At 39.6% G+C, this 118,960-nt stretch overlaps 15 protein-coding genes and 1 non-coding gene across 27 annotated transcripts; 7 read left to right on the top strand and 9 right to left on the bottom strand.

Annotated features, from left to right (window-relative positions):
* Positions 1-6,245: 6,245 nt before the first annotated feature.
* On the bottom strand, positions 6,246-10,357 carry ppp1r15b (protein phosphatase 1, regulatory subunit 15B). The gene is made up of 3 exons (XM_026366254.1): positions 9,959-10,357; positions 7,875-9,223; positions 6,246-7,197 (listed from the first exon to the last, which is right to left on the bottom strand). The coding sequence occupies exons 1-3, from the start codon at positions 10,119-10,121 to the stop codon at positions 6,988-6,990; spliced, it is 1,722 nt and encodes a 573-aa protein (XP_026222039.1). The 5' UTR covers positions 10,122-10,357; the 3' UTR covers positions 6,246-6,987.
* Positions 10,358-12,663: 2,306 nt separating this feature from the next.
* rps13 (ribosomal protein S13) lies at positions 12,664-15,619 on the bottom strand. The gene is made up of 6 exons (XM_026364551.1): positions 15,549-15,619; positions 14,984-15,032; positions 14,801-14,879; positions 13,749-13,918; positions 13,348-13,448; positions 12,664-12,737 (listed from the first exon to the last, which is right to left on the bottom strand). Exons 1-6 carry the CDS (start codon positions 15,569-15,571, stop codon positions 12,704-12,706), a joined length of 456 nt encoding a protein of 151 aa, XP_026220336.1. The 5' UTR covers positions 15,572-15,619; the 3' UTR covers positions 12,664-12,703.
* Positions 13,014-13,144, bottom strand: LOC113166545. Its single transcript, XR_003299211.1, has one exon. It is a non-coding gene; the product is annotated as a small nucleolar RNA SNORA19 (small nucleolar RNA).
* A 758-nt stretch (positions 15,620-16,377) lies between the features above and the next one.
* pik3c2a (phosphatidylinositol-4-phosphate 3-kinase, catalytic subunit type 2 alpha) lies at positions 16,378-54,896 on the bottom strand. Of its 3 annotated transcripts, none has more exons than XM_026366120.1 (33): positions 54,683-54,896; positions 50,182-51,437; positions 41,176-41,273; positions 39,351-39,511; positions 35,402-35,522; positions 35,123-35,234; positions 34,854-34,933; positions 34,523-34,586; positions 33,492-33,638; positions 33,353-33,386; positions 32,967-33,207; positions 28,474-28,596; positions 28,190-28,357; positions 27,723-27,840; positions 27,273-27,415; positions 25,666-25,857; positions 25,248-25,341; positions 24,989-25,083; positions 24,623-24,803; positions 24,421-24,525; positions 24,038-24,130; positions 23,676-23,805; positions 23,368-23,504; positions 22,652-22,821; positions 21,718-21,874; positions 20,836-20,945; positions 20,244-20,451; positions 19,982-20,106; positions 19,608-19,725; positions 19,434-19,515; positions 18,973-19,079; positions 18,746-18,871; positions 18,191-18,373 (listed from the first exon to the last, which is right to left on the bottom strand). In XM_026366120.1, exons 2-33 carry the CDS (start codon positions 51,352-51,354, stop codon positions 18,191-18,193), a joined length of 5,196 nt encoding a protein of 1,731 aa, XP_026221905.1. In that variant the 5' UTR covers positions 51,355-51,437; positions 54,683-54,896. The 3 variants fall into 3 exon arrangements, with proteins under 3 accessions (XP_026221907.1, XP_026221905.1, XP_026221906.1); XM_026366121.1 differs by lacking the exon at positions 54,683-54,896 and adding an exon at positions 53,780-53,798; XM_026366122.1 differs by lacking the exon at positions 54,683-54,896 and having other exon boundaries at positions 16,378-18,373; positions 50,182-51,354.
* Positions 54,897-56,097: 1,201 nt separating this feature from the next.
* On the top strand, positions 56,098-61,968 carry LOC113166155 (nucleobindin-2). The gene is made up of 13 exons (XM_026366124.1): positions 56,098-56,250; positions 56,692-56,829; positions 57,189-57,296; positions 57,397-57,529; positions 58,144-58,247; positions 59,121-59,306; positions 59,517-59,607; positions 59,826-59,884; positions 60,001-60,093; positions 60,189-60,278; positions 60,486-60,656; positions 61,083-61,137; positions 61,305-61,968. The coding sequence occupies exons 2-13, from the start codon at positions 56,692-56,694 to the stop codon at positions 61,415-61,417; spliced, it is 1,341 nt and encodes a 446-aa protein (XP_026221909.1). The 5' UTR covers positions 56,098-56,250; the 3' UTR covers positions 61,418-61,968.
* Positions 61,969-62,552: 584 nt separating this feature from the next.
* LOC113166156 (2-oxoglutarate-dependent dioxygenase htyE-like) lies at positions 62,553-65,736 on the bottom strand. The gene is made up of 7 exons (XM_026366125.1): positions 65,398-65,736; positions 65,173-65,297; positions 65,032-65,098; positions 64,718-64,874; positions 63,954-64,096; positions 63,595-63,705; positions 62,553-62,931 (listed from the first exon to the last, which is right to left on the bottom strand). Exons 1-7 carry the CDS (start codon positions 65,548-65,550, stop codon positions 62,752-62,754), a joined length of 936 nt encoding a protein of 311 aa, XP_026221910.1. The 5' UTR covers positions 65,551-65,736; the 3' UTR covers positions 62,553-62,751.
* Positions 65,737-66,654: 918 nt separating this feature from the next.
* LOC113166157 (UPF0676 protein C1494.01-like) lies at positions 66,655-70,412 on the bottom strand. The gene is made up of 7 exons (XM_026366126.1): positions 70,178-70,412; positions 69,960-70,084; positions 69,817-69,883; positions 68,425-68,581; positions 68,032-68,174; positions 67,624-67,734; positions 66,655-67,519 (listed from the first exon to the last, which is right to left on the bottom strand). The coding sequence occupies exons 1-7, from the start codon at positions 70,328-70,330 to the stop codon at positions 67,340-67,342; spliced, it is 936 nt and encodes a 311-aa protein (XP_026221911.1). The 5' UTR covers positions 70,331-70,412; the 3' UTR covers positions 66,655-67,339.
* Positions 70,413-71,417: 1,005 nt separating this feature from the next.
* LOC113166066 (UPF0676 protein C1494.01-like) lies at positions 71,418-73,834 on the bottom strand. The gene is made up of 7 exons (XM_026365996.1): positions 73,626-73,834; positions 73,404-73,528; positions 73,263-73,329; positions 72,701-72,857; positions 72,355-72,497; positions 72,006-72,116; positions 71,418-71,716 (listed from the first exon to the last, which is right to left on the bottom strand). The coding sequence occupies exons 1-7, from the start codon at positions 73,776-73,778 to the stop codon at positions 71,537-71,539; spliced, it is 936 nt and encodes a 311-aa protein (XP_026221781.1). The 5' UTR covers positions 73,779-73,834; the 3' UTR covers positions 71,418-71,536.
* Positions 73,835-73,981: 147 nt separating this feature from the next.
* LOC113165978 (patatin-like phospholipase domain-containing protein 2) lies at positions 73,982-78,170 on the top strand. Its single transcript, XM_026365830.1, has 9 exons — positions 73,982-74,290; positions 75,162-75,394; positions 75,553-75,618; positions 76,257-76,466; positions 76,682-76,742; positions 76,902-77,087; positions 77,176-77,317; positions 77,472-77,576; positions 77,754-78,170. The coding sequence occupies exons 1-9, from the start codon at positions 74,104-74,106 to the stop codon at positions 78,097-78,099; spliced, it is 1,536 nt and encodes a 511-aa protein (XP_026221615.1). The 5' UTR covers positions 73,982-74,103; the 3' UTR covers positions 78,100-78,170.
* An 878-nt stretch (positions 78,171-79,048) lies between these two features.
* LOC113166372 (patatin-like phospholipase domain-containing protein 2) lies at positions 79,049-83,099 on the top strand. 2 transcript variants are annotated; one of them, XM_033326035.1, is made up of 9 exons: positions 79,049-79,334; positions 80,093-80,325; positions 80,408-80,473; positions 80,679-80,888; positions 81,087-81,147; positions 81,243-81,434; positions 81,695-81,836; positions 82,067-82,158; positions 82,461-83,099. In XM_033326035.1, the coding sequence occupies exons 1-9, from the start codon at positions 79,148-79,150 to the stop codon at positions 82,553-82,555; spliced, it is 1,278 nt and encodes a 425-aa protein (XP_033181926.1). In that variant the 5' UTR covers positions 79,049-79,147; the 3' UTR covers positions 82,556-83,099. The 2 variants fall into 2 exon arrangements, with proteins under 2 accessions (XP_033181926.1, XP_026222252.1); XM_026366467.1 differs by having other exon boundaries at positions 82,067-82,162.
* A 327-nt stretch (positions 83,100-83,426) lies between these two features.
* tdg.1 (thymine DNA glycosylase, tandem duplicate 1) lies at positions 83,427-88,334 on the bottom strand. Of its 2 annotated transcripts, none has more exons than XM_026366465.1 (11): positions 88,206-88,334; positions 87,496-87,570; positions 86,644-86,804; positions 86,059-86,360; positions 85,883-85,952; positions 85,581-85,716; positions 85,373-85,455; positions 85,188-85,282; positions 84,778-84,949; positions 84,438-84,581; positions 83,427-83,987 (listed from the first exon to the last, which is right to left on the bottom strand). In XM_026366465.1, exons 2-11 carry the CDS (start codon positions 87,552-87,554, stop codon positions 83,863-83,865), a joined length of 1,347 nt encoding a protein of 448 aa, XP_026222250.1. In that variant the 5' UTR covers positions 87,555-87,570; positions 88,206-88,334; the 3' UTR covers positions 83,427-83,862. The 2 variants fall into 2 exon arrangements, with proteins under 2 accessions (XP_026222250.1, XP_026222251.1); XM_026366466.1 differs by having other exon boundaries at positions 88,210-88,334.
* Positions 88,335-89,364: 1,030 nt separating this feature from the next.
* tdg.2 (thymine DNA glycosylase, tandem duplicate 2) lies at positions 89,365-94,382 on the bottom strand. Of its 6 annotated transcripts, none has more exons than XM_026366574.1 (11): positions 94,299-94,382; positions 92,981-93,995; positions 92,546-92,874; positions 91,948-92,147; positions 91,687-91,756; positions 91,072-91,207; positions 90,829-90,911; positions 90,642-90,736; positions 90,378-90,549; positions 90,088-90,243; positions 89,365-89,738 (listed from the first exon to the last, which is right to left on the bottom strand). In XM_026366574.1, the coding sequence occupies exons 2-10, from the start codon at positions 93,037-93,039 to the stop codon at positions 90,137-90,139; spliced, it is 1,251 nt and encodes a 416-aa protein (XP_026222359.1). In that variant the 5' UTR covers positions 93,040-93,995; positions 94,299-94,382; the 3' UTR covers positions 89,365-89,738; positions 90,088-90,136. The 6 variants fall into 6 exon arrangements, with proteins under 6 accessions (XP_026222359.1, XP_026222361.1, XP_026222362.1 ...); XM_026366576.1 differs by having other exon boundaries at positions 92,981-93,015; XM_026366577.1 differs by lacking the exon at positions 94,299-94,382 and having other exon boundaries at positions 92,981-93,015; positions 93,994-94,032.
* A 525-nt stretch (positions 94,383-94,907) lies between these two features.
* On the top strand, positions 94,908-96,650 carry c6h12orf73 (chromosome 6 C12orf73 homolog). Of its 2 annotated transcripts, none has more exons than XM_026365821.1 (3): positions 94,908-95,027; positions 95,779-95,909; positions 96,171-96,650. In XM_026365821.1, the coding sequence occupies exons 2-3, from the start codon at positions 95,802-95,804 to the stop codon at positions 96,288-96,290; spliced, it is 228 nt and encodes a 75-aa protein (XP_026221606.1). In that variant the 5' UTR covers positions 94,908-95,027; positions 95,779-95,801; the 3' UTR covers positions 96,291-96,650. The 2 variants fall into 2 exon arrangements, with proteins under 2 accessions (XP_026221606.1, XP_026221605.1); XM_026365820.1 differs by having other exon boundaries at positions 94,918-95,041.
* Positions 96,651-96,767: 117 nt separating this feature from the next.
* Positions 96,768-98,352, top strand: si:dkey-42p14.3 (EF-hand calcium-binding domain-containing protein 10). The gene is made up of 4 exons (XM_026366610.1): positions 96,768-96,885; positions 97,598-97,762; positions 98,006-98,096; positions 98,195-98,352. The coding sequence occupies exons 1-4, from the start codon at positions 96,783-96,785 to the stop codon at positions 98,238-98,240; spliced, it is 405 nt and encodes a 134-aa protein (XP_026222395.1). The 5' UTR covers positions 96,768-96,782; the 3' UTR covers positions 98,241-98,352.
* A 714-nt stretch (positions 98,353-99,066) lies between these two features.
* On the top strand, positions 99,067-105,341 carry samm50 (SAMM50 sorting and assembly machinery component). Of its 2 annotated transcripts, none has more exons than XM_026366609.1 (15): positions 99,067-99,217; positions 100,496-100,606; positions 100,727-100,828; positions 100,916-101,003; positions 101,205-101,311; positions 101,498-101,628; positions 101,907-101,994; positions 102,103-102,231; positions 102,512-102,583; positions 102,686-102,772; positions 102,962-103,032; positions 103,586-103,653; positions 103,739-103,885; positions 104,828-104,969; positions 105,158-105,341. In XM_026366609.1, the coding sequence occupies exons 1-15, from the start codon at positions 99,197-99,199 to the stop codon at positions 105,201-105,203; spliced, it is 1,410 nt and encodes a 469-aa protein (XP_026222394.1). In that variant the 5' UTR covers positions 99,067-99,196; the 3' UTR covers positions 105,204-105,341. The 2 variants fall into 2 exon arrangements, with proteins under 2 accessions (XP_026222394.1, XP_026222393.1); XM_026366608.1 differs by having other exon boundaries at positions 103,730-103,885.
* A 2,092-nt stretch (positions 105,342-107,433) lies between these two features.
* api5 (apoptosis inhibitor 5) lies at positions 107,434-114,578 on the top strand. Its single transcript, XM_026366510.1, has 14 exons — positions 107,434-107,740; positions 108,886-109,047; positions 109,251-109,344; positions 109,721-109,786; positions 109,891-110,042; positions 110,444-110,650; positions 110,810-110,914; positions 111,231-111,320; positions 111,661-111,842; positions 111,958-112,051; positions 112,208-112,264; positions 112,448-112,527; positions 112,670-112,812; positions 113,940-114,578. Exons 1-14 carry the CDS (start codon positions 107,666-107,668, stop codon positions 114,014-114,016), a joined length of 1,584 nt encoding a protein of 527 aa, XP_026222295.1. The 5' UTR covers positions 107,434-107,665; the 3' UTR covers positions 114,017-114,578.
* Positions 114,579-118,960: the final 4,382 nt, after the last annotated feature.

Genomic DNA, 118,960 nt, shown 5'->3' with positions numbered 1-118,960 from the left:
TGAGAGAATTCTACCTTTATAGGTGTAATATGCGTTTAAAGAATGGGAGTTGGTGCCAGAGTTTAACCTAAACCACCTACAAACAAAAAAGCTTCTGCAGTTCCTACAGTTGCATTTGAAAACTGTTCCACCTACAGGTGCTATAACTGCAGTGTTTGTTGTTGGATTAAGTTCTTTCTTTGGTGCAGATTATTTGCAGTGTCAACATCTTGAAGTGCTTGAAAATGTTTAATGACAAATCCTGTTTACGTATTTTAATAAAGGAAAATAACAAATGCTATTTATGCATCAATGCAATTACACCAGAAAAAAAGGAAAGGTGTTAAAACCCATATGTGTGTATGTGTTTTAGACTGTCAGTTAATTACTGAATCACTTTACACCTGCACTTGAATCTTTTGGAATAAGAAAAACTACTTTTCATAGATCTTTCGCTGTCCATTTAATGTGCATCTGCTGTGCAAGTCAATTTTTTCCAATTTGCCACAAAGGAAACCAGTAATTGAAATATAAATCTTTGAATCGTTATTTGTTGCAGCTTCATATTATGCAGAACAGTTTCATCGCAGTGAAGGAATTCTGAAGTAATTCACAGTAAATCCAACTGGTGTTTGTTTAACAATACCACAAAGCCTGCTTTGGCTTCAGGCCAAACAGACAGAACGAGAGGTAACAAGACAAATGAACACAGAAACTACATATGCTTTACTGGCTGCCTCTCTCTCTCCCTTCCTCTGTTGTTGCAATGGGGAACCAAGGCTTGCAGAGATTCAGGGATGACTCTGAGGGGGTTCGCTCTCGTACATATTGCATCAACATATATTGGCAGAGCAGCAAAACCCTCAAGTGGCAAAGAAACTCAGAGCACGCAATACTGTACACTGGGTGCACATTTCTGGCACTGTTCTCTCCCATTGTGTCTTATATAAATGTGGGGTGAAAAATGCAATGGCTCTGCTCCATACCGGAGCCTGTGACTTGTTTAACAGCCTGCAGGCCTGGCGGGGTTTCACCCTTCCTGTTCAAGCTTTCTAAATTTAAAAACTAAATTTATCACCTGAGGGAGATGGTGGACTCAGAGCCTAACCTTTAGACTCCAAACAAAAATCAGAGAACTAAAACCCTCCTATGCAAGTGAAGACTTTTGTCCTGTGCTGTTATTTCTGTTGTTTCATTCAGTCAAACGATCACTTCTATTATGAATGTAGATACATTTCAAATTTCTGCATAAATTGGTCATGACATGCGATCCGATCTTCACCCAAGAAGAAAATGTCAACAAACACAATATTTCTAAGTTGATAAAATGCAAGCAGTCATGCAACAGTTTTATAATAACTGGGTGAGCAACATTTGGCGGCAATAACCTCAAGTAAGCACTTCCTGAAGCTGTGAGTTAGACAGTTCCTTATAGAACTGCTTCAGCTTGTGATATTTTTAGGATGTTCTGCTCTCTTGAGGTCCAAAAGAAGCTTTAGTAAGTGAACCTTGACTTATAATTACAGTATTTTACTGTCAGGATGGACAAAGATGAAAAGAGGATTAAAGAAAATAATTTATCTTATTTCCATTTTATTTACAGTGATAGATTTTTAATGTTGAGTCACAAGATTTACAAAACCATGCAAGATTTATTCTGCACGTCTCTGTCTCCCTCTGGTGGAATTCAGGTGTCACCTTCCAGCTGACTAAGACATGAAAATAATCTGATGGTTTAGTGATTTATTTATAGTTGTGTGATTTATTTTATCACTAAATATCTTTGATATAACCTGAAATGTCAGCAATACATAAAAATGTAAAACACGATAAACTTGCAGGGGAATTTTACATTCAAACATTTGCTTGTACACTTTCATTGCATCAGATGATGATTTTTCACCAGACTCCACTGAACAAAAACAACAACACAAGCCAGGGAATAAATGTGGTTTGTCTGAACATGGCAGCGCATTAATATCAGTTCAATTTTGGGGGTAAATAATCAATTCCCAGCATTTAACTGACTTACTCTGATTTATCATGATGCGTTCATGCAAACTCTCTCCACCCTGAACATTTAATAAATATCCTCAGCTTTGAGATTAACACATCTCAGACCTGCTGTTATTTTGGTAGCAGTAGTGGAAAGCAGACAGGGGACATGAGTGATGACATATGGTGTGTAACAGAGGATCACACCCAGACCTTCGGCTTTCCACATAAACAAACTGTAGCCGAGTGAAGCCTCTTGTCTGCAGAACTTTGACCTCTTCCCACTTGCTGGTTGTGCTCTCTTGTGACACAGGATTAGCATTCGTGAACTTTGTTTATTCACACTGAATCACAGCGTCATGATGATTGCACATTCCTCTCTAGGGTGAGGAATCTCTTTGATCTTTCATCTGATCAAACTTTTCAACAACCCCACTGGATAAATGCTTGAATGCATTGAGAGTAAAAATGATCTTTCAGTCTTCCTTAAAGAAACAAGGATTTTGTTCAAGAATAACAGCAGGTTTAATTCCCCGACATCCTTCCCCAGATCAGAGCGGGAAGTCTGGAAACTTAAGTAGTCTTTGTGATCAAGAGCTCTGTTCTTCAATAAGACGACCGCCGCTGTTGGTCAGTCAGAAGCTGCTCTGTCAGTGGAATCCCTGCAAAAGCAGCTTAGTGGATTGGATTACACTGTAATTATTCAGTTTTAAGCTGTGGAACTAAGATGTATTCCCTGTTTACATGTTTTTTGGAGCCATAGTTTAACATGAATGATTCCTGTTTTCATTGCAGAGGTCTTTCTCTACACAGGCACAGGGATGAGGTCAGCTGTTATCACTGGGGCAGGAGCAGCACAAAGGCACTTTTAATCACTTTGATTGTCGTTGATTGAATTATTCACATGTTCAGTCATTTGAAATGAAAACAAATTTACTCACAGAGGTAAAAAAAAGTCACTACTCTTAATTTTGAAATAAAAATCTTGCACTTCTCCTCCGCTGCCTTCCACATAAACAGAAGCTGCCTTGTGACTTTACCAGCAGGAGGAAATGTATCTAAAGTATTTAAATTAAGGCATAAACCAGACAAAAAAACAGTAAACTATCTTTAAAATGTTCTTTAATTCTTGGTGTTGTCAGTTTTACCACATGATGGCAGCAGACATACATAGTTCCTCAGTGACTGGACAGTTTGTTTTTTTATTGTCTGAGCCACAGATGATGTCGTATGCCCAAATATGGTCCTGTGGGCATGAAAGGAAGCACTATTTAATGTCATGGTGACATCAGCTAAATTTAGAAGTTGACCTGTTTATGTGTCTGTGTGTAAAATGTCACGTTCCAGATCAGGGGACAGATGTATCATCTTTGTTGTCTATGAATGTTTCTCACTGTCTGTGAGCAACATTTCTGGGATGTAGAGTCACTGTCGTGAGAACAACTACAATTATGTTGGGGCGTTTTGCCTTAAATTGCTGTTTTCATTCAGTCTCTGCAGTGAGACTGAACCATTCCTTATTGTGCTGAGGTCATCTGGAGCGAATTGAAGGCCTCAAATTATTAAAGTCCACATCTTAAATGCTACATTTACATAAACACTGGGTATAATTTAATGTAATTCACAAAGTGACAGTTCAAATATAAAAAGTCATGAAGAGAATGTATAAGATAACAGAACACATTGTGCAGCTCGTATGTAACTGGTGTGTAATAATGTAATAATAATAATATTAATACACAGACAGACCAGCAGCTTTGTTGCGTTTTGCATTTCATGTAGTCTGTCTGTGTGACTCGGTGTTAGACACAATAGATGCTGGTAGGTTGCATCATCAGCTAATTGTGACCCAGGAGATAACCTTCTCTGGCAGGCAAGTGAGAGGGGCAACCACATGTGTGTGTGTGTGTGTGTGTGTGTGTGTGTGTGTGTGTGTGTGTGTGTGTGTGTGTGTGTGTGTGTGTGTGTGTGTGTGTGTGTGTGTGTGACCACTGCCTCTGCTGCTGCTGATTCTGCCGCTGCTGCAATCACCTGCAATCCTTTCAACGCCTCGCCACTCCTGCCAGTTGCCTGGAGACGGGGTCGCCTAAGCCACAGAGCTAATGATACTGGGAGAGGATGAGGAGGAGAGGGATGGAGACAAGGATGCAAAGAGAGAGGAGTGGGTTCAAAACAAAAGAAAGGAAGGAAAGAAGAGATGGAGCAGCAATAGAGGAGAGGGCGGTGCATTCACCTTGTATTGTTACAGGTTCTGATTCCGACTTGCTGAAGTGCCCTTGAGCAGGACCCCAGACCCCCAAGCAGCTCGCTCCCTGTGAACCAGGGGGAAACACCAGCTCAATGCACTTGTTGTGTTTTCACAACAGGCGGCTCAGACACAGTGATTCCAGGCGTTGGGAGGTGAGTTGGTCAAACACAGCCTGCCCCCCACTCCCCCACCCCTCCTCTGTCTGCACACACAACAACACATGTTGGAAAAAGGAAGTAAACACATTTATTCAGCATGTTGTTTTCCATTTTTGTGCACTGGCTTAATTTTTATATTTGCATGCTCCACTACCACACTGTGGCTCCAAAAGTGTCTTGCTTCAAAACAGAGCAGAGATTTTCCTCTGCTGTAAAAAAATAAGCAACAGGCACGAGTGGTTGCACCCAGACCCACCATGATGTGATGCATATGTGTATTCATACGTAAACAAACTGAATTAGTGACATATTTTGTCGTCTTTTAGTTATTTTGGTACAATTTCGAACCACTAACTTCACCAAAGACTCTTCATATTTCTGTGTGTAGCAGAAGCAGGAGACCATATTACATGCACAACACGCAGGAGGGAGGGCGGAGGGGGCAACTACAGCAGAAGACCCACCGCTGGGTTGACAAAGCAACAGTGTCAGCGATTGCTCACCTTTGCACCATGTTCTGAGTGTGGGGAGGGGCTGGAGAGAACAGCGGAGACCTGCTAATTGATTTCATTCCTCTGGAAAGTCATTTCATCATACTTGGTGTTTTTAACCCTTGTCTTACGACAGCCTTACAGCACTCGGTCTGCACAGAGACTCACAGCCCTCTGGGAAATTATAAGCCTCTGAGTGTGTGTGTGTGTGTGTGTGTGTGTGTGTAGACTGAGAGACTTGGTACATGAGATGTAAGTGAAGATGGATTCCTAATGCATTATGCAGACATCGTTTGGATGGATGAACATGCTGCACACATTCAGCTGGATCTTTAATATTTAAACTAGAAGCAGCAAAAACATATAACCAGAGACCGAATCCAAGGGTGCTTGTAGATTTGCTGATCAAAGACATTTTTAAACAGATGTTAACATACGAGGGTTGTAAAGCATCAATTATTACATCTCAAGGCCTTGAATAAAGTTTTTTCTTTTCTTTTTTAGAAAAGATTTCAGACATTTACAGATTTTTTGACCTGCATGTTAAAAATGTACTTGGCTTAAAGGGAAGGTCCATTTTTTTAACTGGACCATTAATAGTTAATGCACATGTTGTGAGAATACAAAACATTAAATCTCCTTGGTAAAAAAAAACAAAACAAAACATTTCATTTTAAATAAAACATTAGTATATGTTTAGGTGTCGTATATTAATGCTTCTACTTTTTCAAAATACACCCTAGATACATTCAGACCAATTACCACATCAGTGCCTTATGGAACAACAGTGCTGTACAGTGTTTATACAGCTCAAACATCCTACCTAATGATAGAGTTACATGTGGGGACTCTGGCTACAGGTATACTGGAAACCTTACACCTGGACTGGGCACACTGGGAGACAGGTTGAACTGGTTTGTGTGATTTTTAAGGTTTTAATAAGGTGGGTGAGACACTGTTGTGGAAGCCTAAACACACACTGTATCTGTCACGTAGACTTCACAATGTCATCTTTAAAACATTTCACCTTTTTTAGACTTTCATAAAGTCATCTCTACAAAAGACCAATCAGACTGAAGCCACACACACATATTTATCCTGTACCTAAACACACCCACTGAGACATTTGACTTAGTGTGGGTGTTGTTTGCATATTTCTGGGACATTACGTTCTGTCTCCCTTCATGTTTTTGCTCAAAGGAGGAACTGGCAGTTGGTCACATAGCGCTGATGTTCATACACAAGACAGACTTAAGAGGAAGTGATACGGCCAGACTAAACATATTTTGCTGCTTTTGGTTCTCCTCTAGCTAAGTAAAATAAATCTATTTTCCAACAGCCAGGCTGTGACACCTGCAAAAAACAAAACAATGGTACAGCGTAACAAATTTTATTGAATGTACAAAGCACCTAATAACAAATTTGCTACAGATTTTTTTTTTTTTTTTACATTTTCAGCTACGTGATGTTACCATGAGAAGCTGAGTGAGTCACATGGACAAAGTGTTTGAATCCTTTTGTAGTAAATAGATTAATAAATACATCCATCTTCACACTTAGTGCTAAAAAGCTGCTATTATGTGTCATATAAGAAAATACAAGACAAAAAACTTCAATATCGAGAATTGCACCAGAACATGATATGTATCCAACATGCCAAAATAAAACTTTTCAAAACACTTTGTACTGTAAAGCTCTGCTTTTAATGATACCATCATCATCATCTACTTTTTACTTCTAGAGTCACCACTGTGATTTTTTCACACATATAAAAACACATAAAAACACTTAAAACCAACTGTAAAAAATAAATGCAGTAAACTGAAGCTCCATAGGGCATAAATAAGTTACATTACTAGGTCAGTGTGTAAGGCATACAAAAACAACATTCCATAACTTACTGCTGAGGTTAACATGAGAAAGTGTCAGTCAGTGCAACAGTCACACTATGTATAAAACCCTTTGAGGTACAAGGTTGTTCAACTTGACACCGAACATTGAAGGTGGCCTAAAATCAAATTCCCAATTGGCCCAAATCAAAATCACTGTTGCATTGCAACCAATCACAAGTTCTCATCCAAAAAGGAAATAAACATTCAGTGTTCAGGACTTCTATTTATTTCAAGGCACCATCCAAGTACGCCCGGATCCTCTCTCTGTGGGGCTGGGTGAAGCAGTGGCCGATGACCCGCTCTGTTTCCCGGACCCGCTTCTGGAAGCGATCGCGGTCTCGTGCCATCTCCTCCCAGTGTCCTTTACGAGATGCCTGTCGAGCAAATGGCCAAGTCCTCATAACGTGGACTTCAACAACCGGAGAAAACCGCACCTGAAATCCAGAAGAAAGGGTTTGTTAAAACCATGCTAATGGTGACATGAACTTTAAGTGTGATTTACCTATTAATAAACTATTAATTAGTTTCTAGTGAAAATAGATATTTTAATGTAGAGTATGAGTATGAGTCACTAAAATAGTGGTTAGTACAGATCAGAGCTAAGTCTGAAGTGGGTCAAAATCTATCTAATCCGAAAATACCCACAGTTCTTAGACAGCTATGTAGGCGGTGACTCCGTCTCCTGCCTCAGGGTGTATTTTTTGTGTCTGATGTAACTGGGTCTTAATTGACACGAACTTCAATTGACTTTGCAACACTGCTGCAACTTCATTCAGTCCATGTGGAGGTCGAATTCTCTGCTGACTTGGAGTCACATGAGCCGCTTAGTCATAACAACCCAGAGCGTTGCTAAACGACAGCAAACAACAGCTCAGCTTAGCACACTGTGCAGTACAGCGTGTCAGCTGAGACACGAATGAACCCTTATCTCAGACATTCAGACCCAAAGACTCAGCAAGAGCCAGCAGAAGACACTCCCTTGTGATATTAGTGTAATAACTCTGTATGTACTGAAATAGTTGGAACAGTAACATTTTTAACCATTTTTTTTCTCTACTGTCTCAAAATTGACTAGTATGGTGGTTTAAATTAAAAATGATTAGATACTGACCTTTTTCTGAGTGGTGCTGGCCTGATTGTCCTTCTTCTCCTCTGGCCATGACTGAGGTTTTTGTCCAGGTCTTTTCCATGGCACCAGTGTCTTGTCTGGATGGGAGCGATGCTTTAATCGTCTCTCTGGAAGGGAAGGCTTGGTGATGCTGGATTTTCTTGGCGTCTTGTTCTCCTCCTTTTTGGGAGGATTTTGTGTTTGGTGGACAACAGGCCCTTCGCTGGACTGGAGTGTTGTTGCTGGGGAACTCTGGAGACGGGCTTGAAAGTTGAGAGGGTGGTAAGGGTCGTCTTTCTGGCAGAGAGATTTCCACAGCTGCTCTTCTTCGTCATCTTCAGACGAAGGAGGAAAGCTGCTCTCCTTCTCCTCAGTGTCAGTGTCTGACTTGGGTGGGGGTGCAGGAAGTGAGGCCTGTTGTTTAGTGATTGTGGCAGTTTGGGTGGTGGTTTGAGGATATATGGTACTGACTGTGCATGCAGTGAAGCACATGGGATTGTAGGGATCTTCAGGACTGCTGAAGAACTCCCAAAGCCTCTCACTCTCCTCCTTGTCAATGTCAGGGCTCGAACCATCTGAACTGGCCCAGCTGCTCCAACTGCTCTCGCTGTCAGACCGACTGACCCAGATGTTCAGGCCTCGAGGGCCCAACATCTCCTCACTGGCCTTGTTCACTGACATAAAATCAGAATCACTATTGTCCTTCACATCACTTTTACTTTTCCCCATGTCTGTGTTTGTTGAAATACAAGCAGAGAAGAAGAAGGGGTTGTAAGGATCGCTAGATTTTGACAGAGACTCCCAAAGCGCCTTACTCTCTTCACTGTCAAATTCTACGTTCTGATCTTCCTCGCTACTCCAGTGACAGCTTTTCTCCTCTTCTGAAGTGTCCTGTTTGAAATTTTTCTTCTTCGAAATATCCTGTTTGAAGATTTTCTCGCTGCTTTTATTACAAACATCGTTTGAGCCAGAGCTATCGCTGCTTGACACAAATATGTTCCAGTCGCCAGGGAAGCCCATTTTCCAGGTAGATTGGTGCCCAAGAAAGATTCCTTCTTCTTTACCAGCTGTTCTGGACACAAAGTCGTCCACTAGTCCGCAGCACAGGTCGTCTGCTTGCAGACTGGACAGCAGGGCCTCAGCAGTGGATTGGCCGTTGAAGGGGTCGCCAACATCAGCACAGAAGTTAGAGAGGGGATTCGAACCACCGACCATGACTCCGTTCTCTCCGTCAAACAACGAGGAAAACAGGAAGGACTCAGTTGGGTTGGCTGCAGTGGTCATGTGCTGGATGTGCTGACCCGTCTCATCTGTGATTCTTACATGAACCTCAAATCTAAACATCTGGAAAACTAAAAGGAAAAAAGAACAGTGAAGATGTGAGTGTACTGAAATCCTGTAAATCTGTAAACTGAAATGTTTATGACAGAGGTATTGTGATCTTTGTGACATGAACATTTACTGAGTATCAGAGACAAGTTTAATTCAGCAGTAAAACCTTTATAATACTGGTTTTGTGGTACAATATAATTACGACCCATTTAACTTATTCCTAAGACGTCAATAAAAAAACTACGTCTCTTTGTGTTCACATTATTAGTAATAATTAGTAGTTAAACCCATTTTTCTAATTTAATTTTCAGGTGGTGTCTTCAATCATTTTAAACACTGGATTAATCGAAATGAAAACTGGTTTTGCATGTTTAGTTCTGTTTAGCAGAATTTATAAAATAACAATCCCTATGGAGTACCACAAGACCTTTAATACGAGCTTGTTAATATATAATATATAATATATTGTGAATTTGCATGATGTCGTTAGTTTGTTGTAACGAAACTAAAAATGATCAACACACAGTGAAACTACTAATACTGGACTTTCAAGTTAGAGCTAATGAGCTAATGTTAGCTTTAAGCAGATAGATAGCTAATAGGCTTTAACTTTAACTAGAAAAAAATAATAAGCTTTAACTAGAAAGTCAAGTATAGTAATAACACTTTATTTAAATAGTTATTTACAGTAAACACACAACACAGCGGTTCCACTTTAACACTAATGGCGACTTTTGATGCGACTTTGCTCCTACCTGACACGAAGGTGTAGTAAATGACCTGCACCAGCAGCCGAAGCTGTTCCCACAGGACGGTGAGCATCTGTCTGGTCCAGGGCAGAAGCGCCATCCCTCCGCTGCCGAACCTCTCCATCGCCGTCCGTTCGGAACCGTTCTCCGCGCCAACGGTCGTAGCCATTTTCCCCTGCTTCCTCTCGGGTGGTGTCGTCGAGGTTACAAAGAAAGGAAAAAACCCTCACGTATTCTGGTATTCCTCGTCGAAAACCAACAGATGTCGCGTGTTCGTCGGTGACAGATGTGCGTCGATGTGCTGTCGCTTCATTTTCCGGCAGGTTTGTGCCATTTTCCCGAACTCCTCCGTCAAATGTTCTGTCTTTTCTCCATGGTTCTCGCTCGTGTTGTCGTCGTCGTCGTAGCGGAGGCGAATGTCTCCCGGATGGCGACACGGGCCCTTAAAATAAACAAGCGGACGTCACGCCGCGCGGTGACTGGACACTGCAGCTGCCACTCGCGACGAACGTCCCTCAAACCCCGCCCCCCGCCGCCTTACGTAACGTATGACGCATGGAAAGTGCCCGTAATTTCGTCGGCTACCTGGAAAACCCAGGTAACCTGCTTCTGTTTATCAAGTGAAAATAAGAGTATTAAAAGCGAAACTGGGGTGAGGTGGAGAAATTATCAAGAAAACTCCAAGAAAATATACAGAAAAAAACTGTATTACAACTTACTGTACACATTAGGTGAATAAGTGCTGAGATTCTTTAATTCAAAGTAGCAGTATCGGTTTTAAATTAATTAAGTCATTGTTATTATCACTATTATTTAACCTACCTAATATGTAATTAGTAATAATATTTTATACCTATACAGCATATACCATATCCTGCACCTTGTGTTTGACTGTTATTTATTATTCTATTATTACTGTTTACTCTGTGTATTCACTCCCATTGCTGTCCTTATTATGTGTACTATGTAAACAATATTGGCACAGTTTCCTTCAGAATGAATAAAGTGGACTACATGACATTATCTACAGAACATACTGCAATCATATAAGTAAACCTAGTCGTTATGCAGTTCAATATCCCCATGACTGATATGACGCTATAGTTACTGACACATAAAAAGGTAAAGGTCACTGTATAAGGCAAAAAAACAAACAAACAACAAAAAAAAGCCCCACCAAGCATCTCCCACTAAGACCACCATGATAGACATGATGCAGCTTTCAAGTTTGAGTGTGATAAGGATGTTCTTGTCACTTAGGTGAAAGTAACTAAGTATATTTACTCAAGTAACAATTTGAGTTTACATTTACCTTTAGTTATTTGGCAGACACTTTTATCCAAAGAGACTTACAAGTGAGGTAAAAGGAAAAGAAGCCAAAGAGAAGAACTTTAATGTAAAGTGCTCTAGGAAGAGCTTTTTCAGTTTCATGGGGTAAAAGTGCAAGATTTTTATATTTTGTATGTGCAGGTAAAGACTGAAGTGCAGAGAAAAGTTTTGAAAGAGTTCTGTTTTCAGCAGGTTTTGAAAATGGAGTATGAGGCAGCTCAGCGTGCGGAGGTGAGTAGGTCGTCCCACCACCTTGGGACCACAAAGCTGAAAGGTTCTGCCTGGGAACTTTTATGGTGTGGGTGAAGAAACCACCAGACGTTGATCGCTGGCAGAGCGCAGTGAGGGAGAGAGAGAGAGATTGTTAACCAGGATGAGGAAGTGCTGCTGCATTTTGGACCACCGGTAGGAATTTGATGGTGCAGCTGGTAACCCTGTCACAAAGACATTGCAGTAGTCAATCTGAGATATGACCAGAGCCTGCACCGTGAGTTGTGTTTTATAGTCAGAAACGTAGGGTCTCACCTTTCTGATGTTGTAACGGGCAAATCAGCATGCATTCCAACTTCAGTCTTGGAGAAGTTGAGCTGAACATGCCTCTCTCTCTCATCCAGGCAGCGATGTCGGCGAGGCATGCTGAGATGTGTAATGAGACAGTGGAGTCATCCGCTGTTCACTAGGAGCTCGGGTATTTCGAATTCCTTATTTTTACTCTACTACAAATCGGAGGATATTTTAGTATTTTAGATGGGATACAGAAGGCCACAGGTCTGCATCCCACCCCACCAGGTGTGGTACAGCCCAGCTACCAAAGTCGACCGTGGTGCTGGTCCAAAGCCCAGATAAAAATAGGAGGGTTGCAGCATGAAGGGCGTACTTTTACTTGAAAAAAAATTAAACAAGTGAATCTACTTGTAGTTAAGTATTTAGTATGTAGTCAAGTACTTTTGAATATCAAGTTTGTGTACTTTATACACTCCTGCCAATAATGATCACAGCATCAGAAGGGTTGTGGTCTTTTATATTGTGATGTTTTTTACTTTTATATGTAACTTAGTTCTGAACTACAGGCAAAATGTTACTCAACTTTAACACCGAGGATTCCATAAGAAACCACAAATTTAAACCAACTTTGTATTGTATTTTACAAATCTATCATGTTTGATATGCAGAATCTCAATATTAAAACAATCTGAAAACTGTTGAATGTGGTGGAGTATTTTACTACTGATATACAGGGAAGCACAGTACTTATGTGAAGTATTTTGGTAAATGTACTTTGAATTACATGCCAAACCCTGGACCCAAACCCACGATTTTGTCACTACATTATTATTTGATACCAAATGGAACATGTGTTAAAGAAAATAAAAACAGAACAATTTCCAATTTAAACTGTTTTATTAATCCAAAAAGTGTAGTTTATGCCACCAGAGCAGAAGCTGTAGAGGACTCACTGTAAAAGGAAAGAATACAAAGTCAGAGGTAGAACTGAAAATACAAGTGTGAGTGAACAACAGTAAAAAAAATTAACATTGTTATAGGTGCAGTAAGATTTAATTACTACACTAATTACTGCTGTATATAACTTCTTAAATTTGGCCAGTTCATCGTTAGCATCCACTCTAGGTGTTTCAGTGTTTCTGAACTATTGTAAAATCGAAATCTGAAAGAGGTAGTCCTATACCTAACATGTAAACATATTTATAACAGAATAACTACCAAAACATTTAACTGTGTGAAGGGGACTGGCAGAATTGGCACAAAGAAGCCAGTCTGCTAATTTACCTCCAATATTTTTCTAGCACAACAGAAATATCACTACTCTCAATAAGTGGAAGAGCAGGACAATGAATTGTGCTTTAAAAAGAAACCCGCAATATAACCCATGTGTATAGTTTACAATTTATGACAAACTATTTAACAGCAAATTAGAATTGTGGATTTCAAAGAACGAGCTTCCAACATATCTCATCTCCATAAAATTCCTGCCAAACAGAAAACCAAAACTTGGCTCATCTGTAATTTTCTTTTCTTGAAGTTCCCACAGATAAACAAATACTTACTACTTCCAGTTGGGGGCCAGTACTCTCTTGGTCTTGTAGTAACGGGCCAACCTGTGGATCCTGCTCTCAATGAGAATCAGGCGGAACTTGGCATCCTTGTCCTGTAAACAGTAAGAAAAGGTTATGAGTATAATGTGAATTACTGAATTTGTGTATCTAGCCAGTTCAATAACAGTCTATGGTAAAGGTACATTCATGATTGCTGTCAAACTTTTAATAAGATACTACTGAAGTATAATTGTCTACTCAATCTTAAACTCAAAGCTTCATCAATTATCAACATTACGTTGAGCTTGGAGATGGACTTGGAAATTTACATACAAACAGTTCAGAGGGTACTACACCAGACTCAGCTAAATTAAAATCCACCCATTAACGTGCACCACAATGTATTCTGATACCTTTCTGTTTCTCTCCAGGTGCTTCCTGACGGCTACAGCCTTCTTGATCAGGTGGTACAGATCCTCAGGCAGGTCAGGGGCCAGACCCTTAGACTTGAGGATCCTCAGGATCTTGTTGCCAGTGACAAAACGTACCTGGGCCACACCATGGGAGTCCCTCAGAATCACACCTAATGAAGAGAAGACAAACTGGCTTAAAACTTACAACTAACACTGTATGTTACTCACAAACTTAGTTTATATTTGTAACATCAGCTTCATTATGATAATTCACTTCAGATACAAATACAAACAGCTGAAATCTGACATTCAAATAATGAGTTTATCAAACCCAAATAACGAACTATGTCCAGTCTATTTGCCCTGTACTAAATTAAAATGTGTAAATTTATACAAAAAGAATTCAACCTAAGTTTTATATCTAACATTTTTACTCGGCTGATGTTGAGAATGTTTTTGCAAAGTGAAAGAACAAGAACAGAGGAAAAAAATATGTATTTTGAGAAGTCAAACATGTAGTTTTGTCCAAACATTTTTTTCTTTACTGTGTGCCACTTTGATTTGACAGGACAAAATTACAACATAAAAATCATTAATATCACTTTGCACATGAAGACAAGGAACTAAAGCCTATTTATGGTATGGACAGTAAGTTGAGATATCCTAAGTCATGTATACGCCTAACTTGTGAATTGTAAGACTTATGTACATGCTATTATGTTCAGTGTTGTCAATACTTTGAAGTCATTTTATCATTATCTTTGAACATATCACAGCTTTGAACAGATTCTTAACCAACAGAGTTAATTAATAGTTACGAAAGAACCTGTTTTCTATAAATTAAATTATAAATGGATTTAACACAACCTATAAATCCTTAATTTTCCTGACTATATAATTTTACACTTGATCGTTATAGATGTCAAATTGCTTAGGATGTCTGCATTAATGTATAACTTTAAGCAGTTACTTTGTGTGTGTTACACAAATACACGATGCACAAATCATACAGTAGTTAAAACACATGATGGCTTACACGAGTGAAAACTTACCAATCTGAGAGGGGGTCAGACCCTTTTTGGCCAGCTTGAAAATCTGCTCTTTGACATCATCGGATGTGAGCTTCAGCCACTACAAACAGCAGAATTTATTATTAATCATTACATTAGCTCATGTGTTTGCTACCGACAATGACAAGATTGAAACAAAGCGTAATGTCTGTAACTCATACTCACAGTGGGAACACTGCGCCTGTAAGGCAGAGCTGACTGGGACAAGCCCTTTCTGTTTAAAAAGAAAATATAGAGCTAGTTAAGACAATTGGTCGTTTGACAGAAACGTGGGTGCCAACATTACATGTACAAAAGCAACAAAGAACAGTTTCTGGCTTCTGCGATCATGTATTAAACGTTGATGGGCCGGCTAATGCTAGCTTCAAACTTGTGCTAGGGCTGCGAAATTGGAAAATGGATGTCAAATCTTTTATACAGTTGTCCTATTTAATCATCAAGAAAGAAAAGTGCTGCATTTGTGGTGCTGATGTGGACCGTTTCACTGTCTAACCTGTAAATTAGAGTCAAACAGCAAAACCGTGGTGAGCTAGTAGCTCATGCTAGCTAACCGGAGATGGATGTCGATTTGAGGGTGGAAGCATTTAAGTCATTTTGATGCTTCATGGCAGAATCTAACAGCTCAATTTGGTCCTCATGCCTTCCTAACAGTTTTACAAGGTGTATTCCGTCACAAAAACAGATCCTTTCGGGCAAATTTTGAGTTTTAAATGATAAAAAGAGAGCTCACCCGGGAGCGTGCATGCGACCCATGATGGCGGTAGAGGAAGAGAGGCCGCACACGCGACAGGGAATGGTATTCTGCGCCTGCGTCGGAAATGACGCAATTACGCTGAACGGCGCTTGATGGACGCAGAGACTCGTGAGTTCATGAACGATAATAAAAATGATTATTTTAGTTTTATTTGATTATGTATTTATTCACGTGTGTACATCCAGTTAATTTCTTAATAGAAAATGCTTTTAATTTACAGTACTTTTAAAAATCTTTTTTTTTTTATTTTTCTCATGAGGAAATATTTGTTAGGCAAAACGTTTGGAAAACATACGACAAAACGTATTTATCCATTATAACGCTTGTTAGTAAATCTATTGAGAAAAGAAGTAAATACAATATTTATGCATACATTTTTTCCACACGGCCATCTCCGTTTGTGATTGCTCTGTTCTTGGCATTTTGCAAGACGGGTTCATGAAGTTAATGAATGGTGCCTGTGGCTCTAAAATATTAAAGGTTTATGAAAGATACACACAAATAACAAATGTTTATTATTTGTTTATACAAATGTCATGCATGGGTGATAGATAGATACAGATTTACACCCATGGGTTTGTTGTACAGACTAAACCTTCTCTAACACTGCAATGACACCAGTTTGTATCCATGGATAGGGTAGCTAAATAATTCAATAAATAAAATTAAAGAAGCCTTTTACTAATCATAGTCATACCTGTTTGACATAACTGGTTTAAATTAATACAAACCAACACACCACAACTCTAAGTAGATCAGGATTAATCTACGTACATCCAGCACAATTTACACAGCAGAAACAAAGTGTTTGTTCCAAAAACATTTAATTTGCTTTAGGAAAGAAGGATTACAGTACACAAGGATCCATTTAGGTTACAAGTCACCAATTAAGAATAAATAACTGGCCATGTTAATACAAACTCTTCTTGTTTTCTTTGTACAGTCACTAAAAGAGTGGATCAAGTCACTAATATTTATATTGCGAGAGTTGCTCTTAGATCATAATTTTCATGTATATTTCCTAAAAACGTTATCAGATCAATTTATCTTAATTTATTTATTAAACATTAGATTTATAGTTAGAAAGTGGAGAGGAAAGCAGCTAATTTCTGCTCAGGATCTTGTTCCCTTTCTAAGAAGATGGTTTCAGTTAACACTGCCTTTTTGAGTGCTGATCTGTGATTAGTTTGACTGATACTCCCTCAACTTTCAGAATGGTTTCTCTCAAATATTCTGTACTCTCTGGATTACTGGATCTGGACTTGACTGGCAGTTATTCCTAACCAGTTACTCATCACAGCACTGTTACACTGATGTTAGGCACTGGGACTAAGAGTGGCATTGTGGCCCAACTCAGTTTTAACTCACTTTATAGAAAACAATTTGAAAATAATCTGAAATGCAGCTTTGAACCATCTTAAGGAAACAAACTGATTTAGGATCATTGTTATTCTTCAACCATAATCTCTTCATCTAGAGCACAAGTTTGCTCCAAAGCTTATGATACAATGTCCCCTTTAAGGTGTGCTTGTGAAAACAGTCAAGTAATATCATGAGATAAAGACCTGGTAGTGTGCATTTAGTGCAGACCTGTCACAAGACGTGCTCTGGAAGAACTACTGATTTAGTTTTACACATATCACATTGTTAATAAAATATACATTATTTAGCAATAAGGCCAAGTTGAGCATTAAAAAGAGATTGTGAGCACAAACAAAGGCACCCTAGACTGCTCCCTGTTGAGGAGAGTGGTTTGATTTGTTGTCCTTCTCATTACATTTGGCACATTCTTGGGGAATCTTAAGGTCACGGTTGATTTCCTGGAATATGGTGTGTTGCACTACTCTACCCAGAAGTATTTGCTGCAAAAGCAGGAAACCCTATTGCCTCCTATTAGTCTATAAAGAAAATAAACAAGGAAAATGTAAAAACGAGCCCCCTTTCTATTCTTTAAAAAATAAATGTGTCCATCTATATATATATATTCTCTTCTGAAAGTAAGGTGTTTGGTCCTCTAATATCAAAATGTACAAAACATTACAGCTCTTTGTTATAGTTTAGAAAAAAGGGAGATGAAATAAGTGGACAATGTTTGTCACAGAAACAATCTTGATTAGTTAAAGAGGAAATGAAAATATAGCAAAGAGTGGAGAGCAGGCTCCCCTTTGAGGGTGTCTGAATCGGCCTGCTTGGACGCCCTTTGAGGGTGTGACTGAAGGAGGTTTTATTCTGCGTTCGTGTTGGAGGAATGATGTCTGGAACAACATGATTATGGTTGTAAGAAATGACTGACCGAGATGTTCACACTACACCTGTGTCCTTTCATTAACATTAAGAATACGAATTACAACACGATTCATGCAAATTAATTAGTCCATTTGGTTCCTAGGACACCTCACTGCTTCTACTTCAAATTTGATTACGTCAGAAATCGTCCCAAAGACAAGGGTTCCACTACAGACCCTCAAGTTCCCAAACAGTATTTTTATGAACTAAAGGCTGAGGTGACCAGTATTTTCAAGTAAGGTCGAATGCGCTGCATTTCCCATATGATGTGAATGCAGTTTGTGTCTGGAGAGGCGCAGTTCCTCCCGTCTTCAGGGCGAGGCGGCGGCGGGTTAGAAGTAGGGGACAGCCGTAAGTTTGTACCACTTGACCGTCTCCTTGCTGAGGTCAAAGTCTTTGAGTCTGAGCGTGATGCCGCCCAGAAAGTAGTTCTCACGCAGCGACTCAGCGCTGAGCACACTCAGTTGCAGCTCGCGCAGGCCCAAGGTTTCCTTGCTGTAGCCGCTGTACACCAGCTGTGAAGGAAGAGGATGAAGAGGTGAGTGACAAGTGCACCTTTGGGATGAGTAGTGAAATATTTTGACAGAGCAAGAAAGAAGTCCAGCGGTCATAACTGAACGCCCAGATAACTTTTCCTGTGTAACTCCTCACCGAGATACAGACTCTAGTGTGACACTGTCTTTAATATTCAGTAACTTACAACAGTGATTAAGAGGTTTTCAACATCACCAGTTCTAACTTGATGAACCAGTTTACATAAAATTCTTATTGAAAGAAAAACCCTTTCGGTTAATGTTTCCATTTTTAATACCTAAACTAGGGCTTATGAGTTTATGAATACATATATTAAATAGATAAATGCAGCCTCCTTTGTAGAATGTTCTAACCATCTCATTGAAAGTAGGGTTCCTGGTTTTCCTTGAGATCTTTGTCTTGCGTTTGGAAGTCTTGTGTGGATCTGGAAGAAGGTAGGTTTTCACATATGGGTTGGGATCTGTTCCATCTTCAGAAACCTTAAAGAGAGTAGATGGATTAATAGCTTGACAATAAATTAATATAAGAATACGAATAAAACTGTTCATCTAACGATGCGTAGAAATCATTGCTTGTTTACCAGATCTCTTATGTGCATGACCATGATGAAGAGAGTGCTGTTCCTGTAGGAGATTGAGAGCTTCACTTCTCCTTCCACCCGACCAGAAGTGGGACTCAGTGGAGGCTCTGTGACAGTCGAACACCATTTACAAGATTAGATTTACAAGAATAGACTTACAGTTTGTTATTAGTACAGTCTAAAACCTGAAGTTTCAAGATAAAAACTACAGTACATTCAATTTATCAATATTAATAGTGTGCTATGTATATGACATATGATTTATGTCCATAATTAAGCCTTTTTTAATAATAAAAAAATATATATTTACATTTTAATGTAGATAAAGTAACAAAGTAACCCTCTCTCTGTGGCCTATCTCAGTCAAACGTTGACATTATTTCATCATCATCACATTTCTGATAACACTACAGCCTCAGTGAATGGGAATAGGAGCAGGGATGACGAGTGCAGATATTCACCTGGTGCTCTGGATGCAGCATCTAAACCTTCTGTCTTGTCATCCCGTGCAATTGGATGAAAGAAGGTGTAGATCAGGTCACACTACAACAGAGAACATGAGATTACCACACTGATAGATGACAAACAGCGTACTACTGAGCCGACTGAATGTCTGGATGTATGTTTGTGTGTACCTGTGTAACCTCTGTGGAGCTCCTCATTAGGTTGTGGACGTAGTTATTGAGCTCCAGCTTCCTTTTAGTTGCCACTTCTTTGATGTGGGTACGGCCAAGCACCATTTTGTTAGGGAAACTGGAGATGAGAAGAGAGCAGTAATTTATTTACTGCTCCCAAGAAGCTGATGCAACTAAGCCAAAATACTAAGATGGTGTCTCCATAGCAACCTCATTTACAGGGAATGTAAAGTGAGCAATAGTGGGCACACATAGTTCTTAGTATCAGTAACAGTAAAATAGAGAAAAAGGACAAAATATTTCACATAAAAGGAAATAGGATCAGTAATCGAGGTGTTTAGAGTCTGGGTCTCACAGCCGAGTTGATGTCATACCTCGGCAGCTTCCAAAGGGGGAACAGGATGGTGAGTTTGTTGTGGAGCTCTTGAAATTCATCAAAAGTGCGGAAGACAAACTGGGGCTCATTCTGACCTTCCCTCAGGATCCTCACCACATACGTCTGGACAGAGAGGACAGAAAGGTGGTGTGGGCAGCCACCCAATCTGATGTTAGTGCTTTTTTAGTTTATATCTAGAGATGTGACAGAACAGGAAAACATGAAAAGGTTTAACACAAATATGACACAGCAGGACCCACATAGTGCTTGTCAGGGTTGTATCTCTTCTGGAAGGAGAAGATCGAGGCGTGTACGATGCGGCCCTCCTGTTTCAGTGTGTAGGTTTTGGGTGAAAAGGACAGGATGGGCTCATCATTGGCGGGAAGACCAGAGAATCGTAGCTGAGCAAGATTATGGATGAAGAAGTTGAACTTGGTGGCCACACTGCCCAGACTGGACTCGATCAGCCTGGAGTGAGACAAGGGGAGAAAAGAGAACAACAGTCAACAGTTTCCAATCCAGCTCGACTTGTTTATGGTCCGCCCGACACCATTCCTAGTGTGTCAGGAGTTTTTGTTGCTGCATTGTTAGATGCATATTGTTGTTGGCCTTCCTGTGTCTATATTGCCACCTGGTGGATTTTGAGTTTGCACCAGAAAAAAAAAGAAAGAAAAGGTTTGTTCTTTTATTTCCCCTTCGATTAATGTTCAAAATTCCAAGATTGTACTTAAGTTCTGTGAATTATGTTAAACACTTCAAAAAGCCTGCTAAAACATGTATTTTTTTTCAGGACAGAAGGGGAGGAATCTGATTTTGGAACAGGAGGGGGAGAAGAGAAATTACTGTGTTTACCTGGTGAAGAATATAGTTGCCTCAGCGTCTGTGTTATTGGGTTGCAGTGCATCAAACACATACTTTAAATCCTGCGAGCCGCTCAGCTCTGGGAGGCCTGACGATGTCATCTGTGACACACAGAACCACAACGTGAAGATATGTGCTCTGACACAGCCTTTCAAGTTTTCATTTACAAATTATTTTGGCAGATTGACTTTTACAATTAACCACTTTGTCCAGGAAATTGTATTATAGTCCAGACAACCCATATTTAAAACCAGGATTTAGATGTAGAACCTTGTTTTCACCGTGCAAATGCAAAGCTTGAGCACATGAACTGTGGAGGTGTCTCCAACCTGGTACCTGCTATTTTGGTTCATGTAGGTTCATGAAAGTGAACCTACATGTGAAAAAGCACCCAAAGTGAAAAAGCACTGGCAGAAGTGGAATAAATCAGAGGCTTTGGAGATCAATTACTTCTCTCTTAGCCAGTGACATCACTAGTCTCAGTACTCCAAGCAGCTGTGTCAATATCAGCACAGACACAGCACAGTGGCATGATCTGAACACACCTCAAATGTGCAGTTAGAAGTAGAAGGTGTAGGTTTTATTTAAGTTGTTCCATTATAAAGTGCAGACTGCTGCTGTAAACCCTCCAAAAATGTAACTACTGCTTCTTAAACTTTACAACATTCATACAAACATTTAAAGAAAAATAATTGCTGTGCATTTGCTCAATGTATTTAGTGTGATGAGAGTTGTGACAAATTAATGTTGTACCAGAAACAGATGCAGGTGTAAAAAAAGTTAAAGATGAGCTGTTAAACAAGGAGTCAGCACCATGAGAGAAAACACCTACAGTTGTATACACTGTTAATGTGTCTGTGTGTTTTGCCTCACCAGTGACAGCAGGTTTAGAAAGAGCCCAGAGTGCTTGCGAATGAGGTTGTAGGCTTGACAACACAGGTCCACAAACAGCTGGAAGCGACTGGTTGGACGCTCGCCTCCGTTGATGACATATGCCATGTCAGAGGTCAGAACGAAAGGAGCCCGGTCCCTGATGGGCAAGATGGAAAGGAAGAGAGAAGATTTAAATTCAGCTTCTGAAGAAGGCTGGCCTAGTGGGTGGAGGAAAATGATTGTGGGTCAGTGAGGTTTAAATCACTGTGAAAGATCCCTACTCTAAACTCTAAAACTAGCACCAGGTCACAACATTTTAAATCCGTCTCAGTATACACTGTAGGTCTGGTTTAAAACATGTATTTGAAACATGTTATCCTCCCCATCACTCACACTGAAAGTACTTGTTAATATAGGCACCTGACTATTGTTAAAGTCAGACTGTAAAGTTTTGGACCTTTGCCCGCAGCAAGTTGCTAAACATGTCAACAAAAGTGCTCACAAAGAAAAAATAAAAAGTGTGGTGTCCACCTGGACACAATCCAGCTGGGGATGTGTGTTAATGTGCAACCTGTGAATCAGGTCATGACTGGAAACACACATTAATCTTGCTGCACAGAAGTACATCGTCTAGAATTCACTGGCCCACAAAGGGAGTGTAAGTCATTGAGTCTATCAGAGACCAACCAGACTGGTCATTAATTTATCAAACATTAAGTTGCATCCACGTCTTTGGCATCAATGTTTACAACATACATGTCATCATTCCCTCCTAAAACCAGCTGGTACAGACCTTTCACCTTCACTCTGATAACTACTTTATAACAACCATCATGTTACACCCAACTTTAAACTCTGATGGGTCACCAAAGCATATTTTATCTGACAAGAACTTGCACACAATCACACACCAAAGGTTACATCTGATTTTCACCTCTTAAAGCTGCCAAACATCTGGGCGTGGCCCAGGAATTTGCCAAAGTCGATGTGGAACATGTGACCAGTGGAGCGCAGCATGATGTTGTCATTGTGGCGATCGCAGATGCCCAGCACATAGGTGGCCACACAGCACCCTGCACATGAGTAGATGAAGTTCTCTGATGCCTAAAAGGAGGAAGAAGAGAGAAAGACTGACGTCTGGTCTTAGGCATCTTAGTGCAAAAACCCACATTGTTGGAAAGTAAATGAAGTTTCAATCCAGACACATGAGACGTTCTCTGAGTTTCCAAATGGTTCAAGCAGCCCCAGGAATTAACAAAACTATTTTCTAGACTTTTTAGAGAAGCACAAAAACACCACGAAGTCACCACCCTCAAAAACAACAGAGCTGAGTATTGTACCTAATAACAATGGCATTCCTGCTTCTCACTGAAGGGTTTGAAACGTTGTGCAACAGATTTTTAAGGTTGCGAGTTTAAATTTGGGTTTCAAATTTATTTTAGTTTAATCAACATCTGTTTTAATAACTACATACATTTTGTGGATCTAACACACTGTGTCAAATGATTAATGCTTGCTCTAAGCAAGAAAGATGTAGGAAGCCACATTTTCACTTTGTGTTGCTATATTTCAGCAGCTTCTGCGGGTTTGGAGAGGTACTTCTACAGCTGTTTCATTATGCATATGCAAGCAAATTCTTCATGTGTGTACCTTCTCATATTCATCCTCAGCAGGGTTGTACTTGCGGAGCCATTCTGCCAGGGGTTTGTCCTTAAAGGATCCTGTGACGCCATACTCCACCTGGATCTTTCTCAGGGTGTCAGAGGATGGCACCAGCTCCACCATACCTAAACACGCATCACAATCTCTATTAAAACAGTGCAGGCAAACAACAGTCTCCTCAGAATGATCTGAATGCAGTGTGTCAAGTAGCCCATTTCAAATAAGTTGCTTTTGATTACACATGACATGATTGTAGTCATAATTTTTGCCTCTTTGCCACCTCAGTGCATTTCTACCTTTGTCCTTGCCAGTGGAGATACATTTGAAGTTGACTATGCGTAGGTCGAGACCCTCTTGCAGCCAGATGCGGTCCATGATGCGGATCATCTGAAGAGCCAACATGTCCTGCCTCAGGTCTTCTCCAACCTGATACCAAAATACACAGAAAGACAGATTATTCTAATATAAAGCACCTTTATGCACTTTCATTTCAGCCACCAGGGGGCAGGGTTTAATGCACCTGATGACTAGTCCCTCCTTTTAACTAAAGGAGGCTGTGTGAAAGACAAACAAGATCCACTGGTTCCCAGGTATTATTTAAATTACTGATGGCTTTCTCAAGGTTCATTTTCATACTGTGGGTGAGTAGGTACACTACCTTGAACATGACATTGATCTCTTCTCCCAGTGGGTCGGCATTGACCAGGGCCAACTTGAGAGGAACTGCGTTGGAGTTGAAGAAAGAGCAAGCCTGCACAAAAAAAACCAAAACAAAATATAACCTCCAGCAAATTTAATCATGCTGTTCTTTACTTCCACCCCTGTTTCTTCTCCATTTTCAGACATGTTTTAAATACACTTTTTTGGCTAGGTGACTTATAAATGCAGTACAAAGGATTGGCATCGTGTGGCTTATTGGAGACTACCTGCTTAAACCTTTACAAAGATGTGTATGTGGTTGTTTTCCTGTTTCCTGACCAACAATTCAGTTTATATAACCTCCCCAGTTTATTGACATGTCATTTTTGCCATGTGTGTTACCTTGACGTTTAGCTCCTTGGCCACCAGACTGGGGCCGAGGGGCAGTCGGCAGCTGTTCCTCTGGAAAAAGTTCTGAATATTTTCAAGGCCCTCCTGTAGCGCTACCTGAATATGCACAAAACCACAAAGAGAGATGTCATTATTACACTCACACACACCAACTACAGAAATAGTTTTATAGTCAGATTACAGCTCCTCTAACCTGTCGTGTGGATCCACTGGCTTGTCTGACCCTTTCTGCGACAGCTCCCAGTAGAGTGACCAGGTGAGTCTGTTTTTCCAGCTCCCCCCTCAGCCTGGCTCCACACAGACACAGCAGGGCACCCAGCACACGTTCATATCGCCGCCCCCAGGCAGGATCATGCACAGCGTCTTTTAGCAGCCTGCAGCCATTACACACAACAGTTAAAACTTAATTTACATCGACTGTTCATCACTTGAAATGGCATTTTTTCAGATGCCCTGGGTCTGTTTATGTACTTCATCGTCTATCAAACAAATAATTTCCTTTCAGATGAGTGATTAAAAAACAACAATAACAGCTTGTTTCAGTTTCACTGCTGATTACCAGTAGAGGTAGTGGGCGATGTTGATGTTGGCCTGTGCTCTGGACAGCAGGAACATGACGAGGGCATTTTTTAGGTGACATTCAAACTTTAAAGCCTGTTAAAAGACGACAGAGAAAAGTGACTATGAATGACAGACGAAGGAACTAGGAGTGAATAAATAAAATAGACAAGTTAATTGACAAGTGAGTGACTGGGAAACCTGGGAAAATGAGCTCGTAAGAATGAGTTGTTGAGTTCTGTGTGTAATTTTATCTGTACCTGCACTAGCTGTGGCAGATAGCCAGCTAGCTCATCATCACTGCTCTTCTCAATCCAAGTAACAGCCACACTTCTCACTTGTGAATCTGCAAATCTTCACACAAAAACACAGTTCAGTGTTCAGACACATGACATGCAGCAAAAAAGAGAAAACAAGGAAGATCCAGAAATTAAACACACGTGTCATGCACACATTTATCATGCACTATGACCCAAATTGACATGATGACATGATCAGTTGATCATCACAAACTGCAACCACAAACTAACCACTGTAACAACCAGCATTTGGTGGATTAAAAACCACATTAACCTTAAATAATACAAGACAGCTAAATGTTTTAAATACATTAATATTGAAATGCTTTCAGATTGCAGTTGCACTGCATAAACCAAATAAGTGTATAAATGTGCATACTTTGAGTCAAGTAGTTCTAGCGCAATGACAGGGGGCAGTGGAGGCCAGTGGTGTAGAAGGGAGTGGATGTGAGCCATGCTGGCCCAGTCCCAGCTGGGTGCACTTGCCAGCACCTTGGGCAGGCTGTTGGGGTGGTCCTTCTGACAGTGGAGCCGATGGTCCCATAAAATCTGGTGATCTGCCCGCTTCAGCCTGAAGGAAAAACAGACGGATGGAAAGATGGATGGGATGACATTTACAAAAAACGAATAAAGATTTAAACAAGCTGTACTGCTAAACCAATTTCTGAGTTATCCATTCTTTCATTAGATTTATTCATATATCTAAACAACTTAAACTTGTCAGATTTTCTCTTTCAGTTTGCAGGAATACGATATTACCCTAAATTAAAATATAAATGGAATTTCTTTTGATGGATCAACAATAATTTTCCAAAAGAGGTCACATGACCCTGCCTCTCAAAGGTAGCATATTGCATTAGTGCTGAAAAAAGGTTTTGAAGCTGTGCTTTAAGGATAAAAGATAAAGTAAGTCTCTTTCAGCTAGCATTTGCTTTTCTGTCTGTACCTGACCCTGTCTTCCTCTTTAAGGGATTGATTAAATATTGCACACATTAAAACAAAATGCAACACATCACTGCAACTACAGCTTCAGAAGCTGTAGAAGTCTTTGGAGAAATAAATGGGCAGGACAGAGCACGGGCAGTGAGAGCCCAGACTTAGAGAGGGCTCTGTGCTAAAGTGCTGGTTGAGACTCATGCATGTTGGCAGAGTGGAAGAGATTTGGCTGGCAGCAAGCAAAGGAGAGCATTTAGCTGGGATTGGAACAGCTGGAGGAGAACAGACACAGAGGAGCAGACAATATACAGGCGTTTATGGGGAAATGTAGCTGGCAAAGTCAGTAGCATCTTTTAAAATCTCTTCTTAAATTGAGTAAGTCCGATGCATTTTGGGTGGTCTGAGAGAAAGCCAAAAAGATGTCTGCTGAAGGGGATAAGTTAACTAGAAATACTCTGTGTGTGTGGTTTAAGACTCTCATAACATTAAATACTTTAAATTTATAAACTGCCAGCAGTCACTACACTGCACTGTAAATAACATAGGAACAAATACTATATTCAACAGAAATAGTCTACACTCAATTCAGCAGCGTGGTTTTGAATCCCCTGAGGTCACATTTCATTCACATTATATGGATTTACCCAGATGGGGACAAATCACGTAATTAAAAATATCAATATTAACTTTTGTTGCTTTTTTGACTCACATAAAACAGAGATTCAAAACTGAATTGAAGACATTTCACATTCTCCAGCTTCAAGCCTCTCGCGCCTACACCAGAAGCATGTCTGTTTTGCACATCAAGCTGAGCAACATTAAGACCACCTCTCTACAGACATTAACTGATGTCAGTGCTTTTATTTAAATTCATTCCTGAAAACCAAATTTCCCAAACAAATTCTTACAGCTGAAGCAGAAAGGTTTTCATATGAATTGCTAGAACTGTTTATGAGATCTACTTGCAGATCCTCACAGCATCACAGTCTCCCTGTTAATGTTTAAAAAAAAAAAAAAAAAAAAAAAAAAAAAAAAACCTGGGGGAGATACCCGAAATTGGAAGCTCGACTGCAGATCTTCTCCAGTTTGCGTTGCAGGTCCGGGTCTAATTCCTCCAGTGTGTGGGGCTCAGGGCTGGGGGCTTCCTTTGGACCCACATACAAAATATCCACCGGTGAGTTGGGGAAGTCCACCTGGTGGTAACACAAAGTTGGAACCTGATTATTATTCACAAACATTCATACGAGACACATTTCAGAAGTGTCCTTAAAAAGCTGGGCCCCAATACAAAACAAGGCTGTGGATTACTCAGTTTGGTTTATTAAAACAGCTGTTGTGTTGGGGTTACTGATTAACTACTTTAGCTACTAATACTACAATTTCTACTACTCACTACTACTAATCACTATTTCCTGAAATCTACTGTTGCCAGTACTAATGCACCACAAACCTTCACAAATACTAACTACTACGACAGATGCTGCCAGCCCCACTACTGACCTGAAGTACTATTCTCTCTGTGGGCATCCTCTTGCGGCTGCCGGAAGACCCTGCAGCAGCAGCAGCTCCCTGGGCAGACGTCCACAGACACAGCAGCCTGCTGGCCCTGGCAAGCACCCTGTAACACACACTCAACAGTTAACAACATCAACCTACCCCGAAAACAAGTAAGCAGCCTTACAAACAGCAGCTCTTAAACTGTGGCAAAGATGTAAACTTTCATCATATTTTATTGGACTTTTATATAGAATAGTTCCACAAACTATGAGAATATTACTCATTCCTAGTTTATAGAAATAGTTTATAATAGTATAGAATAGTTTATTCAATCTAATAGTGTGAGTTCCTCGACAGTTTGCTTGCAGCAGAGAAAAACTGAATAACATCTTATCAAATAATAAGAATCAATCAAACAAAATAGAGAAAACTATGAGTACAGCCACTACTAGCTTTTGCTCTCATCTCACCCTCTGAAGTCAAAGAGCGGCATAGAGACTTTGCCCAGGAGCTCTGGAGCTTTCCTCTGTTTGTTGGAGTCTGGGGAGCCGCTGGCATTCTGGTTCAGCACCCCGAACAGAGTCAGGGTCAGTATAGATTCCAGTGGGAGCACAGCAACTGCTATGGGGAAGCTGATCCTGGCAGAGATGAGGACAGTGTCAGTGATATGGAAGAACAATCCAAACAAGGACGATTTTAAATACAGTAGGAGATAAATGGAGGATAGGAGACGAAGGACAAGTCAATCACTTACAGTTCGTCCCATTTGATGTGGTAGAAAAAGTTTTTGTATGTGCCCACTCTCTTTGACTGGACTGGCTTGAACAGGTTCTTCCCGTTGTGGGTTAGGTGACACATTAAGAAGTACTTCTCATAACTAAAACACAACACACAGAAACACAATAAATATTACTTTGGCTCCATCTTTAATTAATCTACAGCTTATTAAAAGTATTATCAGATATACAGTGAGGGAAAAAATTATTTGAACCCCAGCTGATTTTGTAAGTTTGCCCACTAACAAAGAAATGATCAGTCTATATTTTCAATGGTAGGTGTACTTTGAACAGTGAGACACAACAATGACAAAAAAAAATCCAGAAAAATTCGTTTCAAAAAGAGTTATAAATTAATTTGCATTTCCACGAAAGGAATAAGTTTTTGAATCCCGTGGAAAAACGTGCTTTAGTACTTGGGTGGCAAAACTTTTTGGCAATCACAGAGGTCCAGCCTTTCTTGTAAGTTGGCCACAGGTTTGCACACATCTCAGGGGGGATTTTGGCCCACTCCTCTTTGCAGATCCTCTCCAATGTTTGGCAACTCGAACCTTCAGCTCCCTCCACAGATTTTCTATGGGATTAAGGTCTGGAGACTGACTAGGCCACTCCATGACCTTAATATGCTTCTTCTTGAGCCAGTGATTTGTTGCCTTAGCCGTGTGTTTTGGATCATTGTCATGCTGGAGTACCCAACCACGACCCTTTTCAATGCCCTGACTGAGGGAAGGAGGTTCTCACCCAACATTTGACGGTACATGGCCCCATCCATCCTCCCTTTGATGCGGTGCAATTGTCCTGTCCCCTTGGCAGAAAAACACCCCCAAAGCATAATGTTTCCACCTCCATATTTGACAGTGGGGATGGTGTTTTTGGAGTCATAGGCAGCCTTCCTCCTCCTCCAAACACAGCAAGTTGAGTTGATGCCAAAGAGCTCGATTTTGGTCTCATCTGACCACAACACTTTCACCCAGTCTTCCTCTGAATCAGTCAGATGTTCAGTGGCAAACTTCAAACGGGCCTGTAGATGGGCTTTCTTGAGCAGGGGGACCTTGCGGGCACAGCAGGATTTCAGTCCTTCACGGCGTAGTGTGTTACCAACTGTTTTTTTGGTGACTATGGTCCCAGCGGCCTTGAGATCATTGACAAGTTCCTCCCCAGTGGTTCTTGGCTGATTCCTCACCGTTCTCATTATCATTGAAACTCCACGAGGTGAGATCTTGCATGGAGCTCCAGACCAAGGGAGATTGGCAGTTAATTTATGTTTCTTCCATTTGCGAATGATTGCACCAACTGTTGTCACCTCCTCACCCAGCTGCTTGGCGATGGTCTTGTAGCCCATTCCAGCCTTGTGTAGGTCCACAATCTTGTCCCTGACATCCTTGGAAAGCTCTTTGGTCTTGGCCATGGTGAAGAGTTTGGAATCTGGATTGATTGATTGCTTCTGTGGACAGGTCTCTTTATACAGATCACGAGCTGAGAGGGCCAATGTCAGCTCGTTACCTGTATAAGATCCACCTGGGAGCTCGAGATCTTGCTGACGGATAGGGGATCAAATACTTATTTCCTTCATGGAAATGCAAATTAATTTATAACTCTTTTCGAAACGCATTTTTCTGGATTTTTTTTGTCATTGTTGTGTCTCACTGTTCAAATAAACCTACCATTGAAATTATAGACTGATCATTTCTTTGTTAGTGGGCAAACTTACAAAATCAGCTGGGGTTCAAATTATTTTTCCCTCACTGTATAAAGTCAGCAGTGCGTCTCATTAGTGAAACAACACAAAACATATTGCTTCAGTTCTACTTGTATTTAATTAATCTACAGCTTATTAACATTTCTGTCAGATTTATAAAGTAAACAGATTTGACAAAACATTACAAAACATGTTGCTACAACACAGCCATAAAAAGATGCAATTACAATTAGAGCAGACAGTGGTATAATGTACATGTATCTGTTTATGTTAAGATGTTAAATGATCACTATATACGCTTGCCTATATTTAGCAAGGTCCTGCATTTACAGTGTCCTTCCACTTGGGGGTCAGTGTTTTCAGTGTCTTGTACATGTGCACCAACTGTTTGGGACTTGAACCAGCAACATACTGGTCTAAACTAGACTTGTCATAAAATGAACTGCATATACAGTACAAAAGTATTTATCCGCTCTATGGTTATCCTGACTAAAGCATAGATATTCTCAGGCTGACTTTTATCTAGGGAGGCTACTCTGTACATGCCCACAATAAAACATAAGAAGACATCTAAATCAAGCAACACCTGTGTAGGAGGATCAGTGCTGTGTGGGGGCTTTAAGCTTATGGTGTACTTCACATCTCATTTACAGTTACAGCAAAAAATCACAAATAGATAATCTTCCAAGTTAACTACATTGGAGCATGTACTGGGTTAAGGGTTAAGGGTTAAGGATCTCGCTCAAAGGCGCCTCAGGTAATGAGGGACATAAGCAAGCACTGCTCTGTCAATGATTCCACATCATTACTGTGTCAGTCCGAGGATTGGGCTTTGTGACTCTCCTGTCACAAGTTCACTTTTCAACCACTGCTCCAATTTGAACAGAGCTATGCTGAGAATTAGAAGGGGTCACCAAACTGTGTGTGATGAAAAAGTATTAATGTAATAAAAAACTGGAGATCTGTTGGAGATGTGATGCAATAAAATTCCAAAAACAAATCAATCACATGGAGCATTTAGTGTCATCAGCACATCAAAAAATAAGCTCTGGTTCAACTTAAGATACGAGTGGAGAGTGAAAAGCACATTAGTTGCACATTTTCACTACAACAGGCTCAGTGCCATCTGTGTTGGCAGCTTCACCACTTATCCTGGTGCCTCAATATGCTGGCAATGTCGCTGCGCCTACTGAGGCTCCAGATGGATGAGCCACAACAACGCCAAACACCCAGACCTCAATAAGACTGTTTTATAGTACCATCAAAAGTGAAATGCCTAGCTACTCATCTGTGTTGAGAATTCTGTAGTCGCTGTGTCCCTCTGGCCTTGGATTGTAGGGAGCTAAATATTTTTGGAGGTGTCTTTGGAATGACTGTCACTGTAGCAATGTTTGGTGCAGGCTTAAAATAGCTGCTGGGAGAGGCTGTATGGGAGTAAATAGGCCTGTTATTAAGCAGTTCCTCTCTTTAAGAAGGCCAACCAGGAAATTACCATGGTAGGAAAGAGCTGCAGCCTTTCTTATGACAGCTTCTAAAACTGCCAGCATCTCACAGTGAGTTATTTTCTATTTAAAAATTCTTGGTCTTCTTGGTTTTGGCCGTGATTTACCATGGTGCCGTATACCGATTACAATATAGCAATACAAAAAGGTCAAATCATTCTTTAGCTGAGGGCTAATCTTCAGTGATGACAACAGGTGAAATGACAGTGGCACTGAACAAAACTACCTTCCCATAATCACTCTCCCTTTTTTCTCCAAGACCAACAACAAAACCTTTACATGTTTCTAGTCCTTCGAAACCTATGTGAGAACCGTACACTGTGGAGGGGTATGACAGAAATGAACTGATCTTGATCACTGATGCGTGACAGAGCTCAAAACAGAAAATTTGGCTCAGCTCTGCTCCAGACAACCACAAGAGATAAACTCAGTGAAACTGGACACTAGCATGGAAAAATAAGATACGGGGAGCAACACCGGAGCCGTTTGTTTAGTAGATGAAAACAAGACTATCTGCTGTGACAACACAACCTTAGAAACTGGTCTGTAGTATTGTAATAGTCACAGCAATACGCTATATGCTTCTGGCTGCTCATTAACAACATGTTATGCAACTAGAGACAAAAACATTTTTGTCATTCTATTCCGATTGCTTATGAAATCAAGCTTATTCTGCTAACGCACTAATTGTATGCACTTGACAGGTGCAGTGAATATAAATCTGAACTACCTTCCACCCACCTTCTGCCTTCATCTTTGAGTCTTGCATAAATACAATTAAGAAAAAATGTGGGTGGCACTAATACTACTGAGGAAGTGGGTGATCACAGAAGAACAAATGCTTGAATACAGTAGATGTCTGAATTATCCTAGTGCAACGGACAGTGTAACAGAGTGTGACAGAGTACTTTCTAGGAAAATAAAACATTACGGTGAATTATGCTGTATTTGTTTTAGTTTTTGATTTATTGATTTGAAGTAAAATCATTAACTACAGAGGCACATGGTGGTAGGCCCTATTTTTCCAACACTGTCAAGTTGTCATGAGATTTTGCAACTGTAGTTTATGTTATCATTAAAAAAACATTGAAAAGTGATAAATACTAATATTAATATCATAAACCCCCAGAAGAAACACACAAAAATGTCATTTATAAAATTAAACTGTGTGTTACTTCATAGTAGCCATGAATGCATTTCCCAGCCTTTATATTTAATTACTTATTACTTGGCAGTAGTTCTGTGTTCATTTGTTTACGTCAATGTGTACCTGCTGACCCAGCTGGCAGGAATGCCATGCAGGGCGAATAGAGTGAACTGAAGGTGATCAGTGGTGCCAGAAGCTTCTCTGCTGCTCCTCCCCTCAACAGCTTCTCCATCTGCAGCCTGTGGCAATGGAGGCGAGCTAAAGGAGACGGAGGGAGAACAAAAGGAGCGCAAGTAGAGCTTGGCCAGGTTGTAGACAGCCTGTGTTAGCAAGGCCATGCTCTCCTCCACAGGACTGGTGGAACCTGTCAAGGTCAGATATGGATCAGTGTGGCATCATAGAGGTATCATGGTGGTAAGCAGTACTGCACACACATTTATTATAAGATAGCTATAGAAAGTCTAGATGAATGAGTGGAGGCTGAGTGCGACTGTATGTACAAAACCTACCATTTGATGACTGACCAGATGATGTGGATCCCAGCTAGAAAATATAATATGCTTGTCTTAAAAAGATGCTCTCACACAAACACTACTATGATGAACGTCTGAGTGTGTGGTGTGCATTTAGTGTGCATAAAGAGCCCACCTTAGGTGAGCGTGTCCTGGGTAAATTGACAGAGTGTCGTAGCCTTTTGACAGCCTCTGTGATGTCCTGCGTTTCCACCTCATCCAGTGCACAGCACAGATTCTTCACAGTCTGTATCACCCGGTCCACGGTCTTATATTGGGTACTCTGAAAGTAAAAAAGTTACAGAGCAGGTTGGTATAGCATGTGTTACAGAAACATCACCCAACACATACAAGCTTGTTGGCCTGTTCTTGGTGTGTACTTTTGTTTTCAGTTCGACTTTAAACAGTCAAATCCATTGTTTATCTCAAGAACAACACATCAGAAGGTCTCCAGAGGCCTAGCACCAACAATGAATCAATCTCATTCTCATCTAAAGAGTATTTCACAATCAAACCAGCCTACTGTGTGTGTATGTTTGTATAAACACAGTTTGAAACAACACACTTCTGCATGCTAAAAATCACATTAATTACAGTATTTGATATGATTCTGTCATGGCTCACACAAAATAAATAAATTCTGATGCCGTCATCAGGTTTAAGTTGGTTTTGGTGGGTGGCATGTGCATAGTTTAGCTCTCCATTCTCTCCACAATCTGTATTTAATTAAAACCAACACTGAAAACAGATGTGCCATTTCTAGAAAACCTGTCTTCCAGGAATGACTAGTCAACTAATGTTTATGGATACAGTATGGGAATAAGGATTTAACACAAAAACATATCTGAAAACAATGTCTCATATTATACTATTTAGTCACAATCTGTCAGAGATAGGCATTAAGGGATACATGGGAGTCTATGAAGACAGCTAAACAATAATCCATTTTGAAAATCCATCTGATGCACAGTGCAGTGCAGATAGAGTGGACATCGCTGGTAGATGGTTTATGAACACTGCAATAAAAAAACTCCCCGAGGAGCAAACAATGAGTTCACAGTGCAAAGGCAAATTTCTACTTTTTCCAAGCTACAGACCAGGAAATCACCAAAATGAATTTCCATCCTATTTCTTTACTTTCCAACCCTTAAGAGAGACCACATGTACCTCATTTTGTAGGCAACTGTTTACTTGATTGTGATAGCCTTCCAAATAGTCAGCCAGGCTTTGTCTGCAAGAAGACGGACAGGGAGAGATAACCAAGAAATGAGAAAGGACAGGAGGAAGACTGATTCATTTACTGTCATGCTGACAGAAAAGTTAATTATAATAACTTTGTTTTAGATTGCTAGCAAATCTTTAGATGCTTGTAGAATACTTTAAAAAGATTTCTTAAAGTTTTCTAGTTAAGGATCAATAATCAATCCTGCATGACTAGAAAACAAAATCTCAAGTTCTACAGCTTCATTTTTCCAGACTGTGCAGCAATAAATCATACCTGGTGACATTCTCCCTAAAAGGCCGCTCCACCTGGCCAAGGTACTTCTCTAAATCTATTGTAGAGTTGTCGTCTTCCACCTAAGACAAAAAAAACAAGCTTTTCACTATACATACAAGCTGCAGAGAGAGGTGGCTCCCACAGATAAATTGTCATCAGCTGTTCAGATCATAACTTTTACAAAATCAGGATTATACAAGGAAGGTATAAAATTAAACTTCAGTAAAATTCTCCTATAAATCATATGTTAGGTTGATAGAGTGACTTACAGTGCGCGCCAAGTCTCTCCTCATGGTGGAGTGAGAGAGTAGTTGTAATGTGATCTCATTCTCCCACTTCCTGCAGTTCTGGACATACTCATGGCTGCCTAGGCTGTGTTTACTGTAGCATAGGGCAACAAAAGGGTTAGGTTGGGGTTACCTAAGGAATAATAATAATGAACGAAAACTAATAACACCATCAGTGCATTGTCCTATGAGAACTGGTACAACAGTGCTGTAATTGTCTAAAAACAATGAAGCATTTAATATAATTAGAGCAGTACTCACTTCTGCAGCACCTCCTCCTGGCCACATACTTTGAGCAGGTAGCTGGAGAAGTCCACCTTGTCGAGGTCATCGTGGACCCAGCAGAGAGTCTGACTGATCAATAACTCCACAGGAGAACTCACTGTGGAAGGGGAAGAGATTGATTTGATTAATAAGAGTAAAGGAGGCAAAGAGAGACAGAAAGTGATATATATTGAAGGGAGAAAGGTAATCACATGAGAAAGTAAGCAGCAGAGAAAGTGTAATGCCAGAAAGAATAGATTTGAAGGATATAGATAAAGAGGGAAAAGAATGAAATGGAATAATGAGAGAAGAGAGGTTTACAGAATAAAAAAAATGTGATGCGCATTTGGACAAATTCACAGCTTACACATACTTTATCCAACACTCAAAAAACATAGGGTGGAAGCATCTTGATACAAGATGCAAGAGATTAACAAGAAGGATTTGTGGTTTTACGACGGTTCAAGTAAAAGCACAGAGGACTCAGTAGTGCCTCAAACATCCCATTCTACCTGTGAATTTAACATCTGACGTGCCCATGTATGTACCTGCTTGAGAGGGGTCAGAGGTCAAGGGTTACAATATACCCATTTAGTTAAAAAATTACCATAAAGTGCTTTAGTTGCTGTTAAAAGACACACGTGTGAAGTGAACTCTAGGCCTTATGGTTACTGGAATTTGTCTCTAACCACAAACCATGCTGCCATGTTTTCAACGGCTCAAGTTTCATTTCAAATCAAACCTGGTCTCGGATCAAAGGGATAACAGTGCTGTGTTGTGGAATTACATTAAGTGTTGGGGAGGATTCGGGGTCAGCTCTAGATGTTTGTGTATGCCGATGTGTCCAGCCAAGGGAAGCCAGGGTGCAGAGCGTAACCTGATACAGGGCAGATTATTCTGCTCTGTAGCTACTTCTTCAAAGGTTTAAGCACGCTCTTAACCTTCTTGTCCATACACAAACACAAGCAGACAGATACAGACTCTTCACATACAGACACATCTCTGCTTTGGACTTAGCATACACAGGCAGGTTATTTCGCATAGAAACACAGAGGGAGCCCACCCCTAGCTCCAGCAATAACAGGCCTCCACCCTTCAGAGGAATGGTGCGTCTTTTCTTACCGCTTTGATCAGTAGCTTTAACTTCACGGTTTTGTATGCCTGTGTGGTAGTGGTGGTCGCAGAGGTTATACAAGTGTTAGGATGTTTTGTATCAAAGCAATTAGAAGGCCACACCTCATTTTGAGAGTCATTTCTGAGTTCATAAGGGGAATCCCATCAGGGCCTTTGTGAGGGAACCAGTGGAAGGAGTAGAAAATGCATTCACTGCATACTTTTAATCAACTCACACATGCATGGAAAATGGTGCTAGCAAATAAATATACATAGCCAATTTGACACAAACACGTAGATCTAAGGATTTGGGAATAAAATAGCATGATAAATACAGCTACTACAATAATTAACCAAAAACTACCATAATAAGCAACTTTTGGTACAGGATTCAGGACCAACCACGGGCTTGTAGGGTCCACAATAAGCTATGGAGAGGATAGAATAAAGCTAAAAGTAAAACAGCTAAACTCATATTGTAAAGAAGTAAAAGACAAATGATTTAATTCCTCTGAGTCAGATTTCTGCACACCTTCAGAGGACAGAAGGTTAAGGTAATGGATGGATGGATGGACTCAGATTTCAGTAAGTCTCACTGTGGGATACAGATTCAGAGACACAAGGAGACATAAAGTGATGGAATAGTAAAAAAACAATTGTTAGAAGTACAGAGTGTATCAGAAATAAGACAAGTTTGCAGCTGAGTGTCTGCACCTTTATGATTGATGATTGACAGCGTTTGGGGCTCTGTGATGTTAAGAAGTTGTCTAAGCTATTACATCATTTACTGAATACGAAGCTGTAATCTCCTGCATGACACACTACATGAATGAAAGGAAATAAAGATGGATAAGCTCATCCATTTTTAAAACCATCCATCTCTTTTCTTTGATCCCTCCCCCGATTCTCTCGTTTTCTCTTCTCCTAATCTCCCTTCCTCCTATTCTCTGCTTTCTCTGTTTTTTGACCTTTTTCTATGCATTGCATCTTCCCTTACTCAGCCACAGTATGTGAGTAATCCCCAGAAGCCAAGCAGTTCACAGCCAAGCCCTGCAAGAAACTCCTTGCTGCCAGCTCCCTAGAAAAATAGCAAAGTGAGAGATGCACCGGGCGACACCAGCAATAGCAAGCAAGAATATTGCATTCTCCTTTTAAAATTGTTGGCTATTTTATTACGGCATTCATTCCTTATTTAACAGATTTGCCAGTTCTCCTTTTCTTGTAATTACAAAAGACAAGCAGGAACAAGTGAATACAGTATAATGACCTTTTGCCATGCTGAGTTACACAATATATCCATTTCCACAGCCAACAGTCAGAGAGAAGTAAATAAACACAGGCAAGAAAAGAAGACAGAGAGATAACAAAAAAAGACAGGGAAGCAAATGAGGGAAGAGAAAAACCAACAAGAATAGAGAATTTCTTGTGTGTCACATTAAACTGTAGTCTCTGAAGTGATGACAAGTTTAAGAGATTTAGTGGGATAACAGACGAAAACAGAGTGGAAGAGGAATGAGAAGATGCTGCAAGGAAACAAGAGTGCAAGAAAATACCGTAATCCAAGAGAAAGGGAACTTGTGAAAATATAAATAAAAAGGAGATAAGAATAGTGTGAATAAAGATGAAGACAGAGAAAGAATTGAAGAAAGAAAAAAGTAGAGAATACAAAAGAGTAGCTATGTGCAGAACTAAAGCGTATTGTTTCTGAGTGCAGATTTGTGACCAAACACAATTATATTATATATTAAAACACTAACAACAACACAGGATGTCAAACAGGAAACAACAAAATAGACATCATACTAGAGAGAAATGATCCGAGCACAGGGATAAAGGGAGGTGAAGCAGGAAGTTGAGATAAACTAAGACAATGCAGGAAGCTGGCAAAGTAAAATTAGGATGTACAGTAAAGAAAGTAGTAAACATACTTCCAATTGGTTGTTGATGTTAACTGCTCTTTTCAGGGTCGTGTCTGGGTCAGTAGGATAGTGTGTATATACATACACAAAGTGCTAAAGCTTAACTATACTGTACTGAACTGTACTAACGCAGTACAGGTTGGCTTTCACTGGTGTGTCAGATATAAATATACAAGCATTAAAACTCACCAGACTACAAACCCCAACTTACTGTACATCAACACACACTCACACACATAGTGGCCCAGTGCTGATCCTCTGGGACCCAGACAGACAGTAGTGAACTTGGTCACATAGTCAGGATAATATGTATAACTAAAAAGCCCACTGTATTGGCTGACACCCTCCAGTGTGCTTGGCTTCACATCCCAAAAGACATGTCAGTCACAGTGCTTGTAGTTTTGTGTGTGTATAATAATAAGGGGTTAGCCAATAACAACTCTCCAAACACCCAGGAAAGGAAACCAAAACTTTTAGTAGGCCCTTGAAAAAAAAAGAAAAAGGAAAACTAAACTCCAGTCCCTTTTGCCCAACATGGCTACTCCATGGTGAGGGGACAAACCTTTATTTATCCAGAAAAGGAACGTGGTGTGCTTCCCACGACAGAAAAAATGAAAAGAAAAAATGAGGTCTGGAGGGGGTGAAGATTTTGGCAGCTGTGAATGTCGTTTCCTCCTTCAGAGGTCTCTTATCTGCAATCTGAGCTGCTCACTCTTAAAGGCAAAGGGGGTACAAGGTTTCTTTTCTGACTGACTTTAAAAAAAGCCATAAAATCCATGTTATATTCTGGAATTGTATGAAAAGTGATACAGTTTTATGTCCATTTCAGAAAGAAACATCTGTTGTATGCTTTTGTATCATAATTATGTAAAAAATGGGTCAAATAATAGAAATGTTTGATAATGGATGCTTACCATCACAAGTGAAGGTGACAGGCTGCTGAGATTCAGAGAATTCAATAGAAACCTTGACAGAGCAGCCATTGTCACCTCCACAGTCTCTCTGGGCGATGACCGGGCTGAGGACGAAGCCAGGGTTGGTGGACATGTCACTATGAGGGAACTTGGAACGCATGCTGAAGAAGAGAGGAAAAAAAAAAAAGTCAACACTTTCTTTTTCATATCATGCTCTACTCTGCCAGCCTGGCATGCCTCGATTCTATATCGGACTTTTAGATTAATCGAGAGCGGTATAAGAGGAGAGGGCTGAACAACTGCTACATGCTTTTAAATCCAATTGAAATGTACCATCTCTACCTTATTTCACTATGTCAATACAGCCTCCATACACAGTAATGCCTGTAATGCTAACACTAATACTATTGGCTTGAGTAGTTGGGTTGGTAGCGTGAGGTCGAGTTCCTTTCAACATCAAGCTATGTAAAGCATGTGTTCACCAACAAGCATGCAGGGAAATTGTTGGACAGGCAGTGGGCGTTGACTCTTATCATAGTGAAAGTGAATTCCCCAAACGCAGCTTTTATCATCACTCCACCTAAAACCTAAATTAACTATTGGAATGGGAAATTCTGTACAGCTTCAGGGAATGAACACAACTGCAAAACATGCAATTATGAGTATATATATGCATGAAAAGGAGTATGCATTTACGCACATACAAAGAAGGACAAATTGCAGTTGCTTTATGTAGTACATGACATTGATGTCGACGCAGGACTTGTAACCAAGAATTATGCAAATTACTTAGTTTGTTATTTATATAGAATCTGTAGCCCTAATGTATATATCATAAAGCAAGCTCAAAACAAAAATATACAGTCATCATTGTGGCAACACAATTAGTTCAGTTAGGTAGAAGTGACTTACACTTACTTCTACTTAGCCCTCTTCCCATCTTAGCTTTAGACAGTTCCAATAAGGAACTGGTTGCTAGTGTTTATACAGCAATGAGGTGACTGACTGTTATCTGAAAATCTTAATGGTGGGTCATAAATGATGACATAATGCATTTTTATGACTTCATTTATCTAAGAGATGTTGCTAAAACATGACAAAAGAAGTATCTGCAGCTATCGCAGTCACTGCTTGCAGGTTGCAGTTACAGTTGTGCCTGTAGATGGTGATATCGACACCTACAAACCTATAATGCGGATATTTTTTCCTCTATGTATCATGAATAGTCTAGAAATAAATTACCAACTTCCCCTTGTGGAGCACCTGCAGCCTGTAAAATGTGAATTTGGTAAGACCCAGATTCCTAAGTCATATAAGAGCTGTCTTAATTAGACCTGCATCTACTGACTTTTTGACAGCAAAACACATCAAATTGATACTGACATGTTGTTACTCTTTAAGTTCATGTGTTCAACTTAGCAAACAACAGCAAATTTACTCATCCAGCAGTTCCAGTTCCAGATTTGGAGTCTTGTTTTTGGCCACTTGGCAGATCTAAGAAACACTTTCTAAATGCTCTACTTTGTTCACCAAATAGTCAGGGGTAACACTGGTGTACAGTGTGTTTTTAGGGGTCAAAATAGTAAACTTCTGGGCTTGATAGTGAAACAATGGGAACTCAAGTTCTATTAGGAGGACAGGCTGCAGGTCATGTGTGACCCATATGACATTGTTTTCACATCATCATCTGACACAGTGTCTTAAATAATTAGTCATACCTGCTATAATATCAGAAATAGAGTTACAAGATACCCAAGCGATAAAAAGAAGGCCAATAATGGTCAATAAAGCGTCTTTATTTTGATGTCAGCAGAAAGGATCTTACGCTGCTATGTCTTCACAGAAGGCGACAACTTCCAGGTTTTGAGCATCCTGTTCCTCCAGAGCAGCATTCTTTACCAAATCTTTTCCTCTTGCCTTGTCCTAAAAAAGCAAAAGTGTCAAACACACAGAGTCAGGAAAGTTAAAAATTCATATCTATTAATGACAAGCCTATATAGTCCAAACAGAATCATGGTAGCTGGAGACATTCATGACACAAACACAGTGACTGCCCGTGTGTGGTATTACTGTTAATATAGTTTAGCATTTATAGTGTGTCCACTTCATATGAACTTCTTAAAATTAATTATAATGCTGGGTTGTAGAAACAGATGCTTAAGGTCTTTATGATGATTTGTGTTTTTATTGAAAAGGTGGTTTTATTATAAACGCCTCAGAGCTATGAATACTGCTGAGTGAATAAACGTGTCAGCCAGACAAAAACAAAGACACTACAAAACACACTCTGAGGTCTCCAGTTTCTGTCACATAAATTATCAGTCAACATTTAATTAAAGGTACTTTTAGCTAACATTTGTTTTACTGAGCTAAATTTTACTTAGAATGAAGAAAGTTTTATAAGATATGGAGGTAATATTTTTATCAAATCAATCTCTTTTCACAAAACATTTTAGGAACTGAGTTGTAAATATGTTTCTCTCTCTTTCACACACATGGATACCAAGACAAATCTTTTGGGAATTACTCTAAAAGATTCCTGGAGGCTGGCTTGCTGCCGGGAACTTGCAGTTACGCTCTGCTTTTTACTGCTGTCTGACTGCCAACGGCTGAGGAATGTGCTTCCTGTGGCACAGGAAATGAGAAGTGAAAGGGCCCTAACTCTTCCTGTGCCAGGCTGTGAGCCGTCTGCAAAACTGCTCAGTCATAACTTGGAAATCTGTGACTCTGACATCATTCCCAACAAGGGAGAGAGGTTTGAAGAAAGGGCAGGGAAGGCAGGAAAGGACACACAGAGATGGTGAGAGAAATGTCTGGAGTGGGATAACAATAGCTTATTCTGCCCCATGGAGACTTCATGTTGATTTTTTTCAATGAGCCCAGGAGGCTTAGAGCTGACCACTCATGTGCAACATTTAGTACAACGTGTTATAGTTACAGTATAACAGTACTGTCATATGGAAGGCCTGTCTGCACTAGTCCTGAGCCTTATAACTCTAAAACTATTCATTAAAGGCAAAATGCCAAAAACATGTTAAAATAAAAAAAAGATATTATAGATAAAGATATTAAGATAAAGATATGATCCAGTCACAATACATTTGTCATTTAATTAGTTGGGACTGATGGCCTGTGCAACCCCACACTAACAACAGGTGGCTGTCCAGCATGTAGATGGTCCAACTTTACGAGGTACATTAGCTGAAGTGACAGAGCAGCAACAAAATCTGAACACAAAGAGGTCTGTTGGACACCTTGGAGACATACAAATATGGACAGGTGTGAACAGCAACGTGTCTCGGCTGTCCACTTTGTTTTTTTTTTTTTTTAAACCAAGTGTTAACAGGTTCATTTAGACCACAACCATGCAGCTCAAGAGCAGAGAACTCTTGTTCAAAGCAGCGAGCTGACCTGACATAGCACCAGGAGATAGAAATCTCTAAGCCAGCATGGAGTTTGGAAAGGAGGCCAGAGCTTGACACCAAGCCACCTGCGTTAAGAGAGGCAGACGGTGGACTGGATTCCTGCTTGCACAGTTTAACTCAAATTTTATGATTTTTGTGGACTAGAATTTAAAATTCTGTTTATGTTCAATGTGCCTTTTTGCACACGTGGCTTCATATTAAAAGATAATTCATAATCAAAATGTGGGACAAGTCTTTGTTACCATGTATTATCGAGAACACACTTGTTGCCAGTAAGAACTACCTTTAAATAACCAGAAATGATTGATCACAGTTTTACACTTTATGCTTTCCAGATATGAGAAGGAATTTTGGATGAGAAAAAATATCAATAAACAGAGGAAGACGGAGCTGGGGAAGAAAGAAAAAGAAGAGAAAGCGATGACAGAGGATTATAAAGAGAGACAGTGAAGCGATAGAAAGGCAGGGAGAGAGGAGACCAACAGAAAACATTTAGAGTGTTTATGTTTGGAGTCAGGACTGCCTCAGCAAAAACAAACACGGACAGATAATCCAGACTGGCTGTATTAGCTACAACACACACACACACACACACACACACACACACACACACACACACACACACACACACACACACACACACACACACACACACACACACACACACACACACACACACAAACGGGCTGCACAGTGGCACAGGCCCGTCTTTGTTTCACTGTATGGATATTGCCATCTGAACTCATGGGAACAGTTTCATATGATTCACACGTTGACTAATCCTTCCTCTGATTTTGCTGAGTTGTCTCAAGGGACTGCCCGGAATACTGGGAACCCATTGTACACCATAAAGGAAGATTACAACAGTAATGGTGCCCAATTATTAAACTGTGGAAATGTGACCGGTAGTTTGAACTGGTCAATGTCAAAAATCCAACCCTACTTTTATTCAAAAGAATCCATTAATGTGAATTTTTTCTTTCAAGTGAAGGACTTTCCTGATGTATTCTCCGTACTTGTCAAAAGTTATTTTTCCACCCATTTCAAACCTCCGGTGATTTAACTGTCCTGAAAAATGTCCATCATAGCACAACCCAAGTCTGGTAAAGATGCTTTTTGTCCAGGATGTTCTACATCACTTAGTTGGCCACATTCTGCTGCCAAGTGAGACATAATCAATAATAAAACATGTGACCGCTGCTTCTAAAAAATGACACAGATGTGAAACTATTTGTTTTTTTCTAGAATAACTTAATCTCAGGGCTGGCTGAAGAGGCCTGTTACAACAATTTAGAATCTGCTTGTCAGCTGGTGCTTGTGCTGGAGAGAGGGAATAAAAGGTGTTTGCATGCTTTAACCCAAGTGCTTTCAGAGGATCAAACAGCATCTGACATGATGTACAAAGAAGTTCTCTTTTCTCCCCTCTTGAGAAAGAGCAGCAGATAGATCCTGCAGGATGTAGGAAAACCTATAGCACTTATTTTCAACTGCTCTGGTGACCACAGTAATATGGTTTATTACAAAACAATCTAAGCAAATGTACAGTAGTGGTTATAAAATCGTGCTTTTTCAGATACAGCAGTCAGACAAAAATCAGCAGATCTGTGCTGTTATGGTTTTGGCTTCAGTTCTACATCTCTAAAAGGCCTTTCATGCTTTCTGTTGATGAACAAGGCCAGACATAAAAAAACAGAACTGTTTTAGTAAACACTGTTTAGTTTGATTGGCTAGAACATGGTTAGCAAGAGGAACTTTGTGGTGTCTCCCATGGGACACAGACAGACACAGTAAAGCCTGACTGGGTACAGTAGCAGAACTGAAAGACTTCACCAACAACAGCCATGACCAAGCCCAACATCAGTATTGAGTTACTGAGTTATGTAGACATCAGGTCTTGTTAGCTCTCGTGCCAGCCTAGTGAAAATGACACCAGACTGTCCAGATGAAGCCTGCACTCCAGTCTTCACTAGTCACCGACAGTAACAATCAGGAATCCTTACAGTAACATATGACGGTTAGCTAACGGCATATTATCTATATTTTCATTTACACTGATGATGACCTGCAAGTCCCAACCTAATACAAGCAAAATGTAGCACAGCTACTGCAGCCTTCTTTTTTCCAATATAACTACATGGGAGATGAACCAGCAATTACTGAGGACATAAAGATTGACTTTATTTGGATGTGTCAACTATTAAAACTTTTCTTTTAGGCTGCTTATACTTATGCTTCTACTGAATACACTATTCCACTTCTTCTTTCTATTAGGAAGTGAGTTTTGGCTATTCAACTCACTTCCTGTGATAAACTGAAAACTATGACTTAAAACTGTGGTTTAAGGGACATACTCATAGTGTGATAGACCCTCTCATATATTTGCCATTTTAAGACATGAATACGTTTCAGTTATGGTAAGAACCTGTTGAGCTTTAAACATTAAAGCTACCAAAACAAATCTCAACAACCGTCCTATGTTTTCAACGATTAGTCAACGTTTTTCTCCTTAACAGATTCAGTCTTAATACTGGTTAGCAACAGTGGTTTTATGTATATATGTATATATTATATAGGTTAGTTTCTGATTTTTACTTGTTACATCACACTATCTTCTACAATGGTTTTCCTGTTTTTTACCAGTAAACAAGGTCAAAGGTTGGGATACACAGAGCTGTTTGCCAAGTGAGTCACATTTAACTAGAATCTAAGTCACATCCTTCCAGTGCAACATGTTCCTTCATCACTGCAATCTGTGTGGTGAAACAAATTTTACTAAATGTTAAGTGTGCTGCGGCATCTCATACTTGTGCATAGGCTGTAATTAGACGATAAAAGAAAATGTGGCACAGTCTGGTGCGGGGGTCGTGGAGGTGTGAGAGATGTAAAAGAATTCCCTGAGGGCTTTAATTCTGTGGGGGAAGGTGACATTTGACTTTGTAGTGGGTTGAAAAAATGTACAGAACATGCTGGCATACTCCAGAGTTCAGTTACACACATGATAATCTGGACCCACAGCACATATTCAGATAAAAACTGATAGCTCAGATAAAAATCGGGCTGCGGGTCATTTTGAAGGAACAGTGCAAGAACAAACAGGCATACACATGCTCAAGCAATGTGCAGTGAATTGGCAAACAAAATATTAGCTTTAGACATCTGAGTCTAGTTGAGTAAGGTTGTCTGGCTTACATTATCAACTTATCTTTTTTTTTTTATTCTATCTATAAAATGCCATACTGTTGACAATTATTCTATTGTCAACAGTAATTTTCTGTAGATTTGTTTGCTTAGAAATAATTTCTTAACTGTTAATAAGTGTTTTACTTTTTTAAACCAACAAATTTGCATCAATCTTTTTGCAGAGCAATGAACATACATGGCTCAATTCGCTTTAGACGATGCATAAACACATCTGACTAAAATTCTGACCATTTTTTCTCTGGATTTGAAAATCTACTACGTAAACAAAAAACTGTGTATCAAGTGAAACAACACTTCTTGTAACAAAAGTGAGGATAAGCAATTTGACCAGACTTGGTAGTGTGTGATAAATAATGCATTAACTTTCAGTGCTCCATTGCAAACAGTAAGAGCCAGGTCTGAACAGGCGTTGGTGTTGTGAGGCGTGACGGCCGAAATGCAGATAGAGCTGTTTGTTTGACTGCTGATTATCTCTAACCTACAACTTAATATCCAAAGACCATAGCAAGGCAGTAGCAGGATAGGACACGCAGTGAATATATGGAAGAAGAGAAAGTGATTGAGGGAAGACGAAACGCAAACTGAAACAAGTATAGTGGTAGAGGTTAAGAAAAGTGAAAGATTGAGATGATAGAGGAGGAGATTCAATTGAATTTCTATTTGTATAGAGCCAAATCATAACAGAAGTCCTCTCAAGGAATTTACAGTGTAAAGTTTAAGATCTTACAGAGTATAATCGTATAGAAAAAGAGATAAAGTCAAGAGAGGGAAAGAAAAGAGAAAAAAAGAAAATGAAAACAGAAAGCAGAAACACAAGAGGCAGAATGGGAGGCAAATAGACAACAGCGACTAAAAGAGGAGAAAGACAAATGTAGTACTTGTGGTGTGACTACACATTAGATAGCCTGGGTCTGACTAAGTCTCCTAGTTCAAGCTCATTTGTTCCATTTTACACCCCCCTTCCCACAGTACCACATCTTACTGTAAACTCTTGCCAACCACAACATGGCATGGGTACCTCTGGCTGACTGACACTCTAATTATATAAAAAAAAAACATACTGAGACACATAATTGCAAGTGCAACAACAGGGCAAAAAATGACAATCATGCACCAAGCATTGGCTGGTGACTGTTTCCGGTTTGTCCTTTTTTACATGAACTATGCAGTGGGTAAGTAATTAAAGATAAGTAAGTATATAAATAAAAGAAATAGTTTCCTTATAGTATAAAAAATAGCTTACTTTTACTGCTGTCACAAGGCTAACCCAAGTTCATCCTCGCATTGTTAGTAATGTGATATTAGATGCTATTTACAGAATCAGTTTCCCCATATTTGTCAAGGTTAAGGTTTAACTTGATTGTGTTTGCTTCCTTGCAAGGGTCAAAAGTTTCTTACTTTTTAGTTATGCTAATAAAAACATGTCATGTTTTGGCAGAGCAGAGCGATTACTTATGTGGACTGGACAAACATCACAGTACAGTCAACTTGCAACCACAACATGAGTCAAAGTGGTATTTTAGAATGTGTTGCTGTGCTGTTTCATAAGCTTTTAACTGTGAGTTAAAAGCTGTCTGATGTCTGAATCTGTATCAATGTCTCTAACTGATCAGCCCACATATAGCCTGGGTTTTTCAGAGAGGAGTTGTATCTATGTGTTGTACAACAGAGGTGGGAGTTTACTGTCATCACTGCCACTTATTGATGGGAAGCTGTTACAACTAAATAACTGCTTTACAATCAGATATTATAGTAATAAAGTGTTTAACATAACAACCCTTGTGTGATAAAACACATTCTTAACCATAATCTTCCTGTCATATTCACATTATACCAACAACCATGACTGATCTTTGTGTGATTGTATTTATACTTAGTAGTATAATAGTACCACAGACAAATATAAGGTATTGTTGAAAGGTTGTTAACTTCTTATTCTAGTGCTTATGTGGGGCATAGATGAGTAGGTGTTTCTGTTTGATAACAATATAGAGACCAAGTTTCAAGCAAGCAACCAACCACACTCATCTCAACCTCACATGCACAATGACTGCAGACATAATCAATGCAGATAACAAGTGAGAGTGCAGATGTGGGACATACATGAAGAGCATTGTTAAACTGACCAGCAAATGCAGGCTTGAACCGAGATACAGCATACAGGCAAGTGTAAACAAGTCCTATCTGCTGCAGGAACAAACAGACATCTGAAGACATGGCAGGGTGCATGGACTGGACAAGTTGCCTTTGATGAGTGACAAAGTGTAAGTGTCTGTGTGGAGACCCACACAGACACAGAGTCTGTAATTCACCATCATCTTTCCAAACACGTTCATATTATCTAAAATTTCCTGGTTTTCCTCAATCATGGGGAATTTTGGAAAGAAGGGCAGTGCACAGTGCTGCAAGGTTAATTATCTGCCTGGTGTGAGAAACATATCACAAAGACCAATTGTTTGGCCCCAACAACAGAGAAACACAATGAGCAGGAACTGGGCGTCTTGAGAACCTCAGAAAAACTGACACAATGTCAAACTGTTCTGTTTAACAGAACAAACCAGAGAGACCTTAAAAGTACTCTGTGGAGTTTTTTGACCACTGGTGGAAAAGCAATATCCCGATGAGGATGTGCCAGTACTCTATCGTTTGTTTTTTGTACCCTACCCCATGTGTACGTGGATGAGGCATCCCACAAGCACAAGGATGACTACACACATTTCTACAAACTCCAGAGGGTGGTAATACATATTGGCAGCCCGGCTTATAGCCTCAGACTCCCCAAATCCAAACATCATAAAAGGAGCTTTTCACTTCTGTCAGAGTATCTGACAAACTTATCTAATAAATGATATATGAGCTTTCATTTCCAGGCAAGAGATGAGCAATTTCTTATTGATGTGAGTCCCAAATATGGGATGGAAGAGGAGACTTGTGATGACAAAATATGTCAGCTGGCAGGCCTCTGGATGTCTGTACTGCTCTGAAATACTCTATTTTAACTGAAAGCTGCCAGCTAAATGACAGATGGCTGTTTAGTTTTGGGGAAAAAAGATTTAGAGGGAACAATACCCCATGCCACTTGCCGACAGTGCTGTCCCAAAAGAATGCTCTAAATATTCAGTACAAGAAAATAGATCACTCATGTTTTGCTTGGCAAATTAATCATAGTGAGGCAATGGGTAGCCAAACCACAGTGAGAAACTTGATTACAAGGAGCAGAACTACAGACGATGCTTCACTTGTGCTAGTAAATAAATGAAAAGTATACATGCAGTTGTAAGCAAGACTTGATGGGTGTTTTGGCTAAACAAAAAGATCCACCATCATCTGTTCTGACTAAACTTTACTCACACTGCTCAGCTTATATGAGCTTTGGTTGTATTAAGTAATTTATTCTGCCATGCACACTTCTGCCTATGATGTCAACAATCTGTCAAGACAAATTAATATTCATAAACTGACCTTTCAGAGTGGCTGTGGACTAACTCTTGAGCTGCATAGAAAACATGATCGACAATGGATGACTGAGCAACACTGGGCTAGTAGCAAGGTAGCTGCCCACTGGTTGGTGGCTAACAGCAAAAAGTTCAACCATGAAGCTGCCAGTTGTGTACACGTTAGAATGGGATATAACATTAACACAATACCAAGGATAAGGACATGCCTTTGAGTCAGCATCTGAAGAACTATGATGCAATGCAACCATTATTAAAGCCAATGAAAACTTTAAGTTGATGCTTTTTTCTATAACATGCAATATCCATGCCTAGATAAGCAAAAAAATGAAGTTCAAAAACACAGTATTAGCAGAGAATAAACATTGAAAAGCAGCTAATCTGCTTCATCAGTGTGAGGGAGCGGCTTGGATCAGATTTGATTCACAGTGGTCTGACAACATAAGCAAGCAAGTGTTATCAGAACCTTATTCAAACATTGCTAAATCCTGGGCCTGATTAGGATGCTTAAGTATGTGACATCGCATTTCTTCCCCAACTGAGCTCTGCCCAACCCAGTACAAAAAGCACTGGCTGGCAAAACAACAAACTACTAGAACTACTGAGCAGAATATTATATATTCATGTAGGATCCCAATGCTCACTGCAAGACGCTTACTGTCCCTTTAATATGAACAATTTTCTTGCTGTATTATACTGCTGAAGAATAAAAACTCAAATATCAAACATTTAACATTTTACTGCTCCTACCTGATTGTTCGGTTTGTGTTGGGAAGAGGTTTCAGGGATGTTGAGTGACTGACTCCTGGTCACAGCAGCTCCTATGGATGCTCTCCTTTGCTGTGGTCGAACTGATTGGGATGTTTTCACCTCCAATGGGGGGCTAGTGCTATTACTATTCCCTTTAGTCTCAAGCACTGCATCCCATGGATCTCCTGCAGGACTTCCTTGTGCTGTCTGTTCAGCACCTCCTGATGCCGTGGATGTGTCCTCATTTTCAGCTTTACGCTTTGTCAGTGGGTCCAGATCAAGCCATTCAAAGTGGCTAATGCTTGAAGATTCAGTCACTGCTTGCTGCTGGGGTGGCGGATTGGGTGCCAGAGAAGCTGTCACCGCTTGAGAGGAATCTAGGTCAGTGCTAGCTGATCTGCCATTCTTCAAGTATTCTGAGGTGCTGGCGATCTTATCAAACAGTTTGGCCATCTCTGGGTCCACGGCTGGTTGTGGGAAGACCATGGCAGCAGCGGGCTGGATGGGAGTGAAGGTCATGAAGGGTGGCTGCTGGGCTGTAATGGCTAAGAGGGGGGACATGGTTGAAGTATAACCATTCTGAAATGTGCCTGGTTTGGGGAATGGAGCTGAGGGAAACATTGGGGTAGGCCGATGCGTGGGAGTGGACAAACTGGAGCTAGATGGAGTGGACAGAACAGGTGTCCACTGGTTGCTCTGGAAAGGAGAGGAGCTACCAGGATGGCCTCCAGGGTAGGAGGCACTGAGGTTAAACCCCAGCAGTGAAGAGGGACGAGCCACTTTGCTGTTAGCCCCAAAGTTTTCATCAAGTAGGAGCTTTTCAAGTTCCTCATTGGTCAGCTTGTCCACATCAATTTCCCTGAACTTGTCCTGCTCTGCCTGTTTCTTGGTCTCTGGGAATACAATGAGGTCCTTTTCTGGTCTGCTAGTAGAGGCTGAAGGCTGAGGAGCAGTAGTGACAGATTTATATGTTTTTTGTTTTAAAGAGGATGAAGACAATGATGAAGAAGATGAAGAAGATGAGGATGACGAAGCTGTTAGAGTGTGTTTCTTCTCCCTTTGCAATTTTGCTAAAGCCTCTTCCTCCATGCGGAGTGCTTCCTCTTTACCCACAACCCCCTTTGGCTGGGGGACATCCAGCTTGAACCCATTACCACTTGATATCTGGGCCATTCTGTCAACTGGAAGGTGCCATGAGTTTGACTGCTTTTAAGTCACTGTGGTCCAAAGCGTTGAGAAGCGGATCTTTTAAACACCTACAAAGACCCAAAAAACATTGGGATACATGTTATGAAGACAAAGAAAAACAAGTTCAAAACTCTATAGTATAGTATAATACTCTAAAGTCTACTCCAAGTCATTTAGACAATTTTGAGATCATACCATATTATGGTGTATATATCTTTGATAGCCAAGGATTTTACCATTTGCCACTCCGTACACACATACTGATTTAAGTTGCTGGCCTGGGCATTGACAGTAAATGGGGTTCAGGGTTTTAAATCCAGAACTTTGGAGTGTGTGGATGAGGATAAGCCAGCGACACCAACACCAATCCTGACCAGCTCTTCCTCGTGAGCTACAGACACCCAAATGAGAGTATAAGCTTGCCCTAGGTCCTGTTGCTGGTTTCATTGCTTATTGATTGTTGCATATGCACAGCCATTAATTACTTGTGCTTACGTCAAGGACATCAGCCTCTCGCTAGTTACAAATGTTTGTGATACTTTATTCTCATCAATAAGTCAACTGAAAACTTCCTCCATTCATTCAAAAATAAAATAAATTAGAGGATGCTCATAACTTCCTAAATTCCAAATTCAAAGCTGTTACCAAACAAGGTTATCTTCCATTCCTAATAATCCTAAGTATTTATGATTAAGCAATGGCAGGATGAAGCCAAGACTATCTCACATCAATAACATGAGGAAAACATTGCTGCAAAGAGTGTTTTGTGGTCCTAAAATGACACAGTGCCTTCTCAAAGCAACCATTCATCGAACGATCACAGAGCCAGGGGTGAGTGAGGTCCTTCTCTCCCCAGGCGTCACCGGCCTCTCCTGAGCTTCCCCTCCCATTGTGGTGTACAAGGCTGGCTGTGCTGGGGCTCAGGCTAGCCTAGCACTATTGTGCAGCTGAGGAATTTGGCATGCTAAGCAGCCTAACAGGTCTCTCTCTTCCACTGGCCTTCTCTCCCTCTGTTAGCACCATGGCCCAAGATTGTCTTATCAGCTGTGCTAACACCAGCGGGCAGTGACAATGTGGCTGCATTCATTAAGCATTTGACTCCAAGAGCTTAGTGCCACACTCTGACAGAAAAACAGCTTGGGGACATAAATGCATAAAAGGAAAGGTCATTGTGTTTTAACTCCTGATGTCAGCAATAGCTTAATTCTCTGCAGAAATGTCACATACTCTAACCAAAATAGCTCATCTATATATTTACTGATTTTGCACTCAGTAAGAATGCACACTTTGACAGATACCTTGTAGTGCAGTTTCAGTGTAGTTTCATCATTTAAAAGTGACAAGTCAGTCTTTAATAATCTAAAGGTCAGAGCCCGTTAACTGTCTAAGTTAACACTGAACAGTAACTACTTCCTGATTCTGTATATAAACATTCAGACAAACTGAGAAATACTGCGTGTGATTAAGGTACACAGGCATACATACATATCAGTCTTACCAAGATAAGGACAATATGTTAGATTAGGTATGATAATTAAACTCAAGAATTTAGAAGATAACAGCCAACCTAGCCTTAATCTTGCAGTGAAAATCCTTGCTTGTGTGAAAGGATTAAGGGAAGGCAGAGGTTACAATAACAAAGGATACTCTGCCAGTCTAAAGAATTCACACATTCATTTGATGGTTTGATAAAACCATCACTGTGTTTTATAACCCCTTTAACATACAGTTTACTCACCCAGCTTTAAGATTAGCACATCTCATTCTATACTGCCTCACAATAGCACACAAAGTATATACTCTTTATCAGTTTGTTTTAGCTTTTTACTGAAGCTAAATTATTTTTATACCATTATGTTTTATATTGTTGTTGCATAATGTTGCAAAAAGGTTTAACTCGAACTTTAAAGGTTGATTCAGGATTTTCTGTCATTATACTGGGTCAGAGTTTTGCTTTCAACAGCTGTGAAAAATTGCAGATGTTAGCAACTGCTTAGTATAAATCTGATCAAAGTACAGCTCAACATCCTTAAAGAGGAAAATAAGTAACCTGGTCAGGTTTACAGATTGTTACAGCTATGTTCTATGGTTGTCAAGAAGACAAACAATACCGTAAAACTCCTCTTTTCACTGCATTGCCATGTCTATTGCTGAAGCTAGCTTGTGCAGGCCATTAGGTCTATAATAACCGAAAGGAGCCTGTTAGAGCAGTGAGGGGCCAAAATCCCAAATTGCTGTCCACACGTCTAAACCGATCCTATAACTAATGATTCTAGCATCAGCATGTACAGATAGATGCAAATTATCATAAAGTCTAAGTCTGGTCAGGTCTTGTAAACATTTGAAAGCCTTGGATACAACAGCATGATGGTATGTGGCAATAGATGTGAGCAGAGGAACATGCACTCACTACACACAAGCTGTTCTATTCAGTCTGCATGGCTTCTGTGTTCAGTAGTGATTCACCTCTTTAAGTTGCCTAAAGAGGACAAACTGTGGTTATTCACATTATAGAAGGTTCACCTTTCAATTTCAGTTGGCTAAAAAAGTTAATAACTTTCGTCAAATCGAAGATGTTTCACTTTTACTAGAAACCCAGACAACACTTAACTCTACACAACATACATCGAGCAGCTCATACTTTAAAAAGCATTACAGTGGTTCACTAAGTTAACATGTTTTTATGATCAACTCGGCTAAAGTTAGCTAAGTTAGCTAGCTAACCTGTCGGCTTATTTCTACCTGACACCAAATGATGTGTTGTGTATTGTCAATAAATCGGCTTCTTTTCGCAAACTCTAAGTTACCCATCTCAAAATAGGTCCTAGCTAGTTGTTAATGCGATGTAACAGTGACTTTAAATAAATAATAACACAGTAATCTAGCCGACTAACCCGGTTAGCCCGATCAAATGTCCCGTCTTGATACTTTTCAGAGCTGTTGTTTGGAACTTTAACTTTTCACTTTGCTAAGGTGGATGCTAAGTTAGTAGCTAACGTTAAACCTAAAAAACCACTAGGTTAGGGGCACACAACGTTCACAGAACCATAAACAGGTTATATTTAGCTAACGTTAAACAACTTAAGTTAATGACTTCTCCGGACTTGGATGGAGACTGGGCTGATAACTTAGAAGTAACGTTACCCAGGGAACTGTTTTGGTCCCACCGACTGTCCACAATCAGGAAGAACTGCGGGTTTGATAACACGGCAAACGGCCGGGTACTACCGGGACACAGCCGCCGATGTCCAGCAACCACCACGTACAACTTTTAACCGAACAGATTTACCGTAAAGAAAGGATAAGTTCTCACCTTTTAGCGGTGCGGCGCTTGGAGCCATTTTTCCTGCAGCTGCATTTTTTCCATCCACTCGCAGTGAAGGGACGTCAGTTCCTGTTGAGCTGGTTGAATGGAGTTTTGGTTGGATCCCGTTTCTGCCTGGATGGATCGATTTACCGGACTTTTAACGGGAAAGCAGCTCCACCGTGTGGAGCAAAGGAGCCAGTGTCCAAATAGATGGATGCAAAGTCTGCAGGGAGGTGCAGGAGAGCACAATTTACTGATGTACGTTTCTGGATTTAAGGGTAATTATGAACTACGCAGTTACATGTTGCTCATTCTGCACATGCTCAGTTAGACCCTCTACTTTTAATCACACTAAAATGGAAAAAACAAGAAATTAAGATTTTACTTAAGGTAATCACATTTTATCACCTTAAAGACTTTATGGGGCAGACATTTTAATAGTTCTGAAAAAATATATTATGTTGTCATAATGACTATTGTTTTCATGTATCATGTGTGCCATGCTAATAGATGTTATGCTATGTTATATAACAATCAAATATTACTGCATCAGAAGTAAAATGTCTATATTGTCTTACCATTCTTTCCAGTGTTATATCACTGTTTGAATGTTTAAAAAACTAGTGAGCTAGATGAAGTTTATCATGCTAGTAGCTGCTGTAGGATGCTAGTGCTAGTGTCTTAAGATATTTCCAAATAAACAGAGATGACCCCATTCCTAACTAGAATGACCATCTTTATGTCACCTGAAAATATTTCAGTCACATGAACGTTACTATGCATATTTGTTTATTTGGTGTGTTTCATACATATATTTTCACTGGTAATTTAATGTTTAAAAGACTCTAAAATAGTATTTTAATTAGTATTTGCGATATGTGTGTTACATTTGTCCCCATACAGTGCTCAAGGAAGTTAAAGTTAAGTTAAAATGATAATCAAGACTTAAGTATGAGAGTACACAAAACACAAAGTTAGCATTTTATATTGTAAAGCTCATTTGACTATTATAGTATTTATTAAATAGACTTTTGAAAATAACTAGTATCAGGTGCACGTTCCTGTGTTGTCCGAAGAGAAAACGACTTGTTCCATTAAATGCGTTATATTTTTCATGTCATTAAACTGAATTAGCTTTGGCTCTTAGCAGTAGTGTATAAATGTATTTTGTATTGTGTAAGTATTTAAAATCCAGTTTTAGGGTAAGATTAAATACTGGGTTAAGTAAACGCCACGTACAGTTTGTCTCAACGCACCTTAAGTCACTGGAGCTCTGGGTTGACTGGCTGATACTTTGATTGACAGGTGTAACGACCAATCATTTCTCAACGCGACTGTTATACAACGGAAGTATTCTTCTCAGGCCAATAGGAGGTGGTGAGAGGCGGGGCGTTGCCATGGTGAACGCAACCTTTTGGGGTAGGTTGTGGTCATTTAAGGCTTGTATTGGTGGTAGATGACAGATGACAGCTGAAAACAAGATCCACTGAAGCTGAGACACTTTGAGGGAAACTAAACCATCAAAACGCGGCGAAGAGTAAAAAGAAGAACTCCAAGTGGGTGCCAGTGTACAAGTAAGTGTAATTTTACATGGACTGGGAATTGTTATTGCAATTTACAATGAATGCCAAGGCTTGTTTTGTAGCTTTTCTGCATGTAAGGGAGAATGAATTAGCTTCCATCTTCCCTCCACCATCCCCACTAAACAAACTGTGCTGCATCTGATACTGTGAGCTTGTGCGTTTCATTTATATTGTTCACAGCACTCTTGGAATTATTCTCAATATGGCTCGCCCCAGCATTTAACCACCAAACACGTGTTGCACAGTCCTTAGAGTTGTTTGTGAGATTAAGACTAACTAACCTCCTCCCATATATGTGAAGTTGAGGCTTGCAATAGTTGAGAAATGAAGGGCGCTGTCTTTTTAAAGATTAAGCACTTGCCCATGCTGCATTGGTTGTACACTTAAAAAGTTCTTCGTCATCATCTAACTGTCATTTCTTTCTCTAACCAGATGAAGAGGAGTAAAGCCTTGGCCCGTTGTGGGCTGGTTCTGCTGAGTTTTTGGCTGTGCATTCAGTCAGTGCCTATCAATGTGGATAAGACCAAAGTTGAGCCACAAGTGGAGGAACTGGAACCACCGCGCAGTGCTGTGAGTCAATAAGATGGTGTCATACAGAGATATCATTTAATGTCTGCATCTTATCACTAATTACACAAACTAATGCTCAAAATCCAAAGGTGGGAATCATTTTGGCTTTTAGTGTCTCAGACAGGATTGTCTCACATGGAATACACATGTTTATGGATAAAAAGACGAATTAAATTTGGTGCATTTAAACAATCGAAAAGTGAACATGAATTAAGTACCACCATCCATTATGGAGAGTTAAGTGCTTCAAAAAATTGTGCAACGGCCCTAAGTCAAGTTAAATATTAACAGGTTAAATGGGCATTTTAGTCCCCTAACAAAACAAACACCACTGATGTGTGCTTTGTTTTATGTTTCAGGAAACTGGGCTACACTACGACCGATACCTCAGGGAAGTCATTGAATACCTTGAGAAGGACCCCCACTTTAAAGAAAAGCTAAAAAATACCAACATGGATGATATCAAGGTAGCCCTGCATGCTCACCAATCAGCCCACTGATTTGTAAGCCTGTCTTTGACGTCCACACATTGTATTGAACTGGGGTTTGTTGTTTCTCTGCTGGCAGAAAGGTAAACTTTCCAAAGAGTTAGACTTTGTCCAACATAATTTTCGGACAAAGCTCGATGAGTTGAAGAGAGAGGAGATGAACAGGTTGAGGATGCTCATCAAAGCCAAACATGACATCCAGGACGGGAATGGTATGTACCCTGCATTGCTGATGTGTTGCTGACAAAGGTTTTGTAATACAAGTTAGATGTTAGGTCATCGTCAGATATAGGATGTGGCTCTTAGACACAGGAAACTGATGTAATACACTGCCTAGTACAGCTAACACTCACTTCTGCTGCCCAGTGGTAACTGCTGAATTAAATGTTAAAGATTAAGAATCATTAATAACATCAAAGTTACAACACATCATCATTAGAGCACATGTTTTAAAAACATTACTCTCTGAAACATTAAGACAACATTGAGCAACACGTACTGAAACATTATAGTGGTGGTGTCATATTAAATCCAAACACAGAAATGCCTTACCATCACATTTAGAGCCACAGTTTAAATTACTATCACTTTACTCTTTTCCAAAGTAAATGATCTGGAGCAAACAAAACTTGTGTTTGCCTCTGGCTGTGTGTCAGAAGAACTACTGGAACAAAATGTTTTTAGGAAGCACGAGATAAATAGACACTATTGCTCAATCTCATTTTAGTGAATGCAATTTAAAACAAGTCTAACCTAGGTTTATTTTACTTTATAAACAACCCAATCTTACTGCTTTACAGCTGAATAATTACTCTTTTATTTGTAGGCAGGACGGTGGACCACCAGGCCCTGTTGAAACAGTTTGAGCACCTCAATCACATGAATCCAGACACTTTCGAGGTGGAGGACCTGGACCGTCTCATCAAATCGGTACAAGCAGTCATGACAAAAGAACTTTAAACTGTTCACTCAATGGACTTTGAGTGCAGTAGATCTGACTGCACAAATGTTGTGTCCACAGGGTATATTGACTGTAGCACACATAGCTGAAATACCTCCCACACATAGTGTTTACATGACAGCTATATACAGCAATAGTAGTAAATGACATACCGATTTCTGAACGTGTTTGTGGGTACTATTGTGCTGTTACTCCTTTGTCACTGCATCATACTCAAACCTGTAATCACAGTAAAGAGCGCCTTGCCTCATATTATTGTTATAATTAGCTTGGCTGGGCCAGTAGAGAAATACAGGTGTCAAACAATGAGCCGTGTTTCTCGGGAGCAATCAAAAAATGGCTCCATGAACCAGTTGGGCCTTTTGGGATTTTAGCTTTGCAGAATTTGGTCCTGTGTCATAGAAAGTTGACCAGAGGTAGATTCAACATCAGTTTTGAGCAAACATGTTTCATATGAGCTTAAAAAATCAATGGTAGACAGCCAACTGGTTTTGTTTTTCTACCTTTACTACTACTTCTACTTCACAGTTTCATGCAGAAGTAGTCTTTTAGTTAGTCTGTGTGGTCACTTATTGACTGTGTTATGCCTACAAGCCTTGGACCAAATAATACTTTCAGACTGAACTTTGGTATTTTAGGACAAGAAAAGACCAGTATTCAAACAATACAGATAAGGATAGATTTTATTGATAAACCCTTAAGATCATTAATCAACACCTATTAGATATTGTAAGCACATTAGCGACAGGGACAAGAGAATTAATTGCAAAGAGGTGCTCACATTTAAGCCGTACAATCCATGGGTGAATTTGTCTTTCTCAACATTTTGTTTTCATGGCTAGGCAACTAAAGACCTGGAGAACTTTGACAAAGACCGCCATGATGAGTTCAAGAGGTACGAGATGATGAAAGAGCATGAAAGGAGGGAACGCCTGAAGAACATGAGCGAAGAGGAGCGCAAGAAGGAAGAGCAGCACTTCGAGGAGATGAAGAAGAAACATGCCAACCATCCCAAAGTCAACCACCCAGTAAGACATCTGCAACACATTTGGCTCAGAATTCTCAGTTATTACTTGGATGAATTATTTGAACTGTTCTGACAAACTTTAAGAAAACATACTGAAACCATTCAATAAAAAAAAAAAGAAACGAAAGATGTCAAGTGCAAAGAAAATGTAAGAGCACAGAAGAAGATAGGTGGTGATAGAAATGATGATGAGCTGTGTGTGTGTGTGTAGGGCAGTGAAGACCAACTCAAGGAAGTATGGCACGAAGCAGATGGTTTGGACCCAGAAGACTTTGATCCCAAGACTTTCTTCAAAATGCATGGTAACCAGCATTTTTTATCTCAACAGTTTTATGTCCAGTTCTAAATCTAGAATCACATTATGTGTCTATTATCCAGTGTTTTGTCTTTAATCAGCAGACAAAACACTGGATAGGATAGACTTAATCTAACATTAACAATATTCATTTATTAAGGTTGTAACAACACAGTGTATGGATGGAATGGTCTTCTCATTCCCATCATGTCGTTTGTGTTGCAGACAGCAATGGAGATGGGTTCTTCGATGAGACCGAGCTTGAAGCTCTCTTCACTAAAGAGGTATTCATGATTTTATATTTGTGTATTACTGCCCTGATTCTGCATGCTTTGGCATAATGGAATATGTAAATGACGAATGCTTTGATGTCAAATTTTTCTGTGCGTGTACGTTCAAGCTGGAGAAGGTGTACAACCCTCAGAATGAAGAAGACGACATGTTTGAGATGGAGGAAGAGAGACTGCGAATGAGAGAGCATGTTATGAACGAGGTGAGCTGCCACAATAACACGAGAACACATGGAGGGTTTATAATGTTAGTTATTAATGATCTATTGGCCCTGGCATTTCATGTGTTTATGTTCAGGTGGACACAAATAAAGACAGACTTGTGTCACTGAGCGAGTTCATGGCAGCCACTAAGAAAGAGGAATTCTATGATAAAGATGAATGGGAGGTAAGAGCGTGATTTCATAGAAAAGAAAAAGATAAATGCAGACAGAACTGTGAGGCTTTTCTTCACACTTGGTTGACCTTTGATGTAATGTCCGTATATCTTATCAATATTAAATTCAGCTCACCATAAACTGTACACCTCTTGAAACTTGCACAAACGCAACACACCGCCATTTTTTAATACCTTGTGTCGCTCTTGCCTCCACAGACTTTAGATCAAAACCCCCTTTATACTGAGGAGGAGCTGAGGGAGTATGAAAAGCAACTGGCCAACGAGGAGAATGATATCAACAAGAAGTCGGTTGAGCTGCAGAAACAGCGGGAAGAGCTGGAAAGGCAACAGGAAGAACTGAATGCTCAGAGGTTCGAGATACAGCAGGTAAATTAAAAGACAAATGATTTGCAAGTGAAATACAATCAGGAATCAGGATATCTTACCTCAACACTTGCCTGACAGGTGCAATGAATGAATTATTGCGCACACAGTAACCTGTAATGACTTCTGATGGATGATATGATTTGGCCTGTGAAACATTTAATTGTAACTGCACTGTTGAGCCACACACAGATGTTAATCTCTACACATGGAGTACCACTTTTTACGTCAAGTTTACATCAAGAGATTTAAAAGGCATGGTAAATCAAACAAAACCAAGATATTTCTCTGCAGCTCAGAGGACATAAAGACATGTCAAACTGTAACTTTAATATCAGGAACATATATTTATGGGATTATTTTGATCTTGCAAAATATTCAGGGTAAACGGAACAGATTTCAACTTATTTTGCCAATCTTTTCTTACAGGCAGTAGAACAAATAGAAAGAATAAAAGCTCAAGGCACCACAGCAGACGTCAAACGTAAGTATCACATCGTAATGACAGCTGACACAGACAACAGTATTTTACAGTCGTATAGACAGTTGAAGGGGAGCTCCTGCTATTCAGAACTACATTAAAATCACTGTTATGAATTAATGCATTAATGTAAAATAAAGACCTGATGCCAGTGTGACTCTCTGTTGCAGAGACAGTAGCTCCTGTACCTCAAAGTGATCCAACACCAGTTGTACCAGGAAACAGTCAACCGCAGCCATCTGGTCACCAGCAGCGAGATGTAGCGGCGCCAGGACACTCTTAGCAGGCCACTTTGTGAATGAATGCCAGTGAAAGTGTCTGTGTTTGCCTTGTAATGATTCCAATTTTCTGTTCTTTCTGTTTAGGATTTTCAAAACAGTAATTTGACTTTAATATTACGAGCACATAAGAAAATCTGATTTCAGGGTTCAGATTTTGTGCCAGCGCCCCCTTATGGCCTTCCCTTTGTGGACCAATTCTGAACTTAATATGTGGAGCTGTGAAATGAAAAATCAGCCTTTTTGTTTTTGTCATTTGTCTTTTTTAATCTCAATGAGGGCTCTTGCTTGTGGACTTGTTTTGAGGTGACAAGCTGAGGGCTGTTGGCCTCATAAGTGAATGTTTTGTTTAGTGTTACACTGTCATTCGTTGTCACTGTGATACTGTGTCAGAGAAAGGGAAAAAAAAAGAAAATTATTTATTTTTTTCAGGTGAAGAGAGTTTATTATTTCAGAAAACTAGTTGTTATAATATTTATGTCCTGCTAACAATTGAAATGGTCCAATCTGAAAAGCTTCTTTCATCTTATTAGATGAATTAAAACCCATAAAATCATTTTTTTATTAGACATGAATTTGAATTTTTTTTGTTTAAGTGGTTGAAATTGTGAATTTAAACTCATACATACAACACAAAATTATCCATATCTAAAGTATTTTACAAGGTTTAGTGCACATTTCTTCACTTGTATTTTCTACCTGTTGCCTGATTTTGGACCAGATTATTGCAGATCTGTAGTTTACAGATGAGCTTACAAATATATTTATATATACATATTATGATTGTGCTGGTGTTGAAGTGATGATTGGGTGAATTTTAAAATGTGTTTGAAAGTGCGTTTGTGAGTATCTGTGAATTCTAACACTTCAGTAATTTATTTATTCTCTACACCGTTGTAAATGAAACTGCAGCAGGTTGAATTTGGTTTCGGGAGACAGAAAAACCTTCAAAGAAATAAATAGTTTACGAACTGAACTTTTGTCTTTGACCACAGCCCAACTTATGTGGAGCCTAGTATACCTGCCTGCAGGTATAGTTTTATTATTATTTTAAATCCGTCCACCACCTAACACCTAGTGAAAGAAATTTAATTGTTGTAAAAGGTTTGAATGTGGACAATAAAGTGAATGAGATGCAAGTTCAAGGTTTGTTTCTTCTTTATATGATACACATTAGTTCACTGATTATACAAAAAAATGAAAACAATTAAAAATGTAAAAAAAAAACATGGCGGGATCTAAAGTAATATCTGGTAATAGTAACTCCCACATGATGATGAAACAAAAATGACCACATGTGCATGATCAACAGCTGAGTGACAGGTTCATGTGTAGAACTTCAGTTTTGTCCGTACGAGTCATTGAAGCGCTCGATCAGATAGTCAGCAGCTGTAATTGGAGGATATTTGTTGGATCCGTCGCAGCAGGTGATCAGAACGTCATTATCAGGATGGACAAAGAAAGCCAAAGACTGACGTGTGCCGGAGTCTCCAACAGGAGGCAACAAAACCCTGTGGCGCTGAGGAACAAGGGACAACTGCAACATGAAGTCCTCATTGTTTCACTACATTACTTCAACATTATAATGCTTTTTCTGCTGCTCAGTGTATTTATATTCAAAGTTAAACTTCATGGTATTCATGGTGGAGGTAGTGTGATGGTTTGGGATGCATGGCTGTTAGTAGCAGAGAAAGTACAGAGCAGGCTGAAATTAACCAGGACCAGAGACAAAACTCCCACTGAAGTGACGAGGACAGACAGGATTAGAAATGAGCAGATTAGAGGTGCAGAGCAGGAGGGATGGTGTGGAGACAAAGTGAGGGGGGCGAGACTGGTTTGGGCACATGTGGAAAAGGAATTCAGAGAATAATGGAAGAAGAAAAGTGAGGATGAAGCTGCCAGACAGGAGGAGGAGAGGAAGAGGAGGGGGTCATGGACGAGGGGAAGAAGGACATGAGAGATGTCAGTGTGACAGAGGAGAATACAGAGAACAAAGTGAGAGACACGGATGATCCACGGCAGCCAAAAGAAGAAGAAAAAAGGATGAGAAAATGTTACAAGCCACAGATATATTTTTAGTTTCATGATGACTTTTTTCTTTTCTTATATATATAACTGTGTGTTAAGACAAGGCTTTCTTAAAAAAAGTCTTAAAATAAAAGTTAAATCTGTTTTAACTCACCACAGACACAAACTGATCACTTGTCCAGCGCTGCATCAGGTCAGCGATGTTGATGAGGACTGTCCCGGGGATTGCAGGGACACCGCTGAATTCCCCTGAACGTCTACAAACCTGAAGGTTAACAAAGGTCAGGTGAACCACATGCCAGGAGATTTTCCAAACATTCACAACAAATCTACATCAAAAATAACATTTTTACACCTTGTTTTTAAAGCAATGGTTACTTTAAGCAGCACAAAGGAAATGACACATGGGCAAAACTGAGAAGAAGATTGAAATTCATCTGGTTTAATTAGTTAAACATCTGCTTTTCTGCCATCTCCTTTATCCAGAGAGGTGGATATTTCAGTTCCAGTTACCTGCAGACCTTCACAGCTCTGGAACAACAGCGTGAAGCTGCCGTAGTCTGAATGCTCTCCACATCGCACCTGATCCTCCTTTGCTTTGTCACTTTCTACTGGTGGGTAGTAGAGGGACCGCAGAGTTGTGTCGTTTTTATCAGCTACAGGAGACACAACAGCACAGTCACAGCTTTTTTTAAGAGTTTAAACTCTTTTGTGAGAATATTTTGTTAGCACGTGTTCTACGTACACAGATTAATATTGTGACGAGCCTCAGAGTGAACAACTCTTTTATTTTTATAAATCAGAACACACAGTGACAACAGGTCTCAGCTCCCCCATTCAGTCACTCCGGAAGCACTCCATCTCCCGCCTGTTTCTCCCGGGTTCCCTCTTCCCCACCCCCGGAAGCACACCTGACATCACACAACTATATACACTACAAAATAAAAGAACCAATTAGAAGAACCACATAACACATAACAGGAACTGGAACAGTCAAACACCAACAGAACAATATGCCCCACCTCTGGGTCGCTACAATATAGAGAAGTTACTTTCAGTCTTTATTGACGTGGTTTTGCTGAATAAATGCTGAATTTATTTTTATTTATTTACTTATTCTTAATTCTGCAGTTACTAGTATTTTCACTGACACCGTGAGGCAGCGTGGTGGCACTGCTGAAGGAGCCGTTAGTGCCCACAATTAACAAGTCAGTTAATAGAAACGGCACTATGAACACCTCATAGTGAAAGCAGTGGGTGCTGTAAGCTGCACATACTTCCTATGAAACTGTGTGCACTGAGGAACACCTCTGGGTCCAAACCCAGACTAAGGGCCATGACTCGGAGCACCCGCAGACTCAGCTCTTTGCAGCGCATAAAGAAAGATGTCTGGATCTCTTTGAACCCCTTTAAAGCATCTGATGACGGCCATTTCTACAGAGGAAGACAGAACAATTATCTGGTGCAAAACAAATGTGCTGACACTTTGACCTTCAGACTGACAGAAGACACAGTCAAAGACAGATGAACAACATCTCCTGAGGCGTTGATGGCTGAAAACTACAGTCCAAGTTCAGCAGTGGATCATTACTATGTCAGGATGGAGTGAAGTGAGGTTGAACGCCTCCTTTAGGTCTCCGGGTCGACGTGGGTTCAACCTAAAAAGCATCACTTTAATGTAAAACCAGTAATTTGTGCAGACAGGAAGTAATGTGTCATTTGTGGATGGTACCTCTCCGTCTCCAAAGACACCCAGCCGTGGTTGGGATTGTTGGCAAAGCTTTTCCTGCTGAAGGGCTGCTTCAGCTCCTCTGGCTGCAGGAAGAATTTCTTACATATGTCCATAACATGGTCCACCTACCCCAACACACACACACAGCAGGATTAAAGAGGGACAGTCTACATTCAGCACCATCAACCAGCTACACAGCTACTTTGACTGATTTGTTGAACTCACCTCCTCCTCAGTGATCCCAGTGTTCTCCAGAAAAACAAATCCAACTTCTGTAAAAGCTGTTTTCAGCTCGTTGCTCAACTTGCTCAGCTGCTTGTCACTAACATCTGTCTCATCCAGACTGTATGCACCAAAGTCCACTACAGGGATGCTCATTTTAAAAACGAGAAGATTGAGCTGTCTACATTCAGATACTGTGAAACTGTATCTACAAGTCCCTAAGGGCGGATTTGCAGCATTAAACAATCCGCACACTGTCCAACATGGATGTATTATAAGAACTGAAAACAGGATTTAAACATCTCTCCTATGAAAGCTGCGCAGTGGCGTCGAAGAATTAGTGAACGTTAGTTTCCAAAGCTCCGGAGTAGTTACGTCACATGGCAGGATCCATGCGTTCTCGCGATTAGTCTAGTTTGTATTTATTATTATTGTTTTTTTCTATTATTATTATTATTATTATTATTATTATTATTATTATTATTATTATTATTATTATTGTTGTTGTTGTTAACGCTGACGATACGATCAGTCGCTGCCTTGTTATTTCCAGAACTCACTTTCTTTGGTCCTTTTTCTTCTTGTGTTTCAATCGCTCCTTTGTCAGCCTGTGTCGTCATGTGTCATCAGATTCTGACGCACTGGGACACTTTGCATGTAACATGAAAACATTTTAGAATAAGTCAGGCTGTTTTAATATTTAATAGTTGGTTTACATTTAAAAAATCGGCACATTATTTATGACTAGTCCATAAAACATATCTGCAACAACATTTTGACTGGTGAAAATTCCAGTTACAAATATTTTCAACTGCATCCTGACTAGTGAGAATGGTTGAATGAATGTGATGAGTTATATCTTAGTTTGAGACATCCACAAAGATAATTAGTGCAAATAACATTTAAAGAATGTAACTTACATTTTAAAGTGGTCAGTTTGATATCTGGAAGTTAGACTGCAGACATGCAAAACTGAGCTGCAGATAACTTTAATTGAAATGTTGACTAGTCAAAAACACATTATATCAAAGTCAGATTGTAACTGCTAATATCTTGAATTATAATTTTGCCTGGTTGCACTAGAATTGACATAAAACAGTGAATGTTGGCATCTTTAAACCAGAGATCTCATGGCTCAGGAATACCTGGAAGTGTTTTTGGGAAAGTGGAGCGACCTTGAATTCTCCTTGTGAATTAATTAGATTTACTTGGTTTAACTTACAGGTGAAAAGAAGGAGCAAAGACGTACACGGACAAAAGTATGGTTTATTAAAAAATGTACAAGTCTTCATAAATCACCGATTAAACAGAGAGCAACCCCCCCTTCGTTATAACAGTTATACATAAGACAAAGACCAGCTGTTACAAAACTAAACTAAACTTGAACTGTGGATTCAGTCCAGTTTTCTATGTGGAAAATCAACCATTTATTTTTGTAATTTTGATCTTTTCTCACAACAGGGACTCAATTCAAATCAACATTTAGGACTCAAAATTACAAGTTAAACACTTAAGAGGATGTTTTTCAAGTGGCTGAGACTTTTAACTGTTCCTTAAAAACACTAAGCTAAAAAACTTCTATTTCACACTTACATAAAACGCTCAGTCCTTCAGCTGCAGTTCCTAACTTTAGACCAGATGACTGAAGGCTATATCTAATTTACATACAAATATAACGTATATGTTTAAATCTTTTAATTTAATAAAAATGAGCTGGTGTTAGAGGAACAATCCTATTAATTCTAAAGTGCTCATAAAGTCTGTACTTGTAATTTATTTATTGCATCTCTTCTTTTGATCATTGGCTCACTGATTATATAGAAAATACAATGATGTCGACATATTCAGCCTTTTCATGAAAGTATCTCCCACCATGATAGAACTTCAGCAAAATGACTATACGTATATGACCAGCACCTATACGTATAATACGTGTGATAGAAATTTAGTTTTGCCCATATGATTGGTTGAAGCGCTCCATCAGATAGTCGCCAGCTGTAATTGGAGGATATTTGTTGGCGCCATCGCAGCAGGTGATCAGAACGTCATCTTCTGGATGGACGAAGAAAGCCAAAGACTGACGTGTGCTGGAGTCTCCGACGGGAGGCAACAAAACCCTGTGGCGCTGAGGAACAAGGGACAAGAAAGGACGAGGAAACTCCTGTTTAGATTATTGGCATCATTTGCTTAAAATAAAAGTTAGGACCCACAAAGTTTGTCTTAACTCACCACAGACACAAACTGATCGCTGGTCCATCGCTGCATCAGGTCAGCGATGTTGATGAGAACTGTCCCACGAATGGCTGGAGCATTGATGAACTCCCCTGACTGACTACGGACCTGAAGATTAACAAGTGTAGGGTGAATTACATGACAGGAAATATCATAATATTTCTAAATAATAGGATATATTATTATAGAATAGAATAGAATAGAATAATATAACTCAGTAAAGTTTGTGTTAAAGGATTAAACTCAAACAGCAGATGTGACAGTGATTGTCTTCAGCAGCACTTAAGGACTCACATCACCTGTTTGAACTGATCTGCACTTTTTTTAATTATTATTATTATCACATTATAATTTCCCTCTGCCTTCTTATGTATCCAGAGAGGTGGATATTTCAGTTCCAGTTACCTGCAGACCTTCACAGCTCTGGAACAACAGCGTGATGCTGCCGTAGTCTGAATGCTCTCCACATCGCACCTGACCCTCCTTTGCTTTGTCACGTTCCACTGGTGGGTAGCAGAGGGACCGCAGAGTTGTACCGTTTTTATCAGCTACAGGAGACACAACAGCACCGTCACAAGTTTCTTAAAGAACTCCTTTAAATTTCAGTCCTGCTGTGAAGTTTTAATGTTTTTGCTGACTTGCAAAATTAGGTTTATTTACTAATCCCTGATGCTGTTACTAGGATTTTCTCTCATTTCAAGTGTTCTGATTCCTAATGTCAATGCTAAGACACTGCAGACAGTGAAAAACTAAAGTGATAACATAGAGAAAGCAGCGGCTGCTGTGATCTGCACGTACTTCCTATTAAGCTGTGTGCATTCAGGAACACCTCTGGGTCCAGACCCAGGCTGAGGGCCATGACTCTCAAAACCCGCAGACTCAGCACTTTGCAGCGCAGGTAGAAAGACGTCAGGACGTCCCTGAACTCTTGTACAGGATCTGATGATGGCCATTTCTACAAGAGAACAGAGCAGCATTAGAGCATCAGAATAGGCTGAGACTGATATGTTAAAAACACATTTTAAGCATTAGTGGCAACATTGATGATCAGTAGCTTTGTGGTTAATCGTGAATTAATAAAATCCAGCGCCCTTTAAAAAACTTGTGTTTAACTAGTGATGGGATGTTTCCTTCCTGCCTCTCTGCAACTCACTGTTAATAAAGGCAAAATGCCAAAAATAAAATGAAATAATAAGACGTTAAAGTCTTACCCCAGATCAGACTGCATGTGCTGTATTTCCAGTAGGAAAGTAATTAACTTGTAATATTTATTTCCAACATCTGCATGAAGAGACTGAACTGTGTGACATCATTTCTGTGTTGACGTTTGGAGCATGTTTAAAACACAGATTGTCCAAGCTACAGTGCATTTTGCATCACTGCTTAATTATTTAATGAGTAATCATTTACTTACTGGTTAAAACCAGTAACATATAAAACTGGTCTGATAAGTGTGTCTGTTAGTATTAATGTTTTAACACAAACATATATAATATTAACTAGGAAAGGCAATTTCTTAGGAAATTACACAGTAGAGCTAAAAGCACTTCTATAATGAAGATCATGCACCATGCTTTTACTAACTAGTGCTTTTATACTGAAAATCCAACTTACGTTAAGCTCTTTATTAACAAACAAAAAAGGTTCACAGATGAAAATGCTGAGTCATGTTTAGCCATAAGTAGTGACTGAGGTGTGTTTGTGTGTTATTAGAGATAAAAACTCCTCAAACATTGCTTGAAATATTAAAGAATTAGAAGCTATAATCTAATACTGTTAGCATCTAAAGGCTCAAACAAACACATCCATACATTTTATGTAAAGAAATTCAATAAACTTAAGTGTGGTAGTTAAAAACAACCCTCCTCTGTGATTTGGGGGAGAATGTTGAGACCTAATGGGAGATTCAGACAGCGCTGTCAAAAACCCAACCAAGTCCTGTCACTAGGAAGAGCACATAGTCTGAGAGAGGACGAGTTTCTCTAAATACAGACAAAAAACACTGATAAAGGTTAAAGGGTAGATCTCAAGTTGTTTTTGTTTAGTGCTCTGTGGTGGACGTCATTTTCTGTTTCTTGTTCCTGTTCATGCTGATGTTGACGTGTCAGTGACAGGTTAGTTTATTAGTAAGGATCCAAAATGAAAAAACTCTGATGTATGAAAACCTAAAGTTGAACTTTCATTCATTACTATGTCAGGGTGAAGTGAAACAATGTTGAACGCCTCCTTAAGGTCACCGGGTCGACGCGGGTTCAACCTGAAACGAAGTTATTTAAATGTAAAACCAGAAAATTGTGCAGACGGGACGTAATGAATCACTTTCTGAATTATACCTCTCAGTCTCCAAAGGCACCCAGCCGTGGTTGGGAAGGTTGGTGAAGCTGCCTCTGAGGAAGGGCTGTTTCAGCTCATCTGGCTGCAGGAAGAAGGTCTTGGATATGTCCATAACATGGTCCACCTTCACAGTACACACCAGGAGAGAAGACAGTTAGTCTGCATTCAGCTCTGCCAGTAAACTACACGCTACTTTGACTTGATCTGTCGGTCTCACCTCCTCCTCAGTGATCCCAGTGTTCTTCAGCAAAACAACTCCAACTTGTGTAAAAGCAGTTTTCAGCTCCTGGACTAAACTGTGCAGCTGCTCCTCAGTCACATCTGTCTCACTGAGGCTGTACGCACCAAAGTCCACCACAGGGATGCTCATTTTAAAAACTAAAGACAAATGTATGGTAAAGTCTGGATGCAGATTTGCAGCCTGAAACGACTTGCACACGATCAAACATGGCTGTTTAGATCCAACTGTATGAAAACATGGCGCTGCACGCAGAACTGCCGGACGTTAGTTCCTAAGACTCGGGAGTAGCGGCGTCATATGACGCACGTGTTTTCACTGCGCATCTTACGGCGACTCGTCTATTTGTCCTTTTTATTTTTAAATTAGAGCCTGGATCATGTCAGACGGTGCTTTGTACGGATGTTATTCACAGGGCTGCACGTATCAGAAAAAATTAATGTACTGTTTTTATAACGAGTCTCTGCGGTAGTTGCAGTACAATGAATCACAGCATTAATGTCTATTTAACGAAACATATGATATAAATATGACATAAAGAAAAGAAATAATACTGTTAATAATTACAGGGATAAAAAGATCTACAGAAAATACAAAAATACAATACAAAAGTGCTGTCTGGTGCACTTTAGACCCAGCACATCACTGACCCCATGCAGTTAAAAGACCATTAACCAAAGTACTGATCTGTCACGTCTGCCCTATTTATACACTGACTTTCTGTTCCAAACCCACAACTGAAGAACTGTGGCTTCTCCATCGCTGCTCACACTGCTGTCCACCTTAGTTCTTAGTCTGAGTTAATAAAACGTGTTTATATTTATAAATGGTTTACAAGGATCATTTGTCGAGGAGATCTAATTTGAAGAGGTTGCCATCTGGATATTGGGAAACTTGACAGTTGTGAGCTCAAACATGCAGTTCCTAAGGTTCTTTAAGTCCTTTCCTCTGATACAGCAGGACCTGTCCCAACATAAATCTATGTCCATGTACCCCAGGACTAGTGGTTCGACTCCCGGTGGCTCTGGAATTGAAATATTGAATTTAATATGATTGTGCTGGTGTTTGATTGTATGAATTCTAAAGGTAACATGAGTAAAGTGTTTGTACTGTGAATTTGTGTCATTATTCATTAATTCAACTGTGAATGTGCACAATAAAATGAATGAACTGCAAATTCAAAGGATTGTTTCGTTCTCTTTTATCACACACACTGGCCCAGTGATTATAAACAATCATATTCGAATTAAAAATCTAAAAAAACTAAAAGACAGATTCAGCTTTTTGATAAAAACCAACATGATCGACAGCTGTGCAACATATTTCATGTGTAGAACTTCAGTTTCGTCCGTACGAGTCATTGAAGCGCTCCATCAGATAGTCACCAGCTGTAATTGGAGGATATTTGTTGGATCCATCGCAGCAGGTGATCAGAACGTCGTCATCCGGCTGAACAAAGAAAGCCAAAGACTGACGTGTGCTGGAGTCTCCAACAGGAGGCAACAAAACCCTGTGGCGCTGAGGAACAAGGGACAGCTGCAATTAGACGCCTTTATTGTTTCACCAAGATCCTAATGTAAACTATAGAAAAAGGAGAATTTGTTGACCTATAATAACTGTAAGTGAAGCTTTTGCAGCCCAAGCTGTGTACTCACAGCTAGATTCAGAGGTATTAGAGGTTTTACTTTTTCTACATGGTCAATGACCCAAATTAGCTTAAATACTGTTATAGTTCAAAATCTTAAATATTTCTTCTTCACAGAAGACATCTGGTCACTGATGCAACTGAACATCTGTCTTAACTCACCACAGACACAAACTGATCACTTGTCCAGCGCTGCATCAGGTCAGCGATGTTGATGAGGACTGTCCCGGGGATGATGGGAGCACAGATGACTTCACCTGAACGTTTACGGACCTGAGAGTGAACAGAAGGTCAGGTCAGCTACGTGCCAGGAGATTTTCTACTTAGTCTAAAGCAGCTCCACCATTTCATTTGTCAGTGGGCAGTGAGTCGAACGTGATTTTAAAAACAAAGGTCAACATCACTAAAGTCAAATGTAACTTCTGAGATAGTTCATTTAGGGAAATTATGTTATGTGGAATTCACCAGGTGTAAATGACAGTGATGATGTCAGCAGATGATTCGATGTTACCTGCAGACCTTCAGAGCTCTGGAACAGCAGAGTGATGCTGCCGTAGTCTGAATGCTCTCCACATCGCAGCTGACCCTCCTTCGCCTTTTCACTTTCCACTGGTGGGTAGTAGAGGGACCGCAGAGTTGTACCGTTTTTATCAGCTACAGGAGACACAACAGCACCGTCACAGCGAGTTTAGACAAAGTTTAAAAAAGGTTTTAAGTTTTGTCCTGTTGTGAGTCTTTTTTTTTTTTTTTTTTTACACTGAGAAAGTTTCAATCATTTGTGAAAAAGCTGCTTCTTTTACATAAAAACCAACAAATACTTCATAATGAAAACAGCAGGTGTTGTGATCTTCACATACTTCCTATTAAACTGTGTGCATTCAGGAACAGTTCTGGGTCCAGACCCAGGCTGAGGGCCATGACTCTCAGCACCCGCAGACTCAGCTCTTTGCAGCGCAGGAAGAAAGATGTCTGGATCTCCTTGAACTCCTTTAGAGCCTCAGACGACGGCCACTTCTACACAAAAGAGAACAGCATTTTTTAGGCCGATTAATACCAATTTAAAATATATGATATGAATTTTCAAATTAGTTAAACAACTGTACAGTTTGGAAATAACCATCTTTGGTTTTTCCAAACACAATTTATTGGTGCCTTTACAGGCCAATGCTGATTTATCAGTGGCAGCTTCGTTGTCATATCTGAAGAACAAGTTATCAGTCAAGATCTAAATAAAACAGAACAATAAAATGTTCTCTAGTGCAAAATCAGCTATAAAATATCTGGTACTTTGACCTTCAAACTGACAACAGATTAAGTCATAAAGTCAGATCAATTTGGCGTCTGTTGTGTAAGCAAATAAATAATCCTGAGGTAGGTGTGTGAAATGTACAATGTCAAACGTTGACAGTGGATCTTTACTATGTCAGGATGAAGAGAAGCAGTGTTGAACGCCTCCTTTAGGTCTCCGGGTCGACGTGGGTTCAACCTAAAAAGCATCACTTTAATGTAAAACCAGTAATTTGTGCAGACAGGAAGTAATGTGTCATTTGTGGATGGTACCTCTCCGTCTCCAAAGACACCCAGCCGTGGTTGGGATTGTTGGCAAAGCTTTTCCTGCTGAAGGGCTGCTTCAGCTCCTCTGGCTGCAGGAAGAATTTCTTACATATGTCCATAACATGGTCCACCTACCCCAACACACACACAGCAGGATTAAAGAGGGACAGTCTACATTCAGCACCATCAACCAGCTACAGGCTACTTTGACTGATTTGTTGAACTCACCTCCTCCTCAGTGATCCCAGTGTTCTCCAGAAAAACAAATCCAACTTCTGTAAAAGCTGTTTTCAGCTCGTTGCTCAACTTGTGCAGCTGCTCCTCAGTAAGATCTTTCTCACTGAGGCTGTATGCACCAAAGTCCACTACAGGAATGCTCATTTTAAAAACGAAAAAGCACCAGAATGTCTCTAAAAGCACATTTGCAGAGACTTCACTCTTTGGCATGGGGTCAAAGGTTGTGTTCGTGGCTTCGGCTTCAAGCTTCTGCCACGTGACTTTTCCCAGCCAATAGGAAAACAGCTGCTAATTAGAAATTGCCCACAGTTGGGTTTTCTATTCATATCTAGTTACTCTGTGCAGGTGATGGGAAGCTGGTAGGAGACCAACATAGATCCCCATAATTTTAATTTTACTTTTCAACAAGACATTTGCAGGGCTGCCGGATTAGTACCTGGACTCTATCAGCTGAGTTACACCTGAGAAGATGCTTGATTTGCAGAAGGAATGGAGCATCTCCTTTGCAGGCTGCGGTTTTATGGGGATTTATTATGTGGGTGCTGCCAGCTGTGTGCTTGAACGGTGTCCGTCCCTGATACAGGACGCTTCGAAAATCTGCGGAGCTTCTGCAGGAGCTCTGATGGCGGCTGTCGTGACTCTTGGACTTCCTCTGGGTGAGTTGTGTCTCACTGAACCTAATTCAATGGAAGAATCGCTCATTTAAAGGCTCCGTTGGTAGTTAACGAATGTACTGGACAGATTAATGACTTAATTAATAGAATAATCCAATCGATCGGTGTACTGTGATTAATATTAAATGACAGCCACTAATTAATATGACTGATTATGTAACAGGTGTTTCCTGTGTCTTCATGATTAATTATGAGCTCGTTATATTTAAACTTCTGATTTTCTGAACCCATTAAAACTTTTTTAACTTGGTCCTGGAAAGGAACAGTAGGCAGTAATAATAATAATAATAATAATAATAATAATAATAATAATAATAATAATAATAATAATAATAATAAAAGCCCAAAAACCAAATTATCATCAAATTAAAGTGTAACTAATAAAATATGGCTGCAGAGGCTCAGTCTCCTCAGGAGGACAGCTGATCTCAGGATCAACCCTCAAACCTGCCTGAACAGTTGGTTATCATTACAATTAAAAAGTTTGCAGCATAAGTGCACTGAATTCTGGACAAGTCGAAGTTTGAAATTTAAACTCAAATTTGAAGTCAAAATTAAAAAAAAAAAAAATCAGATTTGCATAAAATGGATGTGAAATAAAAACAGAGAAATGGAAAATAAACCTGCACAGACTGAGCTTTGATTCTACCTAAAGTAATCTACTGACAAATACTGTTCTGTTACAAAGATCTGCAGAGACACGAACAGATCAGTGCTGTTCTGCTGTTTTTTTTTTTTATTACATCAGCCACATGATACTGTAAATATTCAACATTTTGAATGGGTGGTTAATATAGAATTGCCATTTCCACCATTAAAGCACAGTATCTAATGACTGTGTTGCTCTGAGCAGAGACTTGTTGTGCTGCCTTGATGAACATGTCTAAAGAGGCCAGAAAGAGCAGGCTGGGGCCCCTGCACCCAGCGTACAACCTGCTGCAGAACGTCCAGGACTCCCTGCTGGGGAACCTTCCAGACGACGCACACGTCAGAGTCTCCGGGAAGCTCTGCGTGTCTTTGACCCGAGTGTCTGATGGGAAGAACGTACTAGTGTCAGAGTTTGACAGCAGAGAGGAGCTCATTCAGGTACGTTGTGCAGTTTGAGAGTTGAGCAGAGCAGGTTATCCAAAAATATTTTTTCATGTTTGTGTTAAACCAAACTGAATTAAACGATTACCACATTGTTTCTCTGTACAAGATGTTTGTGTTTGTTAGTAATACACAGTAATATTTGCCTTTTCTAGGCCCTTCTGTGCAGCTGCTTTGTCCCTTTCTACTGCGGTGTTATCCCACCTACCTACCGAGGAGTGGTGAGTGAACCACTAAACATTTTATACTGAATGCTGAGACGTTTGTGTTCAGTGCACTCAGCATAGTTTAGCCTGAAACTGAAATTTATTCTGAGTACAGTCAGACACTGAAGGCAACATCTGTGCTTAAAGGTTCACTTGTCTCAATTATATCAACATGTAAAATTACTCTGCTCTATATATTTGGAAAAGTACTGTATGTACATGCATGTGTTTCTAATTGTTTTGGTGCATTTACTTTCTGTAACAGAGTACATCTAGTACACAACACTAGAATATTATAGGATGAGCTTTGCATGTATTTACACACTGCATGTAGATCAGTTTATTTCTGTTGTACTACATTCACTAGCATTTTAATGTATTGCAAGACAGAAGCCTTGAAATAGGTGCATTACATAAAAATGGAACACAAATAAAATCACACACTGTCAACAATCAAGTGTTGTTTATAGAGGAGCATCATGTTCAGGCAGTTTAAATTTAAACTTATATTCACATTTAAAAATATAATTATCTGTCAAATCAGTCACTGCATGATCTGAGTGATTTACAGCAACTTGGTCAACACGTAATGGTTGTTAATTTCTTTTAATCTCAATTTCACCTACTGATTAGCGCCTTCCTTTTATACTCAGCACTATGTGGACGGCGCCATCAGTGACAACTTGCCTCGCTGTCACCACAGAAACACCATCACGTTCTCTGCGTATGCCGGTGAGAACGACATTTGCCCCCGAGCGAGCACTCTCAGCTTTCACGAGGTGCGCTTCAGCAATGTCAGCATCCAGGTCAGCTCCGAGAACATGTACAGAGTCACCAGCACCTTCTTCCCTCCAGAGCCTGAGGTGAGACACAGAGGCTCCATGTTGTGGGAGCTTCTGACTGCAGCTTGTCACAGTTAGAAACCTTTAAGAGCCTTGAAGCGTTTGGTCTGGTTAAGCAATAATATCATGAACAAATCTAGTTCTCTGTTTTAACATATTTTAGCCCAGTCAAAGTAACTGGGAGCAGATCGAACCTTATATGCTCAATAAAAACTTTTTTTTTTTTTTTTTTACAGGCTATTGCTGAAATCTGCCACAATGGCTACATGGATGCTCTCCGCTTCCTGCAAGAGAACAGTAAGGATATTTTGTCAAAAGTGCTGTTAAATATTTGTAATGGAAATATTTCACTCAACAACACTAATATCTGATAGATTGGAAGCTTAACTGTGGCTAAATATTGGGAGTGAACACTTGTTACTGTAGAGATCTCACTATCATCATGTCCATTGACAGATCTGATCAGCAGTATGTGTCCACTGAGGAGTTTAGAGACACCGAAACCTGCTTGTTGTGAGCCGGTGGCTGAAGCTGAAGAATCAAATAACAACACACAGGACAAGGAATTAAAAACGACTCAGGAAGAGCACTTATGGCTGGATCCACAGCTCATCGAGCACCTCCCTCTGAACATCAAAAAAGGTGAGGAGATCTCCTCCTTGCCACTGTACCAGTTCAGTACGTTTAATGCAAGTAAAACTAAATGTGTAACTGTTCTTTTTGTTTTCAGTATTGTGTGAGGCCTGTAGAGAGGCACATACCACCGGTGGTCTGCTGTCCAACATGACCAAGTACCTGCCAAAGAAAGTGAGCTCTTACCTGCAGAGCCCTGGTACTCAGCCTGTGGAGCCGCCACGCTCTCTAGCCCAGAGGTACAGTTCAAACCTGCATATAGCTGTTAATATATCGACTCTAAATGATTTCTAGCATCCTTAGAACCATATTCTCTCTGTGATCATCGGATCTGACAACTGTAGTTGGTTTGCAAATGAAGATTTTTCACTTGACGTTGACTTTTTGTTCCAGACTAGCAGGTTGGATCCCAGATGTGCCCAAGGATGTGAGCTGGCTCTACGGTATGGTGGAAGACATATACAAACAAGCTTGGAAGGACGAAGTGGATGACGACAGGTTTGCAATTTCTAAATGAAGCTCTTCAGTAATCAGATGACTGTGTTGTGCCTTCAGCAGTTCAGACATACTAGTCTAATTGGACAAATCATTTTTTGGATAGTGCCATTGTTTAAGCTGCACTGGACCAACTGTAAATACTCTTCTTCTCCACCCTATTTTATTTTATTTTTTCAGTGAGATGCCGCTGCGCAGATGCACCAGCTTGCCGTTGGGCCTCGACATGTGGGATCAGAGTGAAGAAAATGGTCTCCCGGAGACCCCAGAGGCTACGCCCGACTCCACCCTCAGCTTTACCTGGAACACACATGGTGAGGTCATCAACATGCCGCTGACTCCACCCCCTACACCCACCCCTAGCTCCACCTCTGGGTTTGATGAAGACGCCACAGAGTCGCCAAACGGCGCAGGTAGCGGCTGGGGTTTGGGCAGAGCTGTGGGTTGGATCCGAAATATTGCATCTGAGCAAACTTCGAACTTGAAGAAAACTAAATATTCAGCGTCTGTTTCTGCATTCAAGTAAATATATTTAATGTTGCACTGAAGTGAAAGGGGGAAAAAAAGCGAAAATATTGAATAAATGAATGCAAAATGTCCTGTGTGCTGTGGTGTTATCAAAGGAAATGGCACTAACAAATCAAATGGGCTGAAACCTGATATTTCCCTATGTGAATGTGCTGTTGTAGAATTCCTTCTGGGAAAAACTAAATGTGTTCTTGGGGTTCTGTCTTTATTCAAGCTGCACAAATCAGTTATTTATATTACAAGCAAGTTTCTATTCCAATGCATGCATTTCCTTAAGCTACGGAGCATTTTAGCATCTTTCAGTTTGGGTGTCCCTTTAGAAAACATGCCTCCACAACAGCATTATGTTTTCAGGTTGTCTGTCCAGACTTAAAATTTTTGTAAATGCTGAGGAACTCTCTGGACCCAATGTGATTGAAAGGTTGATACACAGACCTGGACAAAGTTATAAAACCATTTTTAAAGCTTTGAGTGTGGCGATGGTCTCAATCATGGTCACTCAAATGGAGCATCTGAAGTCCTGAACCTAAATCGGGCCTTTCAATATAAATTAATGACTGCCTGGAATTGGCCAAATAACACTAGATGCCTAAATATATATTTTTCTAAATTTATTTTTTTATGAATTTACAAAAAAATCTAATTTAATTCAAAAGTGAACCAGGTCATCTATGTATTTATGAATTAAATATATTTTTACTTATCACTGATCATGTGCATTAAAACATACACAAACAAGTATAGGGTATCAATTAATGAATTTCATATGCAAATTAAGCATTAAAATCAATATCTGCTGATGGCTTGTTTCATAATGCTGGGCACAGTTTAGCTGTTATGAAAACTGGATCACATGACCTGCAGCTAGTCGGAGTAACCTCAGCCTGTTTTCTATTTTGAAATGTGACGTTTGACTCTAGTAAGTTGTGCAATACTGTACCATAACCGACTGAACATGAGATAAAACTTGTTATGGGAGCCATAGACACCTGCTGAGCTGTGCAGACACAAAAGATGCAGTTTTGAGTTTCCGTTGGCCTCAGAAGATGTTTAACTGGGACGAGGAGTGGAACATCTCGTTTGCAGGCTGTGGATTCAGGAGTATTTACTACCTGGGAGCTTTGAGTTGTATCCTCGAGCGGGTTCCACGGTTGGTTCATGGAGTGTCTAAAATCGGCGGAGCTTCATCTGGTTGTCTTGTTGCTGCAGCTCTGGCTGTTGGGATTCCCATTGGTGAGTCACATTTATTGTTCATTGCAGGTTAGAGTTTATCCCCTCTGGAAGATGGATTATTTTAATTGTGCAGTTTAGCTGGAAAAGTTTAACATATGACTTAGTATCTGTCATCCTGTCAGTACGTTTCAGGTTTCCCTAGTGGGGTTGTTTTGAGCATTTCTTCATTTCTTCATTGGTGGAGTAACGTTTGACATTAGATAAAGATTAAAGAACAGATAAAATGCTTTCTGATTGTTTTATGACACTATATTACTGTAGATAACTTTGTGTCGGACATAAATATTTTCCTGTCATAATTGTTTTTGTCCATTCATTAAGCTCAGGCTGTGCTATCTCGGAACGAGTTCTGTGATTGATATTTAGAGCAAACAATGGACTTGGCAGCTTCACTGACGCACAGAATCCATGCAATAGTGAGAGCAAACTCCAGAGGTCACAACATGGAGTTCAAAACCAAAGGAAGTGAATGAGGGCAAAAACCAACCCCTCTCTCACAAACACACACACACACACATTAATACTATTACCAGCACAGCTAGAATAACAACACAGTGACAACAGCACTGTAATGTTGTTTATGTTCAGGTGTTTCGCTGATGTAGCCACAACCTGAAATCACAAATGGATAAAAGATAAAAACAAGCAAAGAGCGCTGAAAAAAGGAAAATATTATATTATATCTTATTGTAGAACCTCGTAATAATACCTAATAAAGCTGTCATTATCACAGATTTTTGCTGCGTTTTCCTTCTCAGAACAGTTCTGTGTGGATGTGTTGAACACGGCGAAAGAGGCCAGAAAACACACTCTGGGTGTTTTCCACCCGACCTTCAGTCTGCTGCAGACAGTACGCGATTCCCTTCTGGAGAAGCTTCCAGAAGACGCCCACGTTCGGGCCTCAGGAAAGCTCTGTGTGTCCCTCACCAGGCTGACCGATGGGAAAAACGTTTTGGTGTCTGAGTTTGAGAGTAGAGAAGAGCTCATTCAGGTAAAATGGCGCTTGTACTGGTTTACAGCCTTGTCATTAATACATAACCGTCACAACACAGAACACATTTGTGTCTTTACAGGTTCTGATGTGCAGCTGCTTTTTCCCTGTTTACTGTGGTTTTATTCCACCTTCTTACCGTGGAGTGGTGAGTTGATAACAGTCTCTCCCTTTTTGAAAATGCATCAGAAGGACCAAAATGTTCTTACCTTCAGAAATGTTCACATCCAACAAATTTTTACTTTAATGTAAAATAAGCGGAGGTTCAGTAACATTCAGATGTTTCTCTGCTACACGTCTAAACCCTGGGAGCTGATTTGTCCAAACATTGAGTCCTTTCTCTTTCCCCTCAGCGCTACATGGATGGAGCCCTGAGCAACAACATGCCCCTGTTCGAGCAGAGGAACACCATCACTGTGGCGCCGTTCTCAGGCGAGAGCGACATCTGCCCCAGAGAGGGTACATTCAACTTTTTTGAGGCACACTACGGCAACGTTAGCATTCAGGTCAACACTGGCAATGTACATCGTGTCTGTACGTCCTTCCTACCTACCAAACCTGAGGTGTGTCCCTGTCCAGAGCTCCTGGACTTTAAAGCTCTGGGGTTTAAACCTGGCCTTTAAATGAGAGCTTTGACAGCAGAGAGAGAGAAACAAATGAATGTATTTAGTGTATTCAGTACAAATGATGCTTAAGCGTCTATCTGCACTGTAAAAGAAGAGCAAATAAATCTTAATGACTTCCACTTTGGTACTCAACAGACGCTGGCTGAGATCTGCCACAACGGCTACATGGATGCTCTTCGTTTCTTGAAGGACAGAGGTGAGCTCTCCCACTTTCATCCTCCTCACAGCTGAGCCACAGCTGATTTTGTGCAGTAACAACCAAAACATATAATTAGTAACTCCCTGTCATAGATTTGCTCGGAGCACTGGGTCCCCCGACCAGTTTGATGGAGGAGATGGACACAGTCAATCCCACTTGTTGTGAACTGGCTCTAGTGGAAGACTCCAAGAAGACACTGCTAAATGGACTGAATCCTCCACAACAAGAACAGCACTGGCTGGACCACAGAGTCATAGAGAACCTCCCAGTTGGCTTAAAAAAAGGTAAGGAGGACTCCGCTGACAGTTTATTATTGGTTCAGGTTTGTGTGTATTGGATGTACTTCACTGAGGTTGAGGCATGTTGTCAGTGTAGAGATGAATTCTTCCCTATCTGTGATAAAACACTGTAAAGTCAAACTGTACTCACAGTCTCGGTTATTTCTGTTTCACAACACATTAAATATATATACAGATATGTTGTTAGAATAACACTGTGTGTGTGTGTGTGTGTGTGTGTGTGTGTGTGTGTGTGTGTGTGTTAGTCCTGTGTGACGCTTGCAGGGACACTCATGATGGTGTCAGTCGGTGGTCTCGATTCACAGAGTTCCTTCTAGTCAACGTTGTTTTGTATCCGCTGTCCATCCTCTCGCTGCCAGTCAAGCTGATGTTCCTACTCATCAGGAGGTGAGTCAGGTGCTTTCACTGGTCAAAGTTATTCATTTGGTTAATTAAGTTTAAGAAGCACTTTATTTTCTGCTCTTGAACATGGACTAAGATATCGTATGTGCTTTACTTCTGAACGTGACCAGTGTCTCTGGCCATTCACAGCATCTTTAACATCATAAATCAAAACTGATGTGATTTTTTTCTTACTCTAAATGTTTTAATCTATTTTGTTTTTCATGTTGTGACAGTGTGATGCAGTCGGGATGCACGGTAATTTGCAGGCTGATGTCCACTACAAGTTTCTGCAGGCAGATGAAGAGCAGTGGAAGCAACGGTCCCAGTAGGTGTGTGCACATGTGCAGAAATATGCCGATTTAGTCAAATGGAGATCATCCGGAGAGGTTTAGTTGTGCTTAATGGTAGTAGTGCAGATGAGGCACAAGGGCAAGTGCCTGCACAAGAAGTTGGAGAGGTGGGTAGGGTCTAATTATTCTGATGTTGTTGAGTAAATCTGCATCTAACTGTAAGTTATTCATACATTACACCTCCCTCAACCACTTTAACTAATGTGCTGCTGCACGGCAGTATTTTTTTGTGTGTGTGTGTTCTGATATTTGGCTTCGTTTCTGTGTCTTCATCTAGTGTGGCCCCAGACCGGAGCAGTAGCAACAGCAGCACGTACTCTAAGTCAGAACTCAATGACCAGACAGGAGGAGACAAAAACATCAAAACTCTGATGTCAGCAATCAGCCTGAAGTCCTGACAGAACTCTTTACCTGAACCTGAACCTCTACCTCTGAACATCAAACACATCTGCACGTGGCAGGTGACAAGTGAACGGACACATCATCCACCATAAACCCGTCATAAAAAGGATTGTGAAAACCTTCTTATGACTTAAATGGAAAATATGCTGGGCCTAATTTTGTGTAAAAGAAGAAATACTTGATAATTTGGATTTGTTTTTTTTTTTTAATGTAGATGGGAGATCAAAATCGTACCCACAATAACTTCGGTTAAATTTGGTTTATTTTAACATTAATCAGAACAACAGATCACCATTCTCTGTCTTACTTTAAGACCTTGAAAAAGAATTCTAGACCAAATGTAATATTTAAACTAATATTTCCCCTAGTTTGTATAAAACTTTCTCCAAAAAAACAAGTACAGTATAACATGAATGTGCATCACTACAGTGTTAAGTTTCTTAGGATGATGTGAGTAGCATATTTAGTGTATGTACTGTATGATATACATAAAAGTCTGTTATTTAAGACTTGATTAGATTGTGCAGCTGTGTTTGTTGTGTCGTCTGTACATAAAAAACAAACTAATCATTTAGAAAAAGCATCATCAGGACATTTTAATTGACAAATGCTTCATAAAATTCCATGTGAATGACATTTTCATAAACATACAAACATAATTCTAAAAATCCTAGAACAAAAAATAATAAGGATTAAAATAAACCCAGTTTGAGTTTTGTAACATTATGTTGAAAGGCTTGTCAGAAATCCCCTCTGTGGAACATCTAACATCTGCCATTAGTCTGTTTCACCGAGCGATCACTTTGCATTGTGGTGGGTTCATAGCACCATAAATGTAAAAACATTAATGCTACCTAAATCCTCAGTTCACACAGTAGATTGTGTGGACTGATCAGTCAAGCTTATAAAATAATGATCTGGAATTTTATGTACAGTCAAAACAGTACATATGAATGTTTTCACCTACTGCATTGCAGTGCAGTGTACAGTATAAAGGCAAATCAAATGTTTAAATACACAACCTTCTCCAATGACAGTCAGCATCATTGTCAAGTCCCTGATTTCACATATTTAAAAAGACTGCCATGAAGATGATCTTACAGTACATGTATACAAGATCGCAAACAAAATTAAAAAGTGCAGAAAGAATAATCTGCAAAATTTCTATGTCTGTAAATTTCACTCGGACACTAATATAAATGAAGTCAATCTAAAACCTTACAAAATAAGCAAAGGGCTCCGCAGGTCAATGCAGGGTCACTGACGCCTTTTTTTCCTCATACGCTGAAGTCTTTTGGTTCACCAGTGATATCTGGGATCTGATCTGCAAAGGACTGCGTCATCCACGGCCTGTCCGGCAGCTGCCCCTCCACGGTTTGTGATGTGGTTGCCTCCTGTGCTCCTGAGGACAGAAAACAAACATGTTGAAGCACTGTGCTAATGACATAATGATCTAAAAGTACTGATGTCTACAGCAGTTTGATTCAATGGGTGTTTTTAGATGAAACTCCTGTTGTGATCATATTTATAGTTGGATATTAACAACAACAAAGTTCTAAAATGTGAATTCAACATATGTAGAAGAAATCACGAAAACGAAATCTCTCTCTCTGCACCCTCCTAAAACTATTCCCAACAGTCACTGAAACGACTGTTGTCAGTCTATAACTGGACCTCTACTTCTGGATGAACCTACTCTAACTCAGGTTAGCTCTGCTCATTCAATCTTTGTGTGTTTTAGAAAGAAGTCAGCATTTCACACAGACATTTCATTCGGGAAAAGGAAAATTAACTTTGTTTTATGTCCCAAAAAAAAGAAAATTTACAATGTGCTGCATCAGTGTGTTGTTACCTGTGTTTCCTGCAGATGCAAATGTACAGTGACCATTGACTTGGCCTTGAGCCTGGTCCCCCTCAGGTACATATGCTCCTCCATAGGCATCTTCATAACCTGGATCATACTGCTCCTCCTTTATTGCTAGCCTCTTAGCGTCCTCTGTTGGTATAAAAAAGGAAGAATAAATGACAAAGATGTTGTGCTTTGGATCCACAAACCAAACTAATGGAGGAATTTCAATATCAGGATGAGTGGGAAAAAAAAATCTAATCAGGGCTGATAAATAGTATCTTTAAATAGAGATGGTATAACTAAGCTAAACAACGTATTTCCAGTCATTCATGGCTGTGCTTACCCTTAGCCAGCTGCAGGTCAAATGTGTAGTTGACCTCCTGGATCTCTGTGCTTTTTTGGATGCCATTCAGCTGATCTCTGAGCTCCCTCAGTTTGATGTAGAAGTGAACTTTGTCCTGAGCACGAGGGAACTGAGCACAACGAGCGCTGGAGGAAGGCATCAGATACAGAGCCTGCGTAGATTAAATGATGCTCAGATCAGTTCTTTAAAGGTTTAGATTTATGGTCCAATGAACTGCTGTGGTTTTACATTTGACTGTTAAGTAAAACAAATTGCCAAAATTTCTTTCTGTAACTAAGACTGAAATTTAAGCTTGTAACCGTAAACTATTTTTTAAGCCATTTTGGTGATCAGATAAATCCATGATTGAGAGGCTCCTTGAAAAAACTGCAAAGCATTCGAAAGCTCACCACGTCACAGTCTGGGATCTTGTGTGGCTGCAACCCGAATTCCAGACTCTTTGGTTTCTTACCAAACAACTCTCTGCAGAACATTTCGTAGATACCTGAAGGGAAGCAAATGAGAAAGCTTTAGCTTGATTCACTTGACCAAATCATTAGTTGTTGCTGTTGCTCTGTGGTAGAGGAGTCCTTACATTTTCCATTAAAAACAGCAATAAGTGGCTTGAATTTCTTCAACTTTTCTACAAGAATTTTTCCTCCTTCACGTAACTCTTTACTGTTGAGACAAAAAGAAAGAAAATGGTTAAACACTCTTATCTCAAACTAAAGGGAATCTCACCTATTGCACTCAGTCATTATGGCTCATGTCAGCTAATCCAACTCCCAAGTCTTCAGGCGTACCTTGTGAGGTCTTTGCTCCCTGGTGTCGCCCTGGCCACCATGTTGGTGAAGCCCATTTTGTACTTGACAGGCAGGGTGGTGTCATGCATATGGTTGAGCTGCTCCTCAGTAAATCCAGACAAAAACAGGCACTTCCCTGAAATAAAAAAAGTCACACAGTTACTTTTCTCTTTAGACAAAACCAGATATTTTAAAATGTTAATGTGGTCAAAGATAAATAAACTCTAATAAATGAAATAGCCGCTTATTGTACGATGAATCACATCGTCATCAGTCATTTAAAACCTGATACCAAGACTTACAAAAGTGATTTCCAGGTCCTGGAAACCATCGTCCAATGTAAGCAGCCATTAGACCTGGATTGATACCGATCTGAAATCAGACAGAAGAGGTTTTTAAGGTTGTTGAATCTCAAATTTCTTCCAAACAGCAACACTTGGTTCTTGGTTCACTGTAAAATGAATGGAAAGGACCTCACAATGACATAATCAAGGTTGTAGTCCAGCAGGTCTGGCAGTGTTTTTTTCATGACTTCCTCTTCTGACATTCCTTTGAAGCGGTCCACTTTCCTCTTAACCTTCTTGAAGCTCTCATCAATCTTCTCCTGCTTACCATCTACTGGAGCCTCAGCGGCCTTCTTGGGCTTAGGGCCGGGTTTGGCTTTAGGTGCATTTGGGTCCTTCGGTGGCTTTGGTGGCTTTGGTGCCTTGGGGACTTTTGGTGGCTTTGGTGGCTTGGGTTCCTTGGGTTGAGCTTGTCTACCTCTTTTTTTGGCTGGGGCTACAACAAGGGGTAGAAAAGTAGCTATCAAAAAGAAGACTCATGCAAACTGAATCACTTGTTGAAAAGCTGTGTTAATAGTTAAATATCTATATCTTACGGTGCCTTAATAACACATGAAACTGACGGGGAGTCATGGGGAACTCATAAGACAATAATCATGTTATTATGCAACATTTAATTAAGTTTTATTTTATAGTTTGTTATTTTTAAGGAATTTTGGACCAGACCCACAATCAACTATCATTTACATCAAAGATGCAAAAATACACAAAAATAGTACGTTTTGTCAGGTTGGCAGGTTCCTGCTGATCCATCATGGGTTCTGGATCACCCATGTGTGCCATGGCTGCCTCTCCCGTCTGGCTGTCTGCGTAGTGAAACTGTGGATGGAAACCTGAATATTGGGCTTGGAGAGCGTGAAACTGCTGTGTAGACTGAACCCTGTGGACGAATAAAACAAAAAACAGGGGAGGTTTTAATACAGCAACAGCTGCTGGTTTACAGCAGAGCCCAACCACTCCTTTATGTAATGTGAGCTTGATTATTTAACCATTTTCTGTACTTGATTAACTAGTACATAATTTGGTAAGAAAAATCAACAAACTTACTTTCTCTGTTTATTACTGTATTACTATGGAAGCCCCTAAGAGACAATAAGGTTGTTTTTGATTGATGGATTATGTATAAGTTTAATTGAAAGTGTTTTTGAGAGGTGATTGTACAGATTCATTTTGACAGACAGCTAAGACAGAGCATTGTACCCATAACAAATGCAGGATGCATTGCAGGTCTCTTTTTCCTCTGTATTATCAGTTCAGAAAATATGGAATAAGAATTGCTTGCAATTTGTATTCACACCATAACGAAAAGCCATATTTTTGTGTACAGCTGGAGGTTAATGAAAGCTTCACATCATTAAGAGAAATGAACAGAGCTTAAACACAGTTATGTCATTCAGGTATAAAACAATACATATATGGTAAATTAGACAAACAATGGTGAAATAAAAGTCAAAATGAGCAATGGGTTGCACTTGCTTTCATTTTAATTTCCATCACACTGTGCCAATTAGAGGTCTGTTGATAAAATCTCACTCCTATTTGAACACGTTGTGGTGAGAAATAAGACTCACCACTGTTGAAGATACTCCGGGGAGACAACAGGCAGTGATCCATTCATCTTTTCTTCCATCTTTTGGGTGGTTTGACTTTATTAAATAAATCAATATGCATGTTGAGTAAATATAACTATGTAAAGTACATGTAGTTTAACATATTAAGAGTCTGGCAGTGTATGAAACTGAATGCATGTGCCAGGGGATAGTGGACAAACTGTGTAGTTAGCAACAAAAGATAAACCACAACATAAACAATACCAACAGAGGATAACTTATATGGCGATGACATATTGAAACAAAATGAAAACACTCCTATGAAGGGTATAATATAATGAAAAGTACAACAGTAGATGATATGAACCCCAAATTCTGACTTCACATCTTCACCAGCTAGCATGATTCTCCCTCCACAGCTATGCTAAGTAACAAGCTAAACCGAATCAAAACCTGGTCTCACTCTGTCATTCTGGAGTTTACTGCTAGTTGGTGTAGGTAAGAGCTTATACTTGTCTCATCTCAAGTATATATGTGTCGTATTCCGTGTAAAAATATAAATGGTATTGTTAGAAGCCATTCAGTAACAGTACCACAAGTTAGCACAGCTAATGTTAGCCAACAGCTAGCTGGTCAGCTAACCTAGCATGGATGAATGGTTTCGCTGCCACTCAAGATTCCTCGCACAGAAATTATACACTATTTACAAGTATTTATAAACGTAAACGTACCTACTGTGGGTAAGGTTTGAAACTGTTCCCTGTGTGCTGATAACAATTAATTTACCATCTATCCCGCTCTGGTATTCATAACATTAGAAGAACAACAGAGGCAACAAAGACGTGACAGTCCTGCCGGTCAACTTTGACACCGGAAGGTCTCAAGTCCAAGACGTAGGGGTGTGTGAAGAAAAATATATTTAACTAAAATCAACGAAACGGCCGTAATGGCGACATTATTTGCTATTCTATCCTTATCATTAAATTCATCTCACAAGTATGTATTAATTTAGTGTTTTTAATATGAAGTGCGAAATTAAATCGACATCAAACAAAACCGTGTTCCCTATTTTAGCATTGGTATGAGCCGCTCGACATTTAAACCCTGAGAGGTTACTTCCTATTGGACGGGGGGTGTTTAAAGGTAATGTTTGCAGCTCGGTCCAATGTTTCAGCCTTTAACTTTACAGAAAGAGCCTCGTCTAATATTTTCTCAATACTTCCCAATAATTGTTACTACAACTCCTGCAGGGTTAAAGGACACTTTGTGTACGTTTCTACACTGACCTAATTAATCTAAAACACAGTTGCAGTCACAACAGTGTTGTGGCATCTTTAGGTTCATGTGTTTCATGTGGTTCAGCCTTGTTATAAATAGGAGATTGTGTAAAATATTTAAATACAACCTGTCCAGACTTAATCAATGCTTGTGTTCTTTTATCAGCACAAACTATGAATAGTGGATATTTAATTTTCCTGTTGGCTTCCCACTCCACGATATTTATAATTTAAGGTCTATTGATTGTGTCGTATTCCTCAGCTACTACATATAAAATGAAATGATAGTCATGTATAGGTATTTTTTAGGCTTGGACCCAGAAAGCCATAACATAATCAAAAAGGAATAAATTAATTATAGATATTTGTGTTCTGCATTCAAAATGATTGCAATCATTCCAATATTAACAGGCTATACATCAGCATTCTGCATTGCCTGCTGTGAAACAAAGCACGTAAATATTCAAAATAACCAATTAATAAAAATCTGATTAGTGACTTGATAAAGAATAAATTATTCTTTCTGATGGCTTGTATGTGTGTTTGCTTAAAATTTACATTATACAGTACATTACAGCTTCAAATGAATCATTCAAACAATGACTGTGGCAGCTTTGTAAGAGATTTAATAATTCTGTAATCACAGCTTAGAAATTCCCGACTACAATTAACCATTTATACAGTGATAAATCATAAAATGTCATTCTTTAAAAATACAAAAATAAATCACTGGACACACATACCATACAAAATGCAATAAATAGTGATTTAAAAAGCACCAAAAACATGCAGTCTGTTTAGGAGTTGAAAATGTGGGCACTTTCTGTGTCGAGCATCACACTGTGATGCTTCTGAAACAGTGTGACTCCTCTTCTCGAGTCATCAGAGCGTTTTTTTATCCCTTGCTACTAGTGCAGCTGATTTCTCATATCTCCAGCTGAAGTGGTCCCGTGTCATGTTGTCTGCAAAATGGCCTGAAATGAATTTCTGTAAGAGACAACAACAGATGACACTAAGTCATCAACCAAATCATTTGTAACTGCCAAGGAAATTATTAACAAACCACTGCAAACATATTTTAAAGTACCATACATACAGTACAATACATTCTGTTTAAATTTTGTATGTAATTTACTGCAAACTGTGTCAAAATTATTTTATTTTCTGGATGGTTCAGGTCATTGATTCAGCTCATGTCAGGGTTAAATTAAATTAGCTTTATTAGCTATGTATGTTCTCTTACAATGAATTTGCTTTCTACAGCCAGAGTGGCACAAAGTAACTCAGTCCAGTCATGTACTTTATTTTTTTTTACACTTGTAGCAGCTGCACTTACTGTGTGCTACAGCAGAGCGACCTGTTTCTCTTCTACTCTCCTCCGTCTCTTAGTTAGAGAAGCCACTGCTTTGCCTCATGTCGCCATGTAGACCGCTACAGCTTTCATACTCTGGATCCAACTGTTCTTCTTTGATTGCAATCCTTTTGGCATCCTCTGCAAGATAAAACCATCAGGAAGGTTTTTTAGTTAAAATAAAAATATGTCTGCCAACACAACCCAGGTGTATTTATGTTCCTAAAAAATCCCAACAAACAGGTACAGTATACTGCACAGTATCGAGTGTTTACCTTTAGCAAGCTGCAGATCGAAGGAGTACTCCGTCTCTACCACCTCCCGGCTGGGTGTCATTCCCTTCAGCTGGTCCCGCAGTTCCTTCAGCTTGATGTAGAAATGTACCTTATCTTGTGCACGAGGAAACTGGGCACAGCGAGGGCTTGATGAGGGCATTAAGTAGCACACCTAGATAAAAGGAAAGATGCTGTGAGGACTGTTGTTTATACGGTTGAGTAGACACTATACCGAAGAGCGATCCTGTTACTGTTTCCACATACTGTCTCAGTTTCTGGGATTTTGTAGGGCTGTAGGCCAAACTCCAGATTCTTTGCCTTTACACCAAAGGTTTCTTTGCAGAAGATTTCATAAATACCTGCCACAATACAAAAATGATGTGACTACGCATCTACAAGCTTCCAACAGAAATTACATAGTAAAATAGTTTGAGTGCTTTAACATTATTACCTTTTCCATTGAAAGCTGCTATTAACGGTTTGTATTTCTGCAGCTTTTCAAGTAGCTGTCGACCTCCTTCACGAATCTCCTTACTGCGACAACAAATTGTTTTATTTAAAAAAATAAAATCAACACCAGAGAAGTCAATTTAGTCTTAAGTCCATTGTCCTCACTCATGAACTAATGCATTCATGTAAATACTTATGGTAAAACTGCATCACTATAAACATATATAAATGTGTTCGTAATTACCTTGAGAGGTCCTTACTACCAGGTGTGGTTCTCTCCACCATATTGGTGAAGCCAATGCTGTATATCTCCGGCAGGCTCTGATCATGCGTGTAGTTGAGCTGCTCGTCAGTGAGACCAGAAAGAAACAGACATTTCCCTGAATAAAAAAAAAACATTTGAAGATATAACTGGATATTAGTTTTCTTAACCAGTTTAGAGAATGTTCAATATATTGTAGCTGCACTGAATATAAAGGACAGTACACACTCTACTGGACAATATGTAGGTTTGCACACTGAACATTAGGCTAAGCAGTAACATCTTTTCACTGTACAACGGTACACTCTGCTGATACTGGACCTGATGGACCTGATTCTATGCATTCTGTTCCTGCTTCTTCCTGTAAATCACAGACGCTGCATCGCTGCAGTGTGAATTATTCAAACCCAAGACACTAATGTTATGGCTGCACCCAGACTGAAGGTTACACAGTTCATTTAGATAATTTCATTATATTTGAAACTCTAGAAGCTTCAGGATCTGATCTGAGCTGCGTAATGTGTTTGTAATGATGATGATACAACAGGGTAGGGACAGATCAGTGTGAATACAGGCACGTTTTAAATTTCAACATACAGAAATGGTTTCCTGGGTTTGGGTAATGGTGTCCTTTGTAGGCAGACAATAGTCCTGGATTAATCCCAATCTGAGGAGAAACATAAAGGGGTTACCATGACAACAGGCCTAAAGACCACAGTTTTATGTGGTTTTTATGTGAGTGATTTCTTACGACATAGATTCTGTGTGTAAAACACGTTTGCGTGTGTCATTCTTACAAAGACAAACAACTAATCAATCAAATAAATTTTCTTAATAGGGTCACAGTAAACAACTCACGATCAAAATGTCAAGATTGTAGGTAATAACATCCGGAAGGGTTCTGGCCATAACTTCAGCCACTGACATCCCGTTGAAGCGGTTAAGAATCCTCTTGGCTTTCTTAGCAGCCTCTGCCTCATCCTCTTCCTCCTGCGTCTCGCCCTCCTCTGCCGGTTGTTTAGGAGGTCGGCCTCTTTTCTTCTTTACCGGCATCACAGCTACGACAGACACATGGGGGTATGACAAGAAAAGACAATCACACGCGGTGGTGAATTCACAAGCAAAGTCACAAAGACTCACAGAATATACATAATAACAATGTTCTTATAGAGCAACTACTTGGCTACAGAAGCTTTTTAGAACAAGCTGTTAAGAGAATTGTTGTTCATAAACCCAGGCTAACAGCTAACACTATACAATATTTATTTTAGAGAGTAATTATTGGCTATATTTTCATTTGCAGGTGAGTTATCCTTTCAAACTGTAAGATTAAGTCCACACATAATAACCAAATATCTATTTGCCAAGCCCTATATTGTAATTACAGTAAAATATGATATATATCTGTAATGTAATCTCCTTTTTCATAGAACAAGTACTATGATGATTTGAATACCTTGAGGTGGACCTGCAGGCTGAGGTTGGTGCTGAAAGTTCAGCTCCGGCTGCTGTACTGTATGTTGATGCTGTGGGTGATGCAGGGCTGCAGGATGCTGCTGCTGCTGCTGCTGCTGGTCCCTGATATTCTGGTGGTAGGTCAGCTCATGATAGTTATTAGGGGCTATAGGGTAGTTCTGGTTAAAAGATTCCTGATACGGAGGCGGGTCCCGGTGGACAGAAAGTTCAGCCATGACAGGCTCATCTCTGGGACTCTCTGAGTAATGACCCATGTTGTGATATGGCATCACATATTGGGCCTCGGGGTGCTGCTGGCTGGACTGGTACCTACAAAAGTGGGGAGGAGGAAGAAGGAGGTTAAAGAGAGAAAGATGAGTGTGAAAAAGGCACAGGCAGCATTAGAAGTGGGTGATGTACAAGACAAAATACTTACAAACACACATGCACTGATGTATTCCAGCTTGTATTCTGCATTACATCCATTGCACCCATTAGAACATGACTCAATTAAACACTTGACTTGTTACACTGACAAATACGTCTGTAAACACTGAAACTATTGTTCACTTTGGTAAAGAAATAGTCAAGAATGGAATGAAGATATACAAACAATCAATAGGACTTGCAAAAACATTGTGCTGTGATTGATATGAAGTCAAATACAAGTCAAACATGTGAAGAGTTTATTTTAAGGCTGCATCCATTCAACAGTTGGCACAACACAGAGTGGCTGTATTTATGTCTGTAGCAAGTGATGGTGTAAAAACCTATGGATAACATGTCAAATTATTATTTAGAGTCCTTTTAAATCTGTTATAAGACACTTATTAGCTACAGCTATAACTACTGATATTATTACTTAACCTGCTGTATATAGGGATTAATTAATTAAACAGCAGCTGTTGTTTCTTTGCATTGCCTTTGCATTTGTTCAAGGAAGAGTCCAAAATCCAAAGATTTTTAATTGTCTATCAGATATAATAAAGAAGATTTGTGGATTTCCACATTTGAGAAGCTTGAAACAGCCAATGTTTGTTATTTTCACCTGAAAAAATACTGAAACCACTGACAGATTATCAAAGTAATTTTGCCATGAGCTTTGTTTCTAACTAACTCATCAACTATCTGTTGCAGCCCTAGCACTCATGGTGCAATATCACATTGTAAAACTAAGTGGCACTGATTGAATTGTATGTTATAATCCAGCATCACTGACAATAACATTTCCTCCTTCTTTGTTGAGACATTCTGTAACAAGTTGACAGGTTATCCCCAATAATTACACTATAATTTGCTGCAAACCTAAATATAGACTAAAAGAATATGTATATGGTGTCGTGTCTTAATGAGATTTACTATTTTTCCCATCTCATGCATGGAAATGAAGAGTCTGAGTAGATAACATGAGTAGTTTCCAGGATCCTGCCAGCTGCAACACCAACTCACCACTGCTGAAAGTAATCCGTAGGAACCGTCAGTGATGTGTACTGGTTTTCCTCCATCTTAACTGTTGACTTATTTTAAATAAATTAACATTCATTCTGCTGCTAAATGCATTAACACAGATTGGAAATATGAGCTGTGTAAAGACTGAAACACGTTACAGTTTACTGCTGCCACAAAGAAGACGCTGACACAGGAAGGGGGAAGCTTTAAATATCAGTAACGTTACCGTAACACAAAATTATCTTGAAGCAGTAAATGAGTTTTATGTTAACGGAACTAAAAAGCACAGAAGCAAACGAACATACCTGTCGTGCATTTCGTTCTTTCGTTTAATAAAGAGACTGGGGGCTGGGAATCGTCCCAAAACAAAGACCATTTAAACGCTCAACATTTCCTTCTTCTCACAAGGAGCGACCGCCACCTGTAGGCCAGGAGGTGTACTGCACCCACATTAACCTGAATTTATATGTAATATATTAGCGCTACTACACAGCTAGATCATTACAAGCAACACTATAGAAATATTAATTACAATTATATCGGCGGTGTATTAATAATTAATTCAATTATCACGAGATGTACCCGTTTTGGTGCAGTTACCGCTAGGTGGTGGTATATTTCATTTGTCTGAAAGCATCAGCATCAATTTATACCGTAGAAGAACGCTGCAGCCAAAGACGGTATATTGACTTAACACATCACTCCAAAGTAAAAACAGTACCGCTTCAAAATACACACAAGTGCTAGTGAGATTACTTAAAATACAACCATTATTTGACTTTTTATTATCTCAGCCCGCTCAACAAAAGCAACTAAAAACACCCCAACCAAAATTAAATGACTAAAAAGTAAAATCACAAAACGAATTTATTTCACTGGTGACAATGAATGTTTGTGGTATTCCAAATTAGAGACAGAGTGAGAGCTCGCGGCACTATTACATGATCTCTGTGTTAGCTAAACAGCATGACCTGCTTGTGTGTCTCAATGACAGACTCTTGGATTTAACATGGTAAAATCAGCATTACGAGACGGTAAAGTAAATATAGTAAGTTCTTAATCGTGTATTATGATTTCCGTTTATGTCTGTTTACAATCTTTTAACCATGATGAAAGTTATAGCCGAGTTAGCAAACATTGTAAGCAAGCTAGCAAGCAAGCTCCCACTTGGAGTGAACATATGGAGGTTAGCAGAGAAACAGCACATGTATGATGTGTGCACAGGCATTTAATAAATATATAGCATCAAAGAAGTGAATTTTACCCTGCTGGAAAATCATAATTTGTATTTTTAAGTTATGGTACCTGAATGGACAGGATCCCAGCACTCAGTGTGGTTGAGCTCTAGTGAGGAAGAAGAAAATCTTTGACGAGTGTAGTCTGATGTGTTTCACAGAGACATGGCTGCATGTTAATATAGACTGTTTTGCACCGTGTACTGGGACAGGAGGCGCAGACTTTAATCATGCCAATTTCAATAAGACTTTATCTACATTTACTTAGCTTGTGAGGGGGGAGAGGACACTGGACCTAATGTATGCTGATCTTAAAGATGCCTACAGCTCCACTGCCCTCCCCCCTTTGGGGAAGTCGGATCTAAAACTAGTACATATCCTTCCTCAGTACACACCTTTGCTTCAGAAGCAGCCTGCCACCATTAAAACCATATGGGAGTTTACTTGGACAACAAACTGGATTGGACAAAGAAGTCATCAGCATTGTACAAAAAGGCTCAGATTAGGTGCTTATTTCTTTTGTTTACTAATTTCATCCCCTCTTTTTCAGGTTGAGTTCATTAATTAGTGAAGATGCCGGCTGGTGTGTCATGGTCTCGCTACCTGAGGATGTTAGGAGCCAGCATGTTTGCCATGTTCGCAGGAGCCCAGGTTGTCCACCAGTACTACTTACCTGATCTTGTGAGTAAGGTTTCTGTAAATGAAATTATTAAAAAGTATCAGCAAAGTCTGCAGTTATTATGATGAGGTTTTGAAAGTTCATGCACATAATATACTGTTTGTTCTTGTGTAGCTAAAGTATTCATCAGATGCTTAGGTTTATAAAACTGCAATACTGGAGAGGTTGTCCTAACACTGTGCATATATATTGTACAACAGCACCCAAACAAATGTGCCCACTGTTTCAGAAGCTCTTTACAGTTTCAGTTTCTGTTTTTACAGAGTATTCCAGAGATCCCACCAAAGCCCGGAGAGCTTCACACTGAACTACAAGGTTATAAATTAAGAAAAGAAGCTTCTGCTGCATTGCAGCAACTTAAAGCAGAAGAAAAAATGGACTGAAGGGCGATTATGCTATACATCCTGTGAGAGGGACACTCAGTCAAGCAGGCGATGTCCGATTTTTGCCAAAAGGCTGAAACGTGCATGGAAGTTTTTTACTTTCACAAACATCTGTGTTTTCCTCTAATGGAATAAACAAGAGTGGAATAAATTGCTATACTGCTGGTGTATTGCCAGGGGGATAAGGATCTGACAATCCAAGTTTTCTCCACCTGTTCTTATTACAGCTGTTCATCCTTTTTATGTGCTTTTTTAGAAGAGGATGTAAAAAAGTAAGACCATGCTTAATAAACTAATAGTAACTGTGTTAATGTGAAGAAGAAAAAAATGTATTTTAAATAAAAAATATATCAAACTAAATTGTTCACTCTGTTTTGTGGTAAATGAGATAAAGTGTAAATTATTTTTGTGCAGTTTATAAAAAGTGAATTAAAAATACGTCACAGGTATAAACGATCACCGTATCATAGCAACAAGTGTAAACAAACGAAGATGGCGACGCAGAGAGAACAAGAAGCAGCTGATTATCTGAAGAAACACAGAATTAACGAGCTCATGGACAATCTGATCAGCATGCTCTTCTTTTACAGACCTGGTTCGACTTTGTTTTGTTTATCATTAATTAGCACGATGTCTGAAAAACATGCTGGGGCAATAAAAGCTACCTTGATCTAGGAATCAAGCTCAAATCATCAGTTAACGTTAGCTAACAGCTAGCTAGCAGATAACTTTTACAAAATAACCACAAGAGGATCTGCTTATGTTTTCAGTCACAAATCATACGTTAATTAAATGTGTCATTGCTAAATTAGGAGCACATCTCTATGATTCTGGTGTTTGAGGAAATTCGATGAAAAGGGTGGAAAAGGGTTAGCTTAATATAATATAACGTTAGGTTAATAAACATATAGCCTAGCTTCTTACTTATTACATATTAAGATTACAAGGTTATATTTTCTTTAATCCGTTTAAACAGGTGCTGATTCAACTACATGATGATTTTTGTAAATTTTCTAAATTGCAGAAAAAAACAACTCATTGTAATCTTCATCATGGTAGGATTTATTGCAGGACTGTTGTATTAGAGTGCATAAACTGGCCACTGAGTGCTGTAAGATGAGGCAGAAGTAAACAGCTTAATATTAATTTTCTAAAGGTTACAATTACTTTGTGTTTTTATGTGATGTTTGTGAATATGTGAGACTAAGTTTTCATATATCAGTATCCCCATGCAGGCACATGTAGAAATGGGAGCTCTGGGGGCTTTTTTTTAAAGATATGTGACTGTGATTTATTCTTTCATTAAGATAATCCCAGAGAGTTTCTTATTGAGAAGCTAGAAGAGCTGAAGATTTCTCGGCAGGGTGGCGTGAAAGGGCCAAATCTGTTCAACAACTCTAATCTGGATGCAGTCTTCAGAATACTGGACCCTGCTAATCAAAGATATATCACATTTGCCCAATACAAGCAAGGTGAGCTCAAGATGTACTCAGAGAGACTGACATTACACAAAATCTATGTGACATACGATACACTGTATGACACTACACACACTCTAAGTAAAATACATTATATGTATTTCTACTACCATAAACCCATAATCAATTTTTGTTTTAGAGCCAATACTTAACATATTTCACAGAAATGTTAATTTCAGTATAACCACACTTTGAACTAAAAACAAAAAAACAATGTATAATAATGTTTCCCTACAGCACTGACCACACTAGGCATAAAGGACATCAATGAATGTCCTGAAGGTGTAAATGAAGACAGAATATCACAAGAGACATTCAAGACAGAGGCGTAAGAGCATCTTATCAGATTGAAACAGCATGACAACATTTAGCAGTATTTTAAACTTCACTTTATTGTTGAATATTTGTCTCATTTTGTCATTTCAGCATGCGTGGCCTGCAGAGATACTCAGCAGCATATAAACAAGCCTGAAATCTTGTTTGATGTCTTTCTGCCATTCAGCTGATCATTATTTCCATGTTGTCTATATAAATTCAGTTTGTGTCATTGAGGTTTGGCTTTAGATTGAGTTGTTTTGTAAAATGAGCACATTTTAAATGTTTTTTGCAATTAAAATGCAAATGTTGAATATGATATAGAGTGTGTTAATAATTAATTTAATTAGCAGAAAAACATCTGACAATATCTGTTGAATGCACACAATCTAAAGAAGCACCATAAATATTAATATGAGTCTGCATTCAGTCACAAATTAAAGTAGTCAAATAAAAAAAACTTCAACATTATTAATATTATTTAATAGACATTTCAAACACTGAAATTAATAAGTATTTGTATTTTACATTAAAAATCATTGTTATTTATCATATTTGACACTGAATTTGTGAATTAACTGATTACCTATTTCAGCTCTAATCTAGGCTTTTGTTTACTGGTACTGATAGTGTACTGACAAGTATAGCAAAGAATTGTGTTTTAAAACTTTTTATATGTCTGTATATGCGTATGTAATATCTTATATTTTAAAATAGATAGTAGCTATAAAAGTCAAATAAATGTCAATCACTTTGAAATGTAGAAGTATTAGGTGTCATAGAATGTAAGTATAGTCTATCGAAATAAAATTATAAGTAATCAAATTTGCAGCCTAATTAACTACTGGGATACTTCATCTCACTACAATAACCACCAATGTAAGCTTTTATAAAACTTATTATTTATTTTCACAACATTTTCACAACATTTTCCTCTTGACGTTGGTGTGTTGAACGCACCCTGGCAGAGGGCGTGGTCAGGAAGTGACATGGCCGCCTCCATATAAAGAGCTCCTTCGCTTTTCTCCGGTGACCTGTAGGTTAAATTACTTTTGTCTTTTCCGCACTGACTTTCACCCTCATTTCCCGGGACAACGCCCTGTGGAGCTCAGCATGGGCACCGTCCATGCCAGGGTAAGAAAAGGTCCGGTGACCGTGTGAGCTAAGACGCTGACCTCTCTGTGCTTTCAGTGAGTTATCTGCCAGAGCTGAGGCCCAGAACTCACTGTTCACTCAACAAGCTGCGATCAGCTCTGTGACATGAAGCTGGAGGAATGCCCTGCTTATCGGGACAAATCGTTATTTTATACGTAAAATTAAACGTAAAGTCATGGACAACAATGAGAGATGCTAGTGGTGCATCCAGTCCTGGTGGTCTTACTGCAGAGATCACTGCACCACTTAATAATTGATGTTGTTTATATCATTTTAACAGCAGTGAAAGTGTAGAGATGCTTTACTTTAGTGCAAGTAGCAGAACCACAGTGTAGAAATACACTAAAGTAAGCCAAAAGTAAGAATGACTCTTTATTACAATAAAGTACACTGTTATTGATGTATAATGTGAACAGCACTTTAAATGGTAGGTGTCACAGTCATCACTTTGCACAAATTTACATATGTTTATCTGTAGTTAATAAGTTGTTTCTGCATTCAGAGTTAGACGAGTCCCTAGAAATGCAAAGAGGGAATTTTGCACTAAAATAATGTAACTATGAAAGATACCCGTTTGATTTGACTTGAACCCAGACTGCTATAATCCCTTATTATGTTCAGATAAAGATTTCTGCACAAAACATGCCCGTCACTTCCATACAGATTTAATTTAAAGTTCTCAGATAATAAAAAAGAGTGCAGATGATAATTTCACTGTTCAGATGGACTCATAAAAATAGACTTAAGAGACATAAATCCCAAACATATGCTTCAGTTTTCCAGCTGGTAAACATGGGGCTATTTCTTAAATTGCTATATCTGCTGTTGTGTCATTTGCGAATTTATCTTCTTTGGATCAAACATTTTATAATAACCTATATATAACCTATTTATGTCATAATTTATTTGTTGATTAACTTTGTAATAATCTGCAAAGCTAGTAACTACAGCTGTCATATAACTGTAATAGGAAAAAGTTCAATATTTCGCTATGAAGTGGATCAATGTACTAGGTATAAATTCCTGAAAACTTTAAAATAGTATTTTGTTATTCAAAATTCTATATTTTTAGAGCACAAGAACCATCATGAAAACATGCTTAATGTATGAAATGTAAATACTGAAGACCAAAAGCTGAGTGAGTGTGTTGGTCTAACCAAAGGTTGTTTGATTCGGTTTGAACTTGTCTTGTCTTGTTTATTGTTTTGGAGAAAATCTCTAAAGAGATGTTAATGTTTCATCGTATCTGTGTTTCAGAGCCTGGACCCTCTGCCCATGAAAGGGCCAGAATTAGGAGTTCAAGCAGACGACATCGAGGCTCCAGAGACAGAGCACGAGCCAAAGCAAGAAGTTCTTGAGAACAAGGATGTAAGACCTGATTTACGAGAATAAGATTCTTTCACTTATGGTTTGTTGGCCTATCCCTCACTACTTTTATTTGGATCGTTCTAGTATTCTAAGAATTTGTTGTCTGTCTTGCTTTTCCAGGTTGTAGTTCAACGTGTGCACATAGATGGGCTGGGAAGAACCAAAGAGGACTTGTTGAGTTACGAAATCGCAGACGTTTTCCAAGCAAGAAACTTAATTGATGTAAGTGAAGCTGCACTAATTAATGCATGTGTACTACGTGGCTTTTGAATATCACATTGTCAACACGTGGTTCAATGTGTGGTGCAGGTGATGCGAAAGTCCCATGAAGCCAGACGGAAGCTACTGCGTCTTGGTATCTTCAGAAAAGTTGAGGTTGTTATTGACACCTCGCGAGGTAATGTCAATAACTACACTGGACTGAAAGAATATTTTCTCATGGTTATACACTTAAAGTATAAAGTACAAATTATAATGAAAACATTTCTGTGTTGAATCATGACTCATCTGTTTCGTAATGATTGTTTTTTATATGACAAATCTATCTTTAAAAACAAATTTAAATTTAATTTAACAATGGCGTTTCCTCCTCTCTCAGGTGAGGATGCTCTTCCCAATGGCCTTGATGTGACCTTTGAGGTCACTGAGCTGCGACGTATGACAGGCAGCTACAACACCATGGTTGGAAACAATGAAGGAAGCATGGTGAGCACTCAAATGAGTCTGTCTGAGTACTGTTTTTGTCACAGTAGCATCACTACACTGGTTATGAAAATGTACTTCTACAATAATCATTTCCAATGTTGAGTTCAGCCTCAGTTTGCAGCACTGCAGTAATATTTAAGGTGTATGTTTTTGTGACTAAGTGATTTTGATGTGGTTTAATTACAGGTACTTGGCCTGAAGTTACCAAACGTATTTGGTCGAGCAGAGAAAATGACCTTCCAGTTTTCCTACGGCACTAAAGAGACGTCCTATGGTCTGTCTTTCTTCAAACCCCAACCAGGACTATTTGAACGCAAGTAAGATATAAACAGCTTCATAATAATATTATTCAATAAAATACAATTAATAATGTTTGTCCACCTACCATTAAATACATGGTCATTACTGCAGTGTCTGAGGTTATGATATGGTGAATCTCCTACCCATTGAACTTTTGATTTGAGCCATTAGTTAGTAAATATCTGAGGAGCCTCTTTAGTAACTAGTAATTATTATAATTAATATATTGTTTTGTGTAATTGAAGGAATCATATCAGGATATTGACATTTCTTCTGTTCTTTTTGTCAATTTCAGTATCTCAATCAATGTGTACAAAGTAACAGGTCAGTTCCCATGGAGTTCACTGAGGGAGACAGATCGAGGCATCTCTGCAGAACTGAGCGTAAATACTTGCTTCTATTTGTTTTTTCACTTTTGTTTTAACTTTTTGCGAAAAGTGTACAAATAAATGTAATACATCTCTGTCTTACTACCAATTTGTTGCACATAGTTTCCTGTATGGAAGACCAACCAAACCTTAAAGTGGGAAGGAGTTTGGAGAGAGCTGGGCTGTTTGGCTCGCACTGCCTCATTTGCTGTTCGGGAGGAGAGCGGCCATTCCCTCAAGTCCTCTCTTTCGGTATTTGTCTCTTATTTTTCATTGAACATTTCATTCTGGGCTGTGAAAGAGCTGTTGAGTTTCACAGAGAATACACGCCAAAGCTATTATTCACAGCTGAAATCAGGCTTTCAAAATCTTTTAAATAGGAAATTCTAATGTGTCATGCAGGGACTGTCAATGGTGGATTTGAATTAAGTTTAAATAAGAGCTACAACAGAATACGGAGTAAAACACTGTAGTAATAAATATTAGTATAACTGAATATTTACAATAGTTTTGTTGCTATTTTGTTTTTTAGCATGCTATGGTCATTGACACCAGAAACTCATCCATCCTCCCACGTAAAGGTGGCCTGTTGAAGATCCATCAGGTTTGTTGTTCACTACTAAGTCTGAGCTTTTTAAAAGGCTGTATGAAAACAGTAAACCTGATTGTGCACAGGAGGCTCACATCTTGTGTTTTGGTTGTGTAGGAACTTGCTGGTTACACTGGAGGAGATGCCAGCTTCCTGAAAGAGGACTTTGAGATCCAGCTCAACAAAACACTCTTCTGGGACTCAGTAAGATTCAACATTTTATATTTCTCAGTTTATCAGTGGCTCTTCAGTCAGTTTTTGTAGAGACTTTATGTGCAGGTTTAATGTTAATACTTAACATATACTGCTTCTACTTCAACTGCTACTACTTTTTTGTTTAGTGTTGTTCTGTACACGAGAACTTTACTAAACCTTTTTTCCTTTCTCCTCCAGGTCCTTTCTGCCTCACTGTGGGGTGGTTTGCTCCTCCCCATTGGTGACAAACCAACAAATATAGCAGACAGGTACAGAAATACTGTGCACCAGCCTATAACCATTATTAACTAGACCAGGAGTTGTAAAAGCTTCACATCACGGTCCATAATTTTTCTACTAATTCTGTCACATTTATGGGCCTGTGTTGTGTACATCTAAATATGTGTTATGTCTGTGAATTCAGAACTCACTGAGAGAGGGTGGGACTTTACATGCAAATTGAAGCTCTTGTGCAATGAGTGCCTTAATTGTCTCCTTGAGCAGAATATCACAGCCAGAGCTGCTGATACTGTAGACCGTGTTCATATCAGCGGGTCAAACTACAGTAATAAATTTAGACTTTTCAGAACATTGCACCTGTTCATTTAATTCCTCACAGCATTTTTGCCTCATCTCTTCCTGTGATGGCCCTCCTCATCTCTCTACCACCTCCTGTGGAGATGGCTTGCAGTTTGAACATGTCTGAACTAGACCTACTGTAGCCATAAAACTAAATTAAGTTTAAAAATGGATTAACTGGATTCTTTCTTGATCACAAAACCTGTGTAATGTGTATGTTCTCTGTCTCTGTTGACCTTCTAGGTTCTATCTAGGAGGCCCCACCAGTATTAGAGGATTCAGTATGTACAGTATGGGACCACAGAGTGAAGGTGAGGCATCAGCCTTCAACATTAAGGACACTGTTTATGAACATTACTTTGAAGAATTTGTGTGCTGGTATTACTGGTATGGCAGGTGACTACCTGGGAGGAGAGGCCTACTGGGCTGGAGGCTTCCATCTCTACACCCCTCTACCCTTCAGACCAGGCAGGGGGGGCTTTGGTGATCTCTTCAGAACACACTTCTTCCTCAATGCTGGAAACCTTTGTAACCTCAACTACGGTGAGTAGTCAGAAACCTACTGTGAATGGGTCAGACAGGGCTTAAATCAAGTCTCAATCAGTAGGCCTCAATTCAGAATTGTTAATTCAGGCCTAAAACAGTGGGTTTCTGCACCAGATCAGTTGCTGTCTAACAACCAGACTAAAGTAAGTAAGTGTTACTGAAAACAAGCTGTGCTAGTCTGAATTAGCCAGACTGGGGTTGCATATAAAACATGGACCCAGAAAATAAAATTAAAAACCTTTAGTGAGTATGAGTAAAGTCTTTTAAAACAAATGGTTTCAAGATGCCTCATCACACATTAGCTGTGGAATATAATTTTTTTTTAATCTGTTGGTGATTAGGGATAAAGATATGCATGATGTAAAAATTCCTAAAAATATGGACTGGTCGATCTGGCGGTACATCGGAATTGTCATCCTCTTCTGTTGGGAGATCTGGGCATCACCTGCTGTTTTAATGTACAGTTGTTATTTCATGTAGAAATACCACTGTTGCATCAAAATGTAGCTATAGTTCACTTCTGTTAGAAAGAACTTGTCTAACTGTTGGTTGTTTATCTTCATTAACAGAATCCAGGTAATCCATGTGCTTTCTTTGACAAACTACATTGATCTGAAGATTATTAGTCCTCCTTAAGGTTTCTTCAGGAAATCAGTTTGTAGATTCAAATTCAGGACTAGGATAAGTCTAGGACTATTTCAAACCATGACTGAGAAAGATGATTTGTTATTTAAGTCAAGGATTAGACTTAATACTTAAACCACTTAAGAGAGAACCAGTTTAATGACTGAGTGAAAGTTTATGCTAGTTCCATTTCACATTTCATCTTACTGTTTTCTAGTTCAGTTTTGGACTTTGTTTAAGCAAAGCAGGGCTAAAATTACTGAAACTGACTTGTGCAAATGTCTTCTGTTTTAAAATATGTGTGGCTTTTTTTAGGTGAGGGGCCACAAGCTCATTTGAAGAAACTGGCAGAATGCATTCGCTGGTCATATGGACTGGGCATCGTACTGCGTTTGGGGAACATTGCCAGACTGGAGCTGAATTACTGCATTCCCATGGGAGTCCAGAGTGGAGACAGGTAGGGCTGGTTGTGTATGTTAGCTGTAGTTGAAAGGAGTTTTGAGTGGTCTTGAGTGTGCATAAATTTTGTTCTGAGCTAAGAACAAATACCAAATAAGAAAATGTTGGTGAATGTCAGAATCTTCGTAAAGAACTTGGCTATGACATGATGATGATGATTTAGACTGGTTTCTCCTCTATTTGCAGGATATGTGATGGGGTCCAGTTTGGAGCAGGAATCAGATTCCTGTGAAACTGTGTCATGTTGTATCTGGTGCTTCCATATGTTTTAATCAAAATTTACTGTTGGAAACATTTTATTGGAAGGGGAAACTACTTGTACAGAATTGTTATTGCCAATAATAAGTTCAATAAAAGTGTTTGCACTGACTTTTTGTTGTGATATTTTCTTGTGGTTTAATAAAGTTCAAAAACATCAGATTTTACTGAGGTCACATTACTGTGTATCTGATGAAAGAGCAAATATAGTTGGAGGCGTCTCATTGGTGCCACATTCATTCTGAGCACACGAAAACCCCACATACAGTCATAAAAAGCTATCTTTAGTGATGAGGAGAACAAGGAGTCGTGCAACAGATGGTGTGACCTCCCCAGAACCCTAACCATCAACATCATGGAGTTAGTCTGGGGTCACATGACAAGACAGAAGACACTGACACAGCCTAAACAGGTGACGAACTGCGGTAAGTCTTCCAACAGCATACCTGCCAGTTACCTTGAATGGTTACATATTGACTTGCATGGCATTGACCACAGTAAATGTTATGTGTATTAAGGGTGAACTACCTGTTACTGACAAAAGTTTGGAGTTGTTTATTTGGTTGACTAATTATTTTATTCACAGTGAAAGGGGAACAGATAGGAGAATGAACCAAATCTATTTACAAGATCTTTTCAGTATATTCAGGATAGAAAATTCCAGCTTTGTCTCTGGTCTGGGCTTGTTTATGCTGCTTGAATAGAACCCTCAAATTTTAAGATCACCTTAAAACTAGAACGTGTGTCTGTACAAACACTATTTGAACAAATAAATTGGAAGTTCATCCCAGGCTAATAATCGACTCCCAGCACACATTCAATGAGCATGGGTGTCATATAATTGTTTCTTACTTGTTTGCAACTAACAGAATAATAAAAGGTTTTATTTTTGTCCAGTAGAAGTTCAGATATTATGAGTGGGACTCAAGACTCGGTCTTGTTGGACTGTGGCTCAATCTACTAGCAAAACTCTCTTCTATGTGACAGCCAAGTCCTGTGTGCTTGTTTATGAAGGAATAGGAGGAGATTTTTCAGTCTCAAGTTATCAGTTTATTTAACAATTATCAATTAATAAAGTAAATTAATATTAGGAGAAAATGAATAAAGCATACAGAGCTCTGGGTCTGGGTTTCCCTGATAAACAACAAGGTGTGTCAGTTCACGAAGTCTGATTGACTATCTGTCCCTGACCCAGTCCTTTTGTACAAAACAAGTGTTTGCATAGACAATTGCGCAATCATCCTGGTTGGCCAGATCTGACTCCCTCGACTTTCTCGTCCACTGTAGCGTTATCGGGCACCTTGACCTTCACCATCATCCGTCATTGGTTCAACTGCTGCTCTCCCGTCCCTCATTATCGGATTCCATGTAACAGTAGCCTTTCATCCACAGCTGCTGTTCCTGTGATAAATTCTGGACTCTGAAACAACATCAACAGAGATACCTTGTGCCTGGGCCCCTCGGGACCACTTCACTCTGCATCCTTCTTGCAATATTTGTCATATGCTTATAAGTTGTTTCTCATATGGTGGTGGTCTCTGCTCATCTCCATTGATACGTCCTAATTGCTTTTTCATTAACTCCACAGTAAATAATACTCAACAGCAATTCATATTATGTATCTTTAGTGCTTTTTCATTAACTCTATAGTGAATAATGGTTAATAGTAAATCATACTCATACTAATTTTGCAGTAGAAAACATGCTATTCAACTATTAATGTTAGACAAGTACAAATTAAAGCATTAATAAACTACTACTGCTTAGTGAGTGCAAGTTAAAACATTGGTTTAGCATAAAATCATATGATGTATGTACAATCTCTTGCCCAAAGACGGTTAGGATTGGCTCCATTATTATACCTCTTTGTAGCAGAGCATGGTTAGTACCTCAATACATAATTTAAATTAGATCTTTAGATTTTTTTAACTAATGAACCTGTGTTTTCTATTGCTTTTCTATTTTAAATACAGTTTAACATTAATGTAAAATGCTAACTATGTCTTAAAAATGCTAACTATGTCTAAAAAGTATATATTTGAATTTTTTAAAATGAAAACAGATTTTTACAATATTACTTGTTAGTTTGTTTGTTTTTTACTGCGCACCAGTTTTGCGCACACCACTGTCACGTGTCGTATCCGGTTCGCCCGGATGGATAGGAGTACGCGCATGCGTAATACTCATTGTTCCGTAGCATTTTAGCCTGTATGCTAGAGAACATTGCGGGAAGACGGTGCGTGGGGGGTGTTCATTCACTGGCTTCTCGAAATTTCATCTTTCCATCTCCTTTCTGTTCAACATAGCTTTCGTACGCACGCCGTTGTTTGTACCATAGTCGTCCGAAACGGAGCAAAAGCGACCCGCCAGGGTTTTTCTTCTGTGGTTTTTATCTGCGGTCTTTTCTGTGAGCAGCAGGCACCAGGACGCACGCTGATGGCGGTCACCGTCGAGGATCTCTACCGTAACTACGGGGTTCTTGCTGATGCTAAGCCAGAGAACCTCAGCCAGGTAACTATCTAAAGGTCAACGGAGATGTTTTACATATTGTATAACCAATACCTGTGTTGCTTTCCTACATTACCTTATTTTACTTTCATTGTTGTTAACTTTTTCACTTAGCGCCAGTTACATAACATTTTTGTTCGCGTGCTAAGCTAGGCTAGGCTAGCTGTAGCTAGCTAACCTAGTGACCGGGCTAGTGTTAAGAGCCTTGTCATAGCGACCATCACAATAGGCGGCACAACGGTACAAACATTCATTATATCCACGGTAATTTACCTATTTGTGCATTTTCCATTCACGCTAAAATCTGGTCCGTTTAACTCAGCTTGTTGATTCAACTTTTCGGCACCTCTTCTCATTCAAACTGATGCTTTCCTACAAGCAGATGGGAACTTTCATACACATCGCACCATATTAAAGAGACTTAGTTTGTTTTTCTGACATAATTAGTTTGGACATGCAGCACACAGTTGGCATTTACGGAGTAACGTTAGTAAAACAGCTAGATTTTTATTCAGTTTTTCACGTACATCCCAAAAACAGAGGTAGCAGCTTCTGCAGATTTCCAAACAGCCATGTTTAAAAACACAAGCCGATGTTTCTGAATCCACAAAGAGTCTAAATGGAAAAATATTGTGATCTGATTAATGATAAGTGATATCACATCATTTAGTAGATGAAATATTTCTCATTCAGGTAGTTGGATAATGCAGTGTAATTGTTGAAAATGTATAGTTAAGTAAAGTTAGAAAACATAGTTTTTTAAAATACGGTTTGCGAACTATCATATGGAGAAACTGGTATGTTTTTGCATGATGGAACAATTTGCTAATAAAACAATACCATGCAACAGTTTTCATAGTTTGAGGAGTAGTTACCATGATAACTGAATGAAATTTGAGCATTGCCTTTTGAATGTATAGATACACAAATCTATGACAAGTGGCCATTCTGCCCTTAAACAAGTTTCAGTGCGTTCACACTTAATTTACGTATACATAGGGGTTTCTGGTGAAGTGGTAACACCCAGGTACGCCCACTATCCTAAGCAGCATTCACTTACTAAGTGAAATTCAGCATGAATCCGATGCCATGTCCTCTTATGTATGTTTTTGCATGTGTTTATTGTTGGACTTTCTTTTATTCTGCAGCACAAAGATGCTTACCAGGTTATTCTGGATGGTGTGAAGGGTGGCCCTAAGGAGAAGCGCCTGGCAGCACAGTTTATTCCCAAGTTTTTCAGCAGCTTTCCAGAACTGGCCGATGCAGCCATTAATGCTCAGCTTGATCTCTGTGAAGATGAAGATGTGTCGGTGAGTATTAAGGGGTAAACACATATTGAGTGTGCTGTTAGTCTGCTACCTAATAGACTTGGTCACAGACACACACAGATTGTCTTGTTCTTCAAGTTAACTTACGTTAAAATTGAAGCTTCTGTGTTCCTGCTTTGCCTCCTCTTTTTACTGAATGGATTCATGATGATGATATTTAATTACATCGTCATGTCTGTATCCAGATTCGACGGCAGGCCATCAAGGAGCTCCCACGATTTGCAACTGGCGAGAACATCCTCAGAGTTGCAGATATTCTCACTCAGCTCCTTCAGACAGGTATTGGATTGTAACTGCAACCAGAAATATTACTCTTGATTATGAGTTAGTCTTGCAATTATTTTATTGTGACAAATCAATTATTTGTCTGTAGTATTGAAAGTATTGAAATGTGGGGAAATGTTTAATAATTGGGGTAGTCCACATTCACATTATTTGTTTTAGTTGTTCCACTGTCCAAATCAAGATCATCAAATTCTTTTTTCAGACTAATTGCAGGCATAAGATGGCTTATGTTTCAGTTATTAGTTTAATTTATTGTGAATACTATACTCACAATACTGGTGTCTGAATTTGCCTGCAATTCTGTGCCAATATTTAATCTCTGTTATTTAAAGCAACATCTTAAACATTGACAACTGTAATTTTGTTTCAGATGATACAGCAGAGTTCAACCAAGTGAATGCATCACTTCTTTCTATCTTCAAGATAGATGCAAAGGGTAAGTCACCTTTTGTAAACACTATTACTATTCAGAGGTAGTAATTTCTAATTACTATTAAATCCCTACTTCTTGCACTGACATAGTGTCTTTTTTTTATGCAGGCACTCTTGGAGGCCTCTTCTCTCAGATCCTGCAGGGAGAAGACATTGTCAGAGAACGGGCCATCAAGTTTCTATCAACGAAACTAAAGACCCTTCCAGAGGATGTCATGACAAAGGAGGTTGAGGAGTACGTCTTTGCAGAGACAAAGAAGGTTTGCATTGAGTGTCAAGTTGATTAGTTAGCTCTGATCAGTAGGATGATAAAAGTAATTTATGTAAAACTACATTACATTATATGTAGAATCAGGATATATTCGGATCACTCCAAAATTGGCTTCTTGGCATTTTGGCTTCTTTGGGAGTGAGTGTTGCATTTGTTTTGGAAATTGGTAAAATTTTATCACTAACTCTCCTTTTGTGTATTGGATTTAATTACTGTTTGAACAGTGCATACATGCCACTTTATCTGACCTGTTTGTTTCTTGGTAGGGAAAGAAGACTATGTCCACTTCTATTGTGTGAGGGGGGGTTTAAGCATTGCAAAATTATATTTGTATAGACAGATGAGGACATGTACTGATAATGAGCTTCCTGTTTTTTCCTGCCTCCTCAGGTGCTGGAGGATGTTACTGGAGAGGAGTTTGTGCTGCTGATGCGTGTGGTATCTGGCCTACACGTACTGCAGACAGTGAATGGGCGACAGCAGCTGGTGGAGCTGGTAGTGGAACAGGCCTTTCTTGAGCAGGCCCTCAACCCAGCCGATCCTGATACAGTTGACCGCCTGCTGCAGTGCACCCGACAGGCCCTGCCCCTGTTCTCTGTGAGTAAAACAAGACATTTGACATAAACCAAATTAACTGATCAGATCATTGCAGCTGTGCACACAGTACATATTGTCTGTTTTTACATTTATTTATCATACACACATTAAGTAGTCATAGGTGGGAATTGACCATAGGTTTTTCCTCATGTCCTGCAGAAAAACGTCCATTCCACGCGGTTTGTCACGTACTTCTGTGAACACGTTCTGCCCAACCTCAGCTCCCTGACGAGTCCTGTTGCTGAGCTGGACATTCAGTTGGAGGTGAGTTCCTCTATTCAATGTGTAATTAAAGTGTAACCAGTTTACCACAATTCAAATGCTTAATCATTTCCTTATGAGCTCTAGTTACCTCGAATATGGTCGCTCTAGTGTGAGGTCGATACTCCCAATGTCTGACACTTGGGGAGCAGTTGTAGTAGTAAACAAAGTCAGCGTGGCAGCCACCTGTCAGAGGTGGCAGCCAACTGCATGTTGTGAATGGGTCATTAGCCTGCACCACGCAACACTGTTTCTCATTAGCAATGCACATTACACTGTGTGAGGGGATCTGCTAAGCTCTCTGTGTGTGTGTGTGTAGGTACTGAAGCTGCTGGCTGAGATGAGTCCATTCTGTGGAGACATGGAGAAGCTGGAGGCCAACCTCCACATGCTGTTTACCAAGCTGCTGGTGAGAATGGATTGTCCTCTTGTTACTGGACACTGACAAGTGGAAATGCATGTGGTGGTAGTAGCAGAAGAGCAGGATTTACAGTTCTCCTCTTTCTGTTTTATTCACCATTTTCTGATCTGTGGCAATCGCATGTGCAAATACAGTTTTTTATTTAATAATGTATTCATCAAATGTGAATAGCAGGGGTTGTTCCAATACAGGTTTCACAAGAATTCTTGGTATACATATATCTCTACCTGTTGCACATAAACCATAAACAGCAGTTTGACACCAAAGTGTGGATAATAAAGTATAGAAAGTAGTTATGATTTTCATGTGTTTCTTCTTGTGTGTGTAGGAGTACATGCCTCTGCCACCAGAAGAAGTAGAGAATGGCGAGAACTCTGCAAGTGAAGAACCTAAACTGCAGTTCAGCTATGTGGAGTGCCTCCTCTTCAGCTTCCACCAGCTGGGCAAGAAGCTGCCAGACTTCCTCCTGGACAAAGTGGATGCAGAGCGCCTCAAAGATTTCAAGATCAGGTGAGGGACACAAAGAAAAGGTTTACATAGTTTAGCTTATCTAGGAAAAAGCACATTCACCGTTTATGTAAATTCTCTTTTTAGATGTAATTGAATGCACATTGTGTTTCAACAGGTTACAGTACTTTGCCAGAGGCCTTCAGGTTTACATTAGACAACTGCGAGTAGCACTGCAAGGCAAGACAGGAGATGCTCTGAAGACAGAAGAGGTAATAAATTTGTTATAAGTTTGATTATTTAGCTGAAGTAACTTTCTTACTTCTGTACACAATCACCAGAAATGTTAACTGAGCAGTTTTATGTGCCAATTGTTCTGTTGTAAAACATCTCAGGCTAACTTAATGTACTTGTTTGTATGAAATCAGAACAAGATCAAAGTGGTGGCCCTCAAGATCACAAACAACATCAATGTTCTCATCAAGGTAAAATATTGGACACACACGGAACTACAGAAAAATACTCACTGCACTACATTGATCTTTTGTTGTAAACAACCTTTTATTATTATAAGAAATATAAATATAAGGAACACCTCAGAAAGCACAATTATAGTGCAGCAAGTTAAGTTACCAGCATGCTGACAGTATCACCTCTAAACTTTACAGGATCTGTTCCACAACCCTCCGTCCTACAAGAGCACAGTCACTCTGTCCTGGAAACCCGTCCAGAAGACAGAGGCAGTAGCGTAAGTTTGCTCTCACTTCTCTTATTCAGTGTTGCCTCTAGTCAGAGTTTAAGAAGCACTTTGTAGAAGCCAAACATCCACACACTAGCTGAATGTTCTTGTTACACCATTAGATCACTCTACTTTTCTTTTTTGATTGTAGGCCCAAGCGTCCGTCAGGTGAGGAGATGGGCTCTGGTACTAGTCCACAAAAACAGATCTCTTCTCTACCCCGAAGGGACTCACGGCAAATCTACAACCCACCCAGTGGCAAGTACAGCGCCTCCATTGGCAATTTCAACTATGGTGAGGAGTGCCTCTTTTCTTTTTAACTCATTCTTTGTAAACACTGTTGAGCAGCAGTTCACCCTTATTTTACATTGTAGATTAGTGTATTTGACACGTCTTTTACTCAGCTTATGCAGCTCAGACATGCTCACGAGTTGCCAAATGTAAATCTAGGTCAAGTCTGAAATCTTTAGACTCTGAGTCAAGTTTCAAGCTTGTGTCCCTCTGTGCTGCCACAAACCATGAGCTAGACACATCCATGATGAGCCAGAAGTCTGAGTTGCCAGTCACAGAGTGTACTAAAGTTAAACTAGTTGCGTTACAATTGCATTACAGTATGTTGCACAGATAAGTCTAACTGTAGCCAACAGTATTGATAACAGCTATAACTCTAATGCCAATGTTATGCTTATTCAAAGAACACATTAGCAGACCTCTCTGCAGCGGTGAGTCCTCACACGTGCCAGGTCGTACAGCTTGCCACAAGTACTGTGCAGCACCCGCAGGGGCTGCAACACTAACCTATCTGGATGATTTTTCGTGCCCCATAAAGTTAGACATGGTCGATGTTGTGCCTTTTATCTTTCTCTTTACATTCTTCACAGCAGGAAATATTTTATCTTAAGCCAAATGGTGTTAAAATCCATGTTGTCTTTGGATACACAGATGTCAACATCTGGTATGGATCCTGTCACCAGCACAGCATGTAGCTGCTGTTTTGCTAGCTCACCTGTAGGTGGCAGACACACGCTGTGGTGCGTTTATAGAGGGTGGTAAAAAACAATTCTCTTATTTTGTCAACTTTGGTTGACAAGAAATTCTTTGTAAACCTTCACTGCCTATGAAACTTGTAAGTAATATTGTCTTTGAATACGTTTCAAATACTCACCTTCTGAATAGGTTTAAAGGTGAATAAAAGACTGTATCTCGTTTAAAATCCTTTTGAATTAACAGCTAATATGCTTTTTATTTAGGGTAATCGAGGTATGATGATGACAACAGAAACCCTAAATATGTCTTTAACTTTAAAACGGTCTAGCACTGTAATAATGACTGACTGCTGCTTTAATGTTATGCATAATAATATTATTATTCACGCCATAGTAATACTGACCTGGTGTTGTTTCATGACTTTGTGGCTGCAGAGCGCGGCGGCTTCAGGGGCGGCCGAGGACGAGGCTTTGGAGCCAGAGGCAGCCGGAGCCGAGGACGACTCTACTAAAACACACAGTACATATTTCTCAATGAACTGCATCGCATCAGGAACTTTTTCACACCAAGATGGACTATATCTCACCTTCTCTTCAGTTTTAGTTTTTTAACTGGTCTCCACTTATTTTTCACTTTCCAACTTGCACATAAATTTATTTTTGTTATTTTGTTTTGGAGGGTGCTAGGGGTTTGCTTTTCTGTCTCCACAATATCAGACGACGGACTCAGTTTTCTACCTGCCATTTCAGCATTTACTCCCTGTATTCCTCTTGGCCAAGGCAACAGTTCATAAATCTAAATGTGTGGTTTTTTCCCCTTAATTTTTGAATTGTGTATTTTTGTGAAACAAAAGACTGCCAAGTTGTAACCGATAAATATTTTTGTCAGATTGTTGTAGGAAAAGATAAATGTCCTCTTTGTTTTGCGACATGTTAATGAATACACTTCTACCCTTATTTAATCTTTACTTTTTTTTTTATTAGAGCTTAAGTTGAATTGGCTGATTATAATACTTTGTATGAATCAATGATGTTTCATTGGATTTTTATCATAAACTTGTATGGAAGTATGAACTTCTGTCCTTTTGACTTATGTATTTATAACATTTTGCAGTAGTTCAGATGACAGCCACAGTGAAGAAGATAAAATTCTTCACCACTCTGCTACCTCAGCTTTCCTTTTCCCACCTTGTCTTTCTTTTTCGTCGCCATCCATTCACTAGCTCGCCTACTCATTCATCCCATGTATTCTTCCCACCTGCCTGTCTTTCATTTTCCCTCCAGTTTCCATTTGTACTCACCTATATCTGTACCAAAGCAGAGTGAAGAGAGGGTAATTTTAGCTCACGATCTGGCATCTACATTTAGAATACACAGACAAAAACGTGTCCTCTCTCTGCTGTCTGCTCGACTATCAACTCTGTGCCTCCCTCAGACTGGTAAGCGTGGGTGTGTCTGCTTTGATGTAGAAAAGAGTTGAATCGAGCTTTTGGTAATTGAAGCGGCTATAAATAGTAGCTGTCATGTTTAGAACTTGATTTGATACACCGTGGTGGTGAAGGCTCTGCTTGCCATGCACATGTGCAGCCATGAGCATATTGTCCTACACAAACATCTTAATGCTAGTGCTTAAAATATATATATCGCCAATCATTTATTGTTCTTTACTTAAACATGCGGTGAAATGAGAACCCTGCTAAAAACTTGAGCTACAAACTATATCAATTTGAATTCGGTTTATGGTTTTCTATAATAATAATAACAGAATAATTAGCTATATTGTAATTTTAACTTAAACTGACAGATTGCTTTTATTGATCATTTGGGACTTTCCAGTAGATCAGGTGTGGAGCCTCATGGATCCTGCTCCTTACTTCATTTCACACTACAATGTTTTTTGTTAGAATAATTTTTGTGGATTTACATTTGTACATCTTTATATATTATATTTTACAGTGTATCAAAGTGGGAACAAAACTGGACAAATATTTATTTGTAAACCTAAAATAACATTATTTATTTGCTTAGTTGTAATTTTAGCTTCATGTCCCAAGTTTTAACTTCATACAATGTGCAGGGAAAGGGGAAAACAAGGAACAGGCATTGCAAAAGCTCCATAACTGGCTCTCATAAAGCTAGAAAACAAGCACACACACTCAGGCGGAGATGTCTCAGTGGGTGCTACAGGTCTGCATGTGAAGACACGTGTGTGCTGGTGTGTGTAGGTGGATGCTTTAGAGGAGGAGGGACGCTTAAACTCTCAATTTTCTCAATCGACTGTGGCAGCGTTAACATCAAAACTTCAAAATTTGATATATTAATTTTTAAAAATGTACATTCATGTTATGGTACAAAACATAAAGTATAATTTTCTTTGTTTTGGGTCCAAAATATAGCATTTTTTTTTTCAACGCATAAACTTTAATATGCATTCTAATTTTGCAGCTACACAGTATCTGCAGTGCCACTAATGTGCAGCGACACTTGCACATCAGTGAATCTCTTGTAGAAAATAAACAAGCAGCTTATGCATCCATAGATTGCATCGTGTCTTGGCAGAGTCTCCCCTCTAGGGGGCGATCCAGACCAGGGTTTTCCTCGCAAAGCAACCAGATCTATTTTTATCCCAAGCGAACGAGTCACTTAAAGCTTTCATGATGTCTTTTTGTCTCTCTTTGTATTTCTGCTCGGGTTAAGGCGCACGGAGGAACACTGCGATCCTGAACAATGTCGAGAAGAGAGGGGAGGAAAAAATAAGTCTGTAGCTGTCACAGCCCCTCGATTTCATGACCTAAACTGAAAATATGTAGTGATGGAGAGTCTGTGGATTTGTCAGGTACTGGTTAAGGACTGTGCTGAGTCAGTGCTGATCGAACTAATGCTGCAACACCGTAAATCATCCCAAAAGAAGCAGCTGGTGGCTTTTAATGCAACATTCCAGTGTTTCTATGTGTGTATCTTAAATGAAGCCCAGACTGCATCCCATCCCAAATTTCATTATAATGCATTAATTTCCTCTCATTTGTTTCTTTTCACTCACTGATTTGATCTTTTAGCCTCACATTGCGGGCTCATGGTGTATTTGTTGCAGAGATACTGTAAGTCTTTGGCACAGGCATCGTGATGTGTTTAAGTTCTCGTCTCACGGCAGTAGAGGGCGGTATGCAACCGAGATAAACCCTCTCGTCATTGATCGTGACCAGGTATTTCCCAAACCAGCCCGCCAGTCAGCCAGCCAATGCCTGGCACATGCGTTTGCACGCACGCACACACTCACACACACATACATACACATGGCAAAGCTGAAAATAATCAAGTGGTGGAGGAGGAGTGGGCGGCAGCAGCGGCAGAGGAAGCGAAGACGACCCTCAGATAGAGAAAGAGAGAAGGAAGGAGCGACTGTACGAGTCCATGTGAGAGTACAAGTGAAGGTAAATCAATAGTCCTGAAGCACTTGGTGGAACTCGATGGGTTTCCTCACTTTATTACCAACCTTTTTGGGATGGGGGGGGGGGTTAACACCAGGCCTTCATACTGTATCCAAACAGACCTGCATCCTAAATCCACACTTTGCATGAATGGGTGCAAGTTCACCATGATTATAGTTCCTCAGTTTGTGTTTCCAGGATTTCCGTGCCAGCATTGTAGTGATTAAGTTTCAGAAATTACCTCAATATCTGATGAGTTTAGGCCACACTGCTGCATTTGTGGACTGTATTCACTTGTTACCCTACTCTAGTTGTTGCAGTGTTCAGTCCCAACAGCATCAGTCTAAGACTAGTGCTCTGGAAAGAGTGATGTGACTTTGGTTCACATGCAAATTTAACAGCTGCAGTTCAGATAAATGTGTATGATGGTTTAATGGCACTGCACATTGATTGATGTAACTACAATTTTAACCTTCAGTTTGTCCTGTTTAACTGTTTAACACAACTTGTGGTGCAGGTTAAGAGGTGTTCTCCACCGTCATTACCCAATTTCTAACTGCCTTCAGAGGAATGTTAAAGGATATTTGGTTTTATGGTACATCAGATCTCAGTTTTTTACAAAAGACCAGGCCAGCACGGACCAAATGAGAAGTTAAATCTAAATATAAGCTGACACAGCTTCCATTGACACTAGGAAGGCAGTGTACGTAGACAGTAACGGGGAGCTGGTCGGTCAAAAGCCAGTTTATCTCTCCAATCATTTCCAGGCCATAAATAATCTGTAATCTAGCTTTATGTGTAACAAGATAGGAACTAGAGACTTCCTGAAGGCATCTAATCAAAACTCCACTTCAACCTGAGCCTCCTGTACTGACAAGCAGGAATGAGCTGTGTTTCACAGGATTCACAGGATTTCATGGGCTGATCAAAGAGGGCACGTGGTGTACTTAAGCAGCTCCGAGGTCCTTACATGAAAGAGCTGATCTGGAAATCACGGCTGCCATTATTTTATGCTTCGAACGGTGTGATTCTAGTTGCATTTGCTTAGCTCTACACTTTTTTCCCATCAAGATTCAGGGAAAAGTGTGAGCAGCGACTAAAGAGGAGTTTATTGGCACTAAGAGTTCACTGGGTTGTGCAGCTGTCCGTGGTGCTGAAGCTGCCTGATGGGAGCTGTGTGGCCCCTGGAGCTGAAGCAGGGTTTCCCCTAAATGCATTTCAGACCAGCTTTGCTTGAGAAAAAACCTTCTTGAGGGATTAATTTCTGCATCTTGTGAGAGATAGCAGCATTTCAGTCAAACATAGAGGAACACGCTGAGGACACGTGACTCAGGTGTGAGTTTCTGTGTACAGTATGTTTCCAATAGCATTACGCTGATGTGAGGCCAGAGGTCAAGGTCAGCTACAGAAGCCTGCTGGTGCGTGGCTCAAGGCCACCTTAGCATTGATGGTTTGACAGCATTAACAGCTATTTCTGTTCAGCCATTCATTCATCAGCCGTGAAAACGTCACGTCTTCTCCCATTGTCCTTCATTCTTGGAATCGTGATGCTCTTAACTGCAGCGTCCCTGAAATAGGGAGGTATCAGTGGCAGATCGCAGGCCGCGGAAAAATAAATCAGTTGTGAAAAGGGAACTTTTTCTTCCCTTTTTATAAAAAAACAAAAAGCAACAAAAAAAAAAAAAAACGTACCGCCCGCCCCCTCATGTACAATGCTGGGAATAGTAACAGCACTGTGAGGCTGGGCTAAATATAGCAGCCAGTGAGTGTTAACATGTCAACTTCAGCAGGAGTGCAGGGAAGCGGCTGCTTCACGTGTGACCGTCGTGGATGGAGATGGATCCAGTATCCACATAAATACCAAGCAGCCTCTGTTTTCTGCTGCTGTATATAACATGCACACCAATCCGGGGTTGGTTTAAGATATAACAAACCACTATGATTCCTCCTGTCGCCGCGTACGAAACGTAGTTCTGTGTTGATTTGGTCTCTGTGGCACAGGGAGGCTGCGTCTGCGCAGATTTCACC

This window comes from Anabas testudineus, chromosome 6, assembly GCF_900324465.2.
Source record: "Anabas testudineus chromosome 6, fAnaTes1.2, whole genome shotgun sequence".
NCBI classification, from domain to species: domain Eukaryota; kingdom Metazoa; phylum Chordata; class Actinopteri; order Anabantiformes; family Anabantidae; genus Anabas; species Anabas testudineus.
Note: the sequence above shows the minus strand (reverse complement) of the source record. Positions and strands in the feature narration are given on the sequence as shown.

What these genes read in the sequence shown, in the direction of transcription:
- ppp1r15b (XM_026366254.1), bottom strand. Translation starts at nt 10,121, where the DNA reads ATGGCTACGACCGTTGGCGCGGAGAACGGTTCCGAACGGACGGCGATG. An exon ending in TTACTACACCTTCGTGTCAG is followed by an intron (nt 9,224 to 9,958) that starts GTAGGAGCAAAG and finishes TTTTCCTTTTAG; the next exon opens with TTTTCCAGATGTTTAGATTT. An exon ending in CCAGCACCACTCAGAAAAAG is followed by an intron (nt 7,198 to 7,874) that starts GTCAGTATCTAA and finishes TCTGGATTTCAG; the next exon opens with GTGCGGTTTTCTCCGGTTGT.
- samm50 (XM_026366608.1), top strand. Translation starts at nt 99,197, where the DNA reads ATGGGCACCGTCCATGCCAGG. An exon ending in GAAACAATGAAGGAAGCATG is followed by an intron (nt 101,312 to 101,497) that starts GTGAGCACTCAA and finishes GTTTAATTACAG; the next exon opens with GTACTTGGCCTGAAGTTACC. An exon ending in CCCTCAAGTCCTCTCTTTCG is followed by an intron (nt 102,232 to 102,511) that starts GTATTTGTCTCT and finishes TTTGTTTTTTAG; the next exon opens with CATGCTATGGTCATTGACAC.
- pik3c2a (XM_026366120.1), bottom strand. Translation starts at nt 51,354, where the DNA reads ATGGCCCAGATATCAAGTGGTAATGGGTTCAAGCTGGATGTCCCCCAG. An exon ending in CTAGAACTACTTGACTCAAA is followed by an intron (nt 25,342 to 25,665) that starts GTATGCACATTT and finishes TTTTGTGTGAAG; the next exon opens with ATTTGCAGATTCACAAGTGA. An exon ending in ATGTTTGGCAGCTTTAAGAG is followed by an intron (nt 21,875 to 22,651) that starts GTGAAAATCAGA and finishes CTTGCCCATCAG; the next exon opens with GGACCGGGCTCCTTTCGTTC.
- LOC113166155 (XM_026366124.1), top strand. Translation starts at nt 56,692, where the DNA reads ATGAAGAGGAGTAAAGCCTTGGCCCGTTGTGGGCTGGTTCTGCTGAGT. An exon ending in GAGAGCATGTTATGAACGAG is followed by an intron (nt 60,094 to 60,188) that starts GTGAGCTGCCAC and finishes GTTTATGTTCAG; the next exon opens with GTGGACACAAATAAAGACAG. An exon ending in AGAGGTTCGAGATACAGCAG is followed by an intron (nt 60,657 to 61,082) that starts GTAAATTAAAAG and finishes CTTTTCTTACAG; the next exon opens with GCAGTAGAACAAATAGAAAG.
- rps13 (XM_026364551.1), bottom strand. Translation starts at nt 15,571, where the DNA reads ATGGGTCGCATGCACGCTCCCGG. An exon ending in GGTCGCATGCACGCTCCCGG is followed by an intron (nt 15,033 to 15,548) that starts GTGAGCTCTCTT and finishes CTTTTTAAACAG; the next exon opens with AAAGGGCTTGTCCCAGTCAG. An exon ending in ACAGGCGCAGTGTTCCCACT is followed by an intron (nt 14,880 to 14,983) that starts GTGAGTATGAGT and finishes TGCTGTTTGTAG; the next exon opens with TGGCTGAAGCTCACATCCGA.
- c6h12orf73 (XM_026365821.1), top strand. Translation starts at nt 95,802, where the DNA reads ATGCCGGCTGGTGTGTCATGGTCTCGCTACCTGAGGATGTTAGGAGCC. An exon ending in AGTACTACTTACCTGATCTT is followed by an intron (nt 95,910 to 96,170) that starts GTGAGTAAGGTT and finishes CTGTTTTTACAG; the next exon opens with AGTATTCCAGAGATCCCACC.
- api5 (XM_026366510.1), top strand. Translation starts at nt 107,666, where the DNA reads ATGGCGGTCACCGTCGAGGATCTCTACCGTAACTACGGGGTTCTTGCT. An exon ending in AGCTGGACATTCAGTTGGAG is followed by an intron (nt 110,915 to 111,230) that starts GTGAGTTCCTCT and finishes GTGTGTGTGTAG; the next exon opens with GTACTGAAGCTGCTGGCTGA. An exon ending in TGCTGTTTACCAAGCTGCTG is followed by an intron (nt 111,321 to 111,660) that starts GTGAGAATGGAT and finishes TTGTGTGTGTAG; the next exon opens with GAGTACATGCCTCTGCCACC.
- tdg.2 (XM_026366572.1), bottom strand. Translation starts at nt 94,369, where the DNA reads ATGGTCTTTGTTTTGGGACGATTCCCAGCCCCCAGTCTCTTTATTAAA. An exon ending in ACAATCTTGACATTTTGATC is followed by an intron (nt 91,757 to 91,947) that starts GTGAGTTGTTTA and finishes GTTTCTCCTCAG; the next exon opens with ATTGGGATTAATCCAGGACT. An exon ending in AGCAGCTTTCAATGGAAAAG is followed by an intron (nt 90,737 to 90,828) that starts GTAATAATGTTA and finishes GTATTGTGGCAG; the next exon opens with GTATTTATGAAATCTTCTGC.
- LOC113166157 (XM_026366126.1), bottom strand. Translation starts at nt 70,330, where the DNA reads ATGAGCATCCCTGTGGTGGACTTTGGTGCGTACAGCCTCAGTGAGACA. An exon ending in TTTCACTTCACCCTGACATA is followed by an intron (nt 68,582 to 69,816) that starts GTAATGAATGAA and finishes GTTCTCTTGTAG; the next exon opens with AAATGGCCATCATCAGATCC. An exon ending in TGCACACAGCTTAATAGGAA is followed by an intron (nt 68,175 to 68,424) that starts GTACGTGCAGAT and finishes TGTCTCCTGTAG; the next exon opens with CTGATAAAAACGGTACAACT.
- LOC113166156 (XM_026366125.1), bottom strand. Translation starts at nt 65,550, where the DNA reads ATGAGCATCCCTGTAGTGGACTTTGGTGCATACAGTCTGGATGAGACA. An exon ending in CTTCACTCCATCCTGACATA is followed by an intron (nt 64,875 to 65,031) that starts GTAATGATCCAC and finishes CTTCCTCTGTAG; the next exon opens with AAATGGCCGTCATCAGATGC. An exon ending in TGCACACAGTTTCATAGGAA is followed by an intron (nt 64,097 to 64,717) that starts GTATGTGCAGCT and finishes TGTCTCCTGTAG; the next exon opens with CTGATAAAAACGACACAACT.
- LOC113166066 (XM_026365996.1), bottom strand. Translation starts at nt 73,778, where the DNA reads ATGAGCATTCCTGTAGTGGACTTTGGTGCATACAGCCTCAGTGAGAAA. An exon ending in GTGTCTTTGGAGACGGAGAG is followed by an intron (nt 73,330 to 73,403) that starts GTACCATCCACA and finishes GATGCTTTTTAG; the next exon opens with GTTGAACCCACGTCGACCCG. An exon ending in GTGATCAGTTTGTGTCTGTG is followed by an intron (nt 71,717 to 72,005) that starts GTGAGTTAAGAC and finishes CTTGTTCCTCAG; the next exon opens with CGCCACAGGGTTTTGTTGCC.
- tdg.1 (XM_026366465.1), bottom strand. Translation starts at nt 87,554, where the DNA reads ATGGAAGAAAAGATGAATGGATCACTGCCTGTTGTCTCCCCGGAGTAT. An exon ending in AGGACCTGGAAATCACTTTT is followed by an intron (nt 85,717 to 85,882) that starts GTAAGTCTTGGT and finishes TTTTTATTTCAG; the next exon opens with GGAAGTGCCTGTTTTTGTCT. An exon ending in TGCTGTTTTTAATGGAAAAT is followed by an intron (nt 85,283 to 85,372) that starts GTAAGGACTCCT and finishes GCTTCCCTTCAG; the next exon opens with GTATCTACGAAATGTTCTGC.
- si:dkey-42p14.3 (XM_026366610.1), top strand. Translation starts at nt 96,783, where the DNA reads ATGGCGACGCAGAGAGAACAAGAAGCAGCTGATTATCTGAAGAAACAC. An exon ending in ATTTGCCCAATACAAGCAAG is followed by an intron (nt 97,763 to 98,005) that starts GTGAGCTCAAGA and finishes GTTTCCCTACAG; the next exon opens with CACTGACCACACTAGGCATA. An exon ending in GAGACATTCAAGACAGAGGC is followed by an intron (nt 98,097 to 98,194) that starts GTAAGAGCATCT and finishes TTGTCATTTCAG; the next exon opens with CATGCGTGGCCTGCAGAGAT.
- LOC113166372 (XM_026366467.1), top strand. Translation starts at nt 79,148, where the DNA reads ATGTTTAACTGGGACGAGGAGTGGAACATCTCGTTTGCAGGCTGTGGA. An exon ending in GTAGAGAAGAGCTCATTCAG is followed by an intron (nt 80,326 to 80,407) that starts GTAAAATGGCGC and finishes GTGTCTTTACAG; the next exon opens with GTTCTGATGTGCAGCTGCTT. An exon ending in GGAAGCAACGGTCCCAGTAG is followed by an intron (nt 82,163 to 82,460) that starts GTGTGTGCACAT and finishes GTCTTCATCTAG; the next exon opens with TGTGGCCCCAGACCGGAGCA.
- LOC113165978 (XM_026365830.1), top strand. Translation starts at nt 74,104, where the DNA reads ATGCTTGATTTGCAGAAGGAATGGAGCATCTCCTTTGCAGGCTGCGGT. An exon ending in GACTCTTGGACTTCCTCTGG is followed by an intron (nt 74,291 to 75,161) that starts GTGAGTTGTGTC and finishes TGCTCTGAGCAG; the next exon opens with AGACTTGTTGTGCTGCCTTG. An exon ending in CCCTCTGAACATCAAAAAAG is followed by an intron (nt 77,088 to 77,175) that starts GTGAGGAGATCT and finishes TTTTGTTTTCAG; the next exon opens with TATTGTGTGAGGCCTGTAGA.